The sequence below is a fragment of the Nicotiana tabacum genome, chromosome 7 (assembly GCF_000715075.1).
Source record: "Nicotiana tabacum cultivar K326 chromosome 7, ASM71507v2, whole genome shotgun sequence".
NCBI classification, from domain to species: Eukaryota; Viridiplantae; Streptophyta; class Magnoliopsida; order Solanales; family Solanaceae; genus Nicotiana; species Nicotiana tabacum.
In genome coordinates, this window is record NC_134086.1 from 131639258 (window position 1) to 131783436 (window position 144179).

The 144179-nt window shown below is 37.6% G+C and overlaps 4 protein-coding genes, 2 long non-coding RNA genes and 1 other non-coding gene across 11 annotated transcripts; 3 read left to right on the forward strand and 4 right to left on the reverse strand.

Annotated features, from left to right (window-relative positions):
- Nucleotides 1-10573: 10573 nt before the first annotated feature.
- LOC107761273 (rapid alkalinization factor-like) lies at nt 10574-11340 on the forward strand. Its single transcript, XM_016579486.2, has one exon. It carries the CDS (start codon nt 10734-10736, stop codon nt 11079-11081), a length of 348 nt encoding a protein of 115 aa, XP_016434972.1. The 5' UTR covers nt 10574-10733; the 3' UTR covers nt 11082-11340.
- Nucleotides 11341-17311: 5971 nt separating this feature from the next.
- On the reverse strand, nt 17312-18805 carry LOC142182575 (uncharacterized). The gene is made up of 2 exons (XR_012711389.1): nt 18712-18805; nt 17312-17884 (listed from the first exon to the last, which is right to left on the reverse strand). It is a non-coding gene; the product is annotated as an uncharacterized LOC142182575 (long non-coding RNA).
- TRNAG-CCC (transfer RNA glycine (anticodon CCC)) lies at nt 18032-18102 on the reverse strand. Its single transcript has one exon. It is a non-coding gene; the product is annotated as a tRNA-Gly (tRNA).
- Nucleotides 18806-19113: 308 nt separating the features above from the next.
- On the reverse strand, nt 19114-35061 carry LOC107761280 (ATP-dependent DNA helicase Q-like SIM). 5 transcript variants are annotated; one of them, XR_001642555.2, is made up of 16 exons: nt 34925-35061; nt 33786-34373; nt 33472-33691; nt 33278-33388; nt 31283-31472; nt 30375-30723; nt 29079-29305; nt 28604-28660; nt 24536-24616; nt 24206-24269; nt 23208-23307; nt 23047-23130; nt 22456-22547; nt 22272-22364; nt 21364-21456; nt 19114-19845 (listed from the first exon to the last, which is right to left on the reverse strand). XR_001642555.2 is itself a non-coding variant. In XM_016579499.2 (16 exons), exons 2-16 carry the CDS (start codon nt 34360-34362, stop codon nt 19543-19545), a joined length of 2637 nt encoding a protein of 878 aa, XP_016434985.2. In that variant the 5' UTR covers nt 34363-34373; nt 34925-35061; the 3' UTR covers nt 19114-19542. The 5 variants fall into 5 exon arrangements, 2 of the variants coding, with proteins under 2 accessions (XP_016434985.2, XP_075073756.1); XM_016579499.2 differs by having other exon boundaries at nt 22460-22547; XM_075217655.1 differs by having other exon boundaries at nt 22460-22547; nt 33786-34396; nt 34925-35036.
- A 15592-nt stretch (nt 35062-50653) lies between these two features.
- Nucleotides 50654-51458, forward strand: LOC107761301 (histone H2A.1). Its single transcript, XM_016579528.2, has 2 exons — nt 50654-50965; nt 51065-51458. Exons 1-2 carry the CDS (start codon nt 50756-50758, stop codon nt 51299-51301), a joined length of 447 nt encoding a protein of 148 aa, XP_016435014.1. The 5' UTR covers nt 50654-50755; the 3' UTR covers nt 51302-51458.
- A 110-nt stretch (nt 51459-51568) lies between these two features.
- On the forward strand, nt 51569-58878 carry LOC142161849 (uncharacterized). The gene is made up of 4 exons (XR_012693540.1): nt 51569-51765; nt 51904-52077; nt 58283-58348; nt 58740-58878. It is a non-coding gene; the product is annotated as an uncharacterized LOC142161849 (long non-coding RNA).
- Nucleotides 58879-62145: 3267 nt separating this feature from the next.
- On the reverse strand, nt 62146-66495 carry LOC107827150 (autophagy-related protein 18a). The gene is made up of 4 exons (XM_016654230.2): nt 65342-66495; nt 64175-64382; nt 62627-62753; nt 62146-62481 (listed from the first exon to the last, which is right to left on the reverse strand). Exons 1-4 carry the CDS (start codon nt 66266-66268, stop codon nt 62391-62393), a joined length of 1353 nt encoding a protein of 450 aa, XP_016509716.2. The 5' UTR covers nt 66269-66495; the 3' UTR covers nt 62146-62390.
- Nucleotides 66496-144179: the final 77684 nt, after the last annotated feature.

Here is a 144179-nt window from a genome sequence, read left to right on the forward strand (position 1 = left end):
GTTGATGACATGGTAGTTGTATTTTGTACCTTTTAAGATATGTATTAAAGGATGTACAGAACTACTAACCTTTAGTACAAGAACCTGGTTCTAGAAAAAACATTTTCTTCGAGCCCTTTTTGAAAAGAATTAATCCTCTTTTATCAGTCATGTACTGCATCTACTGCTTCTATGCTTATCATGTGTGTCTGCCTGCAAAGGTATTGAAGTGAGTTAGACAGGGCCAAAAAACACTTTGAATTAATTATTTCTTAAGAATACGAGCCAGCTAAAGAGGAATCAGGTTCTTAATTTGGCTTCAATAGTCCCGGCTTTACTTTGTTTTTTTCAAATTGTTCCCTACTCAATGCCTTGGTGAAAATGTCTGCAATTTGATCTTCTGTGCTGCAGAACTTCATGCATATCAACCCTTTCTCCACATTATCTCTCAGAAAATGATGCCTCACATCAATATGTTTGGTCCTTTTATGTTGAACTGGATTCTTTGTCATATTAATTGCACTGGTGTTGTCACATAGGAGAGGCACACTCTCAGTGAAAACTCCAAAATCCTCCAACTGCTTCTTGATCCATAGAAGCTGAGCACAGCAGGATGCTGCAACTATATATTCAGCTTCAGCAGTTGAAAGAGCCACTGAATTTTGTTTCCTTGTCCCCCAAGAGATAAGACAAGATCCTAAGAAGTGAGCCATCCCAGAAGTGCTTTTTCTGTCCACAAGATAACCTGCATAGTTTGCGTCAGCATACCCAATCATATTAAAACTATTACCTGATGGATAATATAGCACTAGGTCCTGTGTGCCTTTGAGATATCTTGTATTCTTTTGGCATCCTTCAAGTGAGATTCCTTGGGATTTGATTGAAACCTCACACACAGCCCCACGTTGAAGACAATATCAGGTCGACTGGTAGCGAGATAGAGGAGAGACCCAATGATGCCTCTATAGATTGTTTAATTCACAAGAGATCCAGTTTCATCCATGTCCAGTCGAGTGGCAGTTGCAATGTGAGTGTCTATCACTTTTGATGCTTCCATGTCAAACCTCTTTAAGAGTTCCCTGATGTATTTTTGCTGACAAATGGAAGTACCCTTTGAGGACTATTTTACTTGAAGACCCAGGAAGAAGTTTAATTCCCCCATCATGCTCATTTCAAATTCGCTTCCCATAAGTTTTGCGAATTCTTCACACAGAGAGTCAGTTGTTGCTCCAAAAATGATATCATCAACATAAACCTGAACAATGAGCAGGTTACTTCCTCGTTTCTTTAAGCAAAGAGTGTTGTCAATCTTCCCTCTCTTAAACCCATTTTCTAAGAGAAATTTTAACAATCTTTCATACCACGCTCGAGGAGCCTACTTTAACCCATACAGAGCTTTGTCCAATTTGAACACATATTCAGGGTGCTCATGACATTCAAACCCAGGGGGTTGCTTCACATAGACTTCTTACTTAAGCAGTCCATTCAAAAATACACTTTTGACATCCATTTGGAGCAAAGTAAATTCCATATGAGAAGGAAAGGCGATCATAATTCTGATGGATTCCATGCGAGCCACTGGAGCAAATGTTTCATCATAGTCAATCCTTTCCTCCTAATTGTAGCCTTGGATCACTAGTCTGGCCTTGTTCCTTGTGGTAATTCCATGTTCATCGAGCTTGTTTCTGAATACCCACCTGGTTCTTATAATGGTTCTATATGGGGTTCTGTACCAGGTGCCACACACTATTTCTCTCAAACTGATGCAGCTCGTCTTGCATGGTTGTAATCCAATCTGCATCTTTTAAGGCTTCCTTGATGTTCTTGGGTTCAATCTGGAAGAGAAAGGCTGCGAAGGCAAGTGAATTTCTAGCTCTTGACCTGGTTTGAACTCGGAAATCTAGAGGAGTAATTATGTTGTCTATAGGGTGAGAACTTTGATGTCTCCAGTTAGATGTCTGGGTTCATTTTGAGAGAAGGAAAGTATGTTTGGCTGATTTTCTTCTATCCTTCTCTCAGATGCCAGTGGAGTTCCCTGAACTGCATCAACCACTCTTTCTTCGACTTTAGTGATTGTAATTGAAGTGCTTGGTTTTGTTGATGATGAGGTAGTGTTATCTTCATTTGGCTCCTTCACTTGACTCATCATGTCTGCCTTTCCGTTTGTCATGTTAATGACTTCACCATGAACAAGTAAGGGTTCTCCATCTTGATCTTCCTCAGCACTCTTCTCAAATGATAGATGAGATTCATCAAAAATAACATGGACTCTTTCTTCAACACATTGAGTTCGCTTGTTATATATCTTGTAAGCCTTGCTTTGAGAAGAGTAGCCAAGAAATATCCCTTCGTCACTTTTGGAATCGAACTTACCAAGCTGATCTTTTCCACTGTTGAGAACATAGCATTTGCATCCAAATGTTCTTAGGTAAGTCAGCTTGGGTTTTCTTCCATTCATCAATTCATACGGGGTTTTATTCAGAATTGATCTGATCATGCACCTGTTCACTAAGTAGCAGGCAGTGTTGATAGCTTCAACCCAGAAGTTCTTTGCATGTTCACTGTCAATCAGCATTGTTCTTGCCATTTCTTCTAGAGTTCTGTTCTTTCTTTCTACTACTCCATTTTGTTGTGGAGTTCTGGGAGCTGAGAAGTTGTGAGTGATAGCATTTTTATTGCAGAATCATCAAATTTGACATTGTCAAATTCTGTCCCATGATCTGATCTAATTCATACAACTCTAGACTCTATCTTCACCTAGATTTTCTTCACAAAGGCCACAAATACTTCAACAGTTTCATCTTTTTTTTCTAAGAAATAGAGTCCATGTGAATTTGGAATAGTCATACACGATTACAAAAATGTATCTCTTTCCTCCTCTGCTTTACACCCTCATAGGTCCACACAGATCCATATGCAGGAGCTCAAGCGGTTTTGAGGTGCTCACATATCTTTTTGACTTAAAGGAGGACTTTACATATTTTCCTCTAGCACAGGCATCACAAGCTTTTTGAGTTTTGAATTATGACATTGGCAAACCATGGACCAGGTCCTTCTAAATTAGTTTGTTCAGAAGGGAAAAGCTTGCATGGCCCAATCTTCTGTGCCATAGTTCAGCATCATCATCAACCGCCTTTAGACAACTCAGATCACCACTCTACAAGGATTCGAAATCAACAACATAGATGTTCTTGTATCTTTTGGCCACCAGAACTATTTCATCGGTCACAAGGACACTGACTGTACATATTTTGGACAAGTTGTCAACCTTGTTTCCTTTATTGCAAATTTGCTCAGGAGACTGTACTTAAGTCCATTGACATAGTACACATTTTCAATAGAGTGAGTGAATGACTTCCCCACTTTTCCAACTCCAAGAATGTACCCCTTTTTGTCGTTGCCAAAGGATACACTCCCTCCTTGCAGGGCTTTTAGTGAAAGAAAAGTCTGTTGTATTCCCAGTCATGTGTTTCGAACACCCACTATCCATGAACCATTATTGATCACTTCCATTCTCTATTCCCTGCACAAAGATTAGGAGTTAGTTTTAGGAATCCAAACAAGTTTGGGTCCCTTGTAGTAACCAAGAGGATGAATAAGAGCTCTCTTAGTCCATGCAGGTAATGTGTGTTTCTTGTGAGTGGAACCTGGTTCCTCTTTTGTGGTCACAGTTTCAGCAGCCACTTTATTTTTTGGTACTGATTAATTCTTGGCCTGGACACCTTCCTTAAAGTGCCCAGTGTTCCCACATTGGGTACGAGGCCAGTTATCAGATGCAGTGGCACTCTTACTGTGAGGGTTTTGAGGAGTTTTCTCCTTTGGGAACCCTGCTCCCCGCCCTTTTTCACTGTCAGTAGTGAGCAAGGCAGTGGTAGCTTCTAAGGACCAGGTCCACTTTAGAGACCTTTCAAGGTCATTCATTACTTTTTCTAGATTGACTTGGAGGATCTCGTTTTTCTCAATTTCAGCACACATCCTATATCTCAAGGCCTTCACCTCATCTTCAAGCCTAAAATATTCCTCACTAACTATCGCCTTTCCTCTTTTAGAGCTATCAGGTTTTGAATTAGTCAAAGGCTTTACTATTAGTTCCCTTTGGTCTGCAGTTCCTGCCAAGAGATCACTCTTTTTTTTCTAAGAATTTCAGTGGTTTCTTTTGATTAGTAATTGTAGCCACTAATTCTTCTCTAGTATTTTCAGATTCTTCTAGCTCTAAGAACAAGGAATCCCTATCCTTCGCAAGACTACAAAAGGCAGTAATTAAAACATCAGCTAAACACATGAGTTTATTTGGAGAATAGGATTTCAGATTTTTCTGAACATCCCTGAAGTTTACCTCTTCATTGCCATTTTCTTCATTATTATCTGATTGAGCCATCAAAGCAAGTACTGAGTCATATCCAATCTCCTCGCCTTCAACTGCCATCGTGGAACTATCATCAGTATCAGATTCATCTTGTTTTACTTGTGTAGTTCCCTCATAAGTTATTTGCAAAGCCTCTCATTTTTCCTTGGCACTGTCGTATGTAGAAATTCTGTCGTACTCTTTAGGTCCCAAACCATATACCAGAATTTTCTTGGCACAAAAGTTCTTCTCCACCGCTTTCTTATCTGCTTCATTGTATTCTTTGCTGTTTTTTTATTGAAAATGGAAATATCATTTAGTACCTTGATTGGAACAAACGGACCATCGCAGATGACATCCCAAAGCTCGCAATCCTCAGCCATGATGAAATCATGCATTCTAGCTTTCCACCACCAATAGCATTTTCTATCAAACTTGGGTGGGTGGTATATGGATTGACCTTCTTCAAAATTTAGTGGAGCGTCCATGAGGATCCTTCCACCAAATCGTACAGTACCTGATCCTCTACAAGATTCTACTGAGAGCACTTAGTAAAACAGTAAGTAAATGAGGTAGAGGATTTTTACGTGGAAAAATCCCACACAAGGGGATCAAAAAACCATGACCTACCTTGTAGGATTTTAACTTCACTAACTTGTAATATTACCTATTACAATCCACTTTACAATACTTTCTATTGCAAAGAATTTACTCAACTAACTTGTGGTACATTTACCACAAGCCACTTTGTGACTATCATAGTTACAAAGGCTAATTTCTAACTTGTGATGCTATCACCATAAGTCACTTTGTAATTCTACGATTACAAAGACTTTTCCTTGTGACTAAATATAGTCACAACATAAACTCAACAAGTTTACAGATTTACAAGAGAATTCATAATCAGTATGCCTCTAGATAAGCGATTTAGGAGATATGGTAAGTACAATAACAAGGTTACAACTCAACTAGGACAACAAGCATCAATCTTTTAGGAACTGATTCATAGTGGCGTTCAACCTTGTTCTTCAAGCTTGAGAGGATGATTTTTCTATTTTTGCAAGAGGCTTGAATGAGAAACAGAAACCTTCCAGTGATGTTTTGTATAAAGCACCTTTGGTACATCTTGATCATATGACTTGAAATGATGTGAGTACTTTGTTTGGTTAGAGAGTGAGTAGGCTGACAGTGTGGTGCAGTGCGGAAAAAACAGTATCGTCGGTCACTTCATTTCCAGCTGTGTCGAAATGACTTTGTACTGCTATGAGGAAACCACAAAAGCATCAGGTCCTTGTTTGGTTCCTAGTTCCTGAAGTTGTAGCAATTCATCTTTCCCTGAAATCTGTTAACGCTTGCAATAATCCAAGTAGGTCGGGTTCCCTATCTGGTTCTTAGCCATAAGTTTGTTAGATCATCAAAACATCATGCAAGAGCATTTAAGATCTATCACAAGCTCTCCACTCAAAGAGAATATTTCCAAAGTGAAGGTATATGTATAGAAATACGTAAAACTCTTAGGTAAGGTTACCCGCTCAGCCAGGTCAGGAGCAATAATATATAAGCCCTGGCAATGACGGTCTTCCGTCACAGTATGGATGCAGGAAGGGCGGATGGAAGAAGGATATTTGCTAACGGCCCATGTACGAGAGTTAACAGAAGGAAATTTCTCTTCAAAGACTTTTGTTATAACAAGACTTTTACGGATGCTGGTATTCACTGTTGGAGGAGTAGCATCCTCGGCTTTGTTCTTGTTCTTAGAGGAATAAGCCTTTATACGTTATAGAAGAAGGACAAGATTTTTTCATTTGAAGAGAGTTAAATGAAAATTGAAGAACGGAATACCAGTAGAATGAAGGAAGCATGAGAGAGTTTGGAGAATTAAGGAGTATGAATGAAGGAAGTTGATATGTTTAAGTAAAAGTTTAGGTGGCTAAGTTCGTGGTCATGATTACCTCGATAACTGGCAAAAGTTATGCTGAATTGTGGGATGATGCGTGTTCGGGGCATTAAATGTGAAGAGAAGTGCAGCTAATCAACCGTTAGAAGCTTTTCAGAGGGCATCAGAGTAATTCCCGCCAAAAAGATGTTTCTACCAACTTTCCGGTTACTCAAAGTTTTGCCATCCGAAAATAGGGGGACTATCTATATAAGGTAAAATATGTTCATATTAAATGATTGTGTGAGAAAGCGACACGTGGAGCCGAAGACAGAAAATAGTCAGAACCGTAGGCAACGATCTCATTTGTTACCGGAGAGAACAATATTCATAAAGGCGAAATAAATGTCTGTCACTCGGTAGCATTCAATGAAGAATATTCTGTAGCATTAAGTGCACGATCCGTTACAGAGAATATGGCATTCACTGCCTTTCGTTATACATTCTTCAATGGTTTTCATAATTGTCATTTAAGAAGAGCTTGATCCTAGGATCGTGTTCCCTAGGTACAAGTATAAGTAGTGAGCTCCACCATCATTGTAAGGTATACGAATTTTTTGAAAAACTCATACTATAATCAATCCAAAGCTCTATATATTTTTATATTCTTATTACTTGATTCGATTCTTGTTGTGCATGGAAGTCTTGTTCCCGGAATCCTTATTTTTGTTATCTTATCTTCATTCCAAGGCTAAGTATTGTATTTTTCTTCAATTATTTTATTATTTAAGAATCAAATTAATTCACTTGTCTAGAAACTACGTATAAATTCAACTATACCATTTTACGGGTAAACACCTTTATCTAAACAAGCATGGACAATAAACTCGCATTAGAAAGGATATGTAGTTGTTGTGGTTAACCAAATTATTCAAATTAGTGGAACGACGTAATTACTTTCATCCCTTTTATTTCTCTATTATTTTATATTTAAGGAATTTTTACCTACTATAGCAAAGGTTAACGCCTTATTTATTTTAAATAAATACCATTTAAAAAAATTATATTCTATAGATACATTTTAAGGTTTATAGCAAAATATTTAATTTTGGTTACCTCCTAGCCCTAAGCCACTAATTACACTATTCAGTTACACTATTTTCTTTCTCTCTCTACTTTGATATATCACATTCTCTTCCCCATCCCATTAAAATTTCCACTCTCCTCCTCCTTCTAACGGCATCTTCTCAACTGAAAAAATCCAACAACTTGAGTGACAACAGTGTGTGGAATCCATCCACTAAAATGTTCTGGAAACTGCCGGTTTGTCTCGTTAACCCTCCACAGAATCATGGACTGAGATAGGTTGCAGGGTTGAGCCAAATTTATGGCGGTTTTGGGTATGATACTTCTGCTAATGATTATAAAGTCGTTAAAATAGCCCAATTTTATCACTTCTCTGGTAGTTTCTTAGTTACTGTTACAATGGTTTATAGTTTGAAGTTGGGTTTGTGGAAGAAGAAGGTTCAGGATTGTCCATACTAATTGGTTAAGGAAGACACGACTCGTTTGCAAGTTGAGAGGTTGTTCATTATCGATATCAGAAAGCAGTTTCCACAGATCTTTGAGCAAATTCTGATATGTCTACCGAAGAAGAAGCCGTCTGACGCTTTCGGCACTCGCCGACTATCGGAAGAAGCTCTATTTGGCTACAAGGCAGAAACTAGGGTTTGTTCTTGAGCAAAGACGACGAAGTTTGGGGCTGAGCAACTTGATTTTTTGTTAATATATTTCAATGTATTTTCAACGTATCACGCTGTTTTTTCATGTATTTCATTGTATTCATTGTCTTTTTTTCCATTATAATTCAATGTATCTCGCTGTATTCCGTGTATTTCATTGTATTCACTGTCTTTTTTTCATTGTTTTTCAATATATCCCGTTGTATTCTATGTATTTCATTGTATTCACTGTCTCACTATATGCCATGAATCTATTCATATGTTTTTTTTAATTAATATAATTTATGTATTATATAATTTCTCTGAAGATTGCTATGTTTTGGGGGTATTTTTCAGTTGAGAATCTTTTTTATAACCGAAAATACAAATTTTGTGTGTTATAATTGAGTTTGTTGAGTTATATTAGGAGTCTATTATGTTAATTGATACACTTTCCGTTTAAAAACAGTGCAATCCCTTGTTTCACGCCGTGAATACAGTCAAATACAGTCAAATACAGTAATATGTCCAGCTATAATCCCATGTTTCATGCGATGAATACAGTTGAATATAGGGTTGTGCATTTGGATCGGATATCCGAAATCCGATCCGATCCACTCTATTTCGGATTTTCGGATTTCAAATTTCGGATTTTCGGATTGGATACGGATTGTGTTTTATGAAATTTCGGATTTTCGGATTGGATTCGGATTGGTATGATTTTAATCCGATCCGATCCGATATCCGAAATTATATGTACCTATATAAATACACACTAAAATTTTAGGGCTATGCTTATTCATTTTTCACACACCCCCTCACTCACTTAGATTTTTCCGCCTCTCTTGCACCTCTCTTCTCTTTAGCGAAGACTAAAAGAGTCTCAATGACTCAAACTTCCGATTTTACTTTGATTTTATGTCTCTTTCTCCCGCCTCTCTTCTCTTCTCTTTTGTCTTTTATGTCTATTTCATGTTCTATTCTTCAACTTTTGATTTTATTTTGATTTTTTTGTTTGTTTTGGTAGATGGAAGATGAGATAGAGACACCGAATGAACTTTAAATTGTTGAAAATTTTTGTGACAATCCGATCCGACAATCCGAAAAATTATCCGATCCAAAGTTTAAAATCCGATCCAATCCAATGTTAATTCGGATCGGATTCGGATTGCCCTTTTCAGAATCCGAAATCCGAAATCCGAATCCGAAATAGGCTAAATCCGATCCAATCCGATCCGTGCACAGCCCTAGTTGAATACACTCGAATACAACTGATTAGCTGGACTTCTCTGATTCACGCCTATTTTTGCTACTGTACTCATGAATACAATAGCTTAAACTCATGAATACAGTAGCTTAAATATGTCATATATATTTTATAACCACACAAATGTATCTATAATCCGTAATATAGCAAATAGTATCTATAGATGGCTGATTACTACTAAAAGATAGTACTTTATACAAATTTAATCATTGATAACGGCGAATCTGTAACGGTGACGGATATGAGCTGGACAGAAAAAAGGCAGGTAGAGCGAAAACGTGTTTCGGTTGACAAGATTATTGGACGGACTTGCCCAAATTATAGAAAGCCCTAACTAGCTCTGCCGTCTTTTTCTTTTCTCTATAATCCTATTTTTATTTAATACTCCAATAAATACTACAGCTCTCCCACTATTCTTTTTCTCTTCCTACTACGTGACCAACGGGACAACTCAGTCAACCGAATATCTCTTTTATTCTCTAATTTGGACATCATATTTCCTACTTATTACGATTCTTGCCCCTACCTAACCTTATCAAACTTCACACCTTTCCCTTTCTTTTTCCTTGGGATATTGTCTTGTATTGCTTCCAATCAATTTTATGTTCTAGTTAAGGAATGATCGATACCTTGCTTTTAGTCATCTTCTAAGAAAATGGTTATTTTTCATAACTTTTAATCGATTAAAGATTTATACTCTAAAATGATAAGTATTCAAAAACTTTAGTAATAAGTTTGACTATTTACATTGTCTATTAACCTATTCTAACGTTATTCTATCAGGTCTACCTGCCCCCACAATCATGTATAATCCAAGGTAATAAGAAAAGAACTTTTTCTAATTTTTGAAGAGAGGAAAAAATAAAATAAAAATAAATTTTCTACCATTAGAAATTTTCAACATGATTTTAAATGGTTGACTAAGACAATTTCAGAATTAGCAAATTCTAATAAATAAGTATTTACACATTGAGCGTCTACAATTAAATTAAGTTACACCAGTATTAAGACTAAGGAGTGCTATGCACATAAGCAAAAGACCATATTGCATTCTAATCATTTTGGTTCATAAGATAAACCTCACATTATTTCAACTATTTTATGCTAAGTTGTAGTAATTTATTGACAATTGTCAAACTAAAACCGTGATTGGAATTTTCTCAATATTTGATAGCTACCTCACCATTTAATTATGTCCAATATGTATAATGCCGGCTTTTAAAACATTAAAATAAATCTCCCTTTAAATTTTCCGCGTTGAAATAAAAAGTTAGTGGACACCCAATAAATCAAACTCTCCTAATCCTTCCTGGCAATTTGGTAATAAAGTCGAGTATCAAGGCTAAATAGAAAGCCACCTCTACTTATAATACAACTGGCCTTGCCCATTAGCTGTTGTCTTAGTTCAAGATTTTGTTTTTGCCAAGTCTCAACAGCGAAAACATAGTGAGAAGATACCAAAAACCAGCCGTCCAAAGCATAAACAGGCAAAAATAGCTAAAGGGTGTTTTTAATTTCTCATCATTTTTTCAGTACAAGGTAAAAATGGGAGTTCCTTCAGGTTTAATTCTTTGTGTTCTGATCGGAGCTTTTTTCATTACAATGGCGGCTGCCGGAGATAGTGGGGCCTACGATTGGGTGATGCCGGCGAGATCTGGTGGGGGATGCAACGGGAGTATTGGAGAGTGCATGGCTGAAGAAGAGGAGTTTGAGCTGGACAGTGAGTCAAACAGGCGCATTTTAGCCACCAAAAAGTACATCAGCTATGGTGCGCTGCAGAAGAACAGTGTACCTTGTTCTCGCCGTGGAGCCTCGTATTACAACTGCAAACCTGGTGCTCAGGCTAATCCTTACTCTCGTGGTTGCAGTGCTATCACTCGTTGCAGGAGTTAAGTTCTGTATTTCTCTTCTTCTTCCACAAAATCCAAAAAAATGTATTTTTCCTGGTAAATTGAATTTTTCTTTTTCCTTTTTTTTTTGAGATGGGGTTGCTTGGTATACGAATGAGGAGAGAAGATGTTGATGGGAATTGATTGTTGTCATAAACTTTTTTATTTTTTTAATTTTTTTTCGGATGATGTTTTTATATACAACTTATAGTAACTGAATTTGTCTGTCAATAATTCAATTCAACATACTCCTAGTATTACAAGTTTTTGTGCCTTTTGTCTCTGTTTGCAAATTCAACCCCCCCCCCCCCCCCTAAAACCCACCCCCCCACCCAAAAGGGTGTAAACTTCTTGATGTTGATATTGAATGATGAATTATTGGAAATTTGTGAGGTTTGTTTGGACGGGTATGGTAATTTTCGAGATTTGTCATGTTTCAAGATCTGGATTTGAATATTTCAATAATTGGAGGGACTGGTCGATACAGACTGTTGTTTGATTTGGTTATAATTTGTGATAGTAAAAGGGTTTTTGTGTGAACAAAGGAAAGCTGTCTTTGGATCTGTCTCTTTGTGTGAAAATGGAGAGTACTTGAAAAGCTGAACTTGAGAGAATAAAGAATAAGGAAATGACACAAACAAGGGGAAAAGTTTGATGAAGATTTGAATAGATTCTTTGCAGAAAGTGTAGCAAACTTGCAATTTTGAACTTAGCTGGCTCCAAAAGGAATTAAGGAATAAAAATAAGAAAAAGATTCCGTCCATTTTAAATTGTTAAATTCGTTTCTGTTAATTTTTTTTTATTTATGGTTAAAGATGAGATAAATTTTAATTACTTAGAACTAAGAATTATTGTAATATACATGTTAACTTAATTAATTGTCAAGCTTCCTAGCAGCTCCACTATCTAATCCCTTACATATTCGAGAACCCAGAGTTGTTCAGTTGGAATTTTCCTCTAGTTTTTTTGGCTTGATAAAATAGATGGGCTAAGGGTATTTTCCTCAACATGAGCGTTGACATTAATTGCATTATCCATTAAAACCAAGATCGACATGAAAATCCATTTTGTATATTTTCAGTTTTCATCTAAGAGCAGAACTTTTCAAAATATTGAAATAGAAAAACTTAGGCAAAATACCCCTAAACTTGGCATGGGTTATTAATTTCTCGCTACTCCCAATTTCTCATACACCTTAGATAAGGGGTTTTAACTAATGCGGGGGTTTGGTTGGTTGGGGGGGTTGAGGGTGGATGATTAAATTCACATATCCAGGTGTATGGGTAATTTGGACTAGCGATAGTTTGAGAAGAAAAGTAACAAAGTTGCAAAAATCAGCTTATTTTGAGAAGTGTTTACTTTTGGTGAGAAGCAGTTTGTGTTTAGCTAATTAATTTGAAGAACACTTCTGAGCAGCAATTAGTGTTTGGCGAAGCTTTAAAAAACTGTTTCTAAGTGTATTTTTCTCAAAAGTGTTTTTCAAAAAAGTGTTTTTAGAAGCTATTTTTTTCTGCTTCTCCAAAATTGCTTTTGCTTCTCTTCAAAAGCATTTTTTTCCTTCCAGAAGCTTGGCCAAACACCTCAATTTTTGGTCAAAAGTACTTTTGGCATAAAAAAAAAAGCACTTTTGGCCAAACAAAGTATTAGAGTGTCTTAACCCAAAAACTTATATGGGAAAGAAGAAATGATGTTAAAAGGAGTTGTATTGAACATAGTTGCGAGTGTATTTGCCGCATTATTGAAGTTATCATAGCAAAGCTTGTAGGAAATGAGTTTGATGTTGAAGAGACCAACATATGGGAAATGGAAAACGGAAACATGACGAGCAAAATTGAGTCCAGGGCTCACAAATCGATTCACTTTACTTGGAAAATCTGTATTCCCAGTTGTAGGTTTTATGAAAACACTAGCAATTTATTTTAAAATAGAGTAGATAAAGCTTCTATTTTCATTTTTCTAAGAAAAATTATTCAATTAAAGAAAATCTCCACCGTCAACAATGTTTAATTAAGTATAGCGGAACAATTAGGCAGAAACATAATGAAAGTGTTAGAATTACTATTGTTTACAAGTTCAAGATAAATTTCTCTTAAAAATAGTCAAATTAGTAAAGTGCAAACATAACCACTGTACCTTACTCTTTCGATTTTTTTCAGCTCAAATTTGTGATTTGTCCTTTGGCTTTTCCTGCTACATTTACCAATCTTTTCACTAAGTTTTGGTGGGGGAGGGTATCAAAGTGTAACATTATTATTGTACTTAAAGTGATCTTTAAAATCTTCCACATAAGGTGTGAGTAGGTCTGATATTGCCATTTCAAGATAAAGAAGCTTTTTTTTTTTTAATGAAAAAATAAACACCAAATGGTGAGTGGGTTTTGGTGGCTTTGCCTCTTCTCTTTTGATTTTATGTTTAAAGTCTTCACATGCTGACCATGGACTCAATGATTTTACTCAAAAACATACAGCAAAAGTATATCATATAAATATAGATTTGATTTGTCTTTCCATTATTTGAAGCTTGTTGGTGGTTAATGATGGGTCCATTTCAACCCCCGTTTTATTCATTCTAATTATTTTGAACAAATATCTTTTCCCACTTAGATTGCTTTTATTTTCACTAAAGGACCCATGCATATAATTTACCATGGTTAAATGATTGAAATCCGTATGCAGACACATGTCATGTATCTATTGGTTTGGTATAAACACCCGGTGAGGGTAAGTTTTTACCTATTTATGTCCATGACATTGCTTTTAGCAAATTAATCTTTGATATTTTGTAACTGGATTTTTGTCTTTTCATCTTCTTTCGCTCATTACCTATTTTCCCATGATAGTTTACGAAAATTAAAATGATAAAATTGTACAAATGACAAGAAAAAACCATACAATCAAAAGGTAATTACGGTTCGAACCCGGATTCCCTAAATGATGGAGAATTGCCAGTGCTACAGCGGAATCTTTGTGTTGTTGGAACAGAATTGCTCGCATTTATAGACTGCGTATTATAAATCCGATTGCATCTTATAAATCGCAGTCGCTGATTACGCCTTTTACTCATCAATTGGCATTTGTGGCATAGGATAACGTTAGGTTAAATTATGTCGGCTAATTTTCGTCCACTCATTTCGCATTTTTACCATGATAAGATTGTACAAATGAAAAGCAGATCAACGTGGGTCAGGCTAGCCCGGCCCGGCCCACATGGGCTTTAGTAATTGACGGGCTGGGCTGGGCTAGGCTGGGTTAGTCCATCATTTTGACGGGTCTTATAATGGTCAACTCACCCCGTCTATGTGGGTCACGGGCCGGTCCATCATTTTTAAAAATATAATTTTATATTTTTTCTTTAAGTTCTGACCTAAAAAAAGATAATTATTTAAAAGTTAAAAAATATCTTATTGGAAAAAATTCGCAAAACTTAATAACTTTTTATATTGTTCCAATATATCACAATAAATACTAAAAAAATAAAAGACAGGACTATATTTCATTCACTAAAAGTCAAAACTTAAAACAAACTATTCAAAAGAACGTTCATGATGCTTATGAGATATCCAACACACCATCTTCATCAAACACATTTGAATCCGCTTGTGACAAGGTTGTCTTAACATCTTCACTTTCATCTACAATTCATATGCAATATTAATTAGTTAAATTTTAAAAATTAATAATATTTAAATTCACATAAAAACAATATTACCAATTTGAGTTCGGAAAAACCTATGCAGCCAATTTCAAGTAGTAACAAGTGTTTGGACATTTTCATAATATATGCAACTTCTGTACTTTGTAAGAACACGCCACCAATGTTAAATGGTGATTCCGATGGTACAATGGTAATAAGAATGCTAAGTACATCACGCACCATTATTGAAAGATCGGGATATTTTCTAGAATAGTCCTTCCAATACATGACAACATCATCTCTTGAAACTTCTCAAGATCAAGTTTTGGTTCCTTTTAGTAAAGATCCAATTCTGATTTTTCATCTCTAAAGGCAGTATACTTTTTATTTTGTATATATTTTAAATAAATATTTTATTAGGCCCACGGGCCGGGCCAGGCCAGCATCAGTCAAGTCTCACGGGCCACAGGTTTATTCGGGTCGGGCTTAAAAGTCTTATTTTTTAAACGGGCTTCAAAAATTCGAGTCCAACCCTGCTAAATCACGGGCTAGGCTGGGTTGGTCCAACGGATCAAGCCCATATTGACGACTCTAATGAAAAGTAAAAACTATACAATCAAAACGTTCTTCGCGAATACGGATTCCTTAATAATGGGGAATTGCCAGTGCTACAGCGGACCTCGTTTGCTTAAAGTTGGAACAGTGTATAATTAAGTGTTATTTGTGACATAGGACAACTTTTAAATTAAATATAACCTCCAAGTTTTTTTCCATCTCGCAAACTTAGAAAGTTATCCATGGTGCATGTTTCTCCTCTTTTCTTTCTTTATATTTTTCTCCACGTTGTTTTTCTTCAGATTTCTTGCTTATTTTTATTAAATAATTTTCCCATAAGAACTTTTGTCTTACAACTTAGATTAATAAAACCCAAACCATTCAATCTATTAGAGTTACAAATAGGCTTTTCATTAGTCGATATACATTTGATAAAATTTACTAAACCCCCTTGACATTTAATGGTTGGAAAAAAAAATTATCCCTTCATCTTTTAAATTCAAATAAAACATGATTAACTTCCGGTGATATTTTCAACCGAGCATCAAAACGGTCAATGAGGTACATAATACCTTAGTTTCCATCTATGAACTTCAGAACTGGACTCAAAAGAATTTTTATCCCCACAAAAACCTGGCCAAACACAAATCATTGTTCTAACTGGCAAAAGTATATATCAAATTAGGTAGCCAAAACACAAATTCTTTTTTCTTGACACGCATTTTTGACAAAAAATAATTTTTCTAAATAAGCAGATTTAGAAAATTTCACAAAACATGCTATAAAGTGAGGGATAAAAAGAGGGAAAGACAACATGATCGAGGCTAGATTGAAAATAAAAAAGCGAAGGACAGTATCCATGGAATTTGAACAAAGAGGCGACATGACTTATTATTGCTCATGGAATCAGAATTATCGTATTTTTCTTATTAAAAAAAACTCTAATCGAAAAATAGTATTCAAGGGGTTACCAATCTCATTCTAAAGATGGAGTATTGTTTCACACTCACAAAAGTTAAGAAAATTTCTCTATGGGTCAAAATATATCTCTAGAATACAAGTTAGAATGACGTTGGTAAAATATTCCCAGGTCGCCGCGTGTCGAAGCGATCTAATCAACGATGAAGGCCGTGGTCGAAGAGTCAACAAAGGTCGAAGTTGAGGAGTCGTCAATGATCGATGACGAGGTTGAATGCCTTTGACAGAGTTAGAACAGCTAGTTTCCAAGATAGGACATAAAAGAGCAAATCCTAATGGATATTTCCTGCACTTGTACTATTAGGGATTATAAAAATATGTTCCCTGTGAAGAAAAAGAGATACAATAATAGGGAACATGAAATATTCATTTGTAAAAGATACTTTGACTTTAGAGAGAGAAAATCGGCCCTCATCATAAGCGTACAAAAACAACCTTTTCACTAAGATTCTTGCTTACATTTTTTCACTAGATCCGAGAATTTCTCGGCACCCAAAGGTTTATTCGTCAATCTTGATTGTCAGAAAGAATATTCATCACTTCCATCCTTTCTCGGTGACTCCTTTGCATTTATATACATAAATGTCATTTATTGTTGTTTATCACTATTTTATGCCATATTACCTCTATTTTGATTCTTTGACTATTGTCTGTGGCATACCGTGATAGCTGTTAGAACAGATCTACGCATTATTTATTGCACTGCTGGAAATTTTTTTAGAATATTATTATTAACTAAGATTAATCATCATTTGTATAAATTTAATTAGTTAAACCAAGATCTATATTATATTTAATTTTCTTTATGAAGCTTGTAGGTGGTCAATGAAGGGTTCATTTCAAACCCCGTGGCATTCATTCTAGTACCTATTTTATAATATTCTGTCGGATTCTAAATACTGAAACTGAACCAACATCAAAAATTAAATATTAGTCCTATTCTATATACCTATGAGAAAATAGTCGCGACAATTTCTTGTTCATGATGTAAAGAAATCAAAAGGTTATTGCAGATCATTTGCTTAGAAATGAAGATGTTACTAATTGTCTTAGCTATCTAAAAGAAAAGAAGAAATAAAGTAGTACTCTTTTAATTGTTCCTTTGTCTTCTTGATTTTCCAAGTAACCAAACAGGCCTAGAACAGCCATCATCAGGGTACAATCTAATAACATCTAGCTGTAAATTTCTGAGAGTAATAGCAAATTCAAGAGCTTCATTCATGGCCTCTCGAGCAGCTTCAAGTGCATCTAATATTTCTTGACTTACTATGTAGTGAGAACATATTTGGCTTAGTATTTTGTCGTGTCTTTCTTCATACCTTAATACTCTGTCCTCTGCTTGTTCTAATGCTTCTGAAATTATTCGGAATTTCTCGGCTGCAATTTGCTTCTTCTGCTTTTTCCTCAAGTTTGGCAAGTATAGCAAGAATGATGTTGAGAAGCCTATAATTGCAAATGTGATGTTGCTAAAATACATTGAGGCTCTCCTGAGAATTCACCAAAAGTACAATAGTTTTTGAATTAAAATAATAGAGGGGGGGGGGGTATTGATTCTTTGCTGTGTCTGAAGGGGGAACTTGAAAATGGCATGACTTCATATCTATATTCCTTCTCTGCTTAGCTTTTCTGCTTCATTCCAATCTGTTTATTAAGGTAGAATTTGGGATTAATATTGCTTTTCTGGAAGTGGACCGAAAAAGTTAATTAAAATAAAAAGAAAGATTTTGGGACCGGGAATTTGGAACGAAATGGAAAAGGAAAAGGAATAAAGGCAAAAGTAAATTTATGTGCGCATCCGGGGAATCGAACCCCGGTCAGTACCGTGGGAGGGTACTATGATACCACTACACCAGATGCGCTTGTTGCTGTTAGCGTCCTAATTTTATTATAAGAATATTATGCACCTTATGCTTAGGAGCTACAGAAAAATATCAATGTGGGGATAATGTATTTTAAGGCATATCAAATGCCAAAAAGGAAAAAGGATTTATACTGATATCTTGCAGTCATTGATTTCCTATCTATCTATTAGTTATAGGAGACCTTGACGATTTCAGCTCAACCCACTAATTTTGGTCCAAATATGTATTTGTATTAAGAATATTCATTAAAAAATTTATAGAATATGTTTAAATTCCCAAATTAAAATTGAGTAACTTAAAAAGATTAAATTTCGATCCCAAAAACTTCAAATCCTAGCTCAATCTTTATTTTCATTAGTAAAAAACGCATAAGGAAAGATCAAGCTTTTAACGTCAACTTCTCCTATAGCTATTAATAGATAGGAAATCAATGACTGAAAGAGTCTGAAATTATCACTCTCACTCTCTCAGTCGTATAAGAAGAATCGTTGCGTAAAGGCGAATGATCAATGTCATTCAAAAAAAGAGAGAAGATTGTAAGATACTAGTCAGTTTGCTTGCTAGAACAAGGAAAGCATAGGCTAAAATGCGCTGAAAATACTCTACCTCATAAATGTAATGCAGCAAAGACGCTTATGATTCTCCTCTATTCACGTTTGCTTGTTGAACAGTTGCTATTGTTGGGAATATAAGATTTTAATGAAAATTTTCAAAAGATTTTTTGCAATATTATTGGCTACTTGTAAAGGTTAACGACACGTGGCAGGGATAAAAGCTTTTTGGACACGTATCCTTCCACCTTAGTCTCCCCGTGACAATTGTGCTCCTACTTTCAATAGCTCTTCATAAAATCATGACACATGCCATCATAAGAAACATCTCTTATTTGCTACTCCTTAATTACTACTCCACCGTCCATATATATAGTCCTGTAAATTGACCTAATGATGCCTTCACAAGAGATACCAATAACTGGATGATCATAATGTATTCTCTATCATACAAACATTTTGGAACAACACATTATACGATTTAAAGCATATATTTGCTCATAATACATACAAACATTTTTTGTTCTATTTTCCCCTCGTTTATCCGACAGCAATTAGGGTCCATTTTGTTTCAGGCCCTCGTACATTTCAAGAGAGAATGTATCTCTTCACTCATGGGGAAAACAATACATAAGTCGCCTCTCCGTGTACTTTGACTTTCACTTAAATCTTATTTTCGCTTACGTTAGCAAGCTTGGAGCTAGGTTTAGACTATAAAAAAAATAAAGACACAAGAAAACAAGTGTGTCTGAGTGACAACCGACAAGGATCTACCAATCAAAAATCAGAACATAAAATAGACGAACAAATAAAGAATGGGATCGTGCAAAATCCAATCGTTAATTTGTTACCCACATTTTTTAGACCACTTCATAGTTCACATTTGTCACTTCTTTTTCGATAACTTGGCAGTCAGTCTTCCACGAACTGTATTACTATCAGGCTGACGTTTACGTGATTTTCGTTTTTTTGGAGATTTCCATGTTCGCTTTCTCTGCAAGCGTTGGCGACGGATCTCTGGATCTGCCCAACCTTTCCCCCATTCAGTAAAACTGGAATAAGACTTAGGGCTTCTCATGGATAGCAGCATATCTGCTTCAGGATAAACATGAAATGGCTGCTCTGTTTCACAACTCATGAACTGCCTTCCCCGATTTGTTACTTCTGGATATTTTATCTGCACCCGGGTCTGTAACATTCGCCAGAAATGATCAGCCGTATGATTGAAAATAACCACATACAAACATACTTCCATGTCAAGATTGATTTCAAATGCAACATAATATAAAGAAACTGGGAATAAAGCACCAAATGAAAACCTTTTTCCTCCTTCCAGAAGAAAATTTACCGCTAGAAATACTGGGAAATATAGTAGTAATAATTATTTCTAACAGGCATTTTCCAATGAAACAACAACTGTTTTTACAATCTAAGTTTCACACGTTTGACAAGTTCTATCTTTCCACATTCTCCATCAAGCAGGAGGAACCAGATGAATAAAACAAGCAAATCTCAAACATAGAATGAACAAAGCAAAAGGGGTTTAAATATCTTTCTTAGTATACAGATTCAAACTAATGTAACTTTCATGAGAGACAATCTTATCATAATACTGTCTGTCCCATTAAAATCATCTACTTTCTCTTTGCTTTGTCCTAAATCGTTAACCTCTTTTCTTAAATAAAAGTTTCATATCTAGGACATGTCAAATTATTACAACAATACTACTACACTTTCAGAAAATATATAATTATCCAACCGAGGATGAGGGAGGGGATAAACGATATGGAGGGGGAAGGGTGCCAAATACCGTTGAAACCTATTATCTGAGTTGTTAGAAAGGGGAGATAATAAGAAGATGCGTGAAAAGTTTTGGAACACCAAATTTCCGGAGAAAGTAACTTTCTTTGTTGGGTTAGTGCGAGATGTAATTATAACAGCGGACAGAGAGGATATTTGTGAGTTGGTGTTGCAAGTGCAAAGTATCTGGAGAAGATACTAAGCATCTCTTGTTGCATCGCAGGTTGGCTTTACGACTATGGAATATTGCATTCTCATTATTTACATCCCTTGGGTGTTATCATGGTCAGTGGAGGAAACAAATACGAGTTGGAGATCGCCAGATCGGAGAGGGTCAATAATGAAAGGAAGGCAACATGTTTACAAGACCATCTTGTCTCTTTGGAGTATATGGAATGAAGAACAGGAGAATGTCTCATAATAGTGAGAATGACGTAGAAAGTATTATAAGATTTTTCTACCACTTTTAATTTTTGGTACGAGGAAAGCACCATGTTGTATGGATAGATGGTCAAACATCTGAAAGACAATGCATGACTCCAGCAAAGTCACGCACACATCTTGTACTATTTTTTGACATCAAATTGATGTTTATTACTGAAACTTTTTGACTATCAAAAAAAGAACAAACTAACTGAACATTAACTAGACCAATAATAGCAAACTAGAAAGGGCTTCCAAGTATTTGTTTCCACTCCTTGCCACGTAGTACATGTTTCTAAGATCCTAGTTTTCAGCATTGAAAACAGCATGACTAACCGAACTCATAGGACAGTAAAGGATAAAATGAGAAGCATATATCAAATAGGCCGTAAAAGTAAATGAAGATTGGATGGATTTGAGAAGCATAGTGCCAAAACTTAGTACCTTATATGAAATAACTATGGTTACTAAGCAGAAAGCTTACCATGTCATCTCCCTCCCTAATGAATCCTTTAACTTCCAACAGTCGAGCAAGACCTCTCCACCACAAGAGATCACTTGCACTAAATTGTTGATACTACAACACAATATAAGGAAGACAAATGACAAGATTAGAGTTGCAATAGGAAAAGGTAAATAAAAAAGAGTATTAGCAACAATGTTGTAAAACTACAAAGAAAGATCTATTCCAATAAAAGAAATATCTTGTGATTCTCTTACACTAATTGAACACGAAATAGAAGAGTGGAGCCGACATTATATGCTAGTTGAAAGACTGGATACGAAAGTAGAGATGGATCATTCTTGATAAGTATGAGGATTTACAAGAATAGATTGCACGAGTAACTTTAAAGTACTTTCTCAAAAAAATGAGTAACTTTAAAGTAATATACTATACCAGAACTAATGGAAAAGTTCTCTGTAAAGGAAAATAGGCAGCACTTCGGATATGAGAAAAATTAAATACAACCTCATTAGAGCAGGAGTAACATGCAGCTGGAGGACATCTGCTCGACAAGTTAAAGCTATTTTCAGTATGACAAAGTAGTTTTACACCAAAAAGAAAGAAAGAATTACAGATTATTATCAGTGTGGGAACATATGATTGATGTCAAACAACATTTTGAAGAGGGCTCTTCAAGAGCAATCCGAATTACAAACACAATATATCTCCAGGCAACTCTATTGGCAGTGCAAGAGAGATTCCAGAAATTAGTGACAAGAAGATCATTCAAACTGAAGGAATTGTAGGTCTCCTTGTCATGCCCCTTGGTAGACATGCTTTCTAAGGATCTTCTGTGAGAATTTTCCATGGGACATGCACATGTATAAGAGGGAGAAAGAGGGAGAGAGGGAGATAGAGGAAGAGAGGACATTGAGCAGAACAAGTACCTGTTCTCTTATTCTGCTGACCAAAGCCTTTATGTTTAGCTTCTCACCAAGTCTCCCCTCATCGCCACCATAGGAGATGTCTGCAAAATTTCTCTGCGCCAGAAAGGATGAACAATGACCAGCAATGTCAAAATGAGATGACAAAGTACAAAGGAGCACAAGCAATATGAGATGGCAGACGTACTCACACAATGAGTAGCAACAACTTGCAAGAAAATAATGGCCTCAGCCTTTAAATTCTGCCTTTCAGGTGGTCCTTTGATGCATATATCACACCTGTGCATTACGTACCAGGTAAAAGACATAAATTGAGAAAGTGAGAACTCATTGCGAGTATGGAAAACCTACAGACAAATATGTACTTTCTTGAGCAGAAATTAACTTTTTAATCAGAAGACAAAAAACAAGGCAAACATCAGTAAGCATGAAAATTGAAAAGGATATCAGCAATCGGATGCATTTGGAACCATTATATGCATAGGAAGTCATTTTTCACTTCAAAGTGCTAGAAAAGAAAATCTCTTTTATGTCGCATGTCCTATGATTAAAAAAACTACCTGAAACCTCAATATATAGACTAACTTAAGAGGAGTCAAATATTACAAACACACTAATAGCTCATTAACAGTGCTGTGGACATTCTTCATGCTCCGCACCCACCCCAGAAGGGAAAGTGAAAGAAAATTAAAAGAAAAGCACAAGCATACATCCTTGACGTGAAGCAGCTTGTAAGGAACAAAAGATAAAGCACAATAGCCAGTGTGTCTTGACATACACAAGACATTTCTCCAAAAGAAAGCGCTCGCCGAAGTACTCCACAAGTGTTTTAGCTCTACAGCAAGAAGTGTTCATTCCATATCTGTTGAACATAATCAACACATAAGATGGAAAACCAAAGTAATCCCTAATCAGTTCAATTGGCAAGTTATCTTACACCTGAAGCAATCCGACAACATCTTATATGCTTGTTTTGTCTGCTCTTCACTTCTTTGACTTGGTAGAAGCGTCGGTGTTCTTGACAGGTTTGCATATAGAACTGTTTCAGAAGGAATCAAACAGCTTAAGTATATATGTAGTGCCTCTCTGGAGCCGATGTCCCAGCTCTACCAGATAAGTGTAGCTCTTCTGGATAATAAAAGTTGAATAAGAAACCATTTGGTGTAAATTTATCAAAATCACACCTTAATGCACTACAGGATAACGTCTGCTAAACCAAGGGGAAGGCACGAAGTTCCTTTTCACCAATAATGAGCTATTCATATTCCAGTACTTTGACAATGTCAGATTTCCTTTCACTATATCTATTTCCTAGTTTATGCACTAAATCTTTTCAACTTCTTCCCTAATTGTTCCTGCGTCATAATTATATCTTTTGTCTTACTTTTCTTTTTAATCTAGGTGTTTTCACGAAGACACTTTGTCGTTCACTCATTTAACATTTCCTAATGAGAACCATTTTGACCCTATGATGTTTAACATATTTTGATATGCTTCTAGGATTAGTTCCTAAGTTTTAAAAGTCAATCACTTCATAAGAATGTCAAGCCGACTAGAAACGGTGGAACAATGACATGTAATTCTGCCAATATTTCTCTGTGGAATCAATTTCGGACCCATGTTTGACTAGAAGTAGAGGTTTCACGACTTTTTTCCATAACTACAAATTCACAATATTTAAGCAATCAAAGAAATTATGTCCTAAGCTTTTGAATTCAACCATAGAACTTTCGATTTTCACTGGTTTAAGGCTAATTCTTGTTTTTTTTCCTCCAAGAAGCTGAGTCTCATGCATGGGTTGGAAAATTGCTTCATTTCACCCTCCCAAACATTACTATCAGTCCATTGGATACAATTTTGTTCTCTTTGAAGTGTAAAGATTCGATCTCAAGATTATGACAAATATACCACATATAAAAAGAATCAGATTAACTAACCACACTCCGCTACTTTTCCATCCCGACCAGCTCGACCAGCCTCTTGATAATAAGCCTCCAGACTCTGTAAAGGTTACAATATCTTGACCAAGAAGCATAACTGAAATCTAAGCCATGTACCAAAAGCAAAGAAAAGAAAACAGTTCGAACAAGGTCTGCATTTGAAACATAATGCTTCTTAAGTATACCTATGAGAATATGTACGATTACATTGCTAAAGAAGAAAGACGATGTGGGAACATGGTCTAGATTTTTATGTAGTTTATTTACAAGAATAAATATATGTAGTTACGCAAAATACATTAAGGCAATCTAGCTGAGTAATTGCACCTGGGGCCAGCCGTAGTGAATGATCCTTCGCACATTCAACTTGTCAATACCCATACCAAAGGCAATTGTTGCGACAATGACCTGAATATCAGAAAGTACAATGTGTAGCCTCAGTTAATAAATACATAACTGTGCAATATAAACATAAACAAAACAACTTTAAGCTCACGCTAATCGCCTATCTGCTCTCAGGATATCTTGAAGATACTATTTTATCTAAGAGTTAAAGTGGATTCATCCTATTATATTAACTGTCAATAATAGTAAAAAATGATAGCCTGTTTTGAAAAGAAACATGCAACAGTATATTAACAGGATAACCAACAACAACAACAACAAACCTAGTGTAATTCCACAAGTGGAGTCTGAGGAAGGTAGTGTGTACGCAGACCTTACATCTACCTTATGAAGATAGAGAGGATGTTTCCGGTAGACCCCCAGCTCAAGGAATAGTGAACGAAATCAACAAACAATAGCAACACAAGGTAATAGGGTATTGGAAGCGAATAACACAACATGTAAAGATAAAGTACCAAGAATAAGCAAATACAACAATAGGACTAGGTTTACTGACAAGCCTAGGATAGACTCGTGACTATCTGTCAACCCTCAACCCTAACACTCGTCCTCCACGCCTTCCTATCGAGGGTCATGTCCTCGATAAGCTGAAGCAATGACATGTCCTGTCTAATCAACTCACCCCAGTACTTCTTAGGTCTACCCCTACCCTTCCTTAGACCCGCCATGGTCAACCTCTCACACCTCCTAACCGGGATAGCTATATCTTGCTTCGTCACATGCCTAACCATCTCAGCCTCAATTCTCACAACTTGTCCTCCACAGGAGCCACTCCCACCATAACTTTGTTTCTAATCTTGTCTTTCCTGGTATGTCCACACATCCATCTCAACATCCTTATTTCAGCTATTTTCATCTTCTGGACATGGGACGACTTGACGCACCAAGACTCAGCCATATACAACATAGTCGATCTAACCATCACTCTGTAGAACTTGCCTTTAAGTCTTGGTGGCACTTTTTTTTCACACAAAACCCATGTTGCAAGCCTCCATTTCATCAACCCCGCGCCAATACAGTGAGTAACATCCTCATCAATCGATCTGTTGCCTTGTATAATAGATCCAAGGTATTTGAAACTATATATCTTGGGGATAACTTGTGTATCAATCTTCACTAGTACTTCTGCTTTGTGCGTCCCATCACTGAACTTACACTCCAAAGTATTTTATTTCTGACCTACTCAATTTGAAACCTTTAAACTCCAGTGTATGTCTCCAAACCTCCAACCTAGCGTTAACCCTACATCGAGTCTCGTCAATCAGTACTATATCATCTGCAAATAGCATACAATATGGCACCTCCTCTTGTATATGTCGCGTCAGCACATCCATCGCCAGGGCAAACAAAAAAGAGCTAAGGATTGATCCCTGATCCAATCCCATCTCATTAGGGAGTGATCCGAGTCTCCTCCTGCAGTCCTCACCCTAGTCTTAGAACCATCGTACATGTCCGTAATCGCCCTAATGTACGCTACCGGAACACCGCTAACTTCCAAACATCTCTATAGAACCTCCCTCGGAACTTATCATAGGTTTTCTCTAGGTCAATGAACACCATATGCAAGTCATTTTTCCTCTCCCTGTACTGCTCCACCAATCTCCTCACAAGGTGAATGGCTTTTGTAGTCAACCGACCCGGCTTAAATCCAAACTGGTTCTCTGAAATAGACACGCACCTCCCTATCCTTCTCTCCACCAACCTCTACCAAACTTTCATAGTGTGGCTCAACAGCTTGATACCCCTATAGTTGTTGCAGTTTTAAATATCACCTTTGTTTTTGTACAACGGAATCATCAAACTCCACCACCTATCGCCGGGCATCTTCTTCGTCCTGAAAATAACATTGAACAAACCAGTACGCCACTCCTAGCCTGCCCGACCCACGTCCTTCCAAAATTCCATCGGGATCTCGTCATGCCCAGTTCCTTACCCTGCTCAACCTCATCAATCTTAATATGCCAACAAAACCCAAAATCTTTCAGCCTCTTCGAGTTCTCCAACTCACCAAGCATGATGTTATTGTCCCCCTCCTTGTTCAAGAGTTTATGGAAGTATGTCTGTCATCTACGCCTAATACATGTCTCATCCACCAACACCTTGCCATCATCATCTTTAATACACCTCACTTGGTCCAAATCTGAAGCCTTCCTCTCTCTAACCTTGGCTAACTTGTACAGCTTTTTATCGCCTCATTTGTCCTCAAGTTATTCATACAGCCGTCTAAATGTTGTCCTCTTTAATTTCGCCTCTCTCCTTGCCTCCTTATAACATTCCCCATTCGTCCTCTTCTCTTCTTCGTCTGTGCTCTCCACTAGCTTCATGTACGCCGCTTTCTTCACCTCCACTTTTCCTTGGACCTCCCCATTCCACCACCAATCCCTTTTGTGGCCTCCCGAGTAACCGTTTGTGACCCCTAACACCTCTCTAGCAGCCTCCCTAATGTAGTTCGCTGTCGTGGCCCACATACTACTCACATTCTCACTACTACTCCAGGCCTCCATAGCTAACAGCTTCTACCTCAACTCTTGAGATTTGTCCTTAGTCAAGGCTCCTCACCTAAGATTAAGGTCGCTCACCGCTCTCTTCTTCCTTCCTCTCACGATCACCAAGTCCATTACTATGACCCTATGCCAAGTCGATAGAATGAAATCAAATGAAATAATTCTCACAATGAAATAATTGATAGGTGTTTCGGAGACAGCCCAGGATCTGCCAGCCAATGTTAAACCCCAACTTCAATATAGTTTTGTCCAAAAGTATCTTGTATTATTTATCCCAAGTTTCTGCTCATAAATTCTAGAGAAACGTTATTGGGATGGCATTCTAATCATGCCACTGGACATTGTGAGAAACAGGGCTACAAGGATCATTCTCTATAGAAAGATAAAAAAGATTTCTTATCCTTTTGCACTTCTTGTAGACTCGTGAATAGTCAATATTGCAAACTTATTTGCAGCATCTTATCAATAACATTTAATGACGATGTAAAAGGACAACTCTATAGGTAGGGGTAAGGTCTGCGTGTGCACTACCCTCCCCAGACCCCTATTTTGTGGGATTATACTGGGTTTGTTGATATTGTAAAAGGACAGTTCATAAAAGTATTTCATCTTTATGAGAAGTTCACTAACGAACTATTATTACATTTTTTCCTCTTTGCATAAGCAATGAAGCAGGAATTAAATAATTCTAGTCAAAAACTAGATCTAGATACCACAAATATATTCTAAATGAAGAAACCATCTTATACTAGAACTCTATTAGTATATTGTATCAGACAATATGGACAACACAACAACTAATTCGACCAACGACAATAACAACTACTACTACTACTACTATGCCTCAATCCCAAACTAGTAGGGACGACATATGACTCTTATATATATCTGGACCAAGTTAAGATAAATAACTACAAAGAATATGAGATGAGAACACAGAGATCTATCCAACTTGACTCTCGCAACGAGGATAACAGGGCCATCAATGAATTTCCTCTTTCTTAGAGTCCCACGTCGGTTGTGGATGGGGTCTTAGGTCTCATTATATGGTCTTGAACAATCCTCATCTCATGAGCTAACTTTTTGGGGTTGAATTAGACCTAGGGTCCATTTCATTACATGGTATCAGAACCAATCCCATCCCAATTCTAGGTTTACTGGTGTTGCCCCCATATTATACTGTCCACGCTCTAGATGTCCAGTCTTCAGCATGAGGGGAGTGTTATAGTCCACATCAATTGTGGATTGGGTCTTTGATCTCCTTATATAGTCTCGGGCAATCCTCAACTAATAAGCTAGTTTTTGAGTTGAATTAGGCAAAGGTCCATTTCTTTATGCTCTTCATGAAAGAAATATGCAAAGGTCACTTTAAAATGTTAAATATCGAATGCAACAATCAAAGGCCTTCTTATATGCAACAACCTGTTAAATAAGAAAAAGAATATTTATTATCGTTACTTCATCTAACACGTCACCTAAATTTTACCTGCAGCGTGTTCTCGTGAAATTCCTTATGCACCTGCCTTAGATGTGATTTTGGCAACTGAAAAGAGAAGCAAAAGAAAACATTACTTCTCAATAGGAAAAGAGGAGTATATCAATCAACTTCATTGTTGAGTAGCATCATTGTTAGATATCGACTTTAATCAAGCAAAGGCATGTAACACATAATATCACTAGTGACAAGATATACTTAATTACATTGAAGCAAATCAATTGAACAGGCTACAGCACGAGTATGATCACCTTTAATCCACTTTCATACTATAGAGTTTTGCATTGTAAAGACATGCCCCTAGCTAAGCATTTATTAGATGATATGAGACTATGCAAAATCTTTAGTCCATCGCTCGAACAATTAAAATTTGGTGGCGAAATAAACTCAACTTCAAAAAATCAGACGGAGAGCAAGATAAATTACTTTAAATGATTGGATATATATATATATATATATATATTACCTTATAATTGTAAGCAGCAGCTTTGATCCCAGATCTAGAAAGAAATTTTGATATACTTAATGTTTCTTTCCTAGTTGGGACATAGATTATTGTCGGTCCATCTTCCAACGGTTCATGCTGAAACTTTGCTCTTTCCTCTGGCTTACTGGGCAGATCAGGTGCTTTGGGCAGTAGAAAACCACTAAAACCTTTTGTTGGTAGTTTTCCGCTAAATTCACCACAAGAAACTGCAGCAATTTCAACATCAGTACAATTTATTTGAGTTCATAAAGTAAATTTAAATGACCAAGCTTACAATTTCAAATTACAAATTTATATCCTAAGTAGCCAATTAGAAATCAAGGAAACTCCTAAAAGCTACCCTAGACCTTGCTCTCAAGAAGATAAAGTCTTTACTTACACTGCTACATAGCCAGTTAGAGGCTGACGACAACCCACAAAAGGCATTTCATTTGTTCGGTTTTAACAAATGAAGAGACTATCTAGGAAACAAAAAGGTTAAGTTTGAGAATGCAGGAACAAGAAGGATGAGATACAGTCAATATATGTATTCTTTTGATCACGTAATGGGAGAGTCGTATTAGGTAAGAGTGTGAGGCTTTTCTTCTAACAAACTATCAAGGATAGTCATCTCTTTCTCAAGCTAAGGTTATTTTACCCTCTTGAAATCGCATACTAAACAATCTTGCACCGGTGTGCTGAAGGTTGTCAGTGGCTGCTACAAGGGTACAACAACAACAACAACATACCCAATATTATCCCACACCGTGGGGTCTGGGGTGGGGAGGATAGTGTGTACACAGACCTTACCCCTACCTTGTGAGGATGGAGAGGTTGTTTCCAATAGACCCTCGGCTCAGGAAAGCATAAGCACCATATTAATGAAAATATAGACAAGAAAGGACAGTACCTAAAAGCCATATAAAAGCAGAATAAAAACAACAAGACAGTAAGGTGATCAACAATGAAAGAAAACAACCGTTAGTCATAAAAAACACTGGTACAAGGGTGTGAATTGAAACTTAAACTCTTTAGAATGTAGATAAAAGTACTGCTGCAGATAAGACAAAACAAAAGGATTTATTTCAATCCACACTAAGGTAACCACTATTAAAATTTACAAAATCTTTTCTATATTTGCACAAGAAAAATTCTGAGGTCTCTGCACTGGCTTTGGTAACAGATGAGTTATTCGTCGTGTAATCTTTAGTGCCATGGAAGACAGGTACAATTAAATTCTCTCTTAAATTTGATCTGTACTGTCTAAATGAATATTTCACCAAAGAAGAGTCTTACCATCCAAATCATCAACATCTTGCACAAGATCACACTCATCTTCCAGATACTCAACAGACAATTGTCTATCCTTCAGAGGAGCCAAACCACATCGCCCAGGAGAACGTACTTCGTCTTCACTCTCAGAAACGGCATCCCCCACAACGTCGTCTACATTAACCTCATAGATTCCATTATATTCATCCATGCAACCATTGGAAGCATTATCAGAGCTGTCAGAGTTCTCCTCCGGATTTGTGGGCATTAACTTACTTTTCCTGCCAGTCTTCCCTTTTCTGGAATAAATGCTTATCAGTTCATGAAAATCCTTCTTGTAGGACTCTATAGATGATGTCCTAGAGTGTTTCACCTGCAAGCAGCAGAAATGAAGTGAATTGCTATTATGTCTATCAGCATATGTACTGAAAGTGAAGACTTTATTTTTAGAAGACCAAACACTAGTATTTTAGCAAAAATATAATTAAAAACACTCAAAGGAAACTTTATTAGTATGCAGTATTTCCCTTTCATCATATTATGCAGGAAACAAAAGTGACACAAAGATTGACGATCTAGTTTAAAATACAATAAATATGGTCAAAGAAAATAGTAATTTAGTTCTTGAGTGTGAATACATTATAGGGCAACCAAATATCACAATTTAAGTATAAGTTTGCTGAAGAATTTAGCTTCATGAAAGTTTAATTGGTGTAAATATTATTCGCAATATTATATAAATAGGTGTATCGTCAAACAATTTGCAACCCCCCACCCCCCAACACACACACACACAAAAAAAAAATGAAGAAGAAAAAAAGCACCCTTCATACACAAGAAAGCAAAAAATGAAATTGTGCAGCAAGGCAAATGCAGAACATACAGGGAATACCAAACCAAAAGAGTACCAAACACATTGTAGATTAACTTACTGAAAATCTGAGATTTGGCCTGAAAAATGAAGTGAGAACAATTTGTGTCGCCTTTGACATGTGCAATGACTGCAGAATGTCTTCTCGAACACGAGTAGTTGCAGTAGCAGTCAATGCCATGATCGGTATGTCAAATTTCAGAAACTTCATGGTATCCATTCTAAAGTTCTCTCTCAAAACAGACAATCGCCTACAGTACATGGAAGATTTGTGTCAATATTTTCTTGTAGCTTTTGCTTGGCTAGAATGGAAGTTGGAGAAGAAAAAGATCAGAATTTGACTAGTCATAAGCATAACGTTTATCTTATAAGTTATAAGCACGATGTATCATATCTCTGCTAAAGTAGTAGACTTCGCAATAAGTTGATAAACAAACTCAAGGAACTTAAGAAATCCATCGTGGTATGATACAATATTAATAAGGAGAAAAAGATTGACGTTTGCATGTTAATAATAGCAGAAACACAGAGGTCTTTGAGCTTCAAGTGCAAGAACCATTCTTGTTTGTTGAATGTGTGACCATCTCATCTAAAAGCTTAAGCTTTAGAGAGAGCACACTTTTATTTACTTAATTATGTCTTCAACACGCCACACACACACACACCCGGGGGGCTTGATTAATTTTTGATGAGCCAAGCACGTGAAAATCTTTTTTGATATCGGGTGGCGATGAGACTCGAGTCCAGGACCTTCGCCTGCTCTAATACCATGTCGAAATGCGTGACCATCTCATCTAAAAACTTAAGCTTTTAGAAAGAGCATACTTTTGTTTACTTAATTATGTCTTCAACATTGTTGCATGAAGAATAATAAAGAATATCAGGCAGTTTCGAGTGAATGCTTATGCATGTTGTTGAGGCTCAAAATTTCAGCCCTCGCATATTTTAAGATGCAATGTGGCTTCATCAAAATGCTTGGGCCATCTGCATCTTTCTTAGGCTAAAAATGGGGATTAATGAGGAAATGTGAACGTAGCATTCGCGATTGAATAACGCTAACCATTTACCGCTTATTTATGAAATATATCATCTTTGCCACCTTATTTCACAGACTAGGTTTAAACCAGGCTTTTTGCAGCTAATTGTAGATAAATCTTTGAAGTAGTTTTCAGGATGAAATAAGTGACACTGATGAAGGGGGTAAACTCGTGTTGATAATCCACCCTCTCTAACCTTTCTACTAACTTTATTCATACTTACTTCACTGGCTTCTGATGATAAGGAGCTCTTTCTTGGAAAGAGTTGATGGAGAGAAGACAATATCATCTGGCTTAATAGAAAAAAGCGGAACATCACCCTCCAGATGAGTTTCAGCATCAAACTAAGAACTATAATTATTTCTGTTGAATTTTCAAGGAACTCATGTGATGAAATCAAAGAAGAAGAACACCAAATGGAAGGTCAGAGTTATCCTATTCTTTGGCTGATGACAGTGGTGAACTCAAGAAAGACTGTTCAGCACTCTTGTAATGTGTCCAGAATAAAGTTTCTCATTTCATTTGGAAGTTGCACCGAATGGTAAAAAAAGGAGTTACTGTTGGCGACCTCAGAATAAGTAGAAAAATGGCATTTGTTGGTATTTTATTCTTTGTATAAAAACCATGGAACTAACACCTTCTTTTGCATTTTCCTCTTTCAAGAATCATAGGATATTTGTGACGTCTGTGTGCAACATCCACTCTTCAGTTGGATGATCAAGTGCATAAACAAACATAGAACCAGAATGCGGAAGGTGACCTCCCCCCACCCGCCCCCAATCCCCCCCCCCCCCCACACACACACACACAAATGTGAATTCTTGCAAGTACTATAATTGGCATGATATGGTATGTAAGTGCTGTACTGAAAGAAAAGAATATCCTCCTTACTTTGTGCACTCTAGGACAAGAGGCTATAGTACTTATCTATATCCAATGACTAAATCAGTTACTGAAAATTTTGACCAATTCCAGATAATAGTATGTCTGATTTATCAAACAAACAAAAGAATATAAACCTGTAATCTGGTCGAAAATCATGACCCCACTTAGAAACACAATGAACTTCATCGATTGCAAATAGAGCAATTCCACGGCTTTCTGCTAGGCTTTGGAGGGGTTTTATGAGTCTGAAAGAAAAGACAAGCAACTCATCTGTCGAACAACAGTCAATGCTATCCTTGAAATACAATTCGAGTAACATGCTCTATACCTTAGAATTGTCTCGGGGCATACATAAATGATGCTATACATGCCTGCCATTGCTTTTTGTTCAACACTTCGATCAATTTGACCAGATCCAAGGAAGCAAGCAGAAACTCCATGTTTTGCTAACTTCAAGCACTGGTCGTGCATCAAGCTAATCAATGGTGATATAACAATGACAACCTTCCCAGTCAGCAATGCCGGAATTTGAAAACACAAAGACTTCCCTACATAAAAGTAACTGTCAGAACACAGAATATCACATTAAGATACAAAAAAAGGGACAATAGCAAAGAAGAAAACAGCGTGAGGGGCCAATACCAGATCCTGTTGCTGCAAGAACAAGACAGTCCTGGTGAGCTAACCAAGTTTCAAGAGCTTCTCTCTGAAAATTCTTTAAGGATGAGTATCCAAAGTGCTTGTGCAACAAATTCTTAACCTGCTTTTCCCAATCTGGTCCAATGCTCTCTTCGTCTTTGTGATTATATGGCAACTCGGCTTTTTCAACTGCAATGTGCAGATCAGTATCCTCTGGGGGAGGATGCATATTACAACCTCCGGCATCTCTTTGCAAGACTTCTAATTGAGACATATCCAACTTATTCATGGTCTTGCTTCTTTTAGGTCTACCTGCTGACTGAATGAATTCGTTTATGCTGGGTTGCCGCATTTTACTTGCAGAACGCGACGAAGAGGAGGCTCTTTTTCCCAGTGTGCCAGCACAACTGGTAATGCATGTGTTACTAGTTGATGCACTCGCAGTGTTTCTTCGAGAATCATCAAGTAGAAAATCAATTGCACCATCAATCGACAGACCCACAGCTTCTATAGCATTTGTAACATCAGATAACTCAAATCCCATTCCAACTAACTCAGCAACAACTTGGTCTGGCTCCATTTACTTTCACTCTGACAGTACACACACATAAGTCCTTAGTATAGAAAAAACAGAATACATTGTCATTAGCATGAAAGTAATGAAAAGGTCAGAGAATCCAGATTGAACTACAATCAAAGAAATCGAAAACAGCCAAACATAGGAAAACAAAACTCATTGAACCAAAACCACTTACAGTAAAACTTTTGCAGCTATATTGACTGTTTTACAGGAGTGAAAAAACACTATACTACTTTTAATGTCGAATAATGCATCTCAATATTTAGTTTTTCTGATCCAATGCTGCAATCACTTCAAAACAATACTGATAATATAATAATTCACAAACTTCAATCAAGAATTTGAATTAACAAAAGATTCTCATAATAAACCTTATATTTTCATAATTGACCTATTATTGCCAAGTGATGTTATGGTTCAAATTTCCACATCCGCTAATCGTTTATTTTATTTTTTTTCTCGGCCAAAATGGAATTTCCCAATAACATTGGTTCTTAATATCATCTATCTAATTGGTGTGCGTCTGTCGCGACTATGAGAGTGGAAGTGAGATGTTGATTACCTTTCTACCGTTGTTCGGGCCTCGGGGAGACGAGAACAGTGGGAACCCTACTGTTGAAGAAAACCAAGATTGGATCCCAGTGAGGTGCTCTCCTCTGCCGCGCCAATTGGCCCGCCTAAATTAAAGGTTATCGATGGTTTGAAGGAAATATGTATACGTCGTCGTATTACTGCATTGAGCATTAGCTCATCCCGTCAATTTGGAAAGGTTGTCTTTCTCTTCTTTTTTTAATTGTAAAAATTGTAACCAAAATAAGAAAGTGGTCAAGCTTCTTTTTGATCAAAAGTATTTTTTTTTTTTACAAAAATACTTTTAGCCAAAAATTGAGGTGTTTGACCAGACTTTTGAAAGGAAAAAAAGTATTTTTGAGAAGAAGCAGAAGCAGTTTTGGAGAAGAAAAAAAAATAGTTTCTCTCCAAAAATACTTTTTTGAGAAATAATTTTGAGAAAATACACTTAGAAACAGTTTTCAAAAACTTGGCCAAACACTAATTACTGTTCAAAAGTGGTTTTCTAATTAATTAGCCAAACACAAACTACTTCTCACCAAAAACACTTTTTTTAAAAGTACTTTTGAAAAAAAACACTTCTCAAAATAAGGTGATTGTTGCAGCTTGGCCAAACAGGCTAATAGCCTAGTTAGCCAAACTTATTTTTGGCCAAAAGTGTTTTTTTGGCCAAAAGCACTTTTGGCCTCAATTTGAGGTGTTTGACCAGCTAGCTTCTGGAAGGAAAAAAAATGTTTTTGAGGAGAAGCAGAAAAAAGTAACTTCTCTCCGAAAGCACTTTTTTGAGAACCACTCTGAGAAAAATACACTTAGAAACAGTTTTTAAAAGCTTGGCCAAACACTAATTGCTGCTCAAAAGTGTTTTTCAAACTAATTAGTCAAACACAAACTGCTTCTCACAAAAAGTACTTTTGAGAAAAACACTTTTGAAAAAAAAAATACTTCTCAAAATAAGTTGATTTTTGCAGCTTGGCCAAGTGGACTAATAGCTTGTTTGGCCAAAAAATGAGGTGTTTGGTCAAGATTTTGAAAGGAAAAAAAAGTGTTTTTGATGAGAAGCGGAAGCAGTTTTGGAGTAGCAGAAAAAAGTAGCTTCTCTCCAAAAGCACTTTTCTGAGAAGCACTTTTGAGAAAAATATACTTAGAAGCAGTTTTCAAAAGCTTGGACAAACACTAATTACTGCTCAAAAGTGTTTTTCAAATTAATTAGTCAAACACAAACTATTTCTCACCAAAAGCACTTTTTTAAAAAGTGCTTTTGAGAAAAGTACTTCTCAGAATAAGCTGATTTTAGAAGCTTGGCCAAACGGGTTATGAGTATTGATTAGTTAGCGAAGCCTGTTTACCTTTATCCGTTAAGTGGATGATTTGAGTCACATAAAGGCGAAATACATAAAGTGCCATTTTAAGTTGCTCCCAACAATCATTTGAACACCTCAATTAAGGTCTTTTTCGTTTAAATGTTTCACGTGACTAAAAGTAAACTCAATAAATGCCTGACCTCATCGGCCCCTGTCGCGTATGTTACACCTCCGGTGTATATTATAAGAACGAATAAGAAGCCGACACGTGGATAAACAATATGAAATAAACAACTAAATGGCTTTTATTTAAAAAAATTAAAACATAAGATTAGATAACATCGAACATTCTGTCTAACATTGTTTTAACACCTGAACTCTCTCTTTCTCTCTCACTGAATGCCACCCGTTTTCATCTCTTCTATTAAGCTTGGTTTAATCTGCATTTCCGTTGCAAAATTCAACATTTCTTTCACATACTAAGTAGGGTTAATTGTGGTTTGTTTGAATTGATTATTGGATCAAGATTTATCACCTGAAGGAAGTTCGTCCTAAAATTTTGACAGTGAAGTTTTTGTAAAAAGGGAGTCAGTTGTAAAGTGGCTTCGATTATTGCATAAAGGTATGTTTAAATTATGTATTTTTGTATTTTATTGTTATGGTGCTATTAGATTAGGGTTTTTTTTTTTTTTTGCTTCTAGAAAATTGAAAAGGTCAAGGAATATTGATTGTTTTTTTTTTGTCATTTTCATCACCGAGTCACATGGACGAATATATTGGTGTTGTCTTTCATCATGGGGGTCACTTTATTGATGGAAAGTATGTGGGGGATGGTGAAAAAATAGGGCATGTGGTGGACAAAGACCATTTCTCTTTGACCGAGCTTTTGTCTTACACAAAAGAAACCCATGAATCAGTTGGTGGGTTCTTTGTTCAATGCCCTAAAACTCAGAAATTCTTTCTAATTGAAAATAACTATCAACTACTAAATTTGATTAAAGACCCGAATGATGGGGATACTTTTGATGTCTATGTGAGTCATGTTATAGATAATTTAGAGATTGTAGAGGAGGATGTTCCTGTGGGATATTTACCTTCCTCACAGGTTGGTGATAGTGACCAAGCTACAATAATACAAAAACTAAGGATGGTCCAGAGGTTAACGTACATGTTGGTGATGGCATTGGTGTAAATATTGATGAGGGCATTTGTGTAAATGGTGATGAGAGTATTCAAGTAAATACTGATGAGGGTATTAATGTAACTATTGATGAGGGTATTGGAGTAAATGTTGATGAAGATATAGAAGTAAATACTGTTAAGGCTAGTTGTGTAAACGCAGAACAAAATATGGCTACATTTTCATATGAGGATATAAATGTTGAAGAGGGTGCAGCTGCAGAGCATGACAACAGTAATGAAATAGATACAAATTGTCTGAAAATGAAAATTTTGGTGAAGATGGTCTTGAAGATATTCTAGAAGAAGATGACATCGAAATAAATGATGAGTTAAGATATGCGAGGAATGCTAACATGGAAGTAAAGAAAAACAGGCTCAAGAAGAATGTGAATAATGATGGATTACAAAGTAAGAGAAAATAGAGGAGAAAACCTATATTTACATAAGAGATAATTCTTGGTGCGATGGAATTGGCAAGGGGTTTGAAGACATAGGGATAAATAAGAAGAATAAATATGTTGGAAAACTAGGTGAGGATGAAGAGTATTTGGACAGCTCAGATGTTGGGAGTGTAGATAGTGTTGAAGAGTTAGACCCATTTGTTGAACATGGTGCTGATCTTCCTTTTAGAAGAAGAAGTCAAAAGATCATGTATGACTTTGATGCTAAAATTCCTCTATTTGAGTTGGACATGATCTTTGACAATGCAGAAGATTTTAGGAAAGCTATTGTTGACTATACTATTCAATATAAAAGGGTCTTTAAAGCTTATGCCTAATGAGAAAGATAGAGTAAAAATTAAGTGTAAGTGGCACATATTTGTTAGTAAGGATAAGGATTTAAGGAATTTTAATATGAAGACTTATATACATGTCCATAAATGCCCAATAAAGAATAAGAACAAACTTTGCACAACCAAGTACATTGCAAGAAATCTCCAAAATAAAATCATCTAAACTCCAAACATCACACTGCATGAGTTGCAAGAGGTTATAAGGGTTAAATGAGGTTTGTATGTAGGAGGATCACTTGTCTATATTTCCTAAACTGCCCCTTATTAATTTAACCTTTACTTTTTTCTTTCTACCATCCCTTTCTTCTCTTTTTTATATTTACCGTATTTTTATTTTTCTTCTCTTATTCTTATTTGGAGTAATCTCTCTATTATAAATAGATATATAGATATCTTCTTTTCTCTTTCGATATTTATTATTTTCCTCATCTCCTAATACTCTTTGAAATAACAAGACTAATCACCAGATTCAAGCACTTTCTTCATAAGGTATGATTCTTTTCTCTCTTATAGTATACCAATATTATATGATCTTCACTTTGTAGTTTTATTTATATATTATCTGGGCGTGGATACGTATAATATAGTTGAGATAATGCAATACAACCTAATTTGTTTTTCTCAATAATGGATAGTATTTTTTTATATATGTAGCTTGTAAGCACGTATGTTCCTACTAATATTATTGCATTTATATATTTATATTTTATATTAATTAAAATCTTGAGATATATTAGTTTATTTTTTATAACTTAATATAATTACATAAAAATAAAAAATTAATCAAATTATTTTATAATTAATATTTAAGATTTCTATTTTTTAAATAATGTTAATCTAAACTAATCTTTATTTCCCTTCGTTGTAATTTGACACTCAACAGTAATTTTTTGAAAGATTGGTCAAACACAATTCGTTTATTAAATTTCGCAAAAGTACTCCTCGAACGAAGTGGCGAAACACAAACTGTTAATATCTAAAAAGTATTTTTTTGAAAAGCACTTTTGAACAAAAATACTTTTCAAAATAAGTAATTTTTTGCAGCTTGACCAAACGGGCTCTAAGTAAGGGTGATTGTCATCAAACAAACGTTATATGGTCAATGTCTTTGATTGTCATGTGAATCATTTACAAGCTAATTGGTTTGCTTCGTTTGGTATCTTAACAATGCCTAAATCATCGTTGTTATGCATGAACTTTACTCGTTCAAAGTGTCTAACCATTTATTTGATTCAAGATTGTTAATAGCTTGGTTGTACGTCACATTACTTCAGTTTGATTAATATACTGTAAAAATCAACTTCATTGAAATTTACTCGATAATCACTAAATAAGACTATTATCATGAGATTAGTACTTCTAATTAAAATTCACAGCTCGAATATATTCTTTTTGGGAGAAAAAAGTATTTAACAACTAACAGTTTGAGGTTTTATTTCTTTTATTTTTTTCATGACCATAATTGTGATGATTTTCGTTATTTATTATTCATTTTTTGGGTGTGCTTGATTAATTTTTAAGATTAAATTGTGGGGCTATCGTAACTTGAATTGGAAGTGACTGATCTTTGAGATTGATTGGAGTATAGTATAACAAAAGATGCGACTTTTTGCTTATAATGTTATTTGTTTCAAGATGAATGTATCAATCAAATGGGATGAGATGTATTTTTAAGTACATGATTTACGAGTTAGAATAAGGACATATTTGATATTCATATTGGTGAATCAAGTAGTCTTCATAATCAATCAAGAAAAAATGCTAGTGATTTGTTGAGACCAAAACAATCAATTCAAAGTGCACTTGCTAAACAATCCGATCAACAAGATTTAGAATATCGGACTCGTTTAGAAACTGCAATTGGTATGATAAGATATCTTTTGAACCAAAAGATTATTATTTTGGGAACATCATAAAGATGAATAGTTTATTTAATTGAGGTTATTATTTCATTGAACTTCTTAAATGTTATGCTAAACGATGTAAAGATGTCGGTGATACACTTAAAATAGCTCCAAAAAATAATCAAATGACTATTTCATATATTCAAAAGGATATTATCACTACATGCAAGATGAAAAAAATAAAATGAATCATTGAGGATCTAAATGGTGATTACTTTTCCTTATTAGTTGATGAATCTCATAATGTGTTATGCAAAGAGCAAATGACTATTGTTTTGTGTTATGTTAATAGAAGGGAAAGTGTGATGCAGAGGTTTATTAGTATTATTCGTGTTTGTAATACTGTTGCTTTGTCTCTAAAAAATAAAATTATTGGTTTACATGCTCAATATTCCTTAAATAATTTATATATGTGGACAGTGTTATGATGTAGCAAGTAATATGCAAGGAGATATAAATGAACATAAAATATTGATGCACCGAGAAAGTAAAAGATGCTCATTCTATTTATTGTTTTGCTTGTCGACTCCAATCAACTCTTGTTGTTGTTTCTAAAAGATGTGATGAAGCGTAAGAACTCTTATTTGATTTTTGATATATTAAAAATAATGAGAGCTTTTTTCAAGCGTAGAGATAAAACTTCGTGAGTTCTTAGCATAAGAAATTGAAGAAACATTATGCAGATAGAGGATTAAATTAAAAATTAGGCATTTGCTAGAGCTGGTGATACTCGATGAGGCCACATCACTAGTACACTTGATGCTATTGTTGTTAATGCACATTTTAAAGAAAAGTATAGGCAAATGGATATTTTAAAGTATGTTTAACTTTTGAGGTAGTTTTCATATTACATTTTTTGCACAATATTTTGACAATCACTAATGAGCTCAAATATAGCCTTTCAAAAGAAAGGAGCAAGACAATGTAAATATCATGTTACCGATTGGAGCAACAACGGAACAGTTGCAACCAATAAGAGAAAAGGACTTGGATTCACTTATTGGTGAGGTATCTAATTTTTGATTAAATATGATATTTTGATATCTAAATTTAATGAGCTTTATGTTATTATTGGAAGATCTCATTATAAAATTGCTGATTACACTGTTTTACATTACTAATGTTTTGAAGTGTTACTTAAAATTATTGATTGACAACTTTAAGAACTCAACAATCGTTTTAATGATGTGACGACAAATTTGCTTTTTGGAGTAACTGACTTGAACCCAGTTAATTCTTTTCAAGCTTTAACATAGAAAAGATATTGACACTAGCTAATTTTTATTTTTATTTTGATAAATACTCTATGGTTGATATTCTGGATGATGATAAAAGTTTTTTAGATCTTAATAGACTTGTTGATCTTCTAAGAAGTTAGTAGAGACAAAAAAAATGGAACTTATTCTTTTTTTTTCGACTAGTAAAATTTGCTCTATCTTTGCCAGTTGCTATTGCTAGGGGTGTCAATAGTTCGGTTCGGCCGGTTATTTTATAAAATTTGTACCATACCAATTTTTCGGTTATTTTATCATGTATAACCAAAATTAGACTTTTCGAAATCGTCCCAATTATGTCGGTTTCTCTTCGGTATCGGTACGGTTCGGTTAATTTCCGGTATTTTTCTTAATATCATGTAAAATTCACCAGTAGAAGTAGAATTGCAATAACATACGTTCTTTTATAGGACTTAGCAAAACTCTCTAGACGTTTTTACTGTTTAAATGGTGATGAATTAAAAAAAAAAAATATGGCTAGAGTATAGATCCATCAACTATTCTACAACAGCATAAACGAAATCAAACAAAGGCAAAAAAAATATTAATCACACGAGTTGAAAGATATACAAAGCGGGGTTCAAGAATAAAGTCTATAGAAGATTAAATATTCAAAAAGATAAATCTAAATTATATGAAAGCAAACATATTCAATACATTGTAGTTTGTTACTCATAATCGCTAAAATACTTTGTGTCTTGCTAATAAAGATACTTGAAATAACTTAGTTTAAGTAGAAGTAGCATAATAGGTTTTAGGAATTAGTATTTTGAGTTTAATTACTTGTTGGCTTGTAACAGTTTTCATAATTCCAAGGCTCAAAAGAAAATTTAATGCATTATTATTTTTAAACTTACTAAATATATTTTCTACATGTAAAATTTATTCGGTACGGTTTGGTATTTTTTCAGTCTGTTTTTATAAATTAAAAAACTACCCTAATTATCGATGCGGTTATAGATTTATATAAAAACCTATGGTTTCTTAAAAAAAAACCTAAAAATCGGTTCGGTGCAGTACGGTTCGGTCGGTTTAGTCGGTTTTCGAATATTCATTGATACCCATAGCTATTGCTGCAATTGAAAGAGCTTTCTCGGCGATGAAATTGATTAGATTAACTTATGAAATCGATTTAATGATGAGCTGTTGAGTGATTGTTCTCACGACCACCCAACTCCATGTCATGTGATGGAGTCCAACACCGTTGCTAGACAAGGCATCATTGAATAACTTAGTGATTTTTCATTTTTATTAAACAATCCCATCATCTAACTTTACTTAAATTTAAAGCATTTGATAAATAACGATTTTTTTAAGGCAAGCAAAACGAAAACAACTAGAAGAAATCATAACTATAGAAATACAACCCAAAAATCAAGTCTACTAATATGTGACAAGATCTAGTGTCATAAGTGCGTGGGCAAGAATATACAAAAGAAAACTATCTTATTGTCTGAAATAAAATAGACAGATACAAACAAAAGAGAAACTCCGGCATGTTACTAAATGGCTCGAAAGGGGGCAACTCATCGTTAAGTCTCAGTTCAAGATCAAGTATGCGCGTCGGGGGGTAACTAGATGTACCTGCCTCAAATCCTGTACAATTAAGTACAAGAGCGTAGTATGAGTACATAAACAATATGTACCTAGTAAGTATCCAGTCTAATTTCGAAGAAATAGTGACGAGGGGTCGACTTGACACTTACTAGGGCAAACAATAATATAATTAAAGTGTTATGCTAAGCATGAATATCATGAATAATACTGACAGTTTAATAACAGGAAGTGATAAGTTCTTCTTTCATAAATATAATTTCAAATTTCAGTGATATAATTTAACCACTTACATTTCAAGGCATTTAAGCAATATAAATCACAGAGAATTTCAAATAATTAACATGCGCAATTATACCAAGGTCGTACAGTCCGGTCCAACATCATATTAAAATGTGCACTGCCGGAGGGTCGAACGGCGTGAACCATAGATATATCTATTTACTACCGAGGTGCTCGGCCCGATCCACAAATAATAATTTATTTTCAAGAAAACACACATTTCCCATTTACAGCCAAGTACTTCATACAAATCCTCAAGTAAATGAGTATAACCTTCTATAATTATTTTATCAATTTTCAGCATGACTTAAGTGATTATAATGGCAAGTAAGGACGTAAGCATTTCAAATACAGCATGATACGGATCCTAAACTACCCAGACAATAACATAATAGTAGCTACCTGTGGACTCTCGTCACCACGTACGTACGTAGCCCCCACAGATAGGTACAAACACTTATTTAATTCACATATGTGGTTAATTCCCTCTTACAGGGTTAGAAATGAGACTTACCTCGTTTCAAAACCTACTTCCCAATTTAAGAACGTGCTCAAACCTCTAAATGTGATGCCAAACGACTCGAAACTAGTCAAACATAACATAAACTAATCGGTAAATACTTACCCACACCAAGTGTTTACACCAAACTATATTAACTTACTATGGTTAATTAATTTAATCAGATGAGAATGAATATAATTTACCATGGTTAAATGATTAAAATCCATATGCAAGACATATGCCATGTATCTATTGGTTGGGTGTAAACGCCCGGTGCGGGTAAGTGTTTGCCTAAACTAATCAATCTATGCTCAAAAGTTCATAATTCCACCATTTAAGTGATTACCCAACCTAAATGGCAAGATTCTTAAAATTCACCCCCGGACCTACATGCTCGGATTTCAGAAATTTTTAAAGAAATTGTTACCCATAACATTAGGAACATAAATATGTGATTTTTACTAAGTTTCATAACAAATTTCGTGGTTAAATGTCATTTTTATCAAAACCCTAGGTTTTCACCTAAACCCATAATTTTTACTAATTTACAAGTTATAATCTACCCATAAACTATGTATTTAACTCACATTGTGTAGAATTTACTTACCTCAAAGTGCTAAGTCGAAATCCCTTCTTTGAAAGCTCCTCAATCGCCCAAATGTGTAAAGAATGGGAGAAAAATGCCTAACCCCATATTAAATAAAGTGCACTGCCCCAGCAATTGTTGCACCTACGGTGCATATGCCGCACCTGCATATCCGCTTCTGCGGACCAGGTGTTCGCTTCTGCAGAATTGGCTGGGCCGGCTGGGGTCACTTCTGCGGACGGGCTCTCGCTCCTGCGGTCTCGCTTCTGTGGAAAAGGAGCCGCATCTGCGAAACCTGGGCTCATCTGCTTGGGCCGCATCTGCGGGTCATTGTCCGCACCTGCGAGCTCGCACCTACGGCTAACCAACCTTAGGTGCGGTTATGACAGTAGCCGGAGCTTCAGTTCTTGCTCCAAACTTCTAACTTGGTCTGAGCATCTTCCGATTGACGCTCGGGGCCCGGGGGGCCCGCTCGAATGTATCAACAAGTTCGGAATCATAAAACGGACTTGCTCGAACTCTTGGAACGCCCGGAACAACATTAAAACTAAGAATTACACCATAAAACCAATTGAATCAAACTTAAGAACTTCAAGTTCTTTAATTTACTTCCAATGCGCCGAAACATACTTATATTACTCGGAATGACACCAAATTTTGCGTGTAAGTCTTAAATGATATTACAGAACTATTTCCGATCCCAAAATTCCGTTTGAACCTCGATATCACCAAAACCCGCTCCAAACTAAATTTAAAGAACTTTCAAAACCTTTAAGAACCAACTTTCACTATTAGGGGCCAAAACGCTCTCGAGTCATCTAAAACCCGATCCAAACTTACGCCCAAGTTTGAAATAATTATACGAATCTATTGGAACTATCAAATTCCAATTCTGAGGTCGCTTACTCAAAATGTTGACCGAAGTCAAACTTGGCCTTTTAAGCCAACCTGAAGGAACCAAGTATTCCGAATTCAACCCAAACTCTTCCAAATCCTGAACTAACCATCCCCGCAAGTCGTAAATCAGTAAAAGCAAGTAAAGTCTTATTTAGGAAAACAGGATTCTATAAAACAAAATGACCGATCGGATCGTTACAGTTGTTTTTTGCCATATATAAAAAAAAAGAAGTATTTAATAATGTTTCTAATGAAGCTATGATAAATATGTTTAAAAAAAATAAAAACTCGTTGAGCATAGTTGTAGTAATTAATATACTTGAATTGTGTTTTTAGTAGGATATCATTATAATGTTTTTATTTGTTTGTTCACTTCTTTAAATGAGAAATGCAGTTGTAAGTTGAAGTTCAAGTAGACGGGGCAACAATATTGTACCATTTAAGTAATGTTCAAACTGCGTGATTCACTATTTACAAAGCTCAAGAAAAATACTTGTACATTGTTTCTCTATTAATACAGTCAAACTTCTCTATAACAGTCTCGTCTGTTTCGAATATTTTTAGAAATTATATTGAAGTATTGTTATAGAGAACATATATTATAACATAACATGAAAATTGGTTCCGAAAAAGCTTGACTTTTATAGTGAAATATTGTTATATAGAGATGCTATTATAGAGAGGTCTGACCGTACAATATTGTCACGACCCAAAAATCCCTCCGAATGAGTTGTGATGGCACCTAGTCTCTAAACTAGGTAAGCCTAACATAAACTGAAGTAACATTGATGCTTACTAACTTTAAATTAACCAACTCTGAATAATTCAAACTTCCTAAAACCGGTGGTACACGTCACAAGCCTATCTAAGAGTAATTACACAAAATAATACATCACTGCCCCGAAACAAAGGATCAAATGGAAATAAATACAAATGAAGGTGACTCCGAGACCTGCGAACGCTATAGTAGGTTTACCTTGAGTCTCCACCGCGACGACCCGCACAACTACTATCAATCCACCTGGATCTGTACACAAAAATGTACAGAAGTGTAGTATGAGCACACCACGGCGGTGCCCAGTAAGTATCAAGACTAACCTCGGTGGGGGTAATGACGAGGAACAGTCAGGATACCTACTGGTCAAATAAGATTAACAGGATATGATAATGAAACATCAAGATAAAGATAACGAAGTAATATCAGTTGCGGAGAGAAATCCAAGTACAAACAGTATAAACAATAAAGGGAGAACGCAGATAGTAACGAACGGAAACCAATTAAATCAGATAACCCAAGCAATTCAACACTGACATATCAGAGACGGAGGCAAGTAAGAATATATCCAATTAAAGAAAACAATGTCAACTCAATCAATCACATCATGTTTATTACACCATCCCGATCATTTAAATCCTCGATTTCTCATATCATAATCTCAACTTTCGAACTTTCAGCACATATGACACCTTGTGCCCGCATATTTTTCATCTCACTCTTACAGCAAAATTCACATGATAGACAATACAAAATGTCCTTACAAATGCACTAGATGTTCATGAAGTCCTATTTACATAATACAAATTAAATTACAATTTCTAAATAAATCTAACAAAAAATCGGTGAGAAAAGATGAAGTTGTTTTTTTGAAAACATTCGAGTAGGAAAGTACCCCTTTTAATTTAAAATACAACATTGGAAGAATTATTGCCTTTAATAGGGGAGTTAATAACTTAAAACTTAGTAGAAATTCCTTTTTTTAAAAAATACAACCTCAGACGGTTTAAGAAAATTTAATTGAGTAACTAAATGAATTGAAGATGAAACAATTATTGAAATTTGAAGTATTGAAAAAGAATATGTAAATAAATACGGCAAAGTATTGAAAAATATGATGGGGTTCCTTCACAAAGGATCACAACGGTAAAGGAATCTGAGCAGTTAGAACACTTGAATTGGTAGCAATACTAAACATAGCAAACCGAAGGTGCACGACACCAAAATCCAATTACTAACAAGGATAAGGAAAACAAATACAGAATTTCAATTTCATTTCATATCTTGTTGCAAGCGTACAACCCGATCCCATTCACATTCTTGTTGTAGGTGTGCAACCCGCTCCCATTTCATATATCTCGTTGCAGGCATGCAACCTGTTCCCATTTCATATATCTCGTTGCAGGCGTACAATCCGATTCCATTTCAGATATCTCGTTACAGACATGCAACCCGATCCCATTTCATATATCTCGTTGCATGAGTACAACCCGATCCCATTCGAGATATCTCGTTGCAGGCATGCAATCCGATTCCATTCATATATCTCGTTGTAGGCGTGCAAACCGATCCCATTTCATATATCTTGTTGTAGGCGTGCAACCCTCTCCCATTTACAAGTCATCATCAATCATAAAGAGAATCCCGGCATGGGAACAAGAGTATAACAATAACATCCCGGCAAGGGAGACATTATCGTAAACAATAACATCCCGGCAAGGGAACAATAGTATAACAACAATATCCCGGCAAGGAAAACAATATGTACATAATAAGAGTCACGGAAAAACCAAGAAGCACGATAACCTCAACAAACAACAAGACATAATAAGCTCGTGATAATTACACCGGTAACCACAACAATTGAATATGTAACATATTTGCACGAAGTCATAGAGGAACTCACAATCAAGAAGTATAAAAACAATAAGGAAGGCAATCACTTGAATTAAGGCAATTAAGGGTCTATGTAAAAAAAATTAAAGGTGAGCTAACAACGTCATATGGAGCATATAAAGGCAATTTAAGCAATTAGGAAACCCAGTCATAACGAGATACTTCCACATAAGGACCTAAGAACCCTAGAGACAAATTTTCCACAAATAAGTTTGAGCACACACTCGTCACCTCGCATGCATGGACTACAATTAGCATAGAAGACTCAATTCCTAAGGGGAAGTCCCCCCCACAAGGTTAGACAAGATACTTACCTCAAGGACGACAAACCGTTACTCTAAATGCACTTATCGGGTGAAAAGACCTCCGGACGGCTCAAATCTAACCAAATTAACTTCAAAGCACAAATAATCACATAAGAAACTATTTTGGATCATGAAGTCTCAATCTTTAACAAAATCAAAAAAATTGGTCCAAAAATTGACCCCCAGGCCCGCGCCTCGGAACCCGACAAATTTTACAAAAATTCGAATGGCCAATCCAATATGATTTCAACCATACAAAATTTATTAAATTCCGACACCATTTGGCCCCTCAATTCACGATTTTTCATTTTAGGAGTTTTCTTCAGAAACCAACATTTTACTTAACCCAAATCACAAATTAAATGATAAAAATAAAGACGAATTCATGGAATATAATCAATTATAGGTGAAGAATAATTACCCAATCGCTTTGCTTGAAAAACCCACAAAGACTTGCCCAAAACCGAGCTCTAGAACTCCAAAAATGTTAAAAATTGCCTAACCCTCGATTTGAAAAACTTATATTCTGCCCAGATATTAAAGAATCGCGAACGTGGAGGAAGTATCGCGTTCACGAAGAAGAAAAATGAAGTCTGCCCAATTGTGCTTCACGAACGCGAAGAAAAAATATATTATGGCCCGAGATTGCTCTTCGCGAACGCATGAACTAGTATGCAAACGCGAAGAGTGGAATTGCATAGCTACGCGAACGCGTGAGGGGGACGCGAACGCGAGGAGTGTTACGCGGACGCGAAGAAGAATTTTCGGGTGGTCAGCAGCAAAGCTTCACGAACGTAAAAGGTTGTTCGCGATCGCGAAAGAGGATACCAGAAGCAGAAAATAGCAGTTAAAAAAAATAGAAAATGACTCGTAGCCCATCCGGAACACACCCGAGGCCCCCGGGACCTCGTCCAAACACACAAACAAGTCATATAACCTAACACGGACTCGCTCGAGGTCTCAAATCACATCAAACATCGCCGAAACATCGAATCACACCAAGAATCGAACTTAAGAACTTTCAAACCTTCTAACTTCCAAAACTCGTGCCGAAACCTATCAAACCAACCCGGAATGACGCCAAATTTTGCATACAAGTCCAAAATGACATAACGGATTTGTTGTAACTCTTAGAATCACATTCCGACCCCGATATCACAAAGGTCAACTATGAGTCAAACTTTCCATTTTCCCAAACTTCAACTTTTCCAACTTTCGCCGAAACGCCTCAAATTACCCTACAGACCTTCAAATCCGAATCCGGAAGCGCGCTTAAGTCCAAAATCACCATACGAAGTTGTTGAGATCATCCACGACCCATTCCGGGGCCGTTTACCCAAAAGTCCAATTCCGGTCAAATTCTCACAGTTTAAACTTCCAAAACTAGTTTCCTTCTTCCAATTTGACTCTGAGTCATCTGTTAACTGAATTCAACCATGTACGCAAGTCAATACACATATTATGAAACTGCTCGAAACCTCAAACTGCCGAACCAAACGAAATTGCTCAAAACGACCAGTTGGGTCGTTACAAATATACTCCTGAAAGTGAGTAGAATCATTTCACATTTTTCTTATTTTAGTTACTAATGTTTTCTTCATCATTATTTATTTAATATTTTTCCTTTTTTCTTAAATACATTTAAGGAAAAATGATTTCATATGCAATATGTTCACTTACCAATGTTGATTGGTTGGAAAGGTTACTAATTATGAGCCTACCCAAGTCGATACCTGAGTGAACTAAAATAATGTAAAATAATAAGTTCATTCTCCACCACTATTCGCATTGTAGGTATAAACTAAAGTGGTTAATAAGTTATTTTAGAGGCATTATATTAGATCAATCCATATTGATGCAAATCTTTTTCTCACGAGATGGATTGTGATTATTGATGACAAATGGATATTTTGTGTTTTTTCTTCAGTTTAGGATTTACTTAATCTTTACCTATCTAATTCACACCTTTATTTATACATAACAAAATGCTAATTTAAGATAATAAACTATTGGGATATTCTAATATATATGCTATGTTTTTTAAAAAAAAGTACTACTGGAGATAGGTTTTTACTAATAATCAGGAGCTAAGTATTTAGGTTAAGTACGAAAGTGGTTGGATAAACAAGAATTAGGAATAATTATCCCTTTATTTAATCTAGATTTTCTCTTTTGCTAAAAGAGTTAGCGCGAACCCGGAAAACGAAAGGCTCCCGCAAACAAAATTTAGCAAAATTCAAATTTCCCGCTCGCGGTTTTTGCTCTCATTAAGCAAATACACCAAGTACAAATACGTGGCACTACATCATTGGCTATTCGCATTAGCCAAGGATCACTTTCCTGTCCCCTTTTTCTTAACCGTGAGATCACATTGTAAAGAACAATCTGCTTCGTCAAATACAACACTCCTCACGCGGATCGCCAGCGTGGCAATCTCATCTCATCCCTATCCCTATAAATAATTAAACTCCCCATTTCCTTTCTCACTCAACACTCAAATCGCAATCCAAAAGCTTATATTTTTCCTATTTCTTCTCTGTATTCAAGCTTTGTTAACAGTTCATTCACAGCAATGGAAGCAGCAACCAAGACAACCAAAGGTGCCGGAGGAAGGAAAGGAGGAGGCCCAAGAAAGAAGTCTGTAACCAAATCAGTCAAAGCTGGCCTTCAGTTCCCAGTTGGTCGTATTGCTCGTTTCTTGAAGAAGGGTCGTTATGCTCAGCGTGTTGGAAGTGGTGCTCCAATTTACCTCGCTGCTGTTCTTGAATACCTTGCTGCTGAGGTACCCAATAAGTTTCTTCTTAGATCCGTAATTTTCTATTGACTACTACACGGCTAGTGATGTTGTATTGACTTTTTGAATCCTTTTGTGTGGCTACAGGTGTTGGAGTTGGCTGGAAATGCAGCGAGAGATAACAAGAAGAGTAGGATTATTCCCAGGCATGTGCTTTTGGCAGTGAGGAATGATGAAGAGTTGGGGAAATTGCTTAGTGGAGTTACCATCGCAAGCGGAGGTGTTCTTCCCAACATTAACCCAGTCTTGTTGCCAAAGAAATCTGCTGCAGCTGAGGAGAAGGCATCTACACCCAAGGCCACCAAGTCGCCAAAGAAGGCCTAGGACTATCTATTTGAATTGTTCTTTTGGTTAAATATGGTCGACCAGTCTTTTGTCTAGTTTATTGGTACTACTTCTTGTAGTAGGGCGTAGATTTTTAGTTTGCTAATTTCGGTGTAATGGTGCTTGAAAATATAATAGAAAGTAACTGTTTTTCCTATCTAATTTTTGCTACTTTTCCGAAAGTTTTTCTATTTGTTCTATTTCTTTTTTTCTTTTTCTTTTTCCGGATCTATAATGTGCATTGATATAATAGTACACACAACGGTTGTAACCTGTTACCATTGTTCAGACGGAAATATAGAAAAATGCAAAAAGAGCTTGTATGATGCCATCACCAAAGATTCTATGGACATTTTGTGCGGGCCAGAAATTTGGGCTGGAACACTAGGCCCAGAAACAAGAATTCAAATCGATGATTCATGAACCTAAGTGGTTAAATTGTTGGAGGAAATCATCAAGTTACGGTAGGAAAATCCTCAATTCGTGTTATTCGCAAGGCTACAGCTGGATTAACATCTTTTATTAGTGCGAATCCACTAATACTTTGCAAATTATAGAAATAGCAAAATTTGTTGATTGGTTCAACTTTCATAAATTTTCAGGTTATCCAAAGTATCGGCTAATTTCAGGACCGTATGTTTCTGTTCCTGCCACTATGTGGCATAGCAATGGACAATGAAAGTTCAACTCCTCTGTTGTATTTCTTCCTTGGACCCATAGCTGTTTACAACTGCTACCAATAGGTTTTTGTCTAATGCCTTTGGATTCTGGAGATGGTAAGAAATCTAAACGCTGTAAGTGTTTAATATTGCTAATGCAGCAGCTGTTGTTTGTCTTGCACTCCTGCTAGTTAATATATTGCTTTCATGAGGAAATGATTGTGCTCGTGTAGTTGATTTTCAATGTTGAAAACGTTCATCCAAAGGGAAGGTCACTGGTAGCGAAGTGTTAATTGGATCATCTGCTGGCACAAAGTTTCATCTTTTGTCATTTGTTACACAAAGCTGATTTTTTGTCCTATTTAGCTTATGTTACAAATAGGCTGTTTTAATAATTGCGTTCACTTCCTTTTCCATGTGGATTTGCCCTTTTATTTTGTATATTCGTGGAATAGTTTTTGTGGGATCCATCCCATAAATTAAGGAATACTTTTCTTCCTTTGTTGGTTTTTTCAAAGTTGGCAGCAACTTTATCTTCCGCTTTGTCAAAAAGGGTAGACTGCAGAAGAAAAATGTCAAGTGTAGTAGGTGAGGTTCTGTCTATAAAAGGAGAGCTTCGGCTCTCGTTTCTGACACACCAAAAATCTCAGACAACACATCTGAGTGAAAGATAGAGAGCAAAGTAGTCCATAGATTATAAGAAAATAGCATGTGAAGAAAAATTGAGTGTGAGTGATATTGTAGTGAGGTGAAAAAAACAGAGTGTTCTTTCTTTTGAGGGTGTAGTAGTCTTAGGAGTATTTGTACTCGTTACTACACAATGTAAAATTCCTCGCTATAGTGATATCAGCTGCTCTTCTTAGCTGTGATTTTTTCCCTTATTCAGAAGGGTTTCCACGTAAAATCTTGCTGTCATTATTGCTGCACTTTTACTCTTATTGATTTAACCATAACTCAGTGTTCCGCGTTTATCACTAATACCGTGAATATTATTTTTACGGGGTTTATTCTCAACAAGTGGTATCAGAACTAAGGTTCTGTCTTAGTATGCTCTGTGGTTGCAGCACATTCTGAACTTCCACATCAGAAAAGAATTACTTTGGTCTCCTAATAAATAGTATTTGTATTTGTGATAAACGATGAAAGCCAACACTAGTGGAATGGTTACTTTGAATGACACAAATTATGCCATTTGGAAGGGCAAAATGGAAGATTTGCTCTATGCCAAGAATTTTCATCAACCTGCCTTCACCATTATAAAGCCTGATAATAAATCAGATGAAGAGTGGAATTTGTTACACATGCAATTTTGCATAGTGGGTTGATGATAATGTTTTGAACCATATTGATGGGGAGACACATGCTCGGACCCTATGGGAGCACCTTGAAAGTCTTTATGCTCGAAAAACTGGAAACAACAAGATGTTTCTAATAAAGCAGATGTTAGGTTTAAAATACCATGATGGTTCCGCGTTGACAAATCATCTGAATAATTTTCAAGGGATCATGAACCAGTTATCTGCTATGGGCATTAAATTTGATGAAGAAATTCAAGGCCTGTTTCTACTTGATTCCCTACCAGATTCTTGGGAAGTTCTTAGAACTTCATTGTCAAATTTTGCTCAGGATGGTGTGATCTCTATGGATCTTGCCAGGAGCAGCCTTTTAAATGAAGTGATGAGAAGAAAATCTCAGGGTTCCTCCTCATCAGATGTCTTGGTGACTGACTCTAGGAGGAGAAGCAAGAATCAGAGTTCTCAAAATAGAGAACATAATAGAAGCAAATCCAGAAGCAGACTTAAAGATATTGAGTGCTATCATTGTGGGAAGAAAGGACACACAAAGAAGTTCTGCCGGATTTTGAAAAAGGAGAATAGAGACAAGGAAGAACAGAAAGATGATGGCAATCGTGTGGCCACCGTCACTATAGAATATTTTGTTATTGTCCTTGATGCAGATCTGATAAATATTGCTTGTGATGAGTCAAACTGGGTTGTGGATAGTGGTGCCGCATCTTATGTGACATCAAGGAAGGAATTTTTCTCATCTTATACTCAGGGTGACTTTGGAACTTTGAGTATGGGTAATGAGACTGTATCTAGGGTGGCTGGTGTTGGAACGATTTGTTTGAAAACTAGTATTACAACTAAATTAGTTTTAAACAATGTAAAGCATGCACCTGATGTTCGTTTGCACTTGATCTCTGTTGGTGTTTTGGATGATGAGGGATATGTCAGTAGCAATGTTGCTGGAAAGTGGAAGCTCACTAAGGGTTCCATGATTGTGGCGCGTGGAGAAACCGTCGTGGTCTATACTGGACTACGACTTCTACCTGTGTTGATATGGTGAATGCCGTTGAAAGCAATAGCTCTTCAACGTTATGGCATAAGAGGCTTAGCCATATTAGCGAGAAAGGACTAAATGTTCTAGCCAAGAAGAAATTGTTGTCAAATTTTGAAAATGCAAAATCAGAAAAATATGAACACTGCTTGGCTAGAAAACAAAAAAGAGTTTTGTTCTAGTCTCATCCTCCTTCAAGAAAGACAGAGTTGCTTGAGTTGGTGCATTCAGATTTATGTGGTCCAATGAAGACAAGGACTTTGGGTGGTGCACTTTATTTTGCTACCTTTATTGATGATTGCTCAAGGAAACTTTGGGTCTACATCTTGAAGACTAAAAACCAAGTGTTGAGTGTCTTTAAGCAGTTTCAGGCTTCAGTTGAAAGAGAAACTGGAAAGAAGCTGAAGTGTATTCGTACTGATAACGGTGGTCAATATTGTGGACCGTTTGACGAATACTGCAAGCAACAGGGTATCAGACACCAAAAGACTTCTCCTAAGACTCCTCAGCTTAATGGTTTAGCAGAAAGGATGAACAAGACCTTGATGGAAAGAGTCAGATGTTTGTCTTTTGAAGCAAAGTTGCCGAATTTCTTTTGGGGTGAGGCTTTGTTTTCGCCGCACATGTTATTAATCTACCCCCTGCAGTTGCTTTGCAAAGTGATGTTCCAAACAGAGTTTGGTATGGCAAGTATGTTTCCTATGATCACTTGAAAGTATTTGGTTGCAAAACTTTTGTACATGTACCTAAAAATGAGAGGTCAAAATTACAGGTTATATGATCCAATTGAGAAATCTCCAAGTTCTGAAGGTTTATTTAATCTTGATCAAAATCCTTGTACAAATACGGATGACGTTGGTGGGCTCGATGATGATGGTGATGCCCAGAACCATATTCCAGATCAGCATATTGATGGTGATGGTGATAACAATGCTAATGCTGATGAGGTAAATGCTCCTACTCACGAAACTGTGGACGAGTTATATATTCCACTCAGGAGGTCTTCTAGACCTTGTACTCCTTTCTCCCGTTATTCACCCAATGAGTATGTATTACTCATTGATGGGGGAGAACCTGAATGTTATGCGGAGGCCATAGAAGATGAGCACAAGGATCAATGGATTGAAGCCATGCAAGATGAGATGAAATCTTTGCATGAGAACCATACTTATGAGTTGGTGAAATTACCTAAGGGTATGAGAGCTTTGAAGAACAAGTGAGTGTTCAAAGTTAAAGCTGAAGAACATAGTTTGAAGCCCAGATACAAAGCTAGATTGGTTGTCAAGGGATTTGATCAAAGGAAAGGTATTGACTTTGACGAAATATTTTCTCCTGTCGTTAAAATGTCTTCCATTCGGACAGTTCTTGGTTTGACTGCCAGTCTTGATTTGGAGATTGAGCTGAAGACTGCTTTTCTTCACGGTGACTTAGATGAGGAGATTTATATGGAACAACCTGAAGGCTCCAAGGCAAAAGCTAAAGAAAATCTTGTATGCAAACTTAAGAAGAGTCTATATGGATTAAAGCAAGCTCCCAGACAATGGTACAAGAAGTTTGAGTCTGTTATTGGGGAGCAAGGCTATAAGAAGACTTCTTCAGATCACTGTGTGTTTGTACAAAGATTTTCTAATGATGATTTTATCATCCTCTTGCTATATGTGGATGATACTTTGATTGTGGGCAGGAATGCTTCCAAGATTGACGAGTTGAAGAAACAATTGAATAAGTCTTTTGCAATGAAAGACTTGGGTCATGCTAAGCAGATTTCGGGCATGAGAATTACTCGTTTGAGAAACGAAAGAAAGCTTTACTTGTCACAGGAGAAGTACATAGAACGTGTACTGGAGCGCTTCAATATGAAAAGTGCTAAGTTGGTTCGCACACCCCTTCCTGGTCATCTGAAGTTTGAGCAAGAAGATGTGTCCTACAACAACGAAGGAAAAAGAGAGAATGGCCAAGATTCCTTATTCCTCTGCCGTCGGAAGTTTGATGTATGCAATGGTATGCACTCGACCAGATATTGCTCATGCAGTCGGTGTTGTTAGCAGATTTCTCGAAAATCTAGGAAAAGAGCATTGGGAAGCTGTAAAGTGGATACTCAGGTATCTAACACGAAGCTCACATGAATACTTATGTTTTGGAGGATCAAATCCAATTCTGAAGGGCTATGCAGATTCCGATATGGCAGGTGACCTTGATAACAGAAAATCCACTACTGGATATTTGTTTACTTTTTCAGGGGGAGCTATATCATGACAGTCGAGGTTGCAGAAGTGTGTCGCACTGTCTACAACTGAAGCGGAGTATATTGCCGCTACCAATGCTGGCAAGGAGATGATATGGTTGAAACGGTTCCTTCAAGAGCTTGGATTGCGACAAATGGAGTATGTTGTCTATTGCGACAGTTAGAGTGGAGTAGACCTGAGCAAAAACTCCATGTACCATGCGAGAACAAAACACATCGACGTCAGATATCATTGGATTCGTGAGCAAGTGGAGAACGAATCACTTCAAGTCAAAAAGATTCACGCGAGTGAAAATCCAGTAGATATGTTGACCAAGGCAGTACGAAGAGACAAGTTTGAGTTTTGCAATGAACTTGTCGGCATGCGCTCAAGCTAGAATCTCCGGTGTTACCTCCTTCAGGTGAATGAGACTGGAGGGGTAGATTTGTGAGGTTCATCCCATAAATTAAGGAAGACTTTTCTTCCTTTGTTGGTTTTTTCAAAGTTGACAACAACTTTTTCTTCTGCTTTGTCAAAAAGGGTAGGCTGCAGAAGAATAATGTCAAGTGTAGTAGGTGAGGTTCTTCCTATAAAAGGAGAGCTTCGGCTCTCATTTCTGACACACCAAAAATCTCAGACAACACATCTGAGTGAAAGATAGAGAGCAAGGTATTCCATAGATTATAAGAAAATAGCATGTGAAGAAAAATTGAGTGTGAGGGATATTGTAGTGAGGTGAAAAAAACAAAAGAGTGTTCTTTCTTTTGAGGGTGTAGTAGTCTTAGGATTATTTGTACTCGTTACTACACAATGTAAAATCCTCGCTATAGTGATATCAGTTGTTCTTCTTGGCCGTGGTTTTTTCCCTTATTCAGAAGAGTTTCCACGTAAAATCTTGGTGTATTGCTGCACTTTTACTCTTACTGATTTAACATAACTTAGTGTTCCGCGTTTATCACTAATACCGTGAATATTATTTTTACGGGGTTTATTCCCAACAGTTTTGAAGTGTAACTCTAGCGGAATAGTCTGCATCTGGTCTGATGTTTAAGATTGCTTACTGCTTGAGATAGAAATAGTCTGAGGTACTTGCCATCCAGACCTAGTTGTTTCTCATTCACTTCCAGCTTTCAAGAAGTAAGCGTAGGTATGATAGGGGATATGAATTGTTTGTATGCTGATTGTTTTTTTAGTGATTAGTATCTGATGTTCTGTCTTGAACATTGAAATTTGAAGAATGTTCATCTTTTTTTTGTCTGGAGCCGTGGGCATGAGTCATTATATTAAGGCAGCTTGTCCATAATAATCTCTCTACTCATCTGCACTCAGTTCACATGCTTGTCACTATCCATGGTCTTCCACGTATAAATGGGCAAAATACATTTATGTAAGATTAATGTTACCATGAAAAATGGCCATTTACTTGAGGAGGCAGTGGTCAATACTGGTTTATAACCAGCTGCAAAACATTGCACTTGAAGCAAAGCTTCATCCTGGGAATGACTGGTCAGTATAGGTTGGCCGTTATCCCCTCAAAATAGTTTTACAGCCAGCATTGCCTTCTGGGATTCTGGTTCATAACTATCTGCATAAATTCTGTGTCATAGATCATATGTCTATGACCTTGATAATAAAATGAACTGGAGGAACATGGACTGCTCTGAGACCTATATCTCCAGTTTGATTAAGTGTTTGCATCTGCAAAGATAAATCTCTATTATCCTTTCTCACTATTTCTTTTTCCCAAATCCATGCAGCTATGTCGAACATAAAAGTAGTGATCTTGGTCTTGGAGGCATGCCGAGACAGAGTAGAGAGATGCTGTAAAGTACATTATTCAGTATTTTTTTTTTCCTTCACAGCTATTTCTGGTTTTTCTTTTCCTGTTTGTTAGTGTTATTTTGTGTGGTTATTGAAATTGTGGCAAGTCGTTTCTTGGTGTTTCATGGATTGCACAAGGAATGGCAGAGTTTTGAAGTCTTTACTACTTAGGGGAGTACCAGATGGATGGAAATTTACCAGCAGTAAGGTGTAATTTAGGCTGAGCTAAATGTCAAGGAGGAGACTGCTGTTTTTTCTTTAGTCCAAGCACATCCCAGCTATTTCTTATGAGACCACAATAAAGCTACCGAGAGCACACATTGTTCCTTGACAATAAACATTAGTGTGTGATATATATGCTCCTTGACTTTTCTTCCTTCCCTTTCATTGCAGGAATGCTCGTTACAAAATTGCCTTACTCATCCCATCATAACTAGCAACCTCCTAATCCAATTTGCATCCTGAGACTGCTATCTTCTATGTGGTCCTTTTCAGTCAGAAAATCGGATTACAGACTGGTAAGTTTTGATGGTCAATAAGTGCATACTTAAGTCCATCAAACGGATAATATAGCTAGATGCAACCATTTTGTTGTTTGCCTAAACCCTGTAGAATCTTAGTGCCCTGTGTTGTTGATTTTATCCTTCTTCTTTGTGAATCCGGAGATTCTGCTGCAGATTTTTGTGGATCGGAATATCTGTACATGGTTTTCTGCTTGGAATTCTTTTGTCTTATTGGCAGAAGACAGTCCTAACTTGGAAGCTGGTATTCAGAATTTGAAGCTCGGCTGCGTCCTCAGGAGCAATTATGTTCCACAGTTATAATAGCTTCAACTGTATGTATATAATTGAAACTAACTTATGAGTCTGGTCTAATGCCTATGAGCAACTACATGAGCCACACTTCTCTTTCAAGATTGCATGAGTAACTGATGTAACTCCAGCTGCAAACGACTTAGTGCTATTGATTCAGTAATGCTATTTCCTGCATGTCTAAGCGATTGATACTAAGTAGTGCCGTTTTTTATCTCTTGATTCTGCTGCAAATCATTGTTATAATGGGTGACAATATTGAAAAGCCATTACGACTTTTGATGATACCTGATAAGAGCCAATTATCACGCTGCACCTTGACTGTGATTCCAGAGGAGGCTAATCCTGATATGACCATTATGTATCCTTTCACTTTACAAAAAACAGTGGGATTTACTTTCCAAAGAAACAGGTTTGCAATCCCAACCAAAATGACGTTAATTGCCAAACTGTTTTAAGACATCAAAGGAGAAATCTCCTAGAGAACTGTAGTAATGTGCATGTTCTGTATATATACAAAGTATATATGTTTGCTTGCAGACAGGCACTTGTTTTACTATGTTCATGATGCATCTAAATACCAATCTTGTAACGGATCAAGTTGAATTAGTTGGCCTACACTTAATCATCTAGTTAGTTACTACTATTTAGTAGTAATAAATCTATTAACCGGTAGTTAGTTAAAGTAAAACAAATGCTATAAATAGTGCCATGCAATACAATATTGAACATGAATGAAGTATTTTTCTCTCTTATTTTTATTCTTGTTCTTCTTTTTCACCATCTCTTTCCTTCCCGCATTAGAGCTAAACTTTGAGTTCTTTTGCAGACTCCTAACTTAGTTATAGACTCTACTCGAGCTCTCTAGAGTTCTTGTATTAAGTAGCAATTGGCAGCGGAGCTATTTCTCTCAGACTGTGGAGTAATCTTGTTCCTATGATTAACCAATGAAAGAGAAAAGATTTCTTGCATACAGTGCTTGAGAAGGTCTCTCATATCAATGCCATGTATAATGGAATGGAGAGGATTTTGAAGGAATTTGCTGGAGAGGTGCAGCTGTCCAATGAGTGTTATGAGAAATTGTCAACAGTTCCGCTCCATCCTATTCACAAGGCAACTGCTGGTTTGCATTTCCAAGCAAATTTTTGTTCGTGTCAAGGCTGTAGTTGAAGAGTCAAAGCTGTCTAACATTGAAGAAATTTCAGGAAGTGACAATGGCGAACATTGCCATTCAACAAAAATTGAAGTAATCATTTCAAGCACTACTGCCTCTTCGGTTACAATTTTAGATAAAAAAAAATTGATCCATTGACATCGTCAACGTTGAAGACAATGAACGGATGTTCCAACATGTCAGACTTGTTCTCCCACGTCTTCAATTTATTTTCTTCATCAACAAACAATACCACTAACTCATCTATTCCTCAACACTTTAATGAGCAATCAAAATGCATGAAGAGGAACGCGGCTCATAAAGTGTTTGATAATGGCAGGTAGGTATACCACTCCAATCGAAGGAACACTGAATTTGAAACTCTTGAAGACATGTATCTGGAGGCACTTTTCATGGAAATGTAAGTGAAACACTTCAACTTGAGGCTTTAGAAGATCTTGTAAGTTTTCTTAGAAATGTATAAGGTTGAGGCCTTGGAAGATCCATCTCTTGTTGCACTCTGTGGAAATTGAGTATGATGTAAATGCCAACAATTTTATGATACTTTAGACTGAAATCAGAGGCATGGAAACACTCCAAATTAGAGACATGACGATTCTTGCTAGAGCCAAATGGGTGTTGTATTTGCCTAAATTATTGCATTAGTTATCTGTGTAAACCAAATATTGTGATCTTCCTGTTTAGAATATTGATCAGTGAAGAGGGAAATTAGAAAGTTGTATACTAGCTTACTTATGGAGATATTCCATCCTTTGCATATGTTATGAGGAGTAAGGAAGCAAATATTATTTTATGGGATCTTTGGATATAGCTTGTGATAGGAGACCACCATTTGAGCTATTAATCTCCTCTTTATGATCAACTCCAATTGTTTGGAGTCTCTTCAAGTCTTGCTATTGCTATTCTCTTCTTTTTCTTCCCTCATCTCTTTCCTTCCTCCATTAGAGCTGACTTTGAAGTATTCCACGAACTACTAGCTTAGTTACAGCTTCTACTGGAGCTTGCGTAGCAGTACAATAGTACAGTGTCCGTTGGTTCAAAATGCACAATTCAAGGGACGCCATTTGGGTGTTTTTTTAATGCAAAGATTGCTCTATGCTATTGACGAAGTTAATAAAATTCACTAAGTGTAAGTATCGGCTTTCTCCTAGAGAGAGGACTGGAAAATTTTAAGGTTAGCCATGATTGAGATGCTCAACTAAAACGAAAACTAGTTGGACTTGCAGTCAGTATATAAATGGAGTAATGGACGGGTTTTAAGCAGCGACCTGTTTAATTTCCTGATGGTTGCTTGCTTAGCCGTGTTATTGGCACTTTTAGTTGCCATTTGTGGTTTCTCAATATTAGCTACCATATTACTTGTATGTTAAATTTGGTACTGAACAACTGTATGTATTAGAAGAGTGAATTTATATGCGTACTATCAGCCGAAAAACAGAGTTAGTTGAACCCTTAAAATATATATGATAGGACAATACCAAAGATCATACTGAGAAATTTTAGGAGTCGTTTGACACAATGGTAGAATATTGAGGATATCCCATAGAATTAGTTATCCCACCTCCTATATGGGATAGCTAATCCCACGATTTTAGTGTAAAAGTTATCCCGGGATTAGCTAACACCCCAAGCCAAGCATGAGATAAAGTTAATTCGAAACTTTGTCCCGGGATCATTTTCGTTTCCAATGTGTCAAACAACCCCTAGTCACTCGTTCAAGCTCTGGTCAGAGCTTCTATAGAGACGAGTAAACGTGGCCCTGTTGGGCGCCGGATGAATAGCTAAGTAGATACTTCAGTAACGAGATGACAGATTTGCCCATAACAATATTGTTATCTGGCACTATGCACAGCATCTTATGTACAGCCAGAAGGTTGTTACGAAAGCCGACCCATTCTTATCCTCTTATATATTTACATTTTTTGGATATATGTATGCACATTCACAGTCACTACAGTGCGCCCCTCTGAATTTATAAACAGATAACAGTAACAACAAAAGCGACACAAGAAGGGTAGCAAACAGAACTGTAGCATGGACTCAACTAGCTTTCCCAAGTTAGAAGTTCTCCTCTGGCTTTAAGAAACTGTGATGTTCCAACAGGGTCATCTCCCCACCAGCTGCTGCATCAAACTGGCATCGGTAGAAACTGCATTTCCAATTTATCAAAGCATAAATAGTTGAACTTCCAAAGAAGCGATCCACTAGTCGCAAAAGTTGGGACAAAGTTGAAAAAGAAATAGCGACACGGTCCCACCAGGATTCTTCCTGGAAGTACTTACTAATAACCTTACCTGCCATCCATGCCAAGAATCACAACAGTATTCTTTTGGTGGCCAAAGGCCACAATGTGCTGCAGACCTTCTGGCAATCGGAACTGCGCCACAGACCACTCAGAGCTGAAATACTTTGGTAGCACACCTGTGTGGCAAAACACCACAAAGGTAACTGTTAATAAGCTTCGAATATTGAGTTATTGACAAACTTTCCAACTAATTCTTCTGCACTGTCTCCAAAAAATTGTCCGTCCTGACTCCCGAGTCTATTAGCAACAAAATTACAAAAACCTAAAGACCTATACAGACTGTTTGAACTAAGAAAGATGTGTACTCTATTCGCAACCGTAGAGTATACATCTGTTTTTTTGGTTTTATTCTCAAAAGAAAAGAAAGATGTGTATTCTAGTGAATTGTTAAACCCTACACAAGGTATAACCCATTGATTTTAAAAGATAACTATCGAGGAACTTCATTTCCTAGGCTCTAGTGGGCAACTAGCTGGCTGATCACTATGGGGTTGTAGGACATTTTCCAAAGATAGAGAAGCTTCCGATACCAAAAGGGAACTTAAATCCAAGACCTGAAAAATGTTTCCATCCATATCATTCATATTTCTTTTATTTAGCTTTAACTACACTCTGAAGCAATCTATTTCTCCAATTTTACAGGAATATATGCCATGAGATGCAAAGCAGAAAGATAATCAGTAACCTGAGCTGGAAGAGTGATTCCCCACATTGTTTCTGAAGAAATTCCAGGAAATATCACTACACACGCAGATTGCTCACTTTTATCCTTTCCATACTGTTAATTTATGTGATCCACTAACTTAAAAACTTAAAACTTCTTTTTTTGGGATGAAGTAAGACACTTCCACTAAAAACTCAAAACTTTTTGAGAGGGAACAGTTTTAATTATTTATATAGGTCTGCAATACGCCCCCTCACATGCAACCTGAATTCCTTCTTTGTGGCAATTACATGGAAAAATTCTTGTTAAATGAGTGCCAGTAAGACTCAAACCCACCTCGACTTACTCTCGGCTTACTCTAATACGACCTTGAATTGTGTGAACCACGTCATGTAAAAAGCTTAAGATGTTTGAAAGGGGACAGTTTCATTTATGTAGGTCGATAACAAATACTTTTAGTTTAATGCAGAGTAGAGTCTTCCTCTCATACTTCAATGCAAAATTATATTCAGCAAAATTATATTCTCTTGATTTATGATCAAGATGTTAACTGATATCACTGGTGCAGTCCTTACTCTAGGGAGCAAATGTTACCCTCTCTTTCTCCATGTCAAAATTTAGAAAAGTTGGCATATCTTATCAGAGCTACACACACACATTGAAGCATCAGAAAGGCCTCCATAGAAGGATTTGATGCTCCTTTCTGAAAGAGTTTAACTGCATGCAGTCGATTATACAAAAAGAGGCTTCCACGTCATGGAGTTCTCTGAATAACTAAGCTCACATTTACTGCTACAAATAGCATGCACTTCCTCAGGAAGATTTGCATTTAAAATCAAGTAATTAAAGAGAAGAATATCACAGGCTCATTACCTCTAATGAAGGAGAGATGAGACACAGCTGATGGAGATGTAGCATTTGACTCAGATGCCCCTCTTGGTCTATCAACTCCTAAAGCTGCTGAATCAACCTTTAGATTGAACACATGGACAGTTCCTTTATCACTGGAAACAGCTAGCCATTGTGCAGTTGAAGAAAAGGCAAGGCTATAGATTTCTGCTCTATCTGCGCCTCTCCTGACCTGTATTAAACGAAAAGAACATGATTAAGATCAAAGACAAAAGTTCACATTCCATTTCCGAAGTGGCAGTTGTTAGCAATAACACACCAGACATGTTCATTGGAAATCAAATGGCATTCAAATCTTCAGTGAAGTGGTATCACAAAAAGGCATAAGCAATTAATGTACAGATTATGTCTGATGCAGAGTCTCAATTATTTGACATAGTTGCCAGTCCTTCAAAAGAGGAAGAGACAATAAGCATTGACAGGACAGACTAATATTTTGATCGTGTTTCATGTATGAATACTGTAACAAGCCCCAACTAGGACATCAACCAACGTTTCATCTCTTTCATACTTTTTAGGGAGACTGGTTATGAAGTTACCCCCAATTTTTCTCAAGTACATGGAGGCAACTTTCGTTGACATATATGAAGACGGAAACATCAATTCCCGGAAAGCCTTACATTGTCAAGCAAATCATTTGGTTTTGCCAAAAACAAGCAGCTACTGAGGCAAACTGATTCTCTAGAAAACTAGAAAATGCATTTCTTTGCAATTCTACTATATATTAATGCGATATACAAATTATCGAGAGCATAAAGCTAAATCTTTGCACCACAAGAAATGAAAGCAAAACTGGTTCTCTAGAAAACTAGAAGATACATTGGCTTTGCAATTTTATTCACGCATTAAATCCATGTTCAAATTATCACGATACTTAGAAACTAACTTCTTGAAATAATATCAAGTTAAATCCACTTCATCTCTATCTTATCACTTCTATACCCTACCAAAAATTATCCAGATAAAACATTTTCTTAAAGAAGACATTTTCCATGAAAAACACTTTTCTCTATACCCAACACACCCTGAATTACTTCTTGCTCAACGGGGAATTTGGCGTCACCATATTAACCATGTAAATAATAAAACAATTTAATAAAGTATGACAATTAATTCAGAGTAAGTGTATACCTCTTGGACCAAAGATCCATCTAAAGTATTGAACACTCTGACAAGAGTACCCTTACTGCTAGCAGTAGCCAGTAACCTCCCATCATTTGTGAGCGCAAAACACACAATCCTCGAGTCATGTGCCATTATAAACTTGGTCCTCTTCGACGCGTAATGCTCCACTCTCACCTGACCCTTCTGCAGCCCCGGACAAACCAGAACCATCGATCCCGATACCTGTGACACCTCACACAAACCCTTAGGATTTGCCACCGTCTCAATCTGATGTAACAGCTTCAAATCCGCAAAGTTGTAAACAAATATCTTCTGAGCTAAAACAACCACAATTCTATCCCTTCTTAGCCTCACGGATTTCACCTCGGATCGAAACGACAGCTCGCCGATGCACCTGGATTGATGATCATCCCATATCATCACCTTGTTTAAAGGATATTGAGGTTCCGGGCCACCTCCAACCAACGCCAGAATATTGCATCGAAAAAGCATCTGAACAACACAAATTCCACCTCCGCCATTAGCATTACCGGCAAAATCGCGGCGGAAAATCTCGCGAAGCGGGTCGCAGTTGTAGATCCGGAACCCGCGATCGGTGCCCGCCGCAAAGCAACCGTGATCCTGGTTGAAGGAGAGGTAAAGGATATTCGGTGTAGAAGAATCAACGGGAAGAGAAATTGAAGTAGGATTAGGGTTAATATTTTGTACGGTAGTAGTAGTAGCGGCGGCAGCAGGGGAGGTAACGGAGGTTTCAGCGCGGTGTTCATCATCATCAGCTGTGGCGGCAGTGATGGCGGAGGAGATATCGGAGAGGTCAGATAGAAAGGAACGATCACCGGATTCTAGAGCCTGAGGTGAATTTTCCGACATGTGAGGGGAAACGAAAGGGTTGGAATCGGGCCAAGGGGAGGAGGAAGGGAGGGCAGAGGTCATGGGGAAAGGGCGGAGAACGGTTGTAGATGGCGGAAGAATTGCGTGCTACGGTGGAGAGAGAGAGAGAGAGAGAGAGAGAGAGAAGAGGATGAGAATGAGTGATTGCAAGTGTAAGGTAGAAGCGAAGTTACAGAAGGTTCCTTTTGCTTTAACTTGGGAGTTAGAGACATTCTAGTGCTGCTCTTCTGTTTTGTTTTACTTCTTCTACATTAGTAAGGTTTCTTTTCACTTTCAATTTATGACTGTATTTTCATATATATACATGTTTTTAACTTTAATTATATTAGTATTCAGTTATGCGCTTTGCGCGTGTACCTATATAAATGAATACATAAATTTTAAAAATTACATACATATTATTAAATAATTTATTTTATAAAATAAAATTTAAGATTTGTTTTAAATAATAAATATTATTCCCATTAGTTAGCTTAACAAATGAAGGAATTATATTTAGAGCTTTATTGTGATTTATCCGGATTTATGTCGAAATAAAAATTGTTGTTTTTATGTGACTTAGAGCCCGTTTGGATTGACTTAAAAAAAGTGGCTTTAAAACATTGATGCTTAAAAGTACTTTTTAAGTGCTGGAGCTTGTTTATAAATAAGCAGTTACGTGTTTGGATAAAAATGCTGAAGCTGAAAAAAAGTTGTTGAAGTGTTTGGCAAACAAGTGCTGGTAAGCCCTTACTTATGTTAAAATGACTGAAATATCCTAAAAGCTGTTAACACTATAAAAAAGATGATTATTACAATATTTAATTCTAAATTGATGCATATACAAATAATTTATAATTTAGTTCAATTTTAATTTAAACTGAGTACCTAAATATAAATTATTTATTTAAATAATACACAACAATTAATTAACCAAAAAAATAATTTTTCGCTCATAACTTTAAATTCTAGGGTAACATGTAAACTCATTGATAGACTTTGATTTAAAATATAGTTTCACCAATTAAAAAAAGGAGGGATTCAACAGCAATTCTTTTTTAAATGTCATGGAACCAGGGAAAAAAACTAAAAGAACAATGTTTACAAAATATTAGAATCTGTCAAACATTTTATTTATAAAGCTAGTGTTAGCTTTACGGTTAAAACATCAACGAAATTGACAATTTTTGAAAATGACAGCAGAAAGATTGAAAACAACGATTAGATGGCACAGAGATTTAATTAGTAAGGGAAGGGTAGTTTTAAAGTTTAGAAAAAGTAAAAGGGATAATAGGGTAAATTACTTGGTTAAACACAAGGAGCTTGTAAGCCAAAAAATAATAAGTTGGGTCTATTGCTTTAGGCTTGTTTTGGGTATTTTAGCTTAAAAGTATCTGGCTTAAAAATACTTTTATGATTTATCCAAACACTCAAATAAGCCCAAACTTGCTTTTAAGCTGGTTTGACCAGCTTTTAAGCCAATCCAAACACTCTCTTAATATTGAAAATAAAATATAAAAATATTTTTTATCACAATTCTTTACAGATTTGACAAATAATACAAATTAAAAATAAATTAAAAAAAGTTGGCGTAATATCTCCTAAAATTTGATAGTGACAAATTTTAACGTTTAAAGAATGACTAATATTGAACTAATATTTTATAAGAAAAAACTTAGTATAAATATTTAGCGAGAAGTTTTCATTTGTTGGACTGAATGCAAGAAAAAAATAAATAACAACTCATTTATAACTGGTTGTCTTCTACAATTTTATCTTATTGCTAATTTGTACTTTTTTCGATTTGAATCTTAATTTTATACTATAATTGATTTTGCTATATTTATGATTTCTTTCACCATTGATACTCTTCTTATAAAAATAAATTAAGTCTTTTGTCAATTTAACAAATAAATTTTCTTATATGATAAATTTGTAAATTAATTGAATTGGATTTGCTAATAAGTTAATTCAATAATTAATTATTTGTTCTAAACATTAAAAGAAATAACTTAGTTTTTATTAATTTAAATTCTAAATATTAGCTTATTCTAATTTTTAAATATTTGACAATAATTATATATTTTTTTCCAATAAGACTTCGATTTTCAAATAGTAAGAAAAATCACATGTTTTGAATCTTTATTTGAGAATTCGTAATTGCTAACTCACGTTTTGCATAGTAAAGAATCTCATAGGAATAATTCAATATAACTCTAATATTAATGGTCTTTAAATAAGGAAATCTATATAAGGTAAAAGTGTTATTCGATTTTAAAGTCCCTTCCTACCTAGTTTAATAACGAAAAATATAATAATAAAATTTTAGGTGATCTTAAAATTATTAAATTAGAAATAATTAAATAACTATTTCGTCTAATATAAAAAAAAATTAAAGGGTAAAATAAGGGAATAACATTTCACTAAGTGCCTTTATGCTTTTAATATAGTATAGATAGATAGATAAATATAGATATAGATTTAATTGCTCTAATGATAAGATGTACAGTTGCCCCAATATTTTGGGACGGTTCTAGTTAAATCTATCAAAATGTTAACGTACCATTTCAATAAACGGAAAAAGCAACCAAAATTCAAAATAACAAAGAAACAATTAACAGCTCATTTATAACTGGTTGTCTTCTACAATTTTATCTTATTGCTAATTTGTACTTTTTTCGATTTGAATCTTAATTTTATACTATAATTGATTTTTCTATATTTATGATTTCTTTCACCATCGATACACTTCTTATAAAAATAAATTAAGTGTTTTGTCAAGTTAACAAATAAATTTTCTTATATGATAAATTTGTAAATTAATTGAATTGTATTTGCTAATAAGTTAATTCAATAATTAATTATTTGTTCTAAACATTAAAAGAAATAACTTAGTTTTATTAATTTAAATTCTAATATTATCTTATTCTAATTTTAAATATTTGACAATAATTATATTTTTTTTTCCAATAAGACTTCGATTTTCAAATAGTAAGAAAAATCACATGTTTTGAATCTTTATTTGAGAATTCATAATTGCTAACTCACGTTTTGCATAGTAAATAATCTCATAGGAATAATTCAATATAACTCTAATATTAATGGTCTTTAAATAAGGAAATCTATATAAGATAAAAGTGTTATTCGATTTTAAAGTCCCTTCCTACCTAGTTTAATTACGAAAAATATAATAATAAAATTTTAGATGATCTTAAAATTATTAAATTAGAAAATAATTAAATAACTATTTTGTCTAATATAAAAAAAATTAAAGGTTAAAATAAGGGAATAATATTTCACTAAGTGCCTTTATGCTTTTAATATAGTATAGATAGATAGATAGATATAGATTTTATTGCCTAATGATGAGATGTACAGTTGCCCCAATATTTTGGGACGGTTCTAGTTAAATTTATCAAAATATTAACGTACCATTTCAATAAACGGAGAAAGAAACTAAAATTCAAAATAATAATTTGTTAAAAAATTTATTTTGCCTGTTTTTCGCTTTTGGTTACCAAATGATAACTCTAACGAAAATAGACTAAAAAGATATAAAAATTATGTATAATTTGGATTTGACCAAAGATTTAATTTTATTATATTTAACTATTTAAGTTCAAGCATAATTTAAATTATTTATAACGAAACAAAAAGGTTAAAGACTTGAAAAATAAATATGCGTGATGGGGATTTGGAAAAATATAGAATTTTTTATTATAATTAACTATCTAAGTTTGAGACCAAGAATAATCAAATTATTTCTATCAAAATAAAAAGGGTAAAGCCTTGGAAAGAAAATTGCCTACGGTTCCTAGCATGGTTAAAAAATAAACTTGGAAACCTAGAAGGATTTAAGAAGAGTCCTCATATTTAGGATTTTGTATATAGTTAAAATAAGGAAGTATTTGATAAACAAATTTTTAATTGATTTCAAAGTCCAAAATATTAAGGAAATAATTAAATGACTATTTTGTCTAGTATGAACTATATCTTTAGAGGGTAAAAAAGGCTTTCAAAGTCCAAAATATTAGGGAAATAATTAAATGACTTTTTTGTCCAGTATGAACTATATCTTTAGATAGTAAAAAAGGCGAACGATATTTCGCTAAGAGCCTTCGTGATATATATATATATATATATATATATATATATATATATATATATATATATATACTTTCATTTAGTACAGTATTTTCATATGTATATGTTTTTAACTTTGATTATATTTTAGTTTTAAGGTTTTCTACTTCTCTTTATCGGTATTTAAAAATTGACGAATTTATTGTTTGTGTGATTGGATTAAAATTATTATGATTATCATTAATGTTTAATATGTTATGGCGACTAAATCTAATAAAATATAATCCAATATACATCAACCATATTTTCATAACATTATACATTATTTTATTTACCTTTTCTGATATACTGTTATTTTAATCTGAATAATTATTAGCATTAACATTTTACTGCTTTTTTAACATTAGGTGACGTGAGAGGTTGGCCATAGAGAGTTTGAGAAGAGGTCGAGGGTAGGTCTAAGAAGTATTGGGGAAAGGTGATTAGACAGGACATGACGCTGACTGAGGACATGACCCTTGATAGGAGGGTGTAGAGGTCGATGATTAAGGTAGAAGGTTAATAGGTAGTTTATAGTTGTTCACCCATAGTCTTAATAGCATGCATGTCCCTTTATATTCTTAGATAGTATTGTATTCCCTGTTGCTATTATTTGGTATCACTTATCCTTTATCTCTCCCTTTTTCTTTTATCTTCCATCTTTCTTCCTTCCTTGCTTTCCTCTTCTTCTTCTTGCCCTTCCTGAGCCGGGGTCTATTGGAAACAACCTCTCTATCTGTATTAGGTAGGGATAAGGTCTGCGTACAAACTACCATTCTCAGACCCCACCTGCTGGGATCAAACTGGGTTTGTTGTTGTTGTTGTTATTATTTAATTTTTTTAAGTTCAATTATATTATGATAATATGCAAGTCAAACACTGATAATAAAGATTATAAGGCATCGACATATATAATCTATCATTTAAATTTTAAAGAAGAATCTACAAACATTGAGCATCTAGCATCTTCGGATCTTCGCTCGCTGCTATGGGCTGGGCCATTTGGTTATCTTATGAAGCTGTGAGCCAACGGGCTACCCTTTATATAGAGTCCACATTTTCAATATATATATATATATATATTATGAATATTTGAAATTCGATTACTTTATTCCGTAGTGTTTTTGTAGATTCACAAATTAACAGTGGAACTATATGAAGAGATTTGCAGAACTTCCTCTTATGACGCAAAGTTAAGAAAAGGTTCATTTATGAACCATGATTAGTACAATCAAGGGCAGCTCAAGCACATATTTGGCCTAGAGCCAAAATTTAACGTGAGGCCTAATTTTTTAGAAAAAAGTTATAATATCTATTTTTTATTTGAAGTCTATTTTTCTAGTTTTTTGAGATGTAGAGTTGTTAATAAATTTTTTATAATCAATTTTTTCTAATAATTCCTTTTCAATTGTATAGCCAACTTAATTAATCCTTTTTAACAAATTATTGATCTTAAAGAAGATTATATCAATTTTAATTTTGAAAAACTTCTTTCCGATGAGGCAACTGTTGTAGGAATCGTTAACATTATTTTACAAGCATTTGGAAAAGAATCAAGTATTTTTTATTAAGTATATTAATTAGATTATTATCTTTTACTGTTAGGATTGAAACAATCAGGTTCACGCGGAAGTTAGCAAAGCAAACGTTGAACGACGATAAGTCTGACAACAAAAGAGAAATGTACCAAAAGAGACACAAACATTTAACGTGGTTCGGTCAATGACCTACGTCTACGACGGAGATGAGCAATCTACTATATAAAATGAGAGTACAAAATATCGAGAGAACAACCTCACGAAAAGGCAAACACAAGTGACACACTAACACTTGTCCCGTAAAGTTCCCCAACTAAACACGACTCTCAAACCCATATGACTATATTGTGGATGCTACTGAATGAGAAGGAATGATCCTCAATTTATAGAACTCCAAACCTTTTCCTACAAGAAAAGGACTAGCCAAATATGGAAAAATTATATTTTCTTTCCAGGAAAAGAAAAATCTAATTATGGTAAATATTTTGTCCTTTCCTTATGAGATAGGAAAACTAAATATGGTAAGAAAATCTGGACAAACATCTAATAATTCTCCCCCTTGGCCTGAATTTTCTAACAAAATAAACTTGATCCACCTTCTTAGCATAGCTTTCAACAGGTCACATTTCCAAATTGATAGGTTTTAAGTTTAAGTTTAAATGATGATAATATTATCTTATGTTATATTTTCAGGACAAACAAAAAGGAAAGAATAAAGATCATTAGCAAGATTGTTACTGGTTTCAAAATAAAGGAAGAAGGAAGAATTAGTTACTACATTAATGGTCAATTAAGAAGCAGATTGATTCATTCTCAATCAAGAAAAGAATGAAGATTCAGTTACAACATTAATGATCAATCAAGAAACAGATTGACTCAATCAAGGGAACTCAGATTACCAATCATGTTCACTCCAGTTTCGAAGAACACGCTTACGGACTAATCTCTCCTTAAATTTAGCTGTAACAAGGAAGGTCACATTCGAATTTGGGTCCGTCAAAGAGAAAGATTCAAAGAGGCACCTTTTGGGTCAAATCCCTTAACTAAAGATCTTATGCCTCCAGTTTCAAAAAGGACTTAACGACTCTTTTCTCTTGTATAAAAAGGCTGCTCTCTCAAGGAGAAGATCAAGCAACTACAAAAAGTGTATTCCAAATCTGTCTACTTCTTAGTTCAAACACTATAATTTTGAGTTATCAGTATCTCAAAAGATAGAGAGATCTAGAGTACAAAAGAAAGTTGTGTCAATTGATTAGAACTCAATTGCTGATTCTATACGTTGGTGGTAAACACAAAAACCATCAATCTTGTAATTTTATTCAAAGATCTTAAGGGAACCCTTGTGACCCAAGGGAACTGGATGTAAGTGTCACACCTCCTTTTTACCTACACCCCCGGAAGGGTATAAGGGAGTTTTTCCAATTTAAGGACAACCGAAACAGGATTGTTTATTAAAGATTCAGAGTCACCACTTGGGATAGTTTATGGTATCCCAAGTCACCGGTTCAAATCCCGAATCGAGGAAAGATTGACTATGTATTACAGTCCGCGAACCAGAAATTCGGGCAATGAATTCTATTAACCCGGGAGAAGGTGTTAGGCATTCCCGAGTTCCGTAGTTCTAGCACGGTCGCTCAACTATTATATTGACCTAATTATCTGATTTTAAAAACATGTTTAATCCTATGTGCAATTTTTAACTTTTAATCACTTTTATTTAATTAGTTAAAGGAAGATTGCAACGTCATTTAAAATATGTTTCAAACCACGTCACATAAATGCACCCGTAGTCCGCAACACATTTTATCTAACGTTGAGATTTGGATTTGGGTCACATAAATGCGCACCCGAGTTTAAGGAGGTAAATTATTAAAACAATGCGCCTAAAGCAACTACGTGTTTGCAACTTTGCGAGGGCCATGAAAATTCGCTAAATGGCATGCCTCGATCTCTAAGGATAAACAAGATTAATTAAAATGATGGCCATGCAAATTGTCATTTTTGTTTGGAACGACGCACCTCAATTCTAAAAAAAAGAAAATTCAAGCTAAATGTTTGGGGGCCATAAATTATTTATGTTATTGAATATGGCTCGCCTCAACTAGTTAATAGTCTAATTAATTAACACTAAATGTAGCTAAAGGTTCCATTTAAACTAACTAAGATGACTTATACGAGGGAAAACTAATCCATTACATAAAAAGGCTTGAGCTAATACAAGAGGACTTATAGTCCAACAAAAGAAACGGACCAGATCTCGTTCAAAGGAACTTTCAGAATTGGGCCTCATAATTGAACACAAATTCGGAGCCCTGCAACTGCGAAGTGAAGTTTCAAGATCGAATCCCTGAAGCTTTAAACACAAAACAAGATTCCGCTTTGACAACTAACTAACATGCAACTTTAAATCTTTAACTCTTCAAATTAATCTTCAGAACTATGTTGGAAGGAAACATCAACGAATTCTGGAAAATTGGCACTTAACAACCGGAGAATCACAATACCCATTATTAAATATTGAACCATCAATTAAACTTAGACTAAAGGCCACTTCAAACTTAAGCTAATGAATACTCCAAACCATCAGAAGGCAAGTTTTGACAACTAAAATGGGAAAGCAGAACGTGAATTGACTGTGTCAGCCCCAAAATTTGAATTAATGGATTTGAATCATGGCCAAGCCAAATAACTTCAACTAATAAACTAAAATCCTTATTCCTTAATCACATCAACACATTTAAAAGTCCAAACGGTCCTAAGTCATTACTGTCACACCTCCTTTTTGCGCGCCCGCCCAGAAGGGTAGAATGCGCGGGTGGAGTTTTTTCCAATTTAAGTGACAATATTCGAAATGGGATTATTTATTTAATTCAGAGTCGCCACTTGGGAAAGGTTTGGTTTTTGGTGTCCCAAGTCACCGGTTTATCTTGAATCCCAAATCGAGGAAATTTTCGACTTTTCCAAATGAAGTCTGCGAACCAGAAATTCTAAGTAAGGAATTCTGTTGACCCGAGGGAAGGTGTTAGGCACCCTCGAATCCCGTGGTTCTAGCACGGTCGCTTAAATTGTTATAATGGCTAAATATCTGATTTAAATACATGTTATGACTTACGTGCTTTTATTAAGTTTAAACCACTTTTATTATTATCACTTATTTTTATAGAATTGCAACGTCGTGAAAATGCATCTCGAACCACGTCACAATCAATGTACCCGTAGTTGTTAACACATTTCGACTTCGTTGAGATTTGAATTTGGGTCACATCAATGTGCACCCGAATTTAATAATATAATTTACTTAAACCGTGCCTGAAGAGTCTAGCGCGTTATTATTTAGTGGAAAACCGTGAGATTCACTAAACAGCCTAGCCTGAATTCTTAAATATTTATTATGGTTATTTATCGAGGGCCCCGCAATTTACATTTTTTATTTGGCGAGGCTCGTCCCTTTATTTTAGAAAGGTATCCTACAGTGACTACATTTCTACTATGTTTGTCTCTAAAAAAGATGATACTAAACTTACTTGTTTGAACAAATACAGACTGAATCTTTATTATGTTTGCTGAACCTAAGTTTGTTTGATTACCTGATTGAATATTTATGAGGTGAGAGTCACCTCATGCTTTGTCTTCATCGAGTGAACGCGCTTATTAATTTGCTAAGTGAGATTGCAAGCAAACTAACAACATATACTGAGTTATATTTAACGTCCTCCAAGTTCTGTTTTTTTTTAACTCTAACCTATTTGAAATTGATAAACGAAATTGGCTGTTTTATTAGGAAAATTACTACTAATTGAACTCAAAACGACTATTAGTTTCCTTCAACAATCATCACATTATTTCGAAACAAGGAATCTATACCGAGACCCGATATCGAACCTATATTGGAACACATAATCTGACAGGAAAGCTGGCCTTCATAGCCAAACTCTTAATGTGACTGCATGAGAGTTTGTTTGGGATACATTTATCCCGGACCTAGTACCACAAATTTGTCAATTCAGTGGTCTAGGCAAAATACATACAAGTGCTTACCGTGACTCTATGTTATACAGTCATAACTAAACCAAACAGAGTGTTATACTGAACTGAATGTATACTAAATCAAACATGCTGTCTATGTCATACTGTCATTACTATTGAGCCATGCTATCTAACAGTTCATCTTAAACAGAATGTATGCTAGTTTATACAGAATATTTGCAGTTTGCAGTAAAAATACAGGCCCAACTAACATTCGAACTATCTTTTACACCAATGCTATAACATAAACTGATGTTCATTTCTTTATTTCTGCTTCAACTTCAAACTTTCAACAATACATGGTTCAGAGGTTGTGTACCTGGGAATATTTGACAATTGAAGAAGAGGGCAATCAGTAGAGTACAATGACAACAAAATGCAGCAGCAATCACAGCACTATCAGTAGCAGCAGGGCAGAATAGCAGCAGGCAAAGCAATACAGCAAGAAACAGGCTCGAGTGCAGAAATGCAACTATGGCCAATAGAAAGCAATAGCCAAATAACAGCAACACCCAGTGGAGTAGAATCAGAACTCCAGACAGACCAAACCAGTAGTAAACCAATGAAAACACTCGACTAATAGACACAACTGGAATTTCAAAGAATCAGAATTGATTTGAACAAGTTGAACAACTGAAACCCAAATAATAATAGGAGGAAACAGTTTCTGATTGTTGGTTGTATACCTTCTATCTCTTAACCTCTCTCTATCTGTGTTTGTGTTTTTCTTTGTATTTCAGCTCTCTTTTTCAAAAAATTCCTCACAGTCTGTCTATTTTTCTTTTTCCCCTCTCCAATTCTGTCTCTTTCTACCTCTTTTTAGCTCTTAAGGTCCAGTGTGTGTATTTTCTTTCCCCTCTAATTCTGTATATGTCTGTCTATCTCCCTGTATGTCTATCCCCCTTTTATAAGCCTTCCTTAACCCTTTTAACAACCTGTTTGGGCTATCACAGTACCCTTCCCATGTGCCTTCCCATTTTCAGATTCCAGTTAGTTATTTAAGTATTAACCCCATCATTCCCTTGGCAGGCTTAACTTTAAAAGGCTTAATATTTCTTAAACTAAAGCAAGGTATGGGGCAGTAGAATATATCTGACAGCATATGCTGTCAAACCATTTTAAAATTAAAAGCCCCTTTACGCAGGCCACAGGTTGTGCACAAAGCACATGAGGTGCACCAATGCACATGCTGTGCAAGAGTGCACATGCCCTCCAATTCAGCATTTAAACCAAACAATCCTTTTTACATTACTGATCCAAATCAACAACTATAAGTAAACAAAACTGGTTCTTAATTGACTCAACAAATGCTTAGCAGAAGTAAGTCGATTTGTTATTGTTCGGACAGTTGAAACTAATTGACGACACATGTCGACTCGACTATATTAGCATTAACATACACAATCATAGCCAAAAATCAGACATTCAAAAGTATAGGACACATGACTCGACTTATACTGATTAAACAGAATTATGCTTCGAGGAATCAGTTAGTCAGTACAAATTTGGAATACAACCAATACACATGCCTTATCAGAATAGGAGGGGGGATTCAGACAAACACAGAGGTTCAAGTAAAGTGGACAAACAGAAATCGATAAAATTAAAACAAATATGAACAGACCTTTAAAACAAATCACACGGACTAAAACAAATAAAGGAAAGAAAGCAGACTCACCTTAAACTTTAAAAGTTTGAACTTGGATTTGGACAGACCTTTCTTAAGGCTGAATGGACTTTAATCGGAGTGTTTCTCAGATGAGAAACACTTCGATTAAGGTCCATTAGACCTTAATCTCTTAGGCTCGGACGGACATGGGCCAGTGATGAAGAACTACAAAGTTCCAAAACTCAGATCCGGGATTCATGTTTCCCTGGTCAGATTCGGACCAAACCAAGTATGGTTTGGTCACGAGGGGGGTCTGGGGAGTGTCTGGTGTGAAAATGGGGTTAAACTGTGTAGATTGAGTTTTGACTCGAATCTTCAAATGAAGATTCGAGAAGGTGGGGAGGGATTCGAACTACATGGTTATCAGATCCATGTTCAGGATGGCAAGGGGATTCTAGGGTGTTAAGGGGAAGGTCACCGGCGTCCATGCCGCCGACTTTCATGGCGAAGAGTACAGGGGCGACTAGGGTTTGAAGGGGACGGGCTTGGTGAAGACGAAGGCTGGGGTATTGGTTAGGGGGGGGGCAGGGTAAGGTTATGAACTTATATAGTTAGTGGGTGGACGGATCTCGACCGTTAGATCAATTTAGATCTACGGTCTGGATCTGATGGTTAAATGGAACGGTGTCGTTTCAAGTGTTGAGGGTTTGGGTTCGGTCCGGGTGTAAACGGGTTGGGTTCCTCAGTGGGTTGTGGGGAATTGATCTTGGCCGTTGATCACTCTGAGATCAATGGCCCAGATCAGGCACAACCCAAACGACGTCGTTTGGACTCTCTGGGCATCAAGTGGTCTGGACCGGGCAGGCCTGGGTTTTGGGCTGAGTTTGTTGGGCCAATTTTAACAAATTGGCCCAAGTCCGGAAGAAGAAGGGGTCTTTTCTTTTTTTTTTTTTCTTTTTTTTTATTATTTTATTTCTTTTTCTTATTTATTTTAAAAACTAAACAACAAAAAAAAATCAAATTAAAATTAAATACACACTCAATACAATTATTTGCACACACACTAAAGATATTTCAAAACAGGTAAAATCAAACAAAACAAAATCGAGGACAAGGATGCCTGTTTATGCCTTTTCTATTTAAACCATGTTACGGTTCAGATTATGCATGACACGTACACATTTTTTTTAATTTTGTTTTAATAACGTAAAATAAATAAAAATGGGCCAAAGTCACAAATAAATCAACAAAGTGCCACACAGAAATCCAAAAATTGTACAGCAGGACCAATTTTTATTCTTTTGGAGCGACTGTCGCGCAAAACAAAAATCACGTGCTCACAGCTGCCCCTCTTTGTTCGGAAACACGAAGAGTTTTCGTGCAAAGATAAAGTGAGCGTGTATGAGCGATTTTTGCCTATGGACCACTCCGTATGAAGCATGTTTTTTGAAAGATCTGACCGAATCTTGCTTCAAAGATTTCCTACATATCCTGGGCTGAACAGGAATCAGGTCAATGTAGTTCGAGAAAATTTTGGTAGCTGGGGCTACCATGGGATTGCAATGCTTGCTGCTACTGCTGTTGCTGTTGTCACTGCTGCGCCACTGACCGCCTTATTACAACCAAACGAAAATTGGAAACTGAACTAAACTACTTATGTGCATGTCAACTGCTAGTTACAAGATTCCTATCTATGATTCTTTTACGACTTGATCTTGGGTCTTAGCTGATTCTGCTTGTAGACTCCGATCTGAATCTTGATGCTTGCGAGTTGCGGTGACTTGTTTAATCTCTGGGATACTGAGTGAGACGCGATTGGCAGGGTTCAGGACCATAATCAGATGTTGGAGTCAATCCGCCTTCCATCTACTCCGATATCTCGGGACATCTTCTTTCTTTTTCTTCTTCTTCTTCGTTGATTCCGAACTGGGACTCATCTCACAGGTCATTTCGATCCATGTGGCTAGAGGTCAGACCTGCGGGAGAAAACAAACGAACGAAATTTTCTGCCCCAGTTTCACTAGAAATATTTCGTTAATTATTCACCAGGAAGTTTGTAAAATTGATGAAAGAGGATATGCATGCTCAGTTCAGGGTTAGAGCCCTAATACCGATTAGCTGGGGAAAGGTTCAGTTTAGGGTTTAAAACCCTAACGCCGAACAAAGGAAGAATTCAGTTTAGGGTTTAAAACCCTAATGCTGACTAAAAGGAAAATTCAGTTTAGGGTTTAAAACCCTAATGCTGATTAAAAGGAAAATTCAGTTTAGGGTTTAAAACCCTAATGCTGATTGCATGGAAAAGCTCAGTTTAGGGTTTAAAACCTTAATGCTGGCTGAAAGGAAAAAGTTCAGTTTAGGGTTTAAAACCCTAATGCTGACTAAAAGGAAAATTCAGTTTAGGGTTTAAAACCCTAATGCTGATTGCGTGGAAAAGCTCAGTTTAGGGTTTAAAACCCTAATGCTGGCTGAAAGGAAAAAGTTCAGTTTAGGGTTTAAAACCCCAATGCTGACTAAAAGGAAAATTCAGTTTAGGGTTTAAAACCCTAATGCTGATTGCATGGAAAAAAAAGCTCAGTTTAGGGTTTAAAACCCTAATGCTGGCTGAAAGGAAAAGTTCAGTTTAAGGTTTAAAACCCTAATGCTGACTAAAAGGAAAATTCAGTTTAGAGTTTAAAACCCTAATGCTGATTGCATGGAAAAAGCTCAGTTTAGGGTTTAAAACCCTAATGCTAGCTGAAAGGAAAAGTTCAGTTTAGGGTTTAAAACCCTAACGCTGACTAAAAGGAAAATTCAGTTTAGGGTTTAAAACCCTAATGCTGATTGCATGGAAAAAGCTCAGTTTAGGGTTTAAAACCCTAATGCTGGCTGAAAGGAAAAGTTCAGTTTAAGGTTTAAAACCCTAATGCTGACTAAAAGGAAAATTCAGTTTAGGGTTTTAAAACCCTAATGCTGATTGCATGGAAAAAGCTCAGTTTAGGGTTTAAAACCCTAATGCTGGCTGAAAGGAAAAGTTCAGTTTAGGGTTTAAAACCCTAACGTTGACTAAAAGGAAAATTCAGTTTAGGGTTTAAAACCCTAATGCTGATTGCATGGAAAAAGCTCAGTTTAGGGTTTAAAACCCTAATGCTGGCTGAAAGGAAAAGTTCAGTTTAGGGTTTAAAACCCTAACGCTGACTAAAAGGAAAATTCAGTTTAGGGTTTAAAACCCTAATGCTGATTGCATGGAAAAAGCTCAGTTTAGGGTTTAAAACCCTAATGCTGGCTGAAAGGAAAAAGTTCAGTTTAGGGTTTAAAACCCTAACGCTGACTAAAAGGAAAATTCAGTTTAGGGTTTAAAACCCTAATGCTGATTGCATGGAAAAAGCTCAGTTTAGGGTTTAAAACCCTAATGCTGGCTGAAAGGAAAAGTTCAGTTTAGGGTTTAAAACCCTAATGCTGACTAAAAGGAAAATTCAGTTTAGGGTTTAAAACCCTAATGCTGATTGCATGGAAAAAAAGCTCAGTTTAGGGTTTAAAACCCTAATGCTGGCTGAAAGGAAAAGTTCAGTTTAGGGTTTAAAACCCTAATGCTGACTAAAAGGAAAATTCAGTTTAGGATTTAAAACCCTAATGCTGATTGCATGGAAAAAGCTCAGTTTAGGGTTTAAAACCCTAATGCTGGCTGAAAGGAAAAGTTCAGTTTAGGGTTTAAAACCCTAACGCTGACTAAAAGGAAAATTCAGTTTAGGGTTTAAAACCCTAATGCTGATTGCATGGAAAAAGCTCAGTTTAGGGTTTAAAACCCTAATGCTGGCTGAAAGGAAAAAGTTCAGTTTAGGGTTTAAAACCCTAACGCTGACTAAAAGGAAAATTCAGTTTAGGGTTTAAAACCCTAATGCTGATTGCGTGGAAAAGCTCAGTTTAGGGTTTAAAACCCTAATGCTGGCTGAAAGGAAAAAGTTCAGTTTAGGGTTTAAAACCCCAATGCTGACTAAAAGGAAAATTCAGTTTAGGGTTTAAAACCCTAATGCTGATTGCATGGAAAAAAAGCTCAGTTTAGGGTTTAAAACCCTAATGCTGGCTGAAAGGAAAAGTTCAGTTTAGGGTTTAAAACCCTAATGCTGACTAAAAGGAAAATTCAGTTTAGGGTTTAAAACCCTAATGCTGATTGCATGGAAAAAGCTCAGTTTAGGGTTTAAAACCCTAATGCTGGCTGAAAGGAAAAGTTCAATTTAGGGTTTAAAACCCTAACGCTGACTAAAAGGAAAATTTAGTTTAGGGTTTAAAACCCTAATGCTGATTGCATGGAAAAAGCTCAGTTTAGGGTTTAAAACCCTAATGTTGGCTGAAAGGAAAAGTTCAGTTTAGGGTTTAAAACCCTAATGCTGACTAAAAGGAAAATTCAGTTTAGGGTTTTAAAACCCTAATGCTGATTGCATGGAAAAAGCTCAGTTTAGGGTTTAAAACCCTAATGCTGGCTGAAAGGAAAAGTTCAGTTTAGGGTTTAAAACCCTAACGCTGACTAAAAGGAAAATTCAGTTTAGGGTTTAAAACCCTAATGCTGATTGCATGGAAAAAGCTCAGTTTAGGGTTTAAAACCCTAATGCTGGCTGAAAGGAAAAAGTTCAGTTTAGGGTTTAAAACCCTAACGCTGACTAAAAGGAAAATTCAGTTTAGGGTTTAAAACCCTAATGCTGATTGCATGGAAAAAGCTCAGTTTAGGGTTTAAAACCCTAATGCTGGCTGAAAGGAAAAGTTCAGTTTAGGGTTTAAAACCCTAATGCTGACTAAAAGGAAAATTCAGTTTAGGGTTTAAAACCCTAATGCTGATTGCATGGAAAAGCTCAGTTTAGGGTTTAAAACCCTAATGCTGGCTGAAAGGAAAAGTTCAGTTTAGGGTTTAAAACCCTAATGCTGACTAAAAGGAAAATTCAGTTTAGGATTTAAAACCCTAATGCTGATTGCATGGAAAAAGCTCAGTTTAGGGTTTAAAACCCTAATGCTGGCTGAAAGGAAAAGTTCAGTTTAGGGTTTAAAACCCTAACGCTGACTAAAAGGAAAATTCAGTTTAGGGTTTAAAACCCTAATGCTGATTGCATGGAAAAAGCTCAGTTTAGGGTTTAAAACCCTAATGCTGGCTGAAAGGAAAAAGTTCAGTTTAGGGTTTAAAACCCTAACGCTGACTAAAAGGAAAATTCAGTTTAGGGTTTAAAACCCTAATGCCGATTGCATGGAAAAGCTCAGTTTAGGGTTTTAAAAACCCTAATGCTGATTGCATGGAAAAGCTCAGTTTAGGGTTTAAAACCCTAATGCTGGCTGAAAGGAAAAGTTCAGTTTAGGGTTTAAAACCCTAATGCTGACTAAAAGGAAAATTCAGTTTAGGGTTTTAAAACCCTAATGCTGATTGCATGGAAAAGCTCAGTTTAGGGTTTAAAACCCTAATGCTGGCTGAAAGGAAAAGTTCAGTTTAGGGTTTAAAACCCTAACGCTGACTAAAAGGAAAATTCAGTTTAGGGTTTAAAACCCTAATGTTGATTGCATGGAAAAAGCTCAGTTTAAGGTTTAAAACCCTAATGCTGGCTGAAAGGAAAAGTTCAGTTTAGGGTTTAAAACCCTAACGCTGACTAAAAGGAAAATTCAGTTTAGGGTTTAAAACCCTAATGCTGATTGCATGGAAAAAGCTCAGTTTAGGGTTTAAAACCCTAATGCTGGCTGAAAGGAAAAAGTTCAGTTTAGGGTTTAAAACCCTAATGCTGACTAAAAGGAAAATTCAGTTTAGGGTTTAAAACCCTAATGCTGATTGCATGGAAAAGCTCAGTTTAGAGTTTAAAACTCTAATGCTGGCTGAAAGGAAAAAGTTCAGTTTAGGGTTTAAAACCCTAATGCTGACTGCATGAAAAAGCTCAGTTTAGAGTTTAAAACTCTAATGCTGGCTGAAAGGAAAAAGTTCAGTTTAGGGTTTAAAACCCTAATGCTGACTGCATGAAAAAGCTCAGTTTAGAGTTTAAAACTCTAATGCTGGCTGAAAGGAAAAAGTTCAGTTTAGGGTTTAAAACCTTAATGCTGGCTGAAAGGAAAAAGTTCAGTTTAGGGTTTAAAACCCTAATGCTGACTGCATGGAAAAAGGTGCAGTTTAGGGTTTAAAACCCTAATGCTGGCTGAAAGGGAAAAGTTCAGTTTAGGGTTTAAAACCCTAATGCTGATCGGCTGGGGATAAAGTTCGAGAATACTACACGATCTATTTCTTTGAGTTTTCTTGTTTTAATAGAAGATAAAAGGGAGTTTTGCGGGAACTTACCTTTTGAGTGAATTTCTCATTGCCGAAGTGCTTCCTGTATCCGTGTACCTTCTTCTTTGGGCGACACCTGCTTCTTGCACGGTTGTCTTGGATTAGACCTGTTTCAACTTTTCAAACAAAGAATCATTTGTTAGTTCGGAAATGACGGTCGGTTCGGTGACCTTGATCGTTCCCAATTGCTTTGTTGCGTCTCTATTTCTGTTGCGAAGTCCCGCCACTGATTTGATTCGAATGGCGAAACCTTTAGACTGCTCAGGCTGGTATTTCCGGATTCTGTGATGACTTGCTTCGTAAGGCTCTTTTTTCTTCTTTTTCTTTTTGTGTGTCCCGTTTTGCTTGGAGGTTCTCAAAGGGGATCTTATTGGAGGTATTTTGTGGGAATTTGTACAAAAAGGAAGCTCTGTGGGGAATATTTACAAAGTGGATTCTTTGTGTGGATTTTTGTACAATGGGGCATGCTGGGGATTTATTTCAAAGCGGGATTTCTAGGATTTGTTGGGGTAAGCTTGCTGAGGAATTTTTACAAAAGGACTCGCTGGGATGTGCTGGGGAGATTCCATTTTTTCTTTTTTTTTTCATACTGGGGAGACTTTGTGGGAGATTGTACAAAAGGAGAAACTCTGTGGGGATTTGTACAGGGGAGACTCTGTGGGGATTTGTCCGAAGGCGGACTTGCTGGGGAAGATTTCAAGATTTCTCTCTTTCCTCTTTACTCTGAAACACCATCAAACATTATGATTCATCATGCTTGGGCAATCATACCAAACGAGATGAGGCGCTTTCCTTCATGAGACGGGATTCCGTGCAAACAAACCATGCCACCTGTCCTTTCCGGTGTGTCCTGAACTCGGGGTTAAAATGCAAAAGGGATTCGAAAAGAAACAAAGAACGGGGAAAACAAATCAGAAAAGGAATACCCTTTTCGGGACGAGAAAGACTTATCTGAGGAAGATAATGCTGGCTTTAAATGACATGACATGCTCTTTGGACTGGACGTCTGACCTTCTAAGAGCTTGCATTCTCCTGAACCAGAATGGATCTGTGATTCCAAACCGGTGGCACTCTGCCGAAACTTTCTTGGGGTGGCGTCATTCTTTTTCGGCCAACAGCGCCCTTTGCGGGTTTTCGCTGGCTGACCTCTCTCATTTCTCTTCCTGTCATCGCTTGATAGCACTCTTTGCGAGTTTTTACTAAACAAGCTCTCTCATTTTGGTTTCTCTGCTCCCGTCGCCTCGTGGTGCCCGAAGGTTTTCACCGCCGAGACTCTCTCATTTTATCTCTCTTAATTCAGAGTGTGCTGGTCTCCATTTGTGACGCTTATTGGTTCCCACCATATTTGGTAATTGATCTGAAGGCTTGTGCTTGGTAAAGAGAGGTAGTGATACTAACTTCTCAACTGCTCGACGTGCCCCGGTTTTCAATTTCAGGGTGAATGGGATTTTACTGTTGGTGTGACTGAACCTCAGGGAGAGGCTGCCTACGTATCCTTTCGGAATCAAGTCAAACGTAGTTCAGGCCTTAATCAAATTTTGTTTTTGTTTTTTGTTTTTTTTTCTTTTTTTTTGTAGAGAGGATTGGGTAGTGTTTGGGAGTAGTGGGGGATAAAACCTTCGCCATTTTCAAATGTGTCAGGACCACTTGGAGTATGATCTAGACGTAGTATCTCTTGACTGCATCTGCATTCACTGCTGTGTCGGGGTCATTTCCTTCGATATCACCTAAATACAGTGCTCCTCTCGGCAATATCTTCCTTACGATGTATGGGCCTTTCCAATTTGGAGCAAACTTCCCTTTTGCTTCTTCATGATGCGGCAGAATACGCCTTAGTACCAGCTGACCTACTTCGAAATTCCGGGGTCGGACTTTCTTGTTGTAAGCACGGGCCATCCTTTGTTGGTATAACTGTCCGTGACAAACTGCGGCCATTCGCTTTTCATCAATCAACGTCAATTGCTCCAGTCGAGCCTTAACCCACTCGCTGTCTTCGATTTCTGCTTCGACAATGATTCGAAGCGAAGGAATCTCTACCTCTGCCGGTATTACAGCCTCGGTCCCATAAACCAAAAGATAAGGAGTCGCTCCCACCGATGTGCGTACTGTAGTGCGGTACCCCAACAATGCAAAAGGTAACTGCTCATGCCACTGTCGGGAACTTTGGATCATTTTCCTCAAAATCTTCTTGATGTTTTTATTTGCAGCTTCCACAGCACCATTGGCTTTCGGCCGATAAGGAGTAGAATTCCTATGCGTTATCTTGAACTGCTCGCATACATCTCCCATCAAGTGACTGTTCAAGTTTGCTGCATTATCTGTAATGATAGTCGCAGGAATACCGAAGCGACAGATAAGATTTGAGTGTACAAAATCCACCACAGCTTTCTTAGTGACTGACTTGAGAGTGATAGCTTCTACCCATTTTGTGAAGTAATCGATGGCTACCAGTATAAACCTGTGTCCATTCGAAGCCTTTGGTTCAATTGGTCCAATGACGTCCATGCCCCAAGCGACAAATGGCCAAGGCGCAGACATGGGATGCAGTTCTGTGGGAGGTGCATGAATCAAATCACCGTGCACCTGACACTGATGACATTTCCGAACGAAGCTAAAGCAATCCTTTTCCATGGTCATCCAGTAATAACCTTCTCTAAGGATTTTCTTTGCTAAGACATACCCGTTCATGTGAGGTCCGCACACACCTGCGTGTACTTCGTGCATAATCTTTCTCGCTTCCTCGATATCGACACATCTTAGGAGATTGAGGTCCGAGGTCCTCTTATACAACAATTCGCCGCTCAGAAAGAAACCACTTGCATGTCGCCTAATGGTCCTTTTTTGATCTCCAGTAGCGTGCTCGGGGTATTCTTGTGTCTTCAGGAATTTCTTGATGTCATGGTACCAAGGTTGCGTATTTGATCCCGCCTCGATTACACTGCAGTAACCGTGTCTTTCCTTGATTTGGATTTCCAAAGGATCGATGTGGGCGTTGCCCGGGTAGGGTAACATTGAAGCCAAAGTAGCAAGTGCATCTGCCAGTTCATTGTGACACCTCGGAATATACCTGAACTCTATTGAGGTAAAGCGCTTGCTGAGGTCCTCCACATGTTGTCGGTATGGGATAAGTTTGACATCCCGAGTTTCCCACTCGCCTTGAGCTTGCCGGATGATTAGGTCAGAATCTCCCATAATCAGTAAGTTTTCGACATCCTGATCGATTGCCATATGCATGCCCATAATGCAGGCTTCATACTCAGCTGTATTGTTTGTGCAAAAGAAACGAAGTCTAGCTGTGGCGGGATAATTTTGACCGGAAGGCGAGATCAAAATTGCCCCAATCCCTACACCCTTGGCGTTCACGGCTCCGTCAAAGAACATCTTCCAAACATGAGCTTCCTCCGAGATCACTTCTACGGTGTTTACCTCTTCATCTGGAAAGTAGGTATCCAATGGCTGGTATTCCTCATCGACCGTATTTTCGGCCAAATGATCTGCTAATGCCTGGGCTTTCATTGCCGTGCGAGTGACATAAACTATGTCGAATTCCGTAAGCAAGATTTGCCATTTAGCCAGTCTCCCAGTAGGCATTGGTTTCTGGAATATATACTTCAAAGGATCCAACCTGCTTATGAGGAATGTAGTGTGGGCTTGGAGATAATGTCTCAGCTTTTGAGCAATCCATGTGAGAGCGCAGCATGTCCTTTCCAGCAGAGTGTATTTGGCCTCGTAGCCGGTGAATTTCTTGCTCAAGTAGTAAATTGCTTGTTCCTTCTTTCCGGTTATGTCGTGTTGCCCGAGGACGCAACCGAAAGAGTTCTCCAAGACTGTTAGATACAAGAAAAGTGGCCTTCCTGGTTCTGGAGGGACCAAGACCGGGGGATCCGAAAGGTATTCTTTGACTTTATCAAAGGCTTCTTGGCACTCAGGTGTCCATTTGATCGCCGCATCTTTCCTTAAAAGCCTGAATATGGGCTCACACGTGCTTGTCAGCTGGGCAATGAACCGACTGATGTAGTTCAACCTGCCCAAAAGACTCATCACGTCTTTCTTTGTTCTTGGGGAGGCAGATCTCTGATGGATTTTATCTTAGTTGGATCTAGCTCGATACCTCTCCTGCTTACGATGAAACCCAAAAGTTTGCCCGACAGAACTCCGAAAGCACATTTGGCTGGGTTCAGCTTCAAGTCATACTTCCTTAGCCTCTCGAAGAACTTCCTCAAGTCTTGGATGTGATTATCCTGCGTCCTGGATTTGACTATCACATCGTCTACGTACACCTCTATTTCCTGATGCATCATGTCATGGAAAATGGCAGTCATGGCCCTCATGTAAGTAGCCCCAGCATTCTTTAGACCAAATGGCATGACCCGATAACAGTAGGTGCCCCAAGGCGTGGTGAAGGCAGTTTTCTCGGCGTCCTCTTCATCCATCAGTACCTGATGATACCTAGCGTAACAATCTACAAAAGACTGTATCTCGTGTTTGGCACAATTATCAACGAGGATATGGATGTTGGGCAACGGGAAATTGTCTTTAGGACTTGCTCTGTTCAGATCTCGGTAATCTACACATACCCGAGTTTTCCCGTCCTTTTTTGGTACTGGAACCACATTCGCCAACCATGTTGTATATTGGACTACCCGGATCACTCCTGTTTTCAGCTGCTTGGTGATCTCCTCTTTAATCTTGTCACTGACCTCAGTTTTGAACTTTCGTTGCTTTTGTTGAACTGGAGGACAATCAGGATGAATCGGCAATTTATGAACCACTAGATCAACACCTAGTCCCGGCATGTCATCATATGACCAAGCAAACACGTCTTTGAATTCAAGAAGAAGTTGAATTATCGCCTCTCGCGTTTTCTTGTCCGTGTGAATGCTTATCTTGGTCTCCCGGACTTCTTCCGGGGTTCCTAAGTTTACCGGTTCAGTGTCATTCAGATTTGGCTTAGGTTTATTCTCGAAATATTCCAACTCTCGGTTTATCTCCCTAAAAGCCTCTTCCGCATCATATTCTGGTTCTGGGTTCATTAATTCGCAGTTAAATAGCTCATTGTGATCTGGGCGTGAAGTCCGCAAGCATGTCATATTTAAAGCCGCATTATTAGGACTGAAAAGGAAGATAAAAGGAAAAATAATAAAAATCAGAACAAAATAAAGAATAGGAAAACAATGATGATTTTTTTTTATATTTTCTTTGGAAAGTTGGAAGACAACAATGTTTACAACTAGGAATTCAAAGCAACAATTGAAAAGAAGAAAACGTTCAAGTTATGTCCTGGAGATAACTTGTGACACAGGAAAGGTGGCAGGACAGGTCTACCCGGACTTCCGTCTAGTCGGGAATGGCGTGGCCTCCCAGTTTTGAAGTTGGGCGCTCGGCCCCATGTACAGCATCTCAGCAGTGCTTGTGCCTTCACCTGGTTGAACCATGTGGACCTCGTAGAGCATCTCTCTCATTGCCCCACATATCTCCTCGATTTTCTCAGCTGTGAAGACTTCATCATCTTCTTCAACGTACCTTGGCCTGATGAAAGTTGCATATAAATCCGGCAGTGGTTGAGGTAACTTCCAACCCTCATTTCTCCTTTTCTTTGCCCATTCTTCGTCTGCTGGAGTAGGTTTGAAGCCTAGTCCAAAAGGTTTCTTGATGACTGGCAAAGTAATGGGTTCTGTTATTCCCTGAAGGGTTCGTCCAAGTCCCTTCCCTGGCCTAAATCCGTGCCGGATCATCTCTTTGGCCACCATGACCGAGGCGTTAGACAAGAAAGGCTGGGGGCAAGGTATTCCCTCTTCGTGCTGCTCTGCCAGTACAACCTCGAAAGCTTGATAGACCGTATGTTCGCTTCCTTCTCTTGGTTCAAGGTACGGGATGGATGGGTCCCGATAAATGGCATGCTCATCTTCCCCATGGACCACGATCTCTCGGTCTTCGTACTCGAACTTCACCATCTGGTGAAGAGTGGAAGGCACGCCTCCTGCCGCATGGATCCAAGGCCTGTCAAGGAGGAAATTGTAGGATGTGTCCACGTCGATTACCTGGAAGGTTACTCGGAATTCGACTGGTCCTATGACCAACAACAGGTCTATTTCCCCCATGGTATCTCTCTTGATGCCATCGAAAGCTCTTACGCAGACATTATTGGGTCGGATTCTTCCTGTCCCGATTTCCATTCTCTGTAGCATGGAGAGCGGGCAAATGTCAACACCTGATCCCCCATCCAACATTACCCTCTTGACGTAATAGTCTTCGCATTTAACTGTTAGATGCAAAGCCTTGTTGTGTGCCGCTCCTTCCGGGGGTAGATCGTTCTTGCTGAAGGAGATTTGGTTGACGGCGAAGAATCTTTCTGTCATCCGCTCTAATTGCTTAACCGAGGTTTCAACTAGCACATATGCTTCATTCAGGGTCTTTAGTAGGATCTTTTGGTGCTCGGCCGACCTTATCAATAATGATAGCATGGACACTTGCTCAGGGTGCTTGCGCAGCTGATCTATCACTTCGTAATCCGGCATCTTCATTTGTTGGAAGAACACTTCCGCTTCTTCAACACTCACAGGCTTCTTTGGAGGGAAGCGCCTTTGTGTGGCGTTGTTCAGTTCTTGGGTATTTGAGTACCCTCCAATGAAAGTATTTTCTGGAAGTTCTCCCATGACCTCTTTACCTTTGTACATCACCAAAGTCTTTTGATAATTCCACGGCACTGTGGACGGGTTGGTCATTGGCTTTTGTGGCACGCGTCCGATAACCACTGGCTCATTCAGCCGAGGTGGTTGAATCGTCCCCCGGACCACATAGGCCCCTTTTGGTATGTACATAGGTTTCGTCTTTTTGATCCCGAAGTTCTGCGTCTTCTCGGCTTGACCTCGTGGTATGTAAAGAACTCCACCCTTTGCTGGTACCACTTTCTTCTCCACCTTCTTTTCAGGCACTTTCTTTATAGCTTTGACCTCTTCCCCCTTTTCTGGTTTTTGGTCTATTTCGGGCCTCTTTCCCGTGTCGACAATGGCAATTATAGCGTTCAAAGCAGGATCGAACTCTTTGTCTTCACAAATCATTCCGATCAGCGGCCCATTATTGTGAGCAAGTAATGGATTGTTAGTTACGTTCGGGATTTCCTTATCCCTTAGCACTATTTTCCCTTGCTCTATCAAATTTTCGACCACTCTTTTCAATGACCAGCAGTCGTTTGTATCATGTCCCTCGGCCCCTGAATGATAGGCGCATCTGACTCCGGCTTTGTAAGAAGGCGATGTTGGGTTTTGCCTCGTTTGGGGAATTGGTTGTAAGAAACCCAACTGGACTAGCTTAGGGAACAAAGTAGAGTATTGTTCACCGATGGGCGTGAAAGTCCGCCGTCGAGGTGGCTCCTGGGGGCGGTAGTTATTCTGCGGGGGTTGTGGGTTATAGTGGTTGCGGTAAGGAGGCTGATTTCTGGGAGGTGAAGCTGGGCCTCGGTTGGCTTGTTGTGGTGGATGGTTATAAGGTTGGGCATTCATGACCATATAAGGTTGATGAGCATATGCCAAATTTGAGTGGGGGTAGTAATGTTGTGGGGCTCTTTCCGGAAAATGGGGCCTGGGATGACGATACTCCCTTGCTTCAGAGGCTGCCATAGTCGTTTCTTCCTTTTTTTTCCCCCTTGTCGTTCCTCCGGACCCGCTTTAGACGGCCTGGGAGGTCGCCCTTATGGCTGCTTGACTCAGAATCCTACCCGTTTTCAAACCATTTTCCACCATCTCTCCAATCTTGATCGCTTCCGCGAATGGCTTACCCATGGCCGACATCATGTTTTGGAAATAGTCAGACTCTTGGGCCTGGAGAAAGGTAGTGACCATTTCCACTTCATCCATGGGAGGCTTCACTCTCGACGCCTGTTCACGCCACTTGATAGCATATTCCCTAAAGCTTTCCGAAGGTTTCTTCTTCAAATTCGACAGAGAGTTTCGGTCTGGCGCAATGTCGATGTTATACTGGAATTGTTTTACAAAATCTCTGGCGAGATCATCCCATATATTCCATCGGGACATTTCCTGATCCATATACCATTCCGAAGCTATCCCTACTAGACTTTCCCCAAAATATGCCATTAGCAGTTCTTCTTTTCCGCCGGCTCCCCGCAATTGGTTGCAGTATTTCTTAAGATGTGCAATGGGGTCACCGTGCCCATTGTATTTCTCGAACTTGGGGGTCTTGAAACCCGTTGGCAGGTGCACGTGAGGGAATATGTACAGGTCGGCATAAGAGACGCTCTTTTGTCCGCTCAATCCTTGCATATTCTTCAGACTTTGTTCAAGGCTTCTCATCCTTTTGGCAATCTCATTTTGTTCTGCAATTTTGGGGTTCTGATCCTGTCCCGGTGCAAGCTCGCACTGAGGCGGTAGAGGATTAGTACTGGTAGCGAACCTAGTTGGTTCCATTGAGAACGATGGTGCTTGGAATGTAAAAGAGGATGAGTCAAAGCTTGGTTTGTATGTGGTAGGCTGTGCTGTAATCGGGCAAGGCGATGCAGTAAAGATGTTCATGCTTGCATCAGTGGATGACATTCGGGGATGAGGTTCAGAAGGCGATCCAGCAGAGAAGGCTGAGGTGGCTGGGTACCCAAATGGGGTAGCAGGATAATTTATGGGGACATTAGACGTCCCGCTTGACCTGGAGAATAATTCAGGGAATCCGGGGACGACACTTGGCGGCTCTTTCCCATTATTCCAGTCGTCCAGCATTTCCAACATGCGGAGCCGTAGGATTCTATTTTCCTCCGCAGTTGCGGATTCAGGTGTGAGGACGGCTGAGATCGAGCTTTCCTCAGAAACAGGGATTGTTTGCAATGGAATTTCTGAAGATATTTCCACACTTCCTTTTGACCTGGTGAAGTAAGTGTGAGTATTGCTTCTGGTCCTAACAACAGGTAGTTGAACACTTCTCCTTGACCTCGTGAAGTACGAGTGCGAGGCCAGACTTTCACCAAACCAACCGTCTTTCCAAAAACCCTGGGGAAATGCTCAATGACAAACGCACGGTTAATTTGTAGCAAATAACAGATAGTTAATCTCACGTTGGGCATGATTCACCTATACAGTTAAGTGGGTTACTATATGTTTGCTACGAGAGCATGCGTCATTCCGGCGTTTTATTAGTTTTTTTTCTTTCTTTTTCTCTTTTGTTTTTCTTTTATGTGTTTTTTTTTTGTTTTGCAGTAAAAGAAATGTGACCGGATCCGATGAGGATTGCCTACGTATCACGATGCCTACGTGAATCAGATCATTACGTAGTTCGAAAAACACAAATGATCGTAAAAGAAACAACCTCTTTATTGTTGAAAATGTTCTATTACAAACTACATTTGCAAAAGAAAAAACAAACTTTGAAAATAAACCTAGACTCAAAAAGACTGAAAATCACCCTGATGGAGAAACAGGCAGAAGATGCTAAGATACAGATTTGACCTATGAATGCATTATGGTTTTAAAAATTGGTTTCCGCGGGGCATCGTTCGGCCTTGCCGCGGTCCTAGGCGTGAGATCCCTCTCAAGTTGCTCGAGCTCGTGCATAGTCTGCTTGACATAAACCATTACTGCCGAGAGGAAGGTAACACTAGACATGTTCTCACATCGTAGACATCGTCTGGTGATGGCATGGGCAATGGCCTTGATCCTATCTCTGGTTTGCTTCTTCTCTACAAGCAGGCGTTTTATCTGATCGCTGCATATTTTGAAGACTTGAACATCTTGTACATGCTGATGCTTCAGTCGCCGTACTTCCAACTTTATCTGGGCTATTGAGTCGTACCAGTATCTGCTCTCAATTTGGAAATCCTTGGCCTGATTAACTGCTTTGATCTCAAGTGCAGCCATCTCTCTCTTTATTTTAGCAACAGTTTTCTCGTGGTCGCCTTCCAATTGATTCAGGTATCGACGATGCTTATCTGCTCTTGTATCCCACTGTGCTCTGAGCTCTGCTATGACGTTTTCAGATTTCTCCAAGCCATCTTGCCATTCTCTGATCTCGCTTTTCAGCCTTTTTATCAGGTGCTCGTCTGATCGACTCCTTGGCTGTTTATCTGCATCCAACCTTATCTGTTTGATCTGGGCTCTGAGCATTTCATTTTCTTGAATTAACCTGTTCCGCTCTCCCAGATTGGTAGCATCTTGCACGTTGTGCTCATATTTCAAACTTTCCACTTGTTGCTTTAACCTATTGATTTCGGCGCAATAGCTTCTTTCCTTTGCTAACCAATCCCACTGTCTTTGCGATGACTCGTTGAAATTCCGGATGTGGGGTCTCTTAGCTGGCCTTTCATGCTCAAGTTCCCTTCTATACCATGCAAGGTATCCAGGCACAGTTTCTCCTTTGGCTCGGTCCCGCACGCAAGTATCTGATTTCAAATATTGACTCTCATTCCAGATTTGGCGAATCTTTGCTTTGGGGAACTGTCCGTTAGGACTTATCTCAACTGTTTGAGCGCTAAGATCTTCCTCATGAGGTACCGTCTGGCATCTTCCGAACTGTCTCAAAACTCGGCAGGGTGCGTAAGGTTGAATGCTCTTAAGCCCCATCAGCAAGAAATGAGTTTTAGCCGCCGACATATATAAGATCTCATCAACAGGCAACCATCCCAACGTCCATTGTATTTGGCTGGCAGTAAGAGCTTGCAAGAACGAGATCCATGCCAGGACTCCTTTGGGCCAAATGATCTCTTTGGTTCTCGTGTAAGATTCTTCTATGCGGGTCTTTTCCGGGGAACCATGGCTCAAAATCTCGGAATGATGGCAGAGGTGCTCGGTCATCCATATCTGTAAGAGCAAATTACAACCTTCGAAGAAATTTCCCCCAGCTTTACAAGCTGTGAGAGCTCGAAAGATGTCAGATACCACCATTGGCGCGAGAGTACTGTCACTTTGTGTGAGTAAAGTGCTGACGACCCCAGATATCTTCAAATCAATGTTTCCATCTTTCCTCGGAAATACCAGAAGACCCAGGAACATTATCATGAACGCTACCTGTCTGTGCTCGTCCCACTTCTGACGAACTCCTTTGCTGCACAGTTTGTTGATTGGATTATTGAATCCCCCCTCATGGCCGTATCTATCATATATGAAGCATGGAGTACAGAATCCGGCTGCTAGATCCGGGTTGTGGACTGTTCTAGGTATTTTCAATGAATCCAGGAACCGATGTACCGTGACGATTCTCAGGGCGACCAAGTATTTTTACCTCAAAGGAAGTTCAGTATTCCCGACGTATCCGGCCATTTCTTCCAAAGTCGGAGTGAGCTCAAAATCGGAGAAATGGAAAACATTGTGCGCCGGGTCCCAATAGGTAACCAAAGCCCTTATGATATCTCCCCGAGGTTGGATTTCCAACAGACCCACAAGACCTTTCAAATATTTCTTAACCTCATTTTGTCATTCAACACCTAGATCATTCCACCATAGTCGTAACTTGACAGGGATTTTGGTCATTATTGAAAAATGTTCATTTTGCATCGTGCTCATCCTGCACATTTATTAAGGTGATTTTAACAAAATGACTGACTCAAAAATATTTTTACAGAGGGGATCAAGTTTTGAACACGGCCTTTAAACACTTCGGGGATGAAGATTTTAAGGCTGTGTGGGTCTACTGGGTAAAAATGCCAAATAAGACCCAAAGATGGCTGTTTAGACAAAGTCAGCCTTCCGGCGTCCCTTTCGGGAACATTCGGCTATTTATGACAAAACAACGTCACCCGACTTATTTATGACTCTTTTAAAAAAATGACACATTTTTTATTTATTTATTTATTGATTTTTGGCTATTTAGAAAAATGGGGTTGAACCCGACGAGGGTTGCCTACGTATCTCACATCCGGTGAGAATCAAACCGGCGTAGTTCGGGCACATCATGAATAGAGAAAATCAAATAAACCTAGAAATCAAGAGTAAGTATTTTTATTATTTTTTGAAAAAAGATAAAGACTAAAGAAAAAATATTATTTTTTTTATTTTTTTTTTGGCAATATTTGGACTATTAGTCTGAATTTAAAAAAGGGTACTACAAAGAAACAACACATTTTTTTGAATTATGAATTTTCCATTTTTTTTACTTTTAAAATAAATACCTTTCTCTTTTTGATTTTGGACATGAAAGAATATTTTTTTTTTTAATAATTCAAACTAAGAAGACAAATTTTGTTTGTTGTTTTTTTTATTCTCTTTTTTTTTTAGAAAAAATTCCGGCGAGGTTTTGACAATACTTAAACATTGGTTTTATTTTTCCAAAATAAGTAATTATCTCCCTACGCTGCTATTTTTCCCCTTTTTTTAGAAACCGGTCAGCATGCGGAACCGAAGCAAATAAATGCACAAAACAAATAGGATGCAGTAGGGTGGTCTTTTTCGTTTCAGGCTGCCTGTCCTAGACGGACCCAACCCCTGTGTTGAGTCCCCTAAGTCAAATACAACATGATGCAAATAAGCGTTCCTACTAGGGATCCGGCATGAAGTCAAGTTATTCTAGGTTCGCAACCTAGGTATTTGTTCTAGACTGTGTACCCGAGCGGACAACTCGAGTCGAGGAGGGGGCTACGTACCGGGGACCCGCGAGATCGTCCGGCTTTGTAACTTGTCCGACCTCTTTCTTATTTTAGGTATTGACATTAACAGAATAGGGAGTCTCGACCAGCGAGCTTCTCCCCGGAAGTAAGAAAAGAAAGGTTTCGGCACAGTTTATATACAGTTCAGATAATATCAAAGCGGTAAAAGACAACATTTAGCACGTTACGCAAAAACATGTAATAAAGATCAGATAATAAAGCCAAATATAACAATTATTCTAAGCTCGAATTCTTGAACCCTGAACCAGTGGTTCTGGGTACATCCCCAGCAGAGTCGCTAGAGCTGTCACACCTCCCTTTTGCGCGCCCGCCCCGAAGGGTTAAATGCGTGGGTGGAGTTTTTCCAATTTAAGTGACAATATTCGAAATGGGATTATTTATTTAATTCAGAGTCGCCACTTGGGAAAGGTTTGGTTTTTGGTGTCCCAAGTCACCGGTTTATCTTGAATCCCAAATCGAGGAAATTTTCGACTTTTCCAAATGAAGTCTGCGAACCAGAAATTCTAAGTAAGGAATTCTGTTGACCCGAGGGAAGGTGTTAGGCACCCTCGAATCCCGTGGTTCTAGCACGGTCGCTTAAATTGTTATAATGGCTAAATATCTGATTTAAATACATGTTATGACTTACGTGCTTTTATTAAGTTTAAACCGCTTTTATTATTATCACTTATTTTTATAGAATTGCAACGTCGTGAAAATGCATCTCGAACCACGTCACAATCAATGTACCCGTAGTTGTTAACACATTTTGACTTCGTTGAGATTTGAATTTGGGTCACATCAATGTGCACCCGAATTTAATAATATAATTTACTTAAACCGTGCCTGAAGAGTCTAGCGCATTATTATTTAGTGGAAAACCGTGAGATTCACTAAACGGCCTAGCCTGAATTCTAAAATATTTATTATGGTTATTTATCGAGGGCCCCGCAATTTGCATTTTTTATTTGGCGAGGCTCGTCCCTTTATTTTAGAAAGGTATCCTACAGTGACTACATTTCTACTATGTTTGTCTCTAAAAAAGATGATACTGAACTTACTTGTTTGAACAAATACAGATTGAATCTTTATTATGTTTGCTGAACCTAAGTTTGTTTGATTACCTGATTGAATATTTATGAGGTGAGAGTCACCTCATGCTTTGTCTTCATCGAGTGAACGCGCTTATTAATTTGCTAAGTGAGATTGCAAGCAAACTAACAACATATACTGAGTTATATTTAACGTCCTCCAAGTTCTGTTTTTTTTTAACTCTAACCTATTTGAAATTGATAAACGAAATTGGCTGTTTTATTAGGAAAATTACTACTAATTGAACTCAAAACGACTATTAGTTTCCTTCAACAATCATCACATTATTTTGTAACAAGGAATCTATACCGAGACCCGATATCGAACCTATATTGGAACACATAATCTGACAGGAAAGCTGACCTTCATAGCCAAACTCTTAATGTGACTGCATGAGAGTTTGTTTGGGATACATTTATCCCGGACCTAGTACCACAGATTTGTCAATTCAGTGGTCTAGGCAAAATACATACAAGTGCTTACCGTGACTCTATGTTATACGGTCATAACTAAACCAAACAGAGTGTTATACTGAACTGAATGTATACTAAATCAAACATGCTGTCTATGTCATACTGTCATTACTATTGAGCCATGCTATCTAACAGTTCATCTTAAACAGAATGTATGCTAGTTTATACAGAATATTTGCAGTTTGCAGTAAAAATACAGGCCCAACTAACATTCGAACTATCTTTTACACCAATGCTATAACATAAACTAATGTTCATTTCTTTATTTCTGCTTCAACTTCAAACTTTCAACAATACATGGTTCAGAGGTTGTGTACCTGGGAATATTTGACAATTGAAGAAGAGGGCAATCAGCAGAGTACAATGACAACAAAATGCAGCAGCAATCACAGCACTATCAGTAGCAGCAGGGCAGAATAGCAGCAGGCAAAGCAATACAGCAAGAAACAGGCTCGAGTGCAGAAATGCAACTATGGCCAATAGAAAGCAATAGCCAAATAACAGCAACACCCAGTGGAGTAGAATCAGAACTCCAGACAGACCAAACCAGTAGTAAACCAATGAAAACACTCGACTAATAGACACAACTGGAATTTCAAAGAATCAGAATTGATTTGAACAAGTTGAACAACTGAAACCCAAATAATAATAGGAGGAAACAGTTTCTGATTGTTGGTTGTATACCTTCTATCTCTTAACCTCTCTCTATCTGTGTTTGTGTTTTTGTATGTATTTCAGCTCTCTTTTTCAAAAAATTCCTCACAGTCTGTCTATTTTTCTTTTTCCCCTCTCCAATTCTGTCTCTTTCTACCTCTTTTTAGCTCTTAAGGTCCAGTGTGTGTATTTTCTTTCCCCTCTAATTCTGTATATGTCTGTCTATCTCCCTGTATGTCTATCCCCCTTTTATAAGCCTTCCTTAACCCTTTTAACAACCTGTTTGGGCTATCACAGTACCCTTCCCATGTGCCTTCCCATTTTCAGATTCCAGTTAGTTATTTAAGTATTAACCCCATCATTCCCTTGGCAGGCTTAACTTTAAAAGGCTTAATATTTCTTAAACTAAAGCAAGGTATGGGGCAGTAGAATATATCTGACAGCATATGCTGTCAAACCATTTTAAAATTAGCAAAGACCTTTATGCAGGCCATAGGTTGTGCACAAAGCACATGAGGTGCACCAATGCACATGCTGTGCAAGAGTGCACATACCTTCCAATTCAGCATTTAAACCAAACAATCCTTTTTACATTACTGATCCAAATCAACAACTATAAGTAAACAAAACTGGTTCTTAATTGACTCAATAAATGCTTAGCAGAAGTAAGTCGATTTGTTATTGTTCGGACAGTTGAAACTAATTGACGACACATGTCGACTCGACTATATTAGCATTAACATACACAATCGTAGCCAAAAATCAGACATTCAAAAGTATAGGACACATGACTCGACTTATACTGATTAAACAGAATTATGCTTCGAGGAATCAGTTAGTCAGTACAAATTTGGAATACAACCAATACACATGCCTTATCAGAATAGGAGGGGGGATTCAGACAAACACAGAGGTTCAAGTAAAGTGGACAAACAGAAATCGATAAAATTAAAACAAATATGAACAGACCTTTAAAACAAATCACACGGACTAAAACAAATAAAGGAAAGAAAGCAGACTCACCTTAAAACTTTAAAAGTTTGAACTTGGATTTGGACAGACCTTTCTTAAGGCTGAATGGACTTTAATCGGAGTGTTTCTCAGATGAGAAACACTTCGATTAAGGTCCATTAGACCTTAATCTCTTAGGCTCGGACGGACATGGGCCAGTGATGAAGAACTACAAAGTTCCAAAACTCAGATCCGGGATTCATGTTTCCCTGGTCAGATTCGGACCAAACCAAGTATGGTTTGGTCACGAGGGGGGTCTGGGGAGTGTCTGGTGTGAAAATGGGGTTAAACTGTGTAGATTGAGTTTTGACTCGAATCTTCAAATGAAGATTCGAGAAGGTGGGGAGGGATTCGAACTACATGGTTATCAGATCCATGTTCAGGATGACAAGGGGATTCTAGGGTGTTAAGGGGAAGGTCACCGGCGTCCATGCCGCCGACTTTCATGGCGAAGAGTACAGGGGCGACTAGGGTTTGAAGGGGACGGGCTTGGTGAAGACGAAGGCTGGGGTATTGGTTAGGGGGGGCAGGGTAAGGTTATGAACTTATATAGTTAGTGGGTGGACGGATCTCGACCGTTAGATCAATTTAGATCTACGGTCTGGATCTGATGGTTAAATGGAACGGTGTCGTTTCAAGTGTTGAGGGTTTGGGTTCGGTCCGGGTGTAAACGGGTTGGGTTCCTCAGTGGGTTGTGGGGAATTGATCTTGGCCGTTGATCACTCTGAGATCAATGGCCCAGATCAGGCACAACCCAAACGACGTCGTTTGGACTCTCTGGGCATCAAGTGGTCTGGACCGGGCAGGCCTGGGTTTTGGGCTGAGTTTGTTGGGCCAATTTTAACAAATTGGCCCAAGTCCGGAAGAAGAAGGGGTCTTTTCTTTTTTTTTTTTTCTTTTTTTTTATTATTTTATTTCTTTTTCTTATTTATTTTAAAAACTAAACAACAACAAAAAAAAATCAAATTAAAATTAAATACACACTCAATACAATTATTTGCACACACACTAAAGATATTTCAAAACAGGTAAAATCAAACAAAACAAAATCACGGACAAGGATGCCTGTTTATGCCTTTTCTATTTAAACCATGTTACGGTTCAGATTATGCATGACACGTACACATTTTTTTTAATTTTGTTTTAATAACGTAAAATAAATAAAAATGGGCCAAAGTCACAAATAAATCAACAAAGTGCCACACAGAAATCCAAAAATTATACAGCAGGACCAATTTTTATTCTTTTGGAGCGACTGTCGCGCAAAACAAAAATCACGTGCTCACAATTACATTCAAGCAAATTCAAACTCCAAGTCTTAAAATGAAATATAACATTGACCATATAGACAACTACTCATGATAACTACATCAGAGAACACGTGGAGAGACTATAGGGAAATCCAATAAGCATTTGATCAAAGAAACATGTAGCCACTTCAACTTGGTTGCATAACCTTCAGCTCTACATTTCATTCATGATTCATGAGTCATTACATACCTGGAATTGAAGAAAGAAATAAGAGATCAAGGAGTTAATCAACAACAACAATACAATCAACCCAGAAATAGCAAAGATGAGGTATCAAATGTCATTTGAATCAATTTGAAACTCCAAATTTGATTAGGACTCCAAACACAAAACTCAATCCAGAATTGGTTTGCAGAAAAACAACCAACTTCAACTCATTCTAAGCCTCAGATGAATCAGAAAATATTTCAGCACTTGGAAAACTTCAGAAATCAAGGAAAAAGGAGAAAATTTCAACGGAACAATGAAAATTTTTAGCCGTCTGCCTTTTTTCTGGATTTTTTTAATTTTATTTTCAGCAAAGTGATCATTTTATACAAGGTGCTAGGGCAGCCGATATAATTTTCAACTTTTGCTCTTTTACCCTTCTCCAATTTTCAGTTTTGCTACTTAATCCCTGAATTTTTGGCTTGTTTGCCAAGTAAGCCTGCTTTTCAGCTTCCAGGAAGCTTCCTAAGTCTGTTACTAACAGATTCCCTTCTCCAATTACCTAAACTACCCTTTTAAACCTAGGTTATTTACCCTTTAGCTCATGGGTCAAAGTGACCCAATGGCTTGGCTGAATGAACATGCTGCCCTTCCCTTTTAAAATGGGTCAGAGACCCAAAGCCCAAACCAATGATTGACCCAGCAAAATTCTGTATGCCTTTGGAAAACAGCATGATACAAATACTGAAACGACTTCCCTAATCAACAAACTAACTAATCTACTGATTAATTCATACAAACATGTAGGGAATTAATTAAGTTGTCAAAACAAACTAATCAAATTGAACTAAGAGGTTAAACCGGATAACAATCAACAACTTAGCCATACTTAACAAACTAAAGAAATTAGTGAAACAAACTTGGAAAATAAAGCAAACAAGGAATAGAGCAACACAAATTAACTTTCAACCAGAAGTGTTGGTCAAACTTTACTTGAATTGACCAGAGAAAAAGAAAGGAAAAACAGAAAAATAGGCGAGGAAGAATGACAATTAAAGTGACACCAATATGAACAAAACCGAAAAGAAACACTTACCGACCAAAAGCTCGAACCCGGGACTCGACCCACTGATTTCATCTCCAAATAACGTTAATTGCTTGTTATTTGTCAAGAACAAACGAGCAACGTTATTTTGAGACCAAATCGCCTCTGAATATTAATAAATCGCTGGAGGAAGGTCCTGTCATGAATAAATCGACTTGGCTTCTAGAACTCGAAACCCTAGATTTAAGATTCAAACGGTTTTGGGGTTATTTGAGAGAAACTGAATGTGGATTTGAGATGAGGGGAACGAGGTGGTTATAGGGTGTGATTTTGGTAGAGATTGGAGATGGAGCCGCCGGGCTACTAAGAGGTGGGAATGGGGGCGGCGATCTAGGGTTTTGTTTGGTCTCTGAAGTGAGGGGGTGAGAGGGACAAGTGAGAGAGGGGGGAAAGATGTTCGGACAATCTTATATTAAAGGGACCCTAGTTCCCATCCGTCGGATTGAATGGAAATCAACGGTTGAAATTCAACCGAAGTAAAACGGGTCGTTTGGGTTATGTGGGGATTGGACTGGGTATTGGGTCGGATCATAGACTGGACGAGTTTAAGGGATAATTGCACTGGGCTTGAGAGATCTAACATAAAACGACCCAAAAAATCAGCTTCTTTTCTTTTCCCTTTTTAAAAATCTTTTTAATCCCTTTTTCTTTTTCTTTTTCTTTTTAAAACAAAAACAAAAACAAAGTAAAACCTAATTTAATTCCCAACCCAAATTAATCCTACCACATTGAACTTATTAACTCTAACTAATAATTACCACAATTTATTAAAAACCAAATTAAAGGAAAAACTACCGAAAATCAAAACTAAAATTAAAAGAAATGCAAAAAAAGTTATTTTGTGATTTTTCCATTTTTATAAAACAAATAATTTACTAATTAATTCTAAAAAATATAAAATTAAATCCTAAATGCAAATGCAACATATTTTGTACTTTTTCATGAATTAAATAAAATAAACGTGCACACGCAAATGCAAACAGTCGGCAAAAATGCTATAAAAATCTACAAAATTGCAAATAATGGGAGAAATTTATTTTGTTGAATCTATGGGAGTAATTCATATAGGGCAAAAATCACGTGCTCACAGTTGCCCTTCTTTACTCGAAAACACGAAGAGTTTTCGCGCAAAGATAAAGTGAGCGGCTACGAGCGATTTTTGCCTGCTTGAATACTCCGCGGTAAGCATTTTTAAAAGATTTGACTGCACCCTACTTCCGAGGTTGCCTACATATCCTTGACTATAAAGGAATCAGGTCAGTGTAGTTCAGGAATGTTTGGTAGCTGGGACTACCATGAAGCTGTGATTTCATTGTTGCTACTGCTGCTGCTATTGCTTACTGAACCCCTTATTACACCATGTCAAAATAAAAAGAAGCTAGACTAGTCTATGATCTATGCATTACAAAAATTCTATCTATATCTTCAAACTTGCTCTTGTGGTTCTTGTTGCCTTGTTGACTTGTATTCTCCCGGTGAAGTCCCTTTGTTGTCGAATTTAAATTGTAATCTGAGATGCTTTCCCTTTTCTCCAGGTGGATGCCTGATTGCTGAACTTTGAACTATATTCCCGTGCTCTCCAGGTGGGCTCTTGACTGCTGAACTTGAATTGTATTCCCGTGCTCTCCAGGTGGGCTCCTGACTTCTGAACTTGAATTGTATTCCCATGCTCTCCAGGTGGGCTCCTGATTGCTGAACTTAAATTGTATTCCCGTGCTCTCCAGGCGGGCGCCTGACTGCTGAACTTGAATTGTATTACCGTGCTCTCCAGGTGGGCGTCTGACTGCTGAACTTGAACTGTATTCCCGTGCTCTCCAGGTGGGTGCCTGACTGTTGAACTTGAACTGTATTCCCGTGCTCTCCAGGTGGGAGCCTGACTGCTGAACTTGAACTGTATTTTTGTGCTTTCCAGGTGGGCGCCTGACTACTGAACTTGAACTGTATTCCTGTGCTCTCCAGGTGGGCGCCTGATTGCTGAACTTGAACTGCTTTCCCTTGTTTTCCAAGTGGGTACCTGATTTCAACAAAAATAGACAAAACAAAGAAAATTTTCTGCCCCAGTTTGGTAGCTGGGTGCATATGTGAGTGTTAAACTGAATCATATTACCAAATATTACTAAGAGTTTGAAAGCTAGATCCCGTTATCCAGGAGGGTCCTGACAGCTCCTAGTTAAACGACAGTTTTAAATCTAAATTATATTTCCTAAAGGTATTACTTCCGCTAAATCTTGTTATCTAAGAGGGTCTTAAACTACTCCCCATTATCCAGGAGGGTCCTGAAAATCAAAAATCAAGTATTATCTTAAAAGTGACAATTTTTATGGCTGAATTGCACTACCCTACAACAGAGCTTACGCCAAATCTTGTTATCTAATGGAAGTCTTAAAGCTAAGTCCCATTATTCAGGAGGGTCCTGAAAACTCCTAATTGAATCCTATCTTAAACATGCACACTTTGAAACCAACTTATATTCCTTGGGGTACATTTATGCTAGATTTTACTACTTATGATTGTTTTGATTTTTAAACTAGGTCCCATTTTCCAGGAGGGTCCTGAAAATTTACGATCAAACCTGTTTGGTGCCTGCCTTTCCTTACGGAGGGTTTCTCCGAAGCAAATAAAATTTTCTGCCCAAGTTTCAATTAAAGAAAAATCTTGTCAGTTTAAAATGCGGTGGTTGGTTTGTGGCCTTGACTTTGAGGGCGATTGCACCTTCACTTCCCATGATAACTGATTTCCACTCGACGACCTTGCTTGTTTATTGATTAACCACTTTCTCTATCACCCTTATCACAGAGAATACCTTTGATCCGTTCAAACCCAATACCATTCATCTATTACATTGTGCTCTTGCATGGACATGTACTAAACCTTTATGTTTCTCATGAATCCCAAAGCACGTCAATTGCCATCCATCCAGTGCGCATGCTGTTCTTTCTTGACTTAAATCACTGGACTTGGACTTGAGGTCGATTGCTCCATCACTTGCCATGATAACTTTGATTTCTGCTTGGAAGATCTTGCTTATCACTCCTTTTGTCAATCTTATCACAGAAAATACCTTTGATCCGTTCAACCTAACCCTCCATTTGTTGCATTGTTCATGAATTGATATATACCAAGCCTTTGTATTTCACACAAATCCCAAAGCATGTTGATTGTTACCAACTCAGTGCGTTTGCTGTTCTTTACTGACTTATGCCACTTTGATGTGCTAGCCAGATCCCGTTTTGTGCAATTAGAAAGCTGGTGGCAAATTTTGAAGTCATTTCTCACTTATTTTGACCAAACAGACTCAGGAAGAGGAAGTAAACAAGACAAAAGGAACAAAGTAAAGGACAAAGGAAAGAGACGATTCTTAACAAGAAAACTACAAAGTAGAAACCTATCAGATGTGGATACCAACTCTAATGACCATGACATGCACCTGTGGCCTATTCTATTGAGCAAGTCTGATGTTCAACTCCTGTCATACCCCTAAACCGTGAAACTGGGCTTCAATGCTCCGATTATCCAATCTGATTCACAATCCTTATTCGATTTGTAGTGCCCGAAGGGTTTTCACCATCAATTCTCTCTCATTTTTGTTCTTTCTCTCAACTTACCGTTGCCTTACGGTGCCCACGAGGGTTTTCGCCAATAAAATTCTCTTATTTTTGATTTTTCTCAGTTCCCGTCGCCTTATAGTGCCCGTGAGGGTTTTCACCAATAAGACTCTCTCATTTTCATTATTTTTCTGCTTGGACTAGAGTATTGCCCCTGATATGAATTACCTCTCTTTGCTTGACTTTACATCTCTCGAAGACTGATCGGAAGGTCTTTCTTTGGACCGTAACGTGGACTTTTGGATAGGGTTAAAAAGAAAGGATATAAAAGGCTCAAAACAATTCACATGGGTTCAAAATTACAACTTTCAGAATCAGATTTCTTACAACAACCACAACTTCTGCCCCAGTTTCTTGCTTGGGGACTTGGATTTTTATTTTGATGGGACCGAACCGTGAGACTGCCTACGTATCCTTAAAAGGAATCAGGTCGAACGTAGTTCATATAATATGAATTGCTCTGTTGTTGTGATTTTTCTTTTCTCTTTCTCTTTTCTTTTCTTTTCTTTCTTCCTTTTTGATCTCTTTTTGTTGTTTTGTTGTTTTTTCTTTCTTCTTTTTCCTCTTTTTTCGTCTTTTGTTTTCTTCTTTCTTTTTTTTTTTCATCTTTTCTTTTCTCTCTTTTCCTTTACTTATCCTTCGCGCTTGCGTTTCTGATCTTTGCTACTGATTCCAAAAGAGGGGTACAAAAGGAAATAAATAAGGCTCAAAGGAGTAACGAAGAATAAAGTGTTTAGATAACTGAACAAAATGCCTTCGTCATTCCAATCTTCAAAACATGCCAAGTACAAACCACAATTAAACAAACCAAGGAAAACATTCGTAACATCTTTTGATTGTACCAGACTTGATAACCATATCCACACATTCGCCTTCTACATCTGTTAAATACAAAGCACCATTGGACAACACTCTCACTCTCATTACCACGAACGACCCCTGTCAATTTGGGCAAACTTGCCTTTAGCTTCAAACCGATGCAACGTGATGCATTTCAATAGGGTTTCTTTATGTTCTATCTGCCCCAGTTTCACACAATTCAGGCTTGAAGTGATCTCAAAATGCCTTTACTTATTTCCCTCAAATGTCCCTATATCTTCAACATTGTTTCATTGCTTCGTGATTAAACTGACTTTTTAAAACCAGGCTGAAAATTACGTGTGCATGTCATGTTACTAGAGTCAACAGGAAAAGAACTATAAAAGAAAAAGGAACTAAACAAAAATGACTAAAAATAATAGAAAACAGAAAATTGCATTAGACAGATGGTGGAAGGGTTTGAACAACGAAACAAACTAACTAAACTGGGGTTACAAACCTAGAACAAACCTAGAAAACCCTAAACGGGCTACTATGACTAAACAAACTAGGCAAAATAAAAGGATAGAAGGGTTTGAGTCACAAGACAATATCCGGATTACAACCCTAAAATAACCCGGATAGCAGAAATGACAACAAAATAAACCACGAAAACTCCTCCCTGGCTAACCAAGAAAAGAGCGTCTTTCCAATCATCAAACTCAACATCTTAGCCACTGACTTCTGCATCAATCATACTAGGACCTTCACAAGTCTCCATCACATTGTTCTTAACAGATTGCCTTTGAGTTCCCTTTGCCTGCTCTTTCTTAGGATCAACCTCTGATAGCGCTGAAAGCTTCGCAGCACATGAACCTCCGAGGATCCTAGAAGAATTCTTACATTCCTTTTCAAAATAAATCATACCCACCATATGCGTCTCATTATGCACAGGTGACAGACTTTGGCTAGTATCTGCTGCATCTGGATTTTGCACGACAATGTTGCCTGCATCAATAAGCTTCTGAATCGCATTCTTTAGATTCCAACACTTCTCTATGTCATGCCCCGGGGCATCTGAGCAATATGCGCACCTTTGAGAAGAATCAAACTTCTTTGGAAGAGGGCTTGGCATTTTTATCTGGATCGGCTTCAACATGTCCAATTTCCTTAGCCTCTGGAACAGACTAGCATATGACTCTCCTAATGGAGTGAAGGTTTTCTTCTTCCGTAACCTCTCGTTATTAAATGCTTGATTGGGCCGGAAACCTGATCCAAGGGGTTTTCGGTAGGCTCGTGGGGGTAGATAGGCATTTTGTGGAGCTGGGTACTGGGAAAATGATGTACGACTTTGGGAATTCTGTGGGGAGAAGTAGCATTGGGGAGGGTCATCTGGTGTACAAGGATATCCACGGGGACAATGTCGGGACTAGAAGTGTTGAGCAAGAAGGCCCATCGGATCATCTTTTCTATTTCTCTTTCTTCCACCCAAGTTTACTGGGATGTTCTGAATGACTTTCGAACAACTCATGATTTTTCCTGACTTGATTCCCTCTTCTACTAGCTCCCCCATTTTTAACACATCATTGAAAGGCTTTCCCAAGGCCGGGATCAAATGACTGAAGTAGGTGGGCCCTTGGGCTTGTAGGAAAAGCTCAATCATTTCTTCTTCACCAATCGTGGTATTGACTCGAGTAGCTTGCTCCCTCCATCTGAGCCCAAACTCCCTAAAGCTTTTCTCCAGCATCTTTTCCATTTTAGATAGGGAGGAGCGGTCTGGGGTAATGCCTGATTTGTATTGAAAGTATCGAACAAAATCTTGAGCCACGTCACCCAGAGTAGTCCATTTACCGACATCTTGAAGATTATTCCATTCCAAAGCTGCCCCAGTCAAGCTTTCACTGAAATACGCCATCAATAAAACATCTTTCTTGCCAACACTTCTCATTTCACTACAATAATCCCTCAAATGGGCTATCAGATCTCCACACCCATCATACAAGTCAAATCGTGGCATTTTAAATCCCGCGGCCAGGCGAACGTCAGGGGACACAGACAGCTCTTTGCAAGCCATGCTACCCTGGTCTCCCATTCCTTGTTTGTTCCTTATGGACTGTTCTAGGCCTTTCAGCCTCCTGGGTATCCCATCTCGCCCTTCTCTTCCTGTGACTTTCTCATGTTCAACATGAAGCTCATCCCGAGGGCTCTTCTTGTATGAGTCAGGAACCTTACGGGCAACCTCTACAGGGTAGTATTGGTTATCATGAGCTTTGAGTGGATATTCATTGTTAGGGATATTGGATATGACAGAAGGGCAATTTTGAGAAGAGGTAATTGGAGGAAGAGTGATGGAGCTACTAGGGTGGTTGGGAAAGCTGTGATAAACGGGTGGATCTAGCGGGGTAGTGCCTTCCCAGTCATCTAGGCCTGATACATGTCCGTCATGTGTTGTCTTAACATCCTTACCTCATCAGCCAAACCAGTGTCCCGTTCAACCAACTGCTTTCGGGCACCGGTATCAACCAACCCAATTTTGTTGTTGTCCGCCATTGCCTTTTGAATTTATGTTGAGGAGAGGAGTTACTACTTCAGGAACCACAAACCAATCACCTTTCTGTATTGGACTATCAACAACAAACTTGTTAGTGATTAGAGCTTAACAGATAGGCAATCACACATTTGGGGAATGAATGCACCTAAGCAGTTAACCGTTTCTATTATGCATTTGATCGGTTGCTTGCGTCATCCCGGCTTTTTCCTATTTCTATTTGCAACTTTTTTTTTCATTCATGCCTTGCTTGATTTCACTTTGTTTTTATTCTCTCATTTTTCTCTCTTATTTTGCTATTGTTTCCTTCTCACGATTTCTTATTTTCTTTCTCTTTACTTTTCTTTTTCTCTCTTGTTTTTCCCCTCTTTTTCTTTCTTCTTTTTTCTTTCTTTCGGTTAGGTCGAATCCTATGAAGATTGCCTACGTATCATGACCCCGCATGAATCAGACCGAGCGTAGTTCTAGGGATAAGTGTAAAAGTAAAATATTTTGGGATTTTCAAATTTTCATAAAAAGCAAATGCTTTGATTACAACGACTCAAAACTAACAGACTCAAAAAGACACTAACAGACTTTGATGAAAAGATGAAAATACAGACTCAAACAGAAAAATAAAAATACAGACTCGAAAATAGACTAACAGGGTTCAATGAAAATCACGAATACATCAACGCCTCAACTGCTCCTAGGGCCCGCGGGACATCATTCGGTCTCGCCACGGGCCTACGCGCTAAATCCCCTTGGAGGTGGTAGAGATCTTCCATTATCTGGCGAACAAAGGTCATCGCAGTGGCAAAGAACATGGATCAAGTCATATCCTCACAACTACTATATTTCATCGCGATGTAGTCGGCGATCCTTCTGACTCTCTCTCTTATGACACCCTTTTATTGCAACAAAGGCCCAATCTGCTGGGCCATGGCTTCCAAAGTTTGTTCGGCTACATGATTCTGTTCTTGAAGTTGTTGCAAATCTCTTTCTAACTGTGCCATCGCTGCGTAACAGTGTTCCCTTTCTACCTTAAAGTCTTTTGCCTGTTTGATTATTTTATTCTCAAAGATGGTAACCCTTTTCTTCAACCCCACAATCTCATTGTCATATTTCTCTTTTAACTGTTTAACCAAGCGCACTCGTTCTTCTGCATTCTTAGCCAATTTTGTTCGAGCCCTAGCTAGTTCACCCTCTGCTTTGTTCAAATCAAAACCATACTCATCCACCTTCTGCCTAAGGTTCTTTATAAGCTTTTCATCCATTGCACTCCTGGCGGGATTTTCAGCTGCTGTTTTCATTTCTCGAATCTGGGCTCGAAGGGCCTCATTTTCTTTGGCTAGCCTTTTCTTTTCACCTTCATCCGCCGCGACTTGCAAACCATTCTCGAATTGGAGATCCCTGACTTGCTTTTCCAGTTTTCCTATTGTGGCCCTGTACTCATTCTCCTTGGCCAACCAAGCCCACTGTTCTTGCGACGCCTCAACGAATTCCTGAATGTGAGGCTTTTTGGCTGGTCTTTCAGGTTCAGCCCTTGTGGCATTCTTCTTTCTATAACAGGCAAGATAGGCGGGTGAGACCTCGCCTCTAGATAGGTCATGCACTCGAGTGTTCGTTGTCAAATACTAGAACTCATTCCAAATAAAACGAACTGTTTCTTCATGAAATTGGCCGTCAGAGCTAATCTTGACCGCATAAACACTAAGATCTTGATCTGGATGAATTACCTAACACCTTCCCATCGGTCTCATCACCCGATACGGAGCGTAAGGTTGAATTCCTCGTAGACCCGTTTGGAGGAAGTAAGGACCAGTGGCGGGCATATACACAATTTCTTCAACAGGAAGCCAACCTAGTGTCCATTCTATTTGTCCCGAAGTGATGGAGCGAAGGCGGGATACCCAATCTCCAAAACCCTCTGGGAACTTTAACCCTGAAATTCTTGTGTTGAACTCTTCAACGCAACTTTTCTCTGCGGTCCCACAACTCATATACTGAGGGCGGTGACATAGGTGTTCGATCATCCACATTTGTAGTAGCAAATTGCATCCCTCGAAGAAATTTGCCCTAGCTTTATAAGCTGTGAGAGCTCGGTATATCTCAGATACTATTATAGGGGCAATGGTGCTCTTGGTGTTGGTAATCAAGACTTTGACGAATCCAGTCACCCGTAGATCGATATTCCCATCTTTCCGGGGAAACACCATGAGGCCTAAGAAAGCTACCATGAAAGTGAAATGCCTATGCTCATCCCATTTTGCTCGGTTCCCTTTGCTACAAACCCCGCTTTCCAGGTTGTTGAATCCTCCTACATGCCCGTACCTCTGGTATATAAAACGTAGAGTGGAAAAACCATCCTCCAACTCGGAGTATGGGACTCCCTTGCTTATTTTTAGCAAATCCATGAATTTGTGAGAGTTAATGGCTCTTGGAGCGATCAGATACTTATGCCTCAAACCTTCAGTACTTCACATATAACCTGCTATCTCTTCCAAGGTGGACGTGAGTTCAAAATCTGAGAAATGCAAGACGTTGTGAGCTGCGTCCCAAAACATAACCAACGCCTTTATGATGTCTCCTCTAGGCCTTATCTTCAACAACCCGAGGCCTCCCAAATGTAGATTGACCTTATCTTGCTCTGATTTACCCAGATCCTCCCACCACATATGTAACTCCAAAGGTATCTTGTTCATGACTGTTATTGGCAAACTTTGACTCGTGCTCATTCTGCACATTTATTAGGGTGATTAAGCAAAATCAAGACTCATTTGACTCAAAAATAAAGTTAACACTGTTTTTCTCTCTTTTCTTTTCAAATTTTCATTTCAAAATAAAACCCGGCTTTGCAAATACGACCTTTTAGCACTTCTGGGGAGAAGATTTTAAGGTTGTGCTTGCTAACCGGTCAAAATGTCAAAAAAGAGGCCAAAGGTGTCTGTTCTTGCAAAAACAACCTTCTGGCGTCCTTTTGGGGACATTCGGCTATTTTCGACAAGAACGGCTTCACCTTACTTATTTCCAACAAAGTAAGAAAATTTTGATGCCTTTTGGGCTATTTTTGTAAAAAAGGAAGTTGGACCCGATGGGGGTTGCCTAAGTATCCCACATCCGGTGAGAATCAAACTGGCGTAGTTAGGGCAATTTAAAACAAAAACCAACTTTTTTTCTTCTTTTTTTTTTTGTTAAAAATAAAATTATTTTTTTTCTCAAAATTTCGACAGAGTTTCAGTACCATTTGGACATTGGTTTTTCCAAAAAACAAGCAATTATCTCTCTTAGCCCTCACATTGACTTTCCTTCTCTCAACCTTTCTCTTATAAGTCGGTCAACATATAAATCCGAAGTAAATGAATGCACAATTAGCAAGTAGGATGCATCAGGACGGTCTTTTTCATTTCGGGTACACCTGTCCTAGACAGACCCAACCCCTGTGTTGAGTCTCCAAAGTCAAATGCACATGATGCAGATAAGTGTTCCTACTAGAGATCCGGCATGAGGCTAAGTTATTCTATGTTTAAAACCTGGGTGCATTGTTCTAGACATGGCTTACCCGAGCGGACAACTCGAGCCGAGGGGAGGCTGCGTACCGGTAACCAAAAGATCATCCGGCTTTGCAACTTGTCCGAACCCCGTTATATTTGGGATATGACATTAACAGAAAGAAATCACGACCATCGTGCACTCCTCGGGAGAGAGAACAGAGGGGTTTCATAGCAGTTTATGTACAGTTCAGATAATATCAAAGCGGTAAAGGCAACATTTAGCACATTAGACCCAATCATGTAATAAAATCAGATAATAAATAAAGGCAAATATAACAATTATTCTAAGCTCGAATTCTTGAACCCTGCGAAACTAGAGACTCTGGGTTCGATCCCCAGCAGAGTCGCCAGAATTGTCACACCTCCTTTTTACCTACACCCCTGGAAGGGTATAAGAGAGTTTTTCCAATTTAAGGACAACCTAAACGGGATTATTTATTAAAGATTCAAAGTCGCCACTTGGGATAGTTTATGATGTCCCAAGTCACTGGTTCAAATCCCGAATCGAGGAAAGATTGACTCTGTATTATAGTCCGCGAACCAGAAATCCCGGCAAGGAATTCTGTTAACTTGGGAGAAGGTGTTAGGCATTCCCGAGTTCCGTGGTTCTAGCACGGTCGCTCAACTGTTATATTGGCCTAATTATCTGATTTTAAAAACATGTTTAATCTTATGTGCAATTTTTAACTTTTAACTACTTTTATTTAATTAGTTAAAGGAAGATTGCAACGTCATTTAAAATATGTTTCAAACCACGTCACATAAATGCACCCGTAGTCCGCAACACATTTTATCTAATGTTGAGATTTGGATTTGGGTCACATAAATGCGTACCCGAGTTTAGGGAGGTAAATTATTAAAACAACGCGCCTAAAACAACTACGCATTTGCAACTTTGCGAGGGCCATGAAAATTCGCTAAATGGCACGCCTCGATCTCTAAGGATAAACAAGATTAATTAAAATGATGGCCATGCAATTGTCATTTTTGTTTGGTACGACGCACCTCAATTCTAAAAAAAAGAAAATTCAAGCTAAATATTTGAGAGCCATAAATTATTTATGTTATTGAATATGGCTCGCCTCAACTAGTTAATAGTCTAATTAATTAACACTAAATGTAGCTAAAGGTTCCATTTAAACTAACTAAGATGGCTTATATGAAGGAAAACTAATCCATTACATAAAAGGGCTTGAACTAATACAAGAGGACTGATAGTCCAACAAAAGAAACGGCCCAGATCTCGTTCAAAGGAACTTTCAGAATTGGGCCTCATAATTGAACACAAATTCGGAGCCCTGCAACTGAGAAGTGAAGTCTCAGGATCGAATCCCTGAGGCTTTAAACACAAAACAAGATTCCGCTTTGACAACTAACTAACATGCAACTTTAAATCTTTAACTCTTCAAATTAATCTTCAGAACTATGTTGGAAGGAAACATCAACAAATTCTGGAAAATTGGCACTTAACAGTCGGAGAATCACAGTACCCATTATTAAAAATTGAACCATCAATTAAACTTAGACTAAAGGCCACATCAAACTTAAGCTAATGAATACTCCAAACCATCAGAAGGCAAGTTTTGACAACTAAAATGGGAAAGCAGAACATGAATTGACTGTGTCAGCCCCAAAATTTGAATTAATGGATTTGAATCATGGCCAAGCCAAATAACTTCAACTAATAAACTAAAATACTTATTTCTTAATCACATCAACACATTTAAAAGTCCAAACGGTCCTAAGTCATTACATTCAAGCAAATTCAAACTCCAAGTCTTAAAATGAAATATAACATTGAATATATAGACAACTACTCATGATAACTACATCAGAGAACATGTGGAGAGACTATAGGGAAATCCAATAAGCATTTGATCAAAGAAACATGTAGCCACTTCAACTTGGTTGCATAACCTTCAGCTCTACATTTCATTCATGATTCAGGAGTCATTACATACCTGGAATTGAAGAAAGAAATAAGAGATCAAGGAGTTAATCAACAACAACAATACAATCAACCCAGAAATAGCAAAGATGAGGTATCAAATGTCATTTGAATCAATTTGAAACTCCAAATTTGATTAGGACTCCAAACACAAAACTCAATCCAGAATTGGTTTGCAGAAAAACAACCAACTTCAACTCATTCTAAGCCTCAGATGAATCAGAAAATGTTTCAGCACTTGGAAAACTTCAGAAATCAAAGAAAAAGGAGAAATTTCAATGGAACAGTGAAAACTTTTAGCCGTCTGCCTTTTTTATAGATTTTTTATTTTATTTTCAGCAAAGTGATCCTTTTATACAAGGTGCTAGGGCAGCCGATATAAGTTTCAACTTTTGCTCTTTTACCGTTCTCCAATTTTTAGTTTTGCTACTTAATCCCTGAATTTTTGGCTTGTTTGCCAAGTAAGCCTACTTTTCAGCTTCCAGGAAGCTTCCTAAGTCTGTTACTAACAGATTGCCTTCTCCAATTACCTAAACCACCTTTTAAACCTAGGTTATTTACCCTTTAGATCATGGGTCAAAGTGACCTAATGGCTTGGCTGAATGAACATGCTGCCCTTCCCCTTTAAAATGGGTCATAGACCCAAAGCACAAACCAATAATTGACCCAGCAAAATTCTGTATGCCTTTGGAAAACAACATGACACAAATACTGAAACAACTTCCCTAATCAACAAACTAACTAATCTACTGATTAATTCATACAAACATGCAGGGAATTAATTAAGTTGTCAAAACAAACTAATCAAATTGAACTAAGAGGTTAAACCGGATAACAATCAACAACGTAGCCATACTTAACAAACTAAAGAAATTAGTGAAACAAACTTGGAAAATAAAGCCAACAAGGAATAAAGCCACACAAATTAACTTTCAACCAGAAGTGTTGGTCACACTTTACTTGAATTGACCAGAGAAAAAGAAAGGAAAAATAGAAAGATAGGTGAGAAAGAATGACAGTTAAAGTGACACCAATACGAACAAAACCGGAAAGAAACACTTGCCGACCAAAAGCTCGAACCTGGGACTCGACCCACTGATTTCATCTCCAAATAACGTTAAACGCTTGTTCTTTGTCAAGAACAAATGAGCAACGTCATTTTGAGACCAAATCGCCTCTGAATATTAAAATCACTGGAGGAAGGTCCTGACATGAATAAATCGACTTGGCTTCCAGAACTCGAAACCCTAGATATAAGATTCGAACGATTTTGGGGGTATTTGAGAGAAACTGAATGTGGATTTGAGATGAGGGAACGAGGTGGTTATAAGGTGTGATTTTGGTAGAGATTGGAGATGGCGCCGCCGGGCTACTGGGAGGTGGGAATGGGGGCGGCGATCTAGGGTTTTGTTTGGTCTCTGAAGTGAGGGGGTGAGAGAGACGAGTGAGGGAGGGGGGAAGGGGAAGATGTTCGGACAGTCTTATATTAAAGGGACCCTAGTTCCCATCCGTCGGATTGAATGAAAATCAACGGTTGAATTCAATCGAAGTAAAACGGGGTCGTTTGGGTTATGTGGGGATTGGACTGGGTATTGGGTCAGATCATAGACTGGACGGGTTTAAGGGATAATTGCACTGGGATTGAGAGAACTAACATAAAACGACCCAAAAAATCAGCTTCTTTTCTTTTCCCTTTTTAAAAATCTTTTTAATCCCTTTTTCTTTTTCTTTTTCTTTTTAAAACAAAAACAAAAACAAAGTAAAACCTAATTTAATTCCCAACCCAAATTAATCCTACCACATTGAACTTATTAACTCTAACTAATAATTACCACAATTTATTAAAAACCAAATTAAAGAAAAAACTACCGAAAATCAAAACTAAAATTAAAAGAAATGCAAAAATAAGTTATTTTGTGATTTTTCCATTTTTATAAAACAACTAATTTGCTAATTAATTATAAAAATGTAAAATTAAATCCTAAATGCAAATGCAACATATTTTTGTACTTTTTCATGAATTAAATAAAATAAACGTGCACAGGCAAATGCAAACAGTCGGCAAAAATACTATAAAAATCTACAAAATTGCAAATAATGGGAGAAATTTATTTTGTTAAATCTATGGGAGTAATTCATATATGGCAAAAATCATGTGCTCAAAGCAAGTACCACAACGGTACCGAACCAGTATAAATTGTGTGTGCCTTACTATTGCTTTTTACTGCTTTTACTCTTTCTATCTCGTAGTTAGTCAACCAATACCTACATTAGTCGACTACTTTTTAACTAGGCAACAATTCACACCCCCTCTTGTACTTTCAATTGGTATCAGAGTAAGGCTCACAATTTGTGCTTTACCGCTAGTGAGAAAAAGATCAATGGGATCCAACACTGTTGCCGGTGCTCTCTCAAGAAGGAACCTCTCAGGTTCGACCTCCTTACTTCAATGGTCAACATTTTTCTCATTGGAAAGTTCACATGGAAACATATACCATGTCATATGACATCAAAGTATGGCGTGTGATAAAAAAGAAAAATCTTCCAATTCCTCAAACGAAAAATGCAAATGGTAAAATCATCACATCAACTGATCCTCTGGATTTGGACGATTACACTGATGAACAAGCTGCTGTTATCACTGTAAATGCAAAAGCAAAAAATTTACTGTACAATGCTATCAGTGGAGAAGAATATGAAAAAATAACTAGTTGTGAGATTGCAAAAGAAATGTGAGATAAACTGAAAGTCAATTATGAAGGAAAAAACAAAGTGAAAAAGACTAGAATAAATCTCATGGTTAGAGAATATGAATTATTTCAAATGAAGGATGGAGAATCTGTTGAAGAAATGTATTTCAGATTCAGCAAAATCCTTGGAGACCTCAAATCATTTGGAAGACCTATTAAAAGTGGCGAACAGGTTAGAAAGATCCTCAAAAGTCTACCTACAATCTGGCAACCAAAAGTTATCGATTTAGAATGTCAAGACCTGGACAAAATCTCCCATGATGAACTCAGAGGTGACTTGATTGCTTTTGAGAAAATTCATCTTGATAGACAAATTCAAGAGAAAAAGAAAATCGTTGCTTTCAAGGAAACTTTGGCTGAACCTGAAAATGAAGATGAAGTAGAAGGAGGAGAACAAGATGAAAACATTGCAATGCTCTCGCAAGTTATGACCAACATGATGAGAAGAAACAAAAACTACAGAAGAGGTAAGTTTAATTTCAGAAAAGCAGGGGCGAGCAATGAAACAGATAAAAATGATGGAAGATGTTACGAATGTGGAAAGCTCGGACACCTTCAAGCTGACTGTCCTAAATTAAAAAGAAAGCTTAACATAAACGTGCAAAAGAAGAATGCTTTTAGAGCATGGAATGATGAGGAGGAATCTAATCATGAGGAAATTGCCAACATGTGTTTTATGGCTCTTTGCGACAATGATGAATCAGATAAACTTAGACTAATGGCAGACAACAACGATGAAGAAGATAATTCAAGAAGACCCCGTTCACCGTTGGATGAAGGAACTAGTGAGGTACGTACTCCTTTATGTCCATCTTGTTATGAACTTCAAGAATTTATTGATATTGCTCTTGCAGACATTAAAAGAGTAGTAAATGAACTCAGAAAAGTCAAGAGAGAAAGAGAAAGAGAAAGAGAAAGAGAAAGAGAAAAAAAGGATTGGGCCCTAAAACTAGAAGTATGCGAAATTGAACGTGATATACTTCAAGAAGAAGTAAACGAACTCAGGCTTCAATTGAATAGTCTACAAAAATCTTTAAGTTCTAGTTCAGTACAGAACGTTCCTGTTAGAAATAAAATAGCGTGCTCCTTTTGTTGTAAAAATGGTCATAGCACTAACAATTGCAGGAACATAATTAGAGCTGAGAATAATTCTAAAAACTTTAACAACTCACCTTGCACCTACTGTGGTAAAAGAGGTCACGCCTCAAATAATTGCAGATTCAAAAACAACCGGAGGTGGATTTGGAGACCAAAATCTTCAAATCAAACTAACTCTCAAAAATCTAACCAGTTAGGACACAAGCAGGCTTGAGTACCTAAAATAAGTAATTTTATTTTGTAGGAACACTGCAAGAAGAATCGAAAAGGAAAATGGTATCTCGACAGCGCGTGTTCCAGACATATGATGGGTGACAAACAATTATTCAAATCAGTCACCAAGCTAGATGGATGAACAATTAATTTTGGTGACAAATACAAAGGAAATGTTATTGGTGTTGGAAAGGTTCCTTTAAGCTCTACATGTGATATGGATGAAATTACTTAGTAGATGAACTCGAGTACAATCTTCTCAGCATCAGTGAACTATGTGACAATGATTATGAGGTTCGTTTTAAGAAACATAGCTGGTTCATAGAAGACGAAACATGTAATATCATTCTATCTGGTAATAGGGACAGAAATGTCTATACTATCAAAAACCTAGAAAACTTTGGGGATCAAATTTGTCTTTCTTCTATAATTGAAGATCCCTTGGTTTGGCATAGGAAACTTGGGCATGCAAGCATACACACCATTCAAAAACTTTCAAAACATGACTTGTCATTGGTCTTCCAAAACTGGATTTTTCAAAAGAGCATATTGTGATGCATGTCAATTAGGAAAGCAAACTCTCTTTCAAAGTTAAAATATTGTTTCAACCTCTAAACCTTTTCAACTGCTGCATTTGGGTTTATTTGGCCCCACTAGAACTGCTAGTATTGGAGGTAAGAAATATGCTTTTGTTATTGTACATGATTTCTCTAGATTTACATGGGTTATATTTCTTAGTCATAAAGATGATGCCTTAAAGAATTTTGAAATCTTTTGTAAGAAGATGTAACGTGAGAAGGGTTATTCCATCTCTACAATCAGGAGTGATCATGGAGGAGAGTTTGAAAGCAGAGCGTTTGAAAATTTCTGCAATGATCAAGGAATCTCCCATAATTTCTTTTCACCTAGATCTCCTCAGCAGAATGGTGTAGTAGAGCGGAAAAACAGAATCTTGCAGGATATGGCAAGAACGATGATAGTGGAAAACTCTTTATCTCACCATTTCTGGGCAGAAGCTGTAAGTACAACGTGCCATATTATTAACAGATGTCTCATTCGTCCTATTCTAAAAAAGACTCCCTATGAACCATGGAATGGTAAGAAACCAAACATCAGCTACTTCCACCCTTTCGGATACAAATGCTTTGTTCACAACAATGGTAAGGATAATCTGGGTAAGTTTGATCCAAAGAGCTGATGAAGGTATATTTCTTGGTTACTCTTCCTCAAATAGAGCTTATAGAGTTTACAATAAGAGAACCTTATGCATTGAAGAATCTATTCATGTTGTTTTTATTGATACTAACCCTTGCTCAAAGAATGAACATGTTCCTAAAGATGAAGAAATTTTGTGTGCTCCAAAATCTGTTATTGTAGGAAAAGATCATCAAATTGAGTCAACTAATCAACAGACTCAACCAGTTGAAGCTCCTTCAGAAGATCATGACTTATCTCAACCAGATCAGTCGACTAACATGGAAAAGATATCTTCAGTCCAAATGAATGGTGGAACGAACCAGGATAGCCTCACAAATTCATTATTGGAGATCCACAGGAAGGAATAACTACAAAGAGATCACAAAAGAACAAGTCTCATGTAGCTCTCATTTCTCAAATTGAGCCCAAGAAGATTGATGAAGCACTAAAAGATTCTCATTGGATCAATGCTATGAAAGAAGAATTAGATCAGTTTGAGAAAAACAAAGTCCGGGAATTAGTTCCAAAACCCCAAAAATCCTCTATTGTTGGGACTAAATGGGTTTTCAGAAACAAATAGGGTGAATCAGGCCAAGTCGTTCGAAATAAAGCAAGACTTGTGGCTCAAGGTTACTCTCAACAAGAAGGAATAAACTATGATGAAACCTTTGCACTTGTGGCAAGACTTGAATCCATCAGAATTTTACTTGCCTTTGCCGCTCACAAAGGATTCAAACTGTATCATATGGATGTCAAAAGTGCATTCCTAAATGGTTATATAACTGAAGAAGTATATGTGAAGCAACCTCATGGGTTTGAAAATGCCATTCAAACCATGTATACAAGCTAACTAAAGTCTTGTACGATATCAAACAAGCTCCGCAAGCATGGTATGAAAGGTTAAGTTCTTTTCTTTTGAATCAAGGTTTCAAACGAGGTAACAATGATACAACTCTTTTTATTAAGCAATCAAATTCTGGTAATCTCATTATTCAAATTTACGCTGATGATATTATCTTTGGTAGCCCTAACACTACTCTTTGTGAAGAATTTGCTCTTTCCATGAAAGGTGAACTTGAGATGAGCATGATGGGAGAACTAACCTTCTTCCTTGGACTTCAAATCAAGCAGTCTCCTAAAGGAATTTTTATCAGCCAAACTAAGTACACCAAGGAGCTTATCAAAAAGTTTGGAATGGAAAATGCTAAGGTTATTGGCACTCCTATGAATCCAACTACTGTGCTAGATGATGACAACAATGGAAAAATGGTTGATGAAACCATGTATAGAGGAATGATTGGATCTCTACTTTATTAAACTGCTAGTCGACCAGATATTATGTTTAGTGTATGTAAATGTGCTAGATTTCCGTCAGCTCCTAAAGAATCTCATTTGACTACTGTTAAACGCATTATTAGATATTTAATTGGTACTACTGAATTCGGCCTATGGTATGATCATTCTAACAATTTTTTCTTAAGAGGCTTTTCAAATGCTGATTTTGCAGGAGACAAAACTGATAGGAAAAGTACCAGTGGAACACGTCAATTACTGGGAATGCCTTAGTATCTTGGCATAACAAGAAATAAAATTGTGTTGCTTTTTCAACAACTGAAGCAGAATACCTAGCTGTTGGAAGTTGTTGTACACAAGTTTTATGAATCATGCATCAACTCCTTGACTATAATTTATGTCTTACTGCTACTCCTATTTTTTGCGACAACACCAGTGCTATCTGTCTATCTAAAAATCATGTGCATCATTCTAGAGCAAAGCATATAGAAATTAAACATCATTTTATTCGTGATCTTGCTGATATTTTCACTAAACCTCTTTTAGAAGAGAGATTTTGTATCCTTCGAAAAAATATTAGCATTCTGCCAAATTTGTAAATCAGTTACTTATTTAAGTGGTTAAATTATTTTATACATTTTTAGTATATTTTATTTCCTTAATTATCCGTGTACTAACCAATTTTATTGTGAAGGTGTAATTATTACTTGCAGTCATTCAGAACCATCACCTCCGTCTGTATTTGACCCTTCCGATAACCAAGACGCCCCTTCACTTATCTCAAATCCTTGATAAAAAACCTCCCTCTTCCAAATACTTTCCTAATTCTCTACCAAATCTCTGATTTCTCCATGGCCAAAAGAAACCCTTCCTCTAAAACCAGATGAAGCTGTAGGTTTTAAAAACCTCTCAATACAGAAGAAACGGTGGATGTAGGATCATCTATTGATTCAGACCTTCTCATGACAATGATAGGAGTGCCTCATCTGAAAATCAACCCATTAGCCAGAAAAAGGCCAAAAAATGACCCATGGAGCAAACCCCCAAAAAAGTCTTCATGCAAAAAGGGCAAGGTAGAACGCTTGGATTTTGGTCCATAAGAAAAGTTGATCTTCTATTGTAACGACCCGATCGGTCGTTTTGAACTTTTGCACTTTGATCGCCAGTTACCGGGCATGACTTGCCCCGTGTAATGTATTATGACTGATGTATATCGTTGGGTTTGGTTTTCAGGAAAAATCAAAATGAATTTGAAGGAACAGTCTCAGTTGAAAGCTTTGAATTTACAAGGTTTGACTAAGAGTTGACTTATTTGTATATGAGCTCGGATCAGAAATTTTATGATTTGGATATCTTCGTTGGGTGATTTATGACTTAGGAGCGCGATCAGAATGCATTTTGGAAGTCCGTGGAAGGATTTGGCTTGAATTGGCAAAGTTAATATTTTGGCAAATTCCGGTTGATAGGTGAGATTTTGATCCGAGGGTCAGAATGGAATTCCAAGAGTTGGTGTAGCTTCGTTATGTCATTTGTGATGTGTGTGCAAAATTTCAGGTCATTTGGACGTCGTTTGGTCAACTTTTTGATCGAATTCGAATTTCGGAAGTTTTGGAATTCTTAGGCTTGAATCCGAGGGTGATTTGATGTTTTGATGTTGTTTTGAGCGTTCCGAAGGTTGAAGCAAGTTTGAATTATGTTATGGGGTGTGTTGGCATGTTTGGTCGGGGTCCCATGAGGCTCGAATATGTTTTGGAAGAGTTTTTGGAAGATTTTGCCGTTTTGAGCATAAGCATGTAATGATCCAAAGGTCCATTTTTAGTTCTAGAGATAAAAATTTGATTTCGAGACTTCCAGAATTTTGATAATGAATTATAGGACTGATCTAGAAAGTTTGGTCTAATTTCATCAAGTCGCGATTGAGTTTTTGACACGAAACATAAGTTAGTTGTTTAACGAGCAAAATGGGTATTGAACTAAGCAGATGAGCTCCAAATTGAATTTTGACTGAAGGGTTATGTTCGTATTATTATTTTTGACTCATAGGAACAATAATCATCGAATTCCGAGTTTGTATGATGGAGTTAGAGCCTTTTTAGTGAAAAGAAAAGCTGCTGCAATTTTCTGGGCAGTTTCTGCATTTTTCGCACGTGTGAACAGTGACCACACCTGCGTGAACAATACCCATGTACAGTACACGTGAACAATACGTGAACAGTACACGTGAACAGTAAAACGTATGAACAGTACCCCCGAAATTCTGGACAGTTTTAAGTCCAACAGTCTGGTTTTTGGTCATTTTTTTGACTGCCAAGATCGGGTTTTGGGCAATTTTGAGCGAGAAATCACGGGAATTCTTGGGGTAAGTGTTCTTGAATCCCTTGTGATTATATTTCATGAATAAATCCTCATTTTTGGCGTTAGATTATTGATATTTGAAGAGAAATGGAGGAATTTTCTAAAATTCCATAAAGATGAATTTTTAAGATTTGAAAGCCAATCCGATGTCGGATTTTGGTAAAATTTGTTTGGTTGGACTCGTGGTTGAATGGAGGTTCATATTCCTTGACTTTTGTCATATTCCGAGATGTGGCCCCCACAGGCGAATTTTGAGTGCAATTTCGGATTTAATGGAAAATGTAGAATTTCATATGGAATTAATTCCTATAATTTTTATTAACTGAATCGAATTATTGTGGCTAGATTCGAGGCATTCGGAGGTCGATTTGAGAGACAAAGGCATCACGAGCTAGAGGATTAGCCGGTACGAGGTGAGTAATGATTGTAAATGATGCCCTGAGGGTTTGAAACCCCGAATTTGCACATCGTAGTGCTATATTGAGGTGAGACACGCACTGGATGATGAGCGCGGAGTCTTTTACTACCGGGGATTGTGACTTGGTCCATCCCGATTGATGATTTTACGTATATTTGATTGAAACTTCTTTGTTATCATCATGATTTGGGCTGATTGCCATACTTGGGCTTCGTGCCAATTATTTGAATCCTTCGGGAATTTTTATCACTATTTCCTGTCTATTTTGACTTATATTTAAACTCAGTCCTGTTTATAATTATTGTTTTACAAGCTCAGCCGCTTTTATGCAGATTTGAAAACTCAAATGATATTTCTAAATGGTATTTTGGGTTGAGAACTACTTTTTGCAAATGCCCGAGGGGCTTATGATAATTTCCGGACTGAGTGAGGCCGAGGGCCATATGTGAGGATACGCCGAGTGATATGAGGCCGAGGGCCTGAGATACTTTATATGCCACGCGGTGGCTTGAGTGATGTGAGGCCGAGTGATATGAGGCCGAGGGCCTGAGATACTTTATATGCCACGCGGTGGCTTGAGTGATGTGAGGATATGCTGAGTGATGATGCCACGAGGTGGCTTGATATAGCGCTTGGGCCGTAAGGGGCCCCTCCGGAGTCTGCACACCCACAGTGAGCGCGGGTACCCATTGTTCTGAGTGATTGATACTATGCCCGAGGGGCTGATATGGGTGATTGTGAGGTAGCCCAAAGGGCTGATACTATTTTGAGAGTGAGCCCGAGGGGCTGTTACTGATCTGATATTGAGCCCGAGTGGCTGTTATTGTTCTGATATTGATCCCGAGGGGCTTTTACTGTTCTGATATTGAGCTAGAGGGGCTTGCACTGTTCTGATATTGAGCCCGAGGGGCTGGTTCTATTGATATTATGCCCGAAGGGCGGTTTGTTGTACATGTTTTTCCCGAGGGGCTATTTACATTTCTATCATTTTTGTTACTCACTTGTAAACTACTTGCTTTACTTGTTGGAAAAAAAGGATTTTCACTTGATTTCTCACTGCTTTACTATTTAAAGTGATTTTACTGCTTCAGTATGGAATACCTTGTATTTTTGCGTGATTTCTTGCCTTCAGTCTTTATTTATTATTATTACCCACTGAGTCGGAATACTCACATTACTCCCTGCACCTTGTGTGCAGATTGAGGTATGTTTTGGCTGATCGGAGGTAGAGTCATCAGGGTTTATCAAGGTAGCTGCCGGCATTCGCAGCACTGCTTTTCTCTCTCCTCATTTCATTAGTCTGTATTTGTACACTCCAGACTTTCAGTTGTATTTATACCCTAGTAGATGCTCGTGACTTATGACACCTCAGTTAGGGCTGTGTCGGGTTGTGCTTCCATTAATTATATCATTAAATCATATTTAAACTGTTTATTAATGTTTAACTATTTTTGAAAAGGCGATATGGGTTTGTTGGATGGCCTTGTCTTCACAAGAGGCGCCATCACGACCGGAGCAGGGTTTGGGTCGTGACATCTATGGCCCTAGTGAAAAGGCAAGGTTTGAGTCTTATAAGTTAAAATCCATGGCTTGTGGATGCTGTGTAAGTCTCTCTCTTATGCAAAGTCTTCATTGTGATATGATTGTAATTTTTGATTTTCAGCACCTTTCCCCTGTGTTTGACACTCTTGGAAATTCTGTGTATGAAGAACCCGTGAGAATGTTTTATGCAAATCTGTTTGTGAATGATAAGGATGACTTAGAATCTACGGTCTTAGGTACTAGAATTGTGTTGGACTCCTACCAATTTGAAAAGATTTTTTCTGCCAAATTTAGTGGGTATGATGTGTTTGTCCAAAATTCTTGGCCCAAAGACTTTGGTGTGTCTCTTGAAGAAGCAAAAATTTTCTTGTCTGATAATCCCCCTGACATTGGCCCCAAAAATCTGAAATTTGAACACCGGATTTTGGCCCACATGTGCCATTACTCTACTTCCCAGGTCTGAGTCCCTAAGTTCGTTGTCCACTAGAGATATCTTTGTCCTCTACTGTCTGGTAAAAAACTAGCGTCTTAATTGGTTTATATGGGTTCGTCAATATATGCTTGAGAGTATCAGGGATATTTCCTTTTCTACTGGTTATCTGCCCTATGATGTTCTTATCTCTCATATTCTAGAAGTTATGAAGGTTGATTTAGCACCCTTTAGACCTAAGCACATCTCCGGTACCTATGATAAAACTACTTTCTCTATGATGGGTTACTCATTGGGTGAAAATGGATGGGTTAAAAAGGCCAAGGTTGAAAGTGCTCCAGCTCCAATAGATGTTCAAGTTGATCAACCAGTTCCTCAGTCGACTACCTCCCAGAGTCTTCCACACATTTAACAACACCTTGATGAAGTCAAGCTGCTACGGGTGGAAATGAAAGAACAGATAGATAAAATAAGAGAAGTCACTAAGGAGACAGGTTCAGATGCAGCAAAGCTACGGATAGACATAGGGGCTACAAGGAGACATGTAACCAGGGCCTTCAATTCCATGACTGAAAAAATGGACAAGCTCGTCAAAGATGTTGGTAACTCCTATGATTCCTTCTGCACCAAAGTGATCAACACCCTCCAATACTTTATGGGACGTCATTAATTATCTCTAGCTGTTTTGTGACAAACAACTTATGTTTTTTTTGTTGGTGGCCTTTAGACAATTATTTTTTGGTGTATACTAACTTAAGTCTCTGCTGAAGGCTCTACTGCTCTAACCCCTTATAGTATGTTCATTATATTGCTCTGTGTCTGTATATTATATTATTCTTTCCTTTTTGATTGATGTCAAAGGGGTAGAAAAAAAATGAGTAAACACTCAGGGGGAGACATGAGCACAACTTTCCACACATAGGAACAATTCAATTCAAGGGAAGCACTAGCTCAGGGGGAGCAACTCCTGAAAAAGCTGAAAAGGGAAGTATCTTAATTTTCTTTAAACTTGTTTACTCCTTCTTGATTGTCATCATCAAAAAAGGGGGAGATTGATAGGTTTTAAAGTTTAAGTTTCAATGATGACAATATTATCTTATGTTATATTTTCAGGACAAACAAAAAGGAAAGAATGAAGATGATTAGCAAGATTGCTACTGGTTTCAAAATAAAGGAAGAAGGAAGAATTAATTACTGCATTAATGATCAATTAAGAAGCAGATTGATTCGTCCTCAATCAAGGAAAGAATGAAGATTCAGTTACAGCATTAATGATCAATCAAGAAGCAGATTGACTCAATCAAGGGAGCTTAGATTACCAATCATGGTCACTCCAGTTTCGAAGAACACGTTGACGAACTAATCTCTCCTTGAATTCAGCTGTGACAAGGAAGATTACATTCGAATCTGGGCCAGACAAAGAGCAAGATTCAAAGAGGCACCTCTTGGGTCAAATCCCTTAATTAAAGATCTTGTGTCTCAAGTTCAAAAAGGACTTAACTGCTCTTTTTTCTTGTATAAAAAGGCTGCTCTCTCAAGAAGAAGATCACACAACTACAAAAAGTGTATTTCAAATATGTCTACTTTTTAGTTCAAACACTGTAATTTTGAGTTATCAGTGTCTTAAAACATAGAGAGATCTAGAGTACAAAAGAAAGTTGTGTCAATTGATTAGAACTCAATTGCTGATTCTATACGTTGGTGGTAAACACAAAAACCATCAATCTTGTAACTTTATTCAAAAATCTTAAGGGAACCCTTGTGACCCAAGGGAACTAGATGTAAGTACCACAATGTTACCGAGCCAGTATATATCATGTGTATCTTACTATTGCTCTTTACTGCTTTTACTTTTTCTGTCTCGTGGTTAGTCAACCAATACCTATATTAGTCGACTAATTTTTACTAGGCAATAATTCACCCCCTTGTAGTTTCACAAATCTCCACCACAAAGGTTGTCTCAACGTACATAGCACACCGGTCAAATTTCTCAGATAAAAATCATGATTATCGTCAAATAGGTTGCAGCTAGAACTGAACCTGTCAAGATGAACCTGTCTTAAACCTCGCTCTGATACCACTTGTTAGGACCAAAAAAGTTAGATGTGTAGACATGTAATTTTTGACCCTCCCCGAGATTTTACCCATTTTAACGTTTAAATATTTAGTTTAGGTCTAATATCGCTATTTTGGCAATTTTTAAACTTCTCCGGTTTATTTTATTTCAAAAACTAAAAACTATACAAAAATATTTTTCTTTATGTTAGATTATTGATATTTTGTTTAGTTAGTTTTATTTTATTTTATTTTATAAAATATAAAAAGAGAAGTTAAAAAAATATTTTACTTGGCTTAGTATGATTTTAAGTTGTATATATTTAGTAAATATTGAGAAGTATTTGGATTTCTTAATATGATTATCTTGTTTTTCATTTAATTATTCCTTATTATTTTAGATAAAATTAGTATTTAGATTTATCTTTAGAATAGAAAAAAATAAAAAAAATATAAAATAAAAAAAAGAATGAAATAATGAAATGATCAAATGAAAAGCAAACAAGCAAAAGGAAAAGAGGCAAAGAAGAGAAGAACGTGGAAAGCAAAAAATGCAAAGGAAAATCAAATGAAAAATAATCCCGCTCTGATACCATTTGTTAGGACCGAAAAAGTTAGGTGTGTAGATATTTAATTTTTGACCCTCCCCAAGATTTTACACATTTTAGCGTTTAAATATTTAGTTTAGGTCTAATATCGCTATTTTGGCTATTTTTAAACTTCTTCGGTTTATTTTATTTCAAAAACTAAAAACTACAAAAAATATTTTTCTTTATGTTAGATTATTGATATTTTGTTTAGTTAGCTTTATTTTATTTTATTTTACAAAAGATAAAAAAAGAAGTTAAAAAAATATTTTACTTGGCTTAGTATAATTTTAAGTTGTTCATATTTAGTAAATATTGAGTAGTATTTAGATTTCTTTAATATGATTATCTTACCTTTCATTTAATTATTCCTTATTATTTTAGATAAAACTAGTATTTAGATTTATCTTTAGAATAGAAAAAATAATAAAAAAATATAAAATAAAATTAAAGAATGAAATGAAAAATGAAAAGCAAACAAGCAAAAAGAAAAGAGGCAAAAAAGAGAAGAACTGAAAAGGAAAAAATGCAAGGAAAATCAAATGAAAAATGTGGACTCCACCACCTTATCTTTCTATAACAAACCTCACATGCACCCTATTTTAATTTGCCACTTACATTTTTTAGCACATGGGAGGGGGAAGGGCTGACAGAAAACAGAATAGGGAGAGGGAGAGATGGCACAAAAACAGGAAAGGGATCTGGGGAACAAAAACCTGGAGAAAACGAAGGAAAGCAAAAAATAAAAAATGAGAAAACAGAGGAAAAAAACGAGAGCAAAAACACGAGCTCACTCCTCTTCTTCCTCATTAGTTCATCACCATCCTTATACCACAAAACCAAATCTGAAACTTCCTTCTTCCTCCATAAAATTCCAACTCAAAACCATCCAAGACTCCCACCATTTATAGCTAAAAAAATGCAACAGAACAAGCACAAAAACAGAGCAAAGAACGGAGAACAAAAATCTTCAGAAAACAGCCGCGACAGCACCAAGAAAGGCAGCGAAAATCAGCTGCAAATACTGCTAAAACAGCTCCAAAATACCCGAAATAGCAGCTGAAAATCAGCTCAAATCCATCCTCAAAACCTTCCTCAAAACAATGGGAGACAACCCGAAATAACTCCGAATCACCAATCCCTATCATAGAGTCGTTTTGGTTTCGTCTTCCTGATCTAGTTTAAGTTTCTCCTGCGAGATTCGAGGTTGCCGTTCAAGCTTTACAACGAGATTTTCGTTCTTTGCTCGACAGTTCAGGTCCCGTGTGATTTCAGGCAAGATTTTTCGATCATGGTTCAAAAAATCAGATTCAAAACTTTATTTTAGGTGGAAACCCATTGAGGTCAATTTTATCACCTTTTTTTAATAATGCATGATATTTCGGTTCTCTATTTAGTGCTTTTGGTTGAATGAATCTGCATTTCTAATGAGTTTGTCATTGCCTTTTGAATTAATTTCCTATGTCTGCCTTTGTAGTGCTGCATGTTAGTGATGGCTATTGAATTCATTTATAAATGGAAAGCATGACACATATGCATGACTAGTTGTATGTGATTGTTGCTGTAAATTGAGTCATTGACTTATAGAAGAAAATGATACTGTACTGTCTATTATAAGTGAATATAAGAGATTTATATTGAGTATGGGAAGACAAAGTGTCAAGAATAACAAATATTTGTTGCCTTCAATATGTGGAATTGGATGGAAAATAAGACTTGTTTGGAATCATTTTTAGCTGTATAAATAGTTTTTTGCTAATTTTGCTTTGTTTTTGTTTTGCACGAGTATAATAACGTGAGTTTAAAGATGTTAGTGGTTCTTTTGATATTTCTCTCTTAAATTGGATCGCTCTTTTATTTTCTTTATGTGTAAAATGCTTCCAAAAACTTAGATGTATCATGATCTTGCTAATTAAATTTTACATTTCATCTGCAATTGACTTAGCTTGCTTTAGGCGCGTTTTGAATTTATTATCATGATTATGTACACGTTCGCGAGACATAGCCACGATTTCTGAAATGAATATTCTTAGCAATGCTTTAGGCACGCTTTTAATCTACCATCGTGATTGTGTACACGTTCACGTGACATAATTACGATTTAAAAAATAAAATCGAAGTATGCGTTCGTGCAACTTCGGCCAAATTTTCGTAATATAATAAAGCGTTATTAATGTCATAGGCGGCTTTCCAGCCATGCCCCATGACCCCTTGGGCGCGCCCCGTGGCGTCCTAGCAAGCCTACCAATGCCTAGCGCCATGGACGACCCCGTGGTCTTGGCCGCGCCAAGTGACAAGCGCGCATGTGCCTCTGTCGCCCCACCGATATCCCTCGCCCGCGTCCAACCGCAGGCGGATGCCAACAGCGCCGCACGCGCAGACAGCGCCACACGCGCAGACCCTGATGCCAATGACTATGCTGTTGACAACGGACCTGTTTCTGCCTTGTAGAAAACTAGGTCCTTTTCATTGTAAATATAGAGTAGTTTTATTCCATCTACTTCCATTATGTTTCTCTAGCTTAATCAAGTCTAGTCTTGTAGCTTTGGTTTATTTTTTTTAAGTATTATTAGGGGGATCAAGCAATCAAACTTTCTAGCAAGCAAACAATTCTCTGTACTGGCGTCTCTCCCCCTCGACACCGCGTTGCCTTTTTGTAATAGCTTTTATTAATGCAATCAAGCTTTCTTTCATTCTCATTTCTGTTCTCTCAATTGCTCTTGACATTGATTTTCCCGTACGACACTGACAATCTAGTCTAGCGTATGGAGGGGACCTCAGTTGGTGGACAGTAACTGCACTGACATCAGTTGCTTAGCTTTACGTCGCCATTCCAAGGAATCTCAGGAAGGCGCTGCGTAACAGTTGGTATCAGAGCCTAGGCTCGACATCGGATGAGGGAACGCATTGCCATTACCACCATTTCTGACCATGGTGAATCATGGGAACCACATTACGGCCCTTGAACAGACGGTTGACGGATTACGGCCCATTGTGGATACGGTGCCTGAAGTAAGAACCATCCTAGGGCAAAGGTTGGACGACCTGGACCGCATGGTACTCCAGGCCAAAGTTGACATAGAAAACATCAGCCGCGACTCTGAGGGAGACTGGAAAACGGAAGCCACAGAGGCAGCCGGAATTTTTAGCAAATTCGAGGGACTCCAACAGGAGCGTGCCGGGGATTTAGCTTACAGGGCACAAGAGGCTGACAGGGTGACTGCCATGCAACAAACTATTGACGACTTGATAGACAAACTCAATGTTGTCAATGCTGCTTTACAGGGCCTGCTTCGAGGTGGTGGAAACCAAATCAGGGGCACTGCGAACCCCGCTTCTGCGACACAAAAACTAAAAATTCCTGAGCCAAAGCCATACAGTGGAGCTAGGAATGCCAAGGAAGTGGAAAACTTCATCTTTGACATCGAACAGTACTTTGATGCTGTTGGAGGCCTAGAAGAAGCTAAGAAGGTAGCAATTACTGCCATGTATCTTCAGGGTGATGCTAAACTCTGGTGGCGAGTGAAGTACGAAGCCATCAAGGCCGGTGAAGATGCTCTCGAGATATGGGTAGAACTGAAGGCAGCCATACACGTATAGTTCTTCCCCGAAAATGTTGAATACAATGAAAGGAGAAAGCTACGGGAGCTCCACCAGACCAAGTCAGTGCGGGACTACGTGCGGGAATTCTCCGCGCTCATGCTAAACATACATGCCATGGGGGACAAAGACAAGCTCTTCACATTCCTAGAAGGGTTGAAACCTTATGCTCGCATGGAACTGCAAAGACAAAGGGTAGATACCCTACCCAAGGAGATCCAAGCAGCTGAATGCCTTGGGGACTATCAAGTGGAAGCTCGGAAGGATCGGCCTCAACCGCCTGTCTAAGCGGGATTCAAAGGGGGCCAACCTAACAATGGGGGCTCTAGCAGAAGTGGGGGAGATCTTAGTGCAACCAAATCTAAGGCTCTCTCCTCAGGCAGTAATAGTGCTACGTCAAACAACAATGACCAGGGGAGAAAGAATCCTTCGGGATGCCGTCATTGCGGCGGACCACATTGGAATAATGAGTGTCCACATGCACAGATGAACACCCATCAAGCCTTTGACGATGGGACAGATGACGACACAGATGTTGCAGACCAGACCGAGCCAGTAGGTGCCTTCAATGCAATTGTTGGCTCCATTTCTGAGGCCTTAGCGGGAACTAATGCTAGCATCCGTAATAAGAAGGACCCCTGCCCAAGCACCAAGAAAGGGAAAAAGAAGGCGGATGAGAGGAATCCTCCTAAACAAGAGAGGACCTTAATGTTCTTTAAGATGAAGGTAAATGGCAAGCCTATTCGGGCGATGATAGACACGGGTGCTACCCATAACTATTTAGCCTCGACTCAGGTGGAGCGCCTTGGTCTAGTTGTAGGAAAGGGCAGAGGTAGTGTCAAGGCTATCAACTTACCTCCTCAGCCAGTGGGTGGGATAGCCAAAGAGGTACTAGTGAAGCTTGGCCCTTACGAAGGAAAATTCAACCTGCGCGTGGTGATCATAGATGACTTCGAGTTGATAGTTGGATTGGAATTCCTGAGGCAAACCAACACCATGCCTGTACCGTATGCTGACATATTACTGATGATGGGAACAAACAGGACCAAGCCCTGCATTATCCCGTGCATGCCCATGAAGATGGCCGTTGAAAACATCTCGGCCTTGCTGTTGAAGAAGGGGGTCAAAAGACATGAACCTACGTTCCTGGCAACCCTCTACATTGAAGATGTAGAACGCTCCTCGGGTCCCATTCCTGAGCCCGTGAAGGAGCTACTACTAGAGTTTGAAGATGGCATGCCATAAGACATGCCAAAGTGACTACCGCCTAGGCGCACTGTGGACCATGAAATTGAGATGGTGCCGGGTGCGAAGCCACCCGCCTGGGCGCCTTACAGAATGTCACAACCCGAACTCACCGAGCTTCGGAGACAATTGATGGAAATGCTAAACACAGGGATCATCATGCCCTCCAAATCCCCATACGGGTCCCCTGTGCTATTCCAAAAGAAACATGATGGCAGCCTATGACTCTGTGTGGACTATCGGGCTCTAAACAAAATTACTGTGAAGAACAAGTACCCTATTCCGCTAATGGCAGACTTGTTCGATAGACTGGGTGGTGTGACGGTGTTCACCAAAATAGACCTGAAGACAGGTTATTGGCAAGTTCGGATTGCAGAGGGTGATGAACACAAGACAACCTGTGTGACAAGATATGGGTCGTATGACTTCCTGGTTATGCCATTCGGCTTGACTAACGCCCTATCTATGTTTTGCAATTTGATGAACCAAGTCTTCCGAGAGTACATTGATGAATTCATGGTGGTCTACTTGGATGACATTATGGTATATAGCCAAACATTGGAGGAACACCTGATGCACTTGCGGAAGGTCCTAGATCGATTGCGGGAGCATGAACTATATGCGAAGCTATCTAAGTTCTCCTTTGCTCAAAAGCAAATTGACTTCCTCAGACATGTCATCGAGGAAGTGCGGATCAAGATGGACCAACAAAAGATTCAAGCAATCACAGATTGGCCACTGCCTAAGGATATCCACGCCTTGAGGGCGTTCCTTGGTCTATGCAATTTCTATCGGCGATTTGTGAAAAACTACTCCCTCATTGCAGTACCATTAACAGAACTCCTCAAGAAGGTCACACCTTGGGAATGGAGACACAAGCGAGTGGAGGCCTTCAACGCATTGAAAGTGGCTATGTCCAGTAGCCTCGTCTTGGCCCTTCCTGATCTGGCCAAGCCATTCGAAGTACAAACAGATGCATCTGACTATGCCCTCGGTGGAGTCTTGCTACAAGAAAGGCATTCTGTAGCGTACGAGAGTCGGAAACTGAAAGATGCAGAGCGTACCAGATACAGGATTTACTCATCAAGGATCCTGCTGCACAGTATTTGGTTGATTTGGTAGGACAGGGCAAGACTCACCAGTTCTACATGGAAGATGGTTTCCTGAAAGTGAAAAGGAACCGACTTTATGTTCCTAAAAGAGGAGATCTGCGAAGGACTCTTCTGGCTGAATGTCATGATACTCTATGGGCCGACCATCCCGGTGAGGAACACACCATGGCGTTACTTCGATGTGCATATTATTGGCCTCAAATGGCCGATGACGTTGCTCAGTATGTGAAGACTTGTCTAGTATGCCAGAAGGGCAAGTCGGACCGCTTAACACAAGCGGGACTCTTGGAACCACTAGTGTCCCAAAGAGACCTTGGGAAAGCGTTTCCCTGGATTTCATCACCGGATTGCCCAAGGTCGGAGATCTCACAACTATCTTGGTTATGGTAGATCGGTTTTCCAAGTATGCTACCTTTATTGTTGCCCCCACAATATATATCAGCAGAAGATACAGCTCGACTTTTCTTCTCTCATGTCATCAAATATTGGGGCCTGCCCAAAGACATTGTTAGTGATCGCAACTCATGATTCACTAGTAACTTTTGGACCCAACTCTTTAAGTGCCTTAGGTCAAAGCTGAGTCACATCTCAAGTTTTCATCCGCAATCTGATGGCCAGATGGAGTGGTTCAATGGTATATTGGAGGAATATCTCTGTCACTTTGTAACCGGATCGCAGAAGAATTGGGTGAAACTTCTGGATGTTGCTCAACTGTGTTTTAATTCACAAAAGAGCTCTAATACAAACAAAAATGCTTTTGAAATTGTTACCGGACAACAACCGCTACTCCCACACACAGTCAATGCACCAAATATGTCTAAATCTCCTCGAGCTGCTAGCTTCTCAAAAGAGTGGAAGAAAAATTTGGAGATAGTGTGGAGCTATCTTGTCAAGGCTCAAAAGCGGATGAAGAGGCATGCTGATCAGAATCGTCACTTCGTTGAATACCAAGTATGAGACAAAGTGATGGTCAAAATTCCAAAGTGGTATTTGCAGGGGTCCATGACCCTCGCCTATTGAAAAAATACATTGGACCCTTGTCCATTGAAAGACACATTGGGAAAGTTGCATACCGGGTGGATACCCGAGCTTGGTGGAAAATTCATCCTGTCTTCCATGTCAGCCTCCTGAAACCTTTTCGGGAAGACACGGAGGATCCTTCACGGAGCCAGCTCACAATACCCAGTATTCGAGGGCCCAATTCAACCGGGAAAAGGCATGTTGAAGCTATCCTTGATGATAGAGTGATTCATGCCTCAAGGAAAGATCACCAAGAGTTCTTGGTGAAATGACAAGGCTGTAATGCAGAGGAGAACACTTGGGAGAGGGGAACAAACCTCAAAGCCTACAAGAGCCTAATTGAAGATTATCTTGCAAGTAAGGCGCCGATGACGTCGTCAACGCAGGTGGGAGATAATGTCATGGGCGGCTTTCCAGCCATGCCCCATGACCCCTTGGGCGCACCCCGTGGCGTCCTAGCAAGCCTCCCAATGCCTAGCGCCACGGACGGCCCCGTGGTCTTGGCCGCCAAGTGACAAGTGCGCATGTGCCTCTGTCGCCCCACCGATATCCCTCGCCTGCGCCCAACCGCAGGCGGATGCCAACAGCACCGCGCGCATAGACAATGTCGTGCGTGCAGACCCTGATGCCAAAGACTATGCTGCTGACAACGAACCTGTTTCTGCCTTGTAGAAAACTAAGTCCTTTTTATTGTAAATATAGAGTAGTTTTATTCCATGTACTTCCATTATGTTTCTATAGATTAATCAAGTCTAGTCTTGTAGCTTTGGTTTATTTTTTTTAAGTATTATTTGGGAAGATCAAGCAATCAAACTTTCTAGCAAGCAAACAATTCTCTGTACTGGTGTCTCTCCCCCTCGACACCGCGTTGCCTTTCTGTAATAGCTTTAATTAATGCAATCAAGCTTTCTTTCATTCTCAATTCTCATTTCTGTTCTCTCAATTGCTCTTGACATTGGTTTTCTCGTACGGTACTGACAATCTAGTCTAGCGTACAGAGGGGACCTCAGTTGGCGGACAGTAACTGCACTGACATCAGTTGCTTAGCCTTACTTCGCCCTTCCAAGGAATCTTAGGAAGGCGTCGTGTAACATTAATTATGGACACGTACGCGTGACATGATTTTTGATGCACCAAACAAATGGGTACATGTACGCGTGACCTGTTTTAAGATAATTTATTAATTAAAAGAGGTGAAAGCACATAGGTTCCAAAAATGAGTAGTTAAACAATTTGATTAAGTATGATCAAAGCGACCGTGCTAAAACCACGGAACTTGGAAATGCCTAACACCTTCTCCCGGGTTAACAGAATTCCTTACCCGAATTTCTGTATTCGCAGACCATAAATAAGAGTCAACTTCCTCGATTCGGGATTTTAAACCGGTGACTTGGGACACCATAAATTATCCCAAGTGGCGACTCTGATTTTTAAATAATAATCTTGTTTCGATTGTCACTTAAATTAGAAAAACACTCTCTTGTACCTCTTTCGGGGTAGAAAAAGGAAGTGTGACAACTCTGCTGGGGATAAGAACCCAGAACTTCTAGTTTAGGGTTCAAGAATTCGAGCTTGTTAATGTGATTTTACTTGGCTTTATTGTTTGTTGATATTACTGTATTTGTGGACATAATGTGCTAACTGTCGCTTATTTACCGCTTTGATATTATTTGAATTGTATTAAACTGTCTTCTTACGCCTCCCATATGCGTTTTCTAAAAAATGGTGCACACGTTCGCGTGACCCGCTTTTCTGTTAAAGGTGGTACCAAATAGAACGGGGCTTGGGTCAACAACAAGGCCGTGTAGACTTTCGTGCTCCAGGTACTTTGCCCTCACCTCGGCTCGAGCTGCCCGTTTGGGTAAACCATGTCTAGAGCACACCCCTAGGGTTTCAAACCTAGAAAATATAACCTCATGTCGGATCCCTAGTAGGAACATTTGTTTGTATCACGTGCATTTGACTTTGGGGACTTAACATAGGGGTTGGGTCCATCTAGGACAGGTGTATCCAAAATGAAAGATCATCCTAATGCATCATACGTGCTATTTGTACATTTATTTGCTTCGGTTTGTATGTTGATCGGCTAAGGAAAGAAAAACAACAGAAAAAGTAAAACCAAGAGTGAGGTAGACTAGAGAATTCACCAGGTTCTGAAAACCCGATATTTGAAAATGCCTCGAAACTCTGCCAAAATTTTTGAAAAAAAAAGAAGAAAAGAAAATGTATTTCAAAAATAAAATGAAAATGAGTCAATATCATGTTTTTCCAATTATGTGAGATACGTAGGCAAACCTCATTGGTTTCGAACCCCAATTTTCAAAAAATCTAAAAATATTTTCCTTTACTTCCTTCTTTAGAATAGTCTTTCTTTAAGACCCCAATTTTAAAAAAAATCCAAAATATTTTTTTAATTTCTTCTAAAAATTCAAAAATATTTTCATTTTTCTTTAGAAGTTTTTCTTTCGAAAATTTAAAAAAAAAATTCAATATTCAAAAATATTTTATTTAGAAGTCTTTCTTTCACAATTTTAACATGAAAGTCTAAAAATCCAAAGATATTTTCTTTCGAAATTCCAAAAACAAAAATTGAAATCAAAAAATATTTTCTTTTTTCTTTATAAGTCTTTCTTTTGAAAATTAAAAAAGACAAAAAAATCAAAATCCAAAAAAAAAGATTTACTTTATTTCTTTTATTCCTAATCTTGCCGAACTACGCAAGATTTGATTCATGTTCCCATATGATACGTAGGCAACTCACATCAGGTTCAATCGAATGAGTTAAAGAAAAACAAAAACAAAAAAAAAGAGAGAAAGGAAAGAAAAAAAAAGAGAGAAAAGGAAAAAAAAAGAAAGAAAGTGTTTATTCTAACATGTTTGTTGTTTTGAAATAAAAGCTAGTCAAAGGTGGTCGGTTTGTTGGTTTGCAATGGCGAGTCACAAAAACCATCCAAGATTTCTCGGAAATAAAAGCATCTTCTCAACCGATGGAACAAGCACCATTGTTGTTGATCCAAGGTCACGAAAAGGTAAGTAGACAAGTTGGCAGTGAAAAATAAAAAAAATGGAGGCAAATGTGGGGTTGAATTTACTAGATTTGAGCAATAGGACATGGGCTGCACGGGATGATTGTCAAAATTTGAGTGTTGAATCCAAAGCAATTAAAATGGTCAAATGTCGTGGTAATGTTGATGTGCGAATGTGTGGCTAAGATGTCGCTTAGTAACTGGAAAGTCACTCCTCCTTTAGTCATGGTAGCTTATTTTGTCGTCTTTTCTTTTTGTGTTATCGGACTCTGCTATCCTTTATTCAATAAAAAGCAGTCAGTATTTTGTTTCCATTTTGTGCATAGTTCTTTTCACACTAGTTTTAGTGACATGACATGCATGCAGAATTTTTGGCCAGATCTTAGAAATGATTTAAGCTTGAATTGGATAAGTGAGAACAAGATACTTTTGAGGATGAAAAAGAGTTGAAATACCTTGGAATTAAGCCCGAGTAAAATTCAAGTGGAGCTAGAATAGTTATACCCGTGGAGGTTAAGGATATTTACCTTCAAAATCACTATTAAGATCGGGTTGAGGAAGAATCAATTGAAGTTTGTTGAAAAGTTTGACATTAAGGGATGGTGTCTTGTGACCACGACACACCAAGAAGACAGACATGTTCGTCAATGCTATGATCGCGAAAAGATAATATATTTGGCGTTCTCGAGGCTGGGAGGCCCTTTTTCCGCTATCCAAATACTTTATATCCTTCGCTACCCCTTTTGAGTCTGTGTTATTTTCTTTGACCACCCTCTTTTGGAATCAAGTTTAGAGTCAAGAGTCAAAAAATAAAAAAAACTTAAAAAAAGAAAAAGAAAAGTCCATGTTTCAAGAGTACAAACTTGGGCAATTCTTAGAAAGTTCAAGTGAAAAAAACAATGAAGAAGAAAAGAACTAGCAAAGGTCCATGCCCCCAAAAAATAGAAGATGTGACAACTTGTTTTGAAAAATAAAAGACAAAAGGAAAAAAAAAGACAAAGAAAAAGAAAGAAAGATGGAAAAATAGTTAAGTCAGATGTTTGAACTACGTTCGACCCTTAAAAAAGGATACGTAGGCAGCTTCACAGTTTGGTCCAACCAAATAAGAATTCAAAAAAAAAATCCAAAAAATCCCCATTAGCTGAAACTGGGGCAAAGATTATATTTCAAGTTTGAAAGAGTCGATTCCAAGAGTTGTAAGTCAACAACTCCCTTAGTTTGAGTCCACTTTGAGCCTTATGCCTTCCTTTCTTTTCAACCCTATCCAAATACTTCAAAAAAAAGACCTCCCGATATGCCTTCAAGAATGCCAAGAGAAGCATGCAATGAGCAACGGTTGTCACGCGACATAGAACACTGTCATGTTGCTCACAGAAAGAAAAGAAGGGGAAAGAAAAAAGAAAAAAGAAAAAGAAAAATGAGATTCTTACTAGTGCAAACCCTCGCGGGCACTGTAAGGCGATGGTAAACAGAGATGAATAAATGAGAGAGACTTGCTGGTGAAAATCCCTCGGGGTACCACTAGTCGAAAGTGAGTTGTGAAGCTGATGCAAAGGATTGGCACGAACAAGCCCGACTTCAAAGGTCATAAGAATGGTAAAAGGGAAGATTGGATCAGTTTAATAGATCAGGCCCTTAAGTCCAAAATGCATGTCATGATCATTAAGACTAGTTATTGAAAAAAAACCCTTCCTTTTATCCTTTCCGATAGGGGCATTTCTTGTTAATACTGTTTCTTTGCATCATTGTGTCCTTCACTCTAAGTCAGTCCTTGTCAAAACAAGCAAGAAAAGATTTCAAAATTTGCTACCAGCTTTTCAGTTGCACAAAGTAAATTTGGCCAACACACTCAGTTGTTACAGTCAATATACCTTGAGGATTCATGCAAAGGCTCCCCCAAAAGACTCTTGTCAACCTACTTGGCGCAAGCAGAGATAACTGGTGATTCTCTCTGACAGACAAATTGTTAAAAAACAGAAAGTCGTTCAAGATATTGGAAAAGGTCACTTAAACAAAGATTTGGGATAAGGTTGATTGAACCGCAAATACAAATGGTACTGAGTGTGAAACAATCAGAATTGGTGCAGAACAAAAGTCTTTTGAGACCGACTCTAGCTGATTGAGCAGAAGCCAAGCTGCCCAAGACTTAAGGCCATAAACCGACCACCATTTTCAAAACTGACAAATTTTTCTTTGTGTGAAACAGGAACAAAGCAGTGCAAGGAATGTGGTTCAAAAAAAATAAAAAAAATAAAAAAAGAGAAAGAAAAGAAAAGAAAAGAAGAGCCAACAAAGGGAAGTTTCTCAACTCTTTGCTATTGTGCATAAAATCTTGCCATTGATCTTCACATTTTTCCTCCTAGGATAAAAAGTCCTAGTCTGATAGATTTTCCTCCCAATAAAAATCTTAGTCTGATGAATTTTTCTCCTAAGATAAGAAAACATAGTCTGATGAATCTTTCTCCTAGGATAGAAATCTTAGCCTGATGAATTTTTCTCCTAAGATAGTAAACCTAGTCTGATGAATTTTCTCCTAAGATAGGAAACCTAGTCTGATGAATTTTCTTCTAGGATCAAAATCTTAGTCGATGAATTTTTTTTTTCTCAGATAGAAGACCTAGTCTGATGAATTTTCTTCTAGGATCAAAATCTTAGTCGATGAATTTTTTTTTCTCAGATAGAAGACCTAGTCTGATGAACTTTACCTAGGATCGAAACCTAGTGTGATGAATCTTTCTCCTAAGATAATAAAAAAGGGACCTAGTCTGATGAATTTTCTCCTAGGATAATTGAAAAAAGGGGCCAATTTTTAGTTTTCTTAAGTTATCAATGTTTAGTTTTCTTGAAATCAGGGGTCCCGCCTGGAGAATAGGGTCAGTATTTACTTTAGTCAAACTTAGTTTATAGTTTTTCGCAAGCTCAATCACTTTTAGGAGACACACATCCTAGTCTAGTCATTAATTTTACTCTCATCATTACATTCTTCATCAGCAAAGTAGGTGATTTATAGTTTTGCTAACAACTTACAAATCTTCCAAGTGCAAACTGGGGCAGAAAAGTTTCTTTTGTTTTGTCTGTTTTGTTATAGTAGCAGGTGCCCACCTGGAGAACAAGGGAACTCATTTCAGAGTCGTGCGAAGTTTCAAGTCACTAGCAGGCTCCCACCTGGAGAACAAGGGAAGTTATTTCAGGATTCAACTCAAGTTAGAAGTAGCAGAAGCTCGCGACAAGAATGCGAGTCAATAACCCGAGATGACCAACAGAAGTAGTCTCAATCCAAAAAAAGAGAAAAAAAGAAGTGAATCCAAAATGCAGAAGCATGAAAAAGATGTGAACTGATCAAGACGTGGTTGAAGTCATGAGCGCTACATGTCCGGTCTTGATCCAAAAGTTGAAGAAGAATGAACTGGCACCTGCAGCTAGCAAGCGGCAAGGTTCAAATCTAAAGTCTGCATGAAGAACCATTCAAGACTCAAGATCAAGCTTCAGAAGACTCATAGATAGGAATCTTGTAACTCGTAGCTGATAGGCTTAGTTAGTCTTTTCAATTTTGATTTTTGATGTAATGATAGGACAGCGGATCGGAACCTCGACGGAATGGAACCTCACTCGGCTCTCCACCTCGGTACACTCCATCACCTCATTCACTTCTGAACTACACGTGGCCTGATTCCTTTATAGCCAAGGATATGTATGCAGCTCAAATACCAGGGCTCAGTCACATTCTCCTTACTCTTAGTTTTTAGTCTCTCCCAAAAAAGGGTCGGGTAAAAAAAACCCGTCTCGTCGTTCTTTGTCTGAAAATTCTTCGTATTTTCAGTCAAAGAGGAGCAGTTGTAGACATGTAATTTTTGATCCTCCTCGAAATTTTATACATTTTAACGTTTAAATATTTAGTTTAGGTCTAATATCGCTATTTTCGCTATTTTTAAACTTCTTCGGTTTATTTTATTTCAAAAACTAAAAACTACAAAAAATATTTTTCTTTATGTTAGATTATTGATATTTTGTTTAGTTAGTTTTATTTTATTTTATTTACAAAGGATAAAAAGAGAAGTTAAAAAAATATTTTACTTGACTTAGTATGATTTTAAGTTGTACATATTTAGTAAATATTAAATAGTATTTAAATTTCTTTAATATGATTATCTTGTCTTTCATTTAATTATTCCCTATTATTTTAGATAAAACTAGTATTTAGGTTCATCTTTAGAATAGAAAAAAATAATAAAAAAATATAAAATAAAATAAAAAGAATGAAATGATGAAATGAAAAATGAAAAGCAAACAAACAAAAGGAAAAGAGGCAAAGAAGAGAAGAACGTGAAAAGTGAAAAATGTGGACCCTACCACCTTATCTTTCTATAACAAACCTCACATGCACCCTATTTTAATTTGCCACTCACGTTTTTTTAGCACATGGGGGGGGGGGGAGGGCTGAAAAAAAAACAGAATAAGGAGAGGGAGAGAGGGCACAAAAACTGGAAAGGGATTTGGGGAACGAAAACCTGGGGAAAACGAAGGAAAGCAAAAAAAATGAGAAAACCGAGGAAAAAAAGGAGAGCAAAAATACAAGCTCACTCCTCTTCTTCCTCATTAGTTCATCACCATTTTTATACTGCAAAACCAAATCTGAAACTTCCTTTTTCCTCCATGAAAGTCCAGCCATGAAATCCCAACTCAAAACCATCTAAGACTCCCACCATTTATAGCTGAAAAATGCAACAAAATAGGCACAAAAACAGAGCAAAGAACGGAGAACAAAAATCTCCAGAAAAATAGCCGCGACAACACCAAGAAAGGTAGCAAAAATCAGCTGCAAATACTGCAAAAACAACTCCAAAATACCCGAAATACCAGCTGAAAATCTGCTCAAATCCATCCTCAAAACAACGGGAGACAACCCAAAATAACTCTGAATCACCAATCCATGTCATGGAGTCGTTTTGGTTTCGTCTTCCTGATCTAGTTTGAGTTTCTCAGGCGAGATTCGAGGTTGCCGTTCCAGCTTTACAACGAGGCTTTCATTCTTGGCTCGACGGTTCCGGCCCTGTGTGATTTCAGTCAAGATTTTTCGATCGTGGTTCAAAAAATCAGATTCAAAACTTTATTTTAGGTGGAAACCCATTGAGGTCAATTTCATCACCACTTTCTTTAATAATGCATGATATTTCGGTTCTCTGTTTAGTGCTTTTGGTTGAATGAGTCTGCATTTCTAATGAGTTTGTCATTGCTTTTTGAATTAATTTCCTATGTCTACCTTTGTAGTGCTGCATGTTAGTGATGACTATTGAATTTATTTATAAATGAAAAGCATGACACATATGCATGACTAGCTATATGTGATTGTTGCTGTAAATTGAGTCTGTCTTATAGAAAAAAATGATACTGCACTGTCCATTATAAGTAAATGTAAGAGATCTATATTGAGTATGGGAAGACAAAGTGTCTAGAGTAATAAATATTCGTTGCCTTCAATACATGCAATTGGATGGAAAATAGGACTTGTTTGGAATCATTTTTAATTGTATAAATAATTTTTTGCTAATTTTGCTTTGTTTTTGTTTTGCACGAGTATAATAACGTGAGTTTAAAGATGTTAGTGGTTCTTTTGATATTTCTCTCTTAAATTGGATTGCTCTTTTATTTTCTTTACGTGTAAAATGCT

Excerpts from the sequence above, each read along its gene's own strand:
- LOC107761301 (XM_016579528.2), top strand. The coding sequence starts at position 50,756 with ATGGAAGCAGCAACCAAGACAACCAAAGGTGCCGGAGGAAGGAAAGGA. Across the intron at positions 50,966-51,064 it reads TTGAATACCTTGCTGCTGAG|GTGTTGGAGTTGGCTGGAAA; the intron begins GTACCCAATAAG and ends GTGTGGCTACAG.
- LOC107827150 (XM_016654230.2), bottom strand. The coding sequence starts at position 66,268 with ATGACCTCTGCCCTCCCTTCCTCCTCCCCTTGGCCCGATTCCAACCCT. Across the intron at positions 64,383-65,341 it reads ATGGATCTTTGGTCCAAGAG|GTCAGGAGAGGCGCAGATAG; the intron begins GTATACACTTAC and ends CGTTTAATACAG. Across the intron at positions 62,754-64,174 it reads TCATCTCTCCTTCATTAGAG|GTGTGCTACCAAAGTATTTC; the intron begins GTAATGAGCCTG and ends TTTGCCACACAG.
- LOC107761280 (XM_016579499.2), bottom strand. The coding sequence starts at position 34,362 with ATGGAGCCAGACCAAGTTGTTGCTGAGTTAGTTGGAATGGGATTTGAG. Across the intron at positions 29,306-30,374 it reads AGATGTTGATGATTTGGATG|TTTCTTGTGGTGAATTTAGC; the intron begins GTAAGACTCTTC and ends AAATTGCTGCAG. Across the intron at positions 28,661-29,078 it reads CTGCTGCTTACAATTATAAG|TTGCCAAAATCACATCTAAG; the intron begins GTAATATATATA and ends TTCTCTTTTCAG.
- LOC107761273 (XM_016579486.2), top strand. The coding sequence starts at position 10,734 with ATGGGAGTTCCTTCAGGTTTAATTCTTTGTGTTCTGATCGGAGCTTTT.